The 144,179-nt window shown below is 38.5% G+C and overlaps 3 protein-coding genes and 1 pseudogene across 3 annotated transcripts; 2 read left to right on the plus strand and 2 right to left on the minus strand.

Annotated features, from left to right (window-relative positions):
- The first annotated feature begins 15,326 nt into the window (after positions 1–15,326).
- LOC104117391 (uncharacterized) lies at positions 15,327–15,926 on the plus strand. The gene has a single exon (XM_009628445.2). The coding sequence runs from the start codon at positions 15,327–15,329 to the stop codon at positions 15,924–15,926; it is 600 nt and encodes a 199-aa protein (XP_009626740.2).
- Positions 15,927–24,841: 8,915 nt separating this feature from the next.
- On the minus strand, positions 24,842–94,112 carry LOC104086535 (ABC transporter G family member 42-like; annotated as a pseudogene).
- A 26,018-nt stretch (positions 94,113–120,130) lies between these two features.
- Positions 120,131–122,268, minus strand: LOC138903287 (uncharacterized). The gene is made up of 5 exons (XM_070191229.1): positions 122,066–122,268; positions 121,812–121,957; positions 121,610–121,706; positions 121,303–121,483; positions 120,131–120,598 (listed from the first exon to the last, which is right to left on the minus strand). The coding sequence occupies exons 1-5, from the start codon at positions 122,266–122,268 to the stop codon at positions 120,131–120,133; spliced, it is 1,095 nt and encodes a 364-aa protein (XP_070047330.1).
- A 19,501-nt stretch (positions 122,269–141,769) lies between these two features.
- LOC138903288 (uncharacterized) lies at positions 141,770–142,884 on the plus strand. The gene is made up of 2 exons (XM_070191230.1): positions 141,770–142,565; positions 142,781–142,884. The coding sequence occupies exons 1-2, from the start codon at positions 141,770–141,772 to the stop codon at positions 142,882–142,884; spliced, it is 900 nt and encodes a 299-aa protein (XP_070047331.1).
- Positions 142,885–144,179: the final 1,295 nt, after the last annotated feature.

Consider the following 144,179-nt stretch of genomic DNA (forward strand, 5'->3'; position numbering starts at 1 on the left):
TCTGATCAAAATATACAACTTATATATAACTTGCATACATTTTTTTTATGCGTAGAATCCGTCAAAACATATCACTGACATACAACTTGCATATAATTATCTTAGTTGTGTGTCGTTTATACTCCCGACATACAAATACGTACAATTTATTATGTCTTTCTCTTCGGGTTCAATCTGAAATTTCAATCAAAATCAATTGGAACAAACTTTCTCAAAATTGAGAAATAAACTCCAAAGCATATTTCCAATAAAGAATAATTTCACAAAATTCCATTTCCGAATTCAAAATTTTAAAACTTATTAATGTTGTCAATGAAGTTTAATTAAGCTCTTGTCTTCACGTTTGATTAATGTGCAGGGCGTCAATTGATGTAAGAAACACGTAAACACAGCAGTGTTCTTCATACATCATAGACTAATACAAATCTACTTCATTCTGCATCTCATTTAATTGAATTAACAATTATTATTATTAATATTATTATTATTATTATTTTGGTCGAATCAGGAATGAGTCATGATCAAGTTCTAATTAATTCAAGATTTGCTTTAGAAAATGTTCCAGCTCAGTCGTCAATCTTCAATCTTCATTTCAATGGAGGTAGAAAATTTGTTCGTCGGGAAAAAGTAGAAAACTGCTAATCGAAATCCACCATAAGTTGGCGGAAAGGGGGAGAAAGAAGAGGAATAGAAAATGGAAAGATTGCCATTACTTTGGATACAATTAATAAATATGTCTATGTTGGGTAATTAAATGAGAACAGTTTATTATTTGGCATAACAACAACAACAACAATCAAATATCAAATGTAATTCTACAAGTGGATTCTTGGGAGGATAATGTGTACGCAAATCTTACCTTTACCAAGGCAGAGAGATTATTTCTGATAGACCTTCGGCTCAAGAAACAGTGAAAAGAAAGCAACAATGCAATAGCAACAACAAGATAACATGATAACGGATGTGAATGAAACACCGAATAATAACAAAGATCTAAGAATAAGAAAATACAAGGACAATACTAACACTACTGGTAAGATTATGAGAAGCTCTTGACTACCTGTCAACTTTTAACCCGAATTCTCGACCTCCACACCTTCCTATCGAAGGTCATGTCCTCGGTAAGCTGAAGCAATGCCATCACCTATCCTCAATACTTCTTTGGCCTACCTCTATCCTTTTTCAAACCCGTCATAGTCAATCTCGCTCACCTCCTAACCGGGACATCTATGTATATCCTCTTCACATGCTCGGACGTTCTCAGTCTTGATTCCCGCAACTTGTCCTCCATAGGGACCACTCTCACATTGTCCCTAATAACTTCATTCTTAATCTTATCTTTCCTGGTTTGCTCACACATTAATCTCAACATCCTCATTTCTGCTACTTTTATCTTCTAGACACGAGATTTATTGACTGGCCATATTCAGCTCCATATATACAACATAGTCGGCCTAACCACCACTCTGTAGAACTTGCCCTTAAGTCTTGGTGGCACATTCTTATCAAACAAAAATACCAAATGCGAGCCTCCATTTTCTCCACCCCACTCTAATACGATGTGTAACATCCTCGTCAATCTCCTTGTTGCCTTGGATTACAGACATAAGATATTTGAAACTATCTCTCTTGGGAATACTTGTGTATCAAGTCTCACGTTTACTTATGCTTCATGCGTCCCATCATTGAACTTGCACTCCAAGTATTCTATTTTCGTCCTACTCAACTTGAAACCTTTAGACTCTAGGGTCTGTCTTCAAAACTCTAGCCTAACATTAATCCTGCAACGCGTCTCGTCAGTCAGTACTATGTTATTTGCAAATAACATATATCATGACACCTTCCCTTGAATGTGTCACGTCAGCACATCTATTGCTAGGCAAAAATAATGGGTTAAGAGCCGATCTCTGATACAACCCCATCACCATCAGGATATATTATGATTCAAATAATTTATCATATGTTCAAATTTGTATAAATAATCGTGTCTGTCTCGCTATTCTAAGTTAGGAGAACTAAAAAATAACTCATTCGTTGACTTTGCATTTGCCTCACTAAACCAACTTGAATATAAATTACCATTCAAATTATGTCTAACCTGTTTGACTAAAAAATATAACTCTTGGTTCAATTAATTAAATTTATGTGATAATGGGTTAAACCTAGTTAATAATAATATTTTTAGATGTGAAGTCCGAAAATGTGACTAGAGTCAAATAGATCTGGTGGAAGAATGACAGCAGCGTGCAATAACTATTCTAAAAAGTATGAGCAATAATGTAGCATTTAATTCCAATGAATAACAATAAATGACATTTAAGTAAATAAGAGGAGTGATTCACCCAATAAAGAATGAACTAGATGGTTGTTCCTCTTGACAATGATAAGTGACAGACAAATCCTAGAATGTTCGAACTATTCTCAGATCTGATGAAAAATTATGGAATAATGTGATTGAGAATCTTGATGAAAATGTAGTATTTGTATCTTAGTAAGAGAGAGAGAATCTTTTGTCAAAAGTCTGTTCTTACAAAATGAATGTTACATGTCCCATATTATTGTCTCTTTTTCTATTTATATGAGATATTTTCTTAGTAAACCCTAATAGTACAAGTGTAAAGAATATCCACTAGAATATTCTCTTTAATATCCTATTTCGAAAACTAGTCGTTACAGCTTCATCAACGGTGCTCGACCTCGACCATTATTGATATCTCAACCATGAGTCTCGTTGCTTCCTGGTCGACCTCGATTGACGACGGCTCGAGGACTCTTTCTTTAATGTTATCTTATCTTAATATTCTTAGGGCAGATTTTGACCCATACAGTTAGTCCCTCCTCTTATTGAGGCTGGCGGGCTTGATGAGCGGATTCCGTTTATTACGGTCGAAACGATTGGACGAGCTGACCGGGTTGTGATAATTGGGGCGAGCTGGCAACATGGCCCTTTGTGAGCCGCAAACTCTGAGGTTGTGCTGTTCATGCATCAAGGTGACGTCTTGACATCATGCGTCATTATGATGTATTTTCCTGATGTGTTTCTTCATTTTGCGTGTGTCTTTTGATTGACTCTGCCGCTTCGGTTACAGTGCCAGGTAATGATGAATCAATTTCTTGGTAACGATGCTTGAATTCCTATAAATAGGGGTGTGGGGGTATAATTTCAACCTCTGCGAAACCCTTGCACCAAAACTCTGTATCTTCTTCTTCCTTTTCCATTGTTATGCACCTTTTCCTTCTGTTCCAATGATCCTTATCGTTTTTAATTCTCCGTTGTTTGATACCTTCATCTCTTTTATTGAAAATATGTCTAATATACCTCATGGTCCCAGCGAGGGAAGTGACCCGATCACTCTGGCGATTCTTCTTCCTCCTCATGCGGAGAATGTTCCCACTGTCGTAGAAGACGAAAGCTTCCCGACCGTGGAAGAGATAGTTCCTCGTAATCCCAATGTCAGGTTTGATTTCTTGAAACTACTTGAAGGCGAACCCGGAATGTTTAAGTCGGAGATAAAGGAGTCTGATTTGTTAGAGCTCAAGGCGAAGTACGACCTTCCTGATCACGTCGAATTGATCCCTGCCGGGTGGACGCGGTGCAGCACCACCATCCTAGGTATTGCGCATTCTACACCTACCCCTTCATGTCGACTACACTCTTCCTCTCCTCCCGCTGGCAGAGGACTTATATCGCTTTTATGATATTTGCCCGGCTCAACTCGCGCAGTATGGTTACAAGCTCATAAGTATGCTCACCAAGTTCATGGAGTTGGCCGGGGTCGATATCACACCTCGACACCTGATGCATATTTTCGCCCCCAGCTTTTATAAGGGGGAGATGTTGAATCTCCGCCATCGAGGAGGAAAATGCCTGGTGGTAAAGATGGATGACAAGGCTAACCGCTAGTTCTGGCTCAACTTTTTCTTCGTTTGAATTGAGGACGTGGTATCCAACGTCGACGACTTCCTTAAAGCTTGGAATTGCACTCGTAAGCGCCTCATTCCCTTGCATATAGGTACTTGGTTTGTTTTGCCTAGTTATGGATTCTGACCTCTCGTCCTTTTCTTATGCAGCCAAGACCTCGCCTCCTCCTTTGGTCGAGGACATTTCTGATTTGGTCGGTTACCTCCTCCCTCATATCACGGGGATTCGTGAGTGGCTGTGTATCTTCAAAAGGTTTGGGCCGGCTCCCCCCTCGATTGGTAAGTTACTCTTGTCTTTGTCCTCTTAGTTATTTCTCTTTTGTGGTTTGTTCTGGCTAACTTTCTTATCCTCTTGTACTTCCCTTAATTTCAGTTAGGGGGTCTTGGAGGAGGCCGAGAGCTCCCGCACCTGCGTTCCGTAAGAGGAAAGCTGCTGCCTCTTTGGCTTCTGCCCCTTCTACTACCGCAACTAATTCTGCTCACTCCTCGGTCCCGCCCGCTGCTGCTTCCGCATCAATTCCTTCTTTATCTGTGGAGACTTCGACATCGAGAGCTTCAGCTTCTCCCTTGTATCTTCTTATAGATGAGGAAGAGGAGTCGTTGCTAGGTGATGGGGACCTGATGCCCTGTAAGAGGAGATCGGTGGACGTTGGCGATGGGGTTTCCCGAGCCATTGACTCGGTGATGGGTGACTTTACCTTCCTGAGATGGCTACCATTGTCATTGAAGACGATATCGGGTTGGCGTATGAGATTCTGAAGTTGGCGGAGGCTGACAAGGGCATGTCTCTCCCTTCTGCGATGACGGAAGCCGAAGGGCCGGTCACTAAGACTTCTAACACTTCGCGGCAAAAGGGGCCATCAACTTCGCAACCAGCTGATAATGTTCTTCGTCGGCTGATGGGAGAGGCAAAGGCGTTGCCGAAAACGGCTACGATACGGGTTCAGACATTGATGATGCTGACCTGAGAATGATGTAGAAAGGGTTTACCCACCTCGAGGTGGGGCTGGAGGGATCTACGAGGACCATTACGATCCCTATGAGTCGTGATCTGTTGAAAAATACGGAGAACGTAGTCCCTTCCCTTGGCACTCTTTGCTCTGACATGGAGGGCGAAACCCTCAAAGAGCTGGACAATGTTACCTTGTCGAGGAGCATAGCCGACCTTGTTCTCGGGGTGAGTATTTTAGGGCTTCGTTTTTCTGTTTGTTGTGTTTTTTTTGTTTAGTGCTCTGCCTTTGTTAACGGGGGCGTTCTCATTTTTGCTTTCATTTTTTTTTCTTTTTAATGACTCCAGACCATAATTTTGGAGATTGAAAGCGCCCGAAGGGAGGAGAAGCGTAAGGCAACATTTGAGAGGTTGTAACGTAAATATTTTGAGTACCGCGGCAAGTACCGGGAGTTTCATAGGCGGTTTGGTGAGGGCAGAAATTTGCAGGCCCTTCGTGATGAATTGAAGGATAAGGAAGACGAGCTGGTGAGAGTCATCGAGAAGTGTAGTGTCCTTGTGGGAACATTGAGAAGTAAGGAGGAAGAGCTCGAAGTCAGCAGAGCCGTAGAGGCCCAATGTGGCGACCTTCAGACGCAAGTGATCGAGATGCGCATGCAATTGGAAGAGTGCCGGCTATAGATGGAGGTCCTTCATGGTGAAGTCGCCGAGAAGCAGAGCGAGCTTGAGAAGGCAGAGTCTTCCCGTTTGGAGGCTCGGAGAAAATTGGATATGTTAGAGTTGGTGAATAGGACTCTCCAGGCCGAGCGGGAGATTGACCAATCTACGGCGAAGGCAAAAGAAGATAGATTGGGGGAGAGGATCGGAGAGCTGGAAAAAGAAAACTCCCTCCTCCAGGACTGGGTGGCCGCCTTAGAGGCTGAAAAGGCTCAACTTCTTGCGCAACCGTCTTCCTCTCGCACTTCAAATTTCCCAAATGTTCCTCGAGACCTGTACGAGGAATGGATTCATGCTGAAGCTCAGTTGGACATGTTTCGAGATTTGTATAAGGCGGGGTATGTTTCTGCGGCCGCCCTTGATGATGTTCGTGTTAAGGCCCGCGAGGCTCGGTTCGCTTGTGGATATGATCCCGCCACGCCCGAGGCTGGTGATGATGAGGGGGATGGGGATGTGGACCAGCTTGAAGAAAACGCCTAGTATGATGCTGCATACTCTGCGGGCGATGATGATGATGAAAAGGAGGATTGAGAGGACCCAGGTATCGGCGGACAGAGCGATAGTGCGGAAGATCCCGATGGTGGAGACCAGTACTCTTTCTCATTTTTTTTTTATTTTGTTGTAAACTTGTGTATTTTTGCCGGCGTCTTCACGAGCCTTTGTAAAAAATGTTTAAGCATGAAATGGAATGCCCATATTATTTTCTGCATCTGTTTCCTTTTCTGTGGTTATTTTTTCTATACTTGAGTGCTTTTTTCTTATGTTTCTTGTTCGAGCGAGGTCGAACATATTTGAACTTAGTCGTGGCTGAGGGCCGGTAGATGCTAGTTCGAGCGAGGTCAAATGCATCCTGAGTTTAGTTATGGCCGAGGGCCGGTAGGTGTTAGTTCGAGCGAAGTCGAACATAACCTAAATTTAATTATGGCCGAGGGCCGGTAGGTGTTAGTTCGAGCGAGTTCGAACATAACCTGAATTTAATTATGGTCGAGGGTCGGTAGGTGTTAGTTCGAGCGAGGTCGAACATAACCTGAATTTAATTATGGCCTAGGGTTGGTTGGTTTTAGTTCGAGCGAGGTTGAACATAACCTAACTTTAGTTATGGCCGAGGGACGATAGGTGTTAGTTCGAGCGAGGTCGAACATAACCTAAATTAATTATGGCCGACAGCCGGTAAGAGTTAGTTTGAGCGAGGTCGAACATAACCTATCTTTGTGAGAAATGCGATGGTAAGTGTGAAGTTCTTTGCCTTGGCATTGTTGCATTTGTTACATACTTGGAGAAATTTATAGATTTTGGGTGTTCGCTGGCTTCCCAGTCCCGGTCTATATAGTCCCTTCATTGGTCTATCTGGAAAGTAGTAAGAGGTCAAGCAATGAAATAGTAATTAGGGCTTAGCCTTCGTGTACTTCGACTTGGAGTGTTCCCTTCGTTGCCTCGTTAAAAACCTCATTGAGAAAACTCAATCGGGACAAAACTCAAGTAAGGGAAAAAAAGAGTATGACTTGGGGGATACTCTTTCCTTTAGAAGTTGAAGTACTTGAGGTGGATGATATTCCAGTTGTTTGGTAGTAGCTTTCCTTCTATTATTTCTAGCTGAAATGATCCTTTATTCGCTTTTACTGTGATTTTGTACGGACTGTCCCAATTTGTTCTTAGCTTATATTCCCTGGGATCTTTGCTCACTTGGGTTTTAGCTTTTAGTACGTAGTCTCTGATTTTGAGCGGCATGACCTTTGCTTTCTTGTTATAATAATGTTCTATTTGATGTTTTTTGGCGATCATTCTTATATAAGCCATATCTCTTCGTTCGTCGACTTCGTCGAGTTCCTGTCTTCAGCTTTCGTCATTTCTTGTGCCGCTCTCGTGGGAGTACCTTAGACTGGGCTCTCCGACATCAAATGGTATTACTACCTTGGTCCCGTAGACCAAAGAGTAGGGCGTCTCTCATGTGCTTATTTTCGAAGTTGTTCGGTATGCCCACAATACTTCTAGTAGGACTTCTGACCATAGTCCCTTAGCGTCCTCAAGCTTCTTTTCCATGATGTTTAATATTGATTTGTTGGAGGAATCTGCTTGCCCGTGACCTGCGGGGTGGTACGGGGTTGAGAGTATTCTTTTGATATGCCATTTCTCAAAAAATTCGGCGGTTTCTTATCCCGTGAATTGGGGTCCGTTGTCGCAGCTGATTTCTTTGGGAAGGCCGAACCGGCATATGATATTTCTCCATATAAAAGTGATTACTTCATGTTCCCATATTTGGGCGAATGCTCGTGCTTCCACCCACTTTGAAAAATAGTTAGTTAAAACTAAAAGGAATCATACGTTACCTTGTCCTGCCGGGAGGGGGACTTCGATGTCTATTCCCCATTTGATGAATGGCCAAGGTAAGGTAACCGAGTGAAGGTGTTCACCCGCTTGGTGAATCACCGGGGCGTACTTCTGGCATTGCTAGCATCTTTTGACGAAGTCTGTGGCCTCCTTTTTCATGGTGGGCCAATAATATCCTGCCCGTATGAGGTATTTGACCAACGCTCAATTGTCGGAATGAGCCCCATAATGGTTTTCGTGGATATCCTGCCTGTAGGTTCTCTTGTATAGGTCATTGTGGAGGATATTATATCTGGCCGCTTGCATTCTCAGTATCCTTGCCTTTTTTATCGTCTGGTAGTGTACCGTCCTGCAAGTATGCGATAACACGATTGCGCCAGTCCCAAGTTAAGTTAATGGATCTTACCTCGACTTGCTCTAGCGAGGAGTTGAAGAGATGTACCACGTGTTTGTCTCCTATTGTGATGTTCTTGGTAGTTGAGGCTAGTTTGACGAGGTCATCTGCCTCAATGTTCTGTGCTCGTGGAATTTGGTCGAGCTGACATTCGTCGAACTCGGTCACCAGCTTGTAGATTTTGGTCTGGTATTTTTTCTATCTTTGTTCCTTCATTTGGAAAGTCTCTGTGACTTGGTTGACTACGAGTTGGAATCACATCGTAGTTTTAACCGTTTTGCCCCATACTTGAGCGCTAGTCTCAAACCTGCAATGACGGCCTCATACTCGGCCTCATTGTTAGTCATGTCCAGGCACCTTATGGAATGGCAAATTATTTCGCATGTTGGGACTTCGAGTACGAGTCCCAGTCCGGACCTCGATACGTTGGACGCGCCGTTGATGTATAGGACCAATAGGTCTTGTGTTTGGGGGGAAGTTTTGAGGGCTTCCCTTTCGACTTTTTTGCGCTGAAGTTAGCGATGAAGTCAGCGAGCACTTGTGACTTTATCGCTGTTCACGACTGGTATGTGATATCGTGCTCACTGAGCTCAATGGCCCATTTGGCCAGTCTCCCCGATAGCTCGGGTTTATGCAAAATGCTTATTAGGGGGAAAGTTGTAATGACTAAGATGGGGTGACACTGGAAATACGGGCTAAGTTTTTGTGAAGCTACGACTAAGGCCAGAGCCAGTTTCCCAAGGTGCAGATACCTCGTCTCAGCATCGACTAATATTTTGCTAATATAATAGAAGGGAGATTGTGTACCTTTGTTTACTCGAATTAGGACAACGCTCACAGCTACCTCAAATACAACTAGATAAACGAGGAGACGTTCCCCCTGCTCGGGTTTTGAAAGCAAGGGAGGCGACGACAAGTATGCCTTTAGTTCCCTCAGAGCCTGGATGCACTCCAAAGTCCATTGGAGGTTGTTATCTTTCTTGAGTATGCCAAAGAATTAATGGCATCTATCCGACGACCACGAGATGAACCTTGATAGGGCGGCTATGCGGCCAGTCAATCTTTGGACCTGTTTTTTGGTGGTCAAGAGTTCGGGTATCACTGCAATGACTTTAATTTGGTCGGGGTTGAGCTCGATCCCTTGTTGTGATATGAGGAACCCTAGAAATTTTCCTGAGGCTACGCCGAACGCACACTTCTCCGAGTTCAGTTTCATTTCTTACTGTTTGAATATGTCGAAAGTCTCTTTCAAATGATTGATACGATCTTCTCCTCTTTTCGATTTGTCCAGCATGTCATCTATATATACTTCCATTGTCTTGTCGAGCTGATCCTTGAACATTCTCGTCACCAACCTTTGATAGGTCGCCCCCGCATTCTTTAGCCCAAAGGGCATGACCTTGTAATAGTACGTTCATTGGTGGGTAATGAATGTGGTTTTTTCCCGATCCTCCTCTTCCATGAGGATCTGATTATAGCCTGAGTAAGCGTCCAAGAAACTTAGTAGCTCGGGTACGACCGTGGCATCAATGAGTTGGTCGATGTGAGGCAGCGAGAATGAATCCTTTGGGCATGCTTTGCTCAAGTCTGTGAAGTCTACACACATTCGCCATTTCCCATTCTTCTTTTTAACCATTACCATGTTGGTGACCCATTTGGAGTACTTTGATTCCCTTATGGAACCATTTTTTACTAGTTTATCCACTTCTTAGTGCACTGCATCATTGATTGCGGAGTTGAATTTATGCCTGACCTACCTCATCGGGGGGTGGTAGGGGTCGACGTTTAATTTGTGCGTGGCGATATCCTTTGGGATGACCGACATATATACATGGTTAAAAGCAAACAAATCCGCGTTAGTTTTTAAGAAATGACTGAATTTACTTGGGTCCTGGAACATGCAACCGATATAGGCCTTTTTGCTATGGTCGTCGGAGTCTAATTAAATGTGGTCGAGGTCTTCTATGGTCGACCCTGCGGCTTCAACTATGTCGGTATCTTTGATGCCGCCCACAACCTCGTTATGCCCCGACCACGACCCTACTGATTGGTATGCCCTTTTTTTCTTTGTCCTTCCTTTGCTGGGAGGCCGTACTATCTAAAGTAATGCGGTAGTATTCACGGGATGTACGCTGCTCTCCTAGTATGCTGAATACCCTCTATGGAGTTGGAAATTTGATGACTTGGTATAAGCTGGAGGGGACGACATTTAAGGGGTGTATCCACGGTCGTCCTACTATGGCATTGTACACAGTGGCTTGGTTCATGATGTGGAATGTTGTTTCGAGAGTAACTGCATTATGAAAACCATTTAGTATGATGCAGCACGACGCTATCTTATCCCCGAGTCTCATTTGGGTATGTACCCGGGGATGGATAATGCATGTGCCACTCCCTTCATCAATCATAATACATTTAACATCAATATCCAAAATTCGCAGAGTAATAACGAGAGCGTCATGATCAGGAAAGACCAAACCGTCGGTATCCGACTTGTCGAAGATGATACTTTCTTCGAGTTCGTCGTACTGTTCGTGAGTGATGGATCGCTTGAGTTTTGTGTGTAGTGGTGAACTTCACGTTGTTGATAGAGGCATCGTCTCCGATGATCATGTTTATGGTACGGGCTGGTGACGGTGGATTAGTGACCCTTGATGTTCGTGCCCTCTGGCAAAATTAGTTCTTCCCTTATCGCTTAGCAGCTCTTTAAGATGTCCTTGACGTATCATATTCACGACCTCCTGCCTTAGTGCGATACAATCTTCCATTTTGTGCCCTCTTTCCTGGTGGAACTCATAAAGGGCATCAAACTTTCTGGTGTTGGGGTCTGATCTCATCTTTGGCGGCCACTTCACTTTTGGTCCGAGTTTCTCCAGGGTGTAGACTATCGCTGTAGGTAACACACAAAAATTATGAGCAGACAGTAGGGGAGCATACCTCTATCGTTCTGATGAGTTGTCGTCCTTGATTTGGGCGAGCCTTCTTCGTAGCAAGGGGTGGGGGCAGTGGCCATCCTGATGTATGGTTGGTGTCGTTCCCTGTTAGGTCGTGGGATCTCTTATGGCATTGTCTCTTCAATCCTTTCTTGACTCCGCTTGTACTGAGGTTAGCCGATGGGTGGGCCCGTTGAGGTCATCCTCGTTTGCACGGACTTCGGTGCAATAAGCATTGTGGATTTTATCCTAAGTGGTTGGGGGTACTTCATCAACCGGCTTAATAGTTTCCTCGTTGCTCTTGAACCATCCCTGCTCAACCCGTTCTGAAAGGTTGCGACCACCATCCCTTCGAACACATTTGGTAAAGTCATCCTTACTTGGATGAACCGGGCGAGAAAGTCCCTAAATCCCTCTCCCAAAGAATGTTTGCCGGCAAATATGTCGTTCACTCTTGCCTCAGCCTTTTTGGCTCCGGCGTGGATCGTTATGAACTTGTCAGCAATTTCTTTACAGGTTTCAATGGAGCGTGCTGGTAGCTGTGAATACCATGTTAATGCTCCTCCAGTGAGGGTTACGCCGAACCTTTTCAGCAAAATGGAAGACATATGTTCCTTGGCGAGGTCGTTGTCTTTTATGGCGGTGACATAATGAGTCACATGATCTTAGGGGTCGGTTGTGCCGTCATATATCCTAAGGTAGGGCGGCATTTTAAAGGATTTTGGTATAACATGTGGGGTTGGATCATTATTGTACGGTTGTTCGATGAACCGGCCGGCATCCCTCTTTGGCAATACTTGGGCGCCCGATATTTTCTTGACCCTTTCCTGGTGTTCTTTCATTTAATCTCTGAGTGCTTTGTTCTCATTCTATATTTTCTTCATCCTTTTCAAAATGGCTGTGAGGGCATTGTCACCTGCACTATTAATGACATTGTGAGTAATACCTGTCGTTGGAGAAACATGGAGTGGGTTGCACTACTCGTCTGCTGGTTGTATAGTGCAAATCCTTGCATTTCTGTAGCCGTGTCTCGGGTGGGCTTGTTGAGGACGCTGATTAGCGTGTTAGTTAGCCATGCTTCGAGGAGCGTTTTTATAGTTCGGGGTGTCTCCTCCCCCACAGATGTGGAGGATCCCTTACCAAGAGATTTTGTGATGCTGCAGTGAGGAGGCGTCGACCCATCTCGCCTAGGGGAGGCACTAGGCGTTGCGTCTTCGTCTGCTATTTCACAGCTTTTGTTGATGACGTTCATGAGGTTGATTGGGAGGTCACTTATTATCCTCGTCCTTTCTTCTCGGTTACCTGTCATATTGGGATTTGTGCACACAAAGAAAGAAGATCTTGTTTTTGCTCTTTTTTTTAGTGACCTGTGTTAGTTGTAGATCTAGAAGAAACTAAAAGCTTAACTAAGTAATCCTCACAGACGATGCTAAATTGTTTGACCAAAAAATATAGCTCTTGGTTCAAATAATTAAATTTATATGATATTAAACGTAGTTAACAATAATATTTATAGATGTGAAGTCCGAAAACGTGCCTAACGTTAAATAGATCTGGTGGAAGAATGACAACATCGTGCAATAACTATTTCAAAAAGAATGAGCAATAATGTAGCATTTAATAGTAATGAATAACAATAAATGACATTTAAGTAAATAAGAGGAGTGATTTACCCAATAAAGGATGAACTAGATGGTTGTTCCTCCTCACAATGATGAGTGACAGACAAATCCTAGAATGTTCGAATTATTCTCGGATTTGATGAAAAAGCATGGAATAATATGAATGAGAATCTTGATGAAAAGGTAGTGTTAGTATCTTAGTAAGAGAGAGAGAGAATCTTTTGTCAAAAGTCTGTTCTTACAAAATGAATGTCACATGCCCCATATCATTGTCTCTTTTTCTATTTATACGAGACATTTCCTAGCAAACTCTAATATTACAAGTGCAGAGAATATCCAATAGAATATTTTCTTTAATATCCTATTTCGAAAACTAGTTGTTACAGCTTCATCAACGGTGCTCGACCTCGACCATTGTTGACATCTCGACCACGAGTCTCGCTGCTTCCTGGTCGACCTCGACTGACGACGGCTCGAGAACTCTCTCTTTAGAGTTATTTTATCTTAAATATTATTAGAGCATATTTTGACCCATACATAACCGAAATTAGATTTTATTTTCGTGTCATGTTTATAATATTATCATCTTTATTTGATACGAACGTCTCAAAACAAAACAAAGAATTATCCTAAAATAGTGCACATCAGGACTTCGTTGGATTGTCACGCCCACTTGAGCTCTTAAATAAGTGGGCCTCCAAAGTGGACAAGGCTTTTCCACTTTTTTTGGATATTGACTTTGTGGCAACTTCCTTGGTGGAAGAGAAACCGCGTCGACTCGCTCACTCCTGTAATTCGTTAAAAGGAAAAAATTACTGTACGTAGTGCGCCCACTCCAAATATGTGCCAGCCACACGCAATGGTAGTGCTATCTTTGTAAATTTATTACACTGCATAATACTATGTTAAATTTATTTAGCATCTTTGTATATGTACTTTTTTATATTTTGCACCCTCCAATTAAACTTTTTTAATATATATATATATACACTCCTACTTTATGATCTTAAAGTAAGAAGTTCCTCAAGCCTTTAAGAAAGTTTACATAAAGAAATTAACGTATATACATATGGAATTTTTATACTATAGTATGTGCTAACTAGTTATGACAATCAGAGTTAAATTTAGAATTTTTAATTTATGAGTTCCTACGACGAATTCAAATTAATATGCAATAATAACTGGGTTTATAGTCAAATATTTATGAATATTTAATAAATTTATTAATACAAATACAGTATCTAACTAAAAGCTACAGAGTTTCCGCGAAGCATGAACCTACATATTATTTTGTGAATCCGCCCTGATGATAACCTAATTACATTATTGATTAGTTGTTTGATTAAATTTACTTACGTAGTATTAGAATTTTCTTTACATAGTATTGCAGGTCGTCAAGAAGAAGACTTGGGATGTGTATTCTGTCCCCTAGGGGGACCAACCCCAAAAAGTGATATTTATTTTATGAGAAAACTAAAGCAAGAGAATTGAAGTGAAACCTCCACTGTTCGTTCTTCTCCATAGCCACAATATATGCTTATATACACGTTACAATTGTTGGGCTGAATAATTCTTTCATTACAAGGCCCATTAGTGAGATTAATAAGTAACTTTGATTCTTTATTATGTAGGCCCATTTTTGTATAGGACCCGGCCCAGTCCAATTTGTAACTAAGTCATTTTTGACTATATACTTTCGGACGCTTCTAGAATAGGACACAGAACAATAATAAGAAAAGATCTCTTTTCTCTCTTCTCTCATTTCTCTTCAGATTTAGGGTTTTCCTTCATTTTAATTGCTTCGATTAACTCCGATAATGGAGTCTAACATGGTATCAGAGCGCTACAATCGATCCGCCTCACTCAGAACTTTCCTCTGATGGTAACCACCAAGTTTGATTTGCTAATTTCGTTCAGATCGAAAAGTCTTCACTCAGAATATTCTGGAAATTTTTTGAAGCTTTGTCTGTTCCTAATATTAGAAGATCTTAGCTTCTTCAGGTATGCGAAGAAGGAGGGTAAAACTCTATTCTCTCACTTGTATGTGAAAACCTAGGTAAAATTAGGGTTTTGTTCTAGTTGTGAAATTTTGGCTTCTACTGTAATTTTCCTACAACTTGTTAGTCTAGAAGTTTGTCATTGTGTATGAATATGGGGAGTCCTTCATCTACTGCTGATGGTTTTGTCGAGTTCACTTTGGACTCGTCTCACCCGTTCTATGTTCATCCCTCCGATAGTCCTAGAAGTCAATTAGTTACTATACCGTTCAATGGAACTGGTTTTGTTCAATGGCGTAGTAGTATGCTTACTTCCTTGTCTGCCAAGAGCAAATTAGGAATAGTGACTGGTAAAGTAGCTCAACCTCCACCTAATTCTCCCTATTATCCCTTTTGGGAACGATGTAATGATATGGTGAACGCTTGGATCACCAATTCATTGGCTAGGAGATTGCAGTGAGTGTCATGTGTCTCAACACTGCTAGAGAAGTGTGGAGTGACATAAATGAGAGGTTTGGACAATCCAATGGATCCAAATACATTCAAATCCAGAGGGAAATCAGTTCTGCCTCTCAAGGGTCTTTTGATATTGCTACTTATTTTACCAGAATGAGGGCTTTATGGGATGAATTGAACTCTGCTTATGTTGGTCCTACATGCTCTTATGGAATATTACCCAAATTCATTGAAGACCAATACCTTTTTCAATTCCTAAGTGGACTGAATGAGTCCTATTCCACAGCTAAGAGTAGCATCATGCTTATGTGTCCACTTCCTTCAATTAGCAAAGCATATTCTTTGCTTCAACATGATGAAAGCCAAAAAGAAAATAAGCCTTCAAATTTGGGTTTCTCTGGTGATTCAGTTTCCTTTTCTGCTACTTCATCGAACTCCAATCTTCTTGGAAACCACCAACATAATGCAAAATCTTTCAATCAAAGAATCAATTTTGATCAAACAAGGAAATCTTCTTCTGTGTCTTGCAAATACTGCAAGAAACTTAGGCACACAATAGACAAATACTATAGGATTCATGATTTTCCCAATGACTTCAAGTTCACCTAGAACAAAAAGTCTGCTTCCTGCGCACAAGTAGAAGATAATACTACTCAAGTGGTTCCTCCAAATGAAACCACAGCTTATGGTTTCAAGAAAGAGTAGTATCAACACTCATGTCCCTGTTTCAGCAGGCTCAAATATCTACTGGCAATCATTCTTTCACTTCTGGTGACAACATTGCCTATGCCAACTTTGCAGGTGTGTGTCACCTACCTGTAGATCAGTTGCATGTAGTTAATTCTGATGTTCAATGTTTGTCTGCTTAGTTAGGAAAGATACCTTGGATATTGGATTCAAGTGCAACTAATCATATGACCTCTAATAAATAATTCCTACACAACTTATAACCTTTACCTAAACCTTACTTAATAACTCTATCAAATGATATAAAGTTAAAGTAATTTCTACCGGGTCATTACAACTTAGAACATACATTATCCTGCACAATGTACTGTTGGTTCCTTCTTTCCAATTCAAACTTATTTCTGTATATCAACTTCTTTCTCAATTACAATGCTTAGTATTATTCAGCAGTTATTCTTGTTTTCTATGGGGCCCTTCTCTGAAGAGGCCACTGGAAATTGGTAGAGCTTCTCATGGGTTGTACTTTCTGCTCCCTGACATACCTGAATGTTCATCTTATGTTTCTATTAATTCATATGGTAATGCATGTAATGTTTCCAATTCTGTTATCCCTTTCCTCAGCCCCTCTTGTACTTCTCCTACCAATGTCAATAAAATGGAATTGTTTTGGAATCAAATATTAGGTCACATGCCTTTTCATAAGATGAAATCAATTTTAGTTTTATCTGACATTATTCCCTCTAAACAGTCTTTCTCATGTTTTATTTGTTTTATGGCCAGACAACAAAGACTTCCTTTTCCTAAAAGTCATATCAAGTCTACTACTCCTTTCCAACTGGTTCACCTAGACCTCTGGGGTCCTTATCATACCAAAACATACAATGGTTTTAGATATTTTCTTACCATTGTTGATAATTTCTCCAGAATAACATAGACCCATTTATTATCATATAAAAGCAATGCCTTTACAATCATTAAATCCTTCATAAAAATGATTCAAGCTCATTTCCACTCATCTGTTCAAACATTCAGAGTAGATAACTTTTGAATTGGGTGGGAGTTCTGAAGCAAAATCCTTCTTCTCTGAAAACGGGATCCTTCACCAAACTACCATTCCTCACACCCCACAACAGAATGGAGTGGTTGAAAGAAAACATAAACATCTTTTGGAAACCTCTAGAACCCTGCTCTTTCAATCTCATCTTCCTGTTAAATACTGGGGTGAATGTGTGTTGACTGCAACTTATCTAATAAATAGGATGCCTTCCTCTATCATAGACAACATCTCTCCCTTCCAAAGACTTCATGGTATTCCTTCTTCTTATGATCACCTCAAATCATTTGGATGTTTATGTTTTGCCACTACCCCCAAGCCTGGCAGGGATAAATTTCTGTCTAGAGCTATCAAATATGTATTTTTAGTATATCCTTGTGGTAAAAAAGGATATAAACTACTTAATCTCACCAACCATTCCATCTTCTTTTCTAGATATGTTGTGTTTAATGAACACATCTTCCCTTATTCTTCTCTATCTCCTCTTGTCCAGCCCTTTCCTTCTGTTTCTTTTAGGGACATTATAACTTCTTCATCCTCACTTCCTTCTCCTCCTCTAATCTTTCCTTCAGCACCTTCTTCTCCTCCTTCCTCTGTGTCTAATTCTCTTCACTCCAATTCTTCTACACCACTTCCTTTTCCACCTTCTCCTCCTCTTAGAAAGTCCACTAGGGTATGTCACACTCCTCCTTACCTCAAGGATTATGTTTATTCTTCAGCTATTACCAAACCTGATTCTGACATCCCCAAGGTCTCTCCTACTGAGCTGCATATGTAAAACTTCTTTCTTACCAACAAGCTGTATCTCATCCTGCTTGGCAAGAGGTTATGCTACAGGAATTTAAGGCTCTAGATGCAAAGCATACCTGAGAAATTATTCCTCTTCCTCCTAACAAGAAGCCTATCCCATGTAAGTGGGTTTATAAAATCAAACAAAAGTCTGATGGTTCTATTGAAAGATATAAAGCCAGGTTGGTCATTAGAGGTGACACTCAAAAGGAGGGAATTGACTACAATGAGACCTTTTCTCCTGTTGTCAAATTCACCACCATCAAGTGCCTTCCTTCTCTTGCAGCTAAGAGGCACTAGACTGTGTACCAACTTGATGTGAATAATGCCTTTCTTCATGGTGATCTCCATGAAGAAGTTTACATGAAACCTCCACCTGGTCTTCAGATTTCTGCCCCAATGACTTCTGGTTCTTCTCCTTTGATTTGCAAGCTCCTCAAGTCTCTCTATGGCCTCAAACAGGCTTCAAGACAGTAGTTTTCTAAACTGTCTGAAGCCCTGTTCTCAAGGGGCTACATTTCTAGCAAGAATGATTACTCACTCTTCACCAAGTCCTCTTCTTCTTCTATTACTGTCATTGCTGTTTATGTTGATGATATATTACTTGCTGGGGATGATGTGACTGAGCTTGACAGTTTGAAATCTTTCCTGGACTTCCAGTTCAAGATTAAGGACCTAGGGTATGTCCATAATATTTTGGGTCTTGAAGTTCTCAAGACTCATCAAGGGCATTTGGTTAGTCAGCACAAGTTTGCCTCTGATCTATTGAATGAATTCAACTGTTATCACTTCACTCTAGTAGTCACACCTCTTGAGTCTTCTGTCAAGCTCACTCCTGATATGGGACAACCCCTTACTGATCCCATCCTCTATAGACGACTGGTGGGGAAATTAATTTTTTTGCAACACACTCGCCCTGATATTGCTTTTTCTGTCCAACATTTAAGCCAATTTCTTCAGGCTCCTCAGGTTCCCCATATGTTAGCTGCCCTCCATGTTCTTAGGTACTTGTTAAATAATCTCGGACAGGGTATTCTTCTATCCATCACTTCTGATACTTCTCTTGTGGCTTATGCTGACTCTGATTGGGCTGCTTATACCCAGTCTCGCAAGTATATCACTGGTGTTTTCATTAACTTTGGTGGATGCCCTATTTCTTGGAAATGCAAGAAACAGCCTACTATTTCTCTTTCCTCTATTGAAGCTGAGTACATAGCTTTGAGGAAAGTTGTAGCTGAGGTCTCTTGGTTGGTTCGTTTATATGGTGACCTGGGCTTGGTTTTCTCCTCCCCTATTCAGGTCTTTTGTGACAACCAGGCTGCTTTACATATCGCTAAGAACCCCGTTTTCCATGAAAGGACCAAACACATTGATATTGACTGCCACTTTGTTCGTGATTGTTTATAGTCTGGTTTGATCTCTCTCCATCATATTTCTACTGCTGATCAACCTGCTGACATTTTAACCAAGTCTATTGTAGGCCCTCTTCATTGTCATTTGCTTGGCAAGCTTGGAGTGGCTTCCCCCTCCAGCTTGAGAGGGAGTGTTGGGCTGAATAATTCTTCCACTACAAGGCCCATTAGTGAGATTAATCAGTAACTTTGATTCTTTATTATGTGGGCTCATTTTTGTATAGGACCCGATCCGGTCCAATTTGTAACTAAGTTATTTTTGACAATATATACTTTCGGACGCTTCTAGAATAGGACACAGAACAATAATAAGAAAAGATCTCTTTTCTCTCTTCTCTCGTTTTTCTTCATATTTAAGGTTTTCCTTTATTTTAATTGCTTCGATTAACTCTAATAATGGAGTCTTAACAACAATATAGATCTATGGTAAGCCAAGAAGAACTCTAAATGTACTAAAACTCCTACTGTACAACCTGGTTAGAATATATTACATAGGAAATAGAGTTACAATATAACTCTACTAATATTTTCAATGAAAAGGGAATTCGTTTTCTGAGCATTTGATGTCGGCATCACTTCATGTAATAATCGTAATTCTAAATGCGATTTTGGTATGGTAAAGTAGAGGCGGACAAAAATGTTCATCACCTTTTTATTCATTATATGATCAGATTCTATAAATTTACAATCCACAGATTTATCTTCAAGGAGGAGTTAATCTGAATCCATATATTCAGTAACAAGATCGAGGGTTGTCTTACATTAACTATGATTAAGCGAGAAAAGTCTATGTACAAATACATGCCATGCATTTATTAGTTTGACGTAAACACCCTATACCGTGGTGTTCAGGGGTGGAGTTAGCCCATTGAGTACGAATTCGGTCGAATCCAGTCGCTTTGGTGCAATCCATATATTTGTTTTAAAAATTTCATAGACTATGTACAAATTATTAATTTAGAATCGAGTAACTTAAAATGATTACAACCTTGAACCCATAAGCTTCAAATTCTGGCTTCGCCCCTGGTGGTGTTACATGTCTTAATGTAATTACATGATAAAAAATTATAATACATTCCAGGGGCGACTCAACGATATTGGTGGCCCGAACGTTAAGAAGAAGCTCAAAATTTATTTAATAAAATTGTATATATTTATGATTTTTTTTCTATTTTGTTAATAATAATAGTTTTATGGACTGTCTTGCATGTATTTTGGCCCTTCTCTCGGTTACCTGGTAGATTCCACCATCGAAGATATCTAGTAACTCTACTCACCAAGGTTTCGAATTTTTTTAATAAAAAATATCTGCAATTAAGAAAACGTTTTTATAAGTTCTCAACATCTAATGATTATAATTTTATACTACTAAAGTAAATTTTAAAATAATTTTATACATTTGTAAGAGTTCAAATTTGAATTAAAAAAATGATTTGATATACTCTTTATAAGAAATAATTTACTTAAAAATATATTGCAAGAGATTTTGTTTTATTTTTTTATTATCAATGTCAACATCAAACTGTTATTTTGCGATATTGTAGGTTTATTATGAAATTCAAATATTTATCTAAATAACCTCTATTTTTTCTAAATAACTTCTATATCCAAAAAAAAAAAAACCATAAATCTAGTATCTTTTTTATAATATTTTTTAATAATATAAAATTAACTAATAATGAAAATTGGGACATTTAGCTGCCTCCCCTTGGGCCGGCACTGCTACATTCTCATGAGTTATACACTTTAGCATTTTCTTTTCTTCGATAGGAACTTTGCGGTCTTGAGATCCCTTCACCGTGTAGTGTAGGAAAAAGAGATTTAGATCTCAATATTATGAGTATATCATTATCTATAAATGACAAGTTATATATCCATATTGCTTTAGTAAGGAAATTCCTACCTGCTAATCCACCACTAAGCCCCAAATAGTAGATACAACAATTCATTCCATGGTAGAAATCTAGTGGCGGATGTGACAATTCAGGATCCTTTATTTTCTTTCTATTTATGCTCTGTTGTCTTGTTTCTATCAATACATAATAGAGATACACTATCACGGGTCCAAATTCTTACATTGGGGAGCGGCATCTGCTCGCCCGTGCGGCGCCTGCAGTTCCCCTCGCTGCAGGCAAGCCTTCTTCCTGTCCCAGGATTTCCCAAGCACGATCCTGTACCTGTCGGTGGGACTCGCCCGTAGGCTCGCCCCAACTTGTGCCGCCCGTAAGATGCCTAGGCCCTTGGCCCTAGGCATGTCGTGGCGCTCCATCTTAGGATCACAATCCATACGCGCCCTGGGGGGTTGGCTTAGGACATGCCTTGTCCTTAGCCCAAGACTGAGCATCGCTCCTGCGTGCACAGCCCAATCCTCAAGCTTGACACTCACCTAGTGCATCCACGACTAGCTCGTGCCTCGCCCGAGTAAGGCAACCTTTAGCCCTTGGCCATTGTCATGCGCCTCTTTCGTGCCATGCCCATACATAGCCCTCTTGCAGCACGCTTCCCTTCCGAAGTAGTGCAGTGTCGCCCACACCTACACCTATAGTCCAACGGACCCTTGCTTGCATGGTTGAACCAAAGCCATGCTCACAAGTCGACACATGATGCCCCTATGACAGGTGCGTCAAGTATCCAATCGGCACAGAGGTCTCGTTCCAACATTCGACAGCCCGCAGGGCTGGCCGTTCCACACTTCGAGCCTCCAGCGCCACTTTGATGCCCAACGCAGGCCCGAAGGCGTTGCGCCGTCCACACGAGTTCCCAAACTCGTGTAGATGCCTTCGACACTCCTTTGAGACATCTAGGCAGGCCCTTGGGGTTCGCCCCCAAGGCAGCTCGTTCTATACGGCTCGGTGGCAGCACGTATGGGGGAGGCAGGTCGGAGCTTTCATCACCTATACCCCCCTTATATATGCTTAAAATTAAAAAGTCCAAGTTGCCCGAGTAGACTGCTCTACGTCAGACCATCAGAAGGCTCTTTTCTCACCAGTTCTTGGCCGAAATCACAACTCCAAAATGCGAGTTGTGACACACACCCATCATTGAGTTTTATTTTCTACACGAGAGTAACTTTAGTTCGAGTTAAGGGCGGATGCATGTTATGTGTCAGCTAAACGGCTAAACCCCCCTGTATTTATATTAAAAAAATTAAATAAGTTGGGCGAGAATCCGAAACTTGAACCATTATATTTTTAAAGAGAAATATATAAGTTTGGCCGCTCCCAAAAATAATAACCGACGAAATGTGATATATATATATATATATATATATATATATATATATGTATATATTATATTCTTTGGCTAGCGAATGCAATCAATTTCGTTATGACCAGCTAATTTTATATTTTATCCATATTTAAATCCTGAATCTAACTCCGGTTGGAGTGTTTTAGTCCAACAACCCTGCAACCTATTTTGATAGTGGAATAAGCTTAATAGCCCGAATTGGTGGTCCTCGTAGGCCATCTTCAATATAGCAAGTACAGTCAAACATGTCCATAACAATCTCGTTTGTTCTGGATATTTTTGGATGTTATAACGAATTGCTGTTATAGAAAACATATATTATAATAGAACATGAAGTTTGGTTCCAGAATAACTTGACTTTTATAGTGAAGTGCTGTTATATAAGGATGTTGTTATAGAGAGGTATGACTGTAGTTTGAAAGATGGAAATTGTGCGATTGCATAGGCGTTCCACGATTTTAAGTCGATCGGGTTAGGATAGGGAATCAGGGTAGTGTGTAATTTAGCCAAACAAGGTTATAATGACAATAACAAAGACAATGCAAGTTGATAATAACGACAATCAAAGCATATAAAAGAGGCATAAATTTAATGTGGTTCGGTCAAGGTGACCTACGTCTACAAGCGGAGAGAAGCAATTTTACTATAACAACCAACACACAAAAGAGAGAACAAAATTAGAGATGAAACTCTAATTATCCCAAAATATATCTCAAGAAAATAACCTCGCAACAATCACTCACAAAAGAAGAGGTTCACTCAAAGTGTTTCCCAACACTAACTCTATGGAATATAATAAAACTCTTTATTACAAGAATACTCAAAGTGAGTTTCTAATCAAAATATGGGATGATTCAAATGAAGTAAGATGATCTGTATTTATAGGGCAAAGTTTTTGGTCCCCAAGTAAAGAAAAAAGAATAAAAGTAAATACTTTTATTCTTTGACTCCAAGCTAGAATTCTTTGGCTTCAAGTTTGAATATTTTGGCTCCAAGTTTACTATGAACAAATTTAGGCCATATCTTACGGATCGATATATGAAGTACTGTCTCCGTGTCTACTTTTTCTTTGTGATTCGTACGAATTTAGTAGGTCATGGGTTCGAACTATGAAAACAGCCTCTTGCAAAAATGCAAACATATAATCCCACAGCACCAGTAGACACTATATCCAACACTTGAGTTGATAACAAGATGAAGACTGGAGGGTGCTAATAAAAGACATGCCAGACGAGACAACTCCTCAGTTACAACATGTAGCCACTTCTAATGATGCTATGACACCAGGTGGCAGTTTTCAATTGTTCTATTTAAAACATAACATCATTTTACAATATAATTAAAATTTAGCCACTTTGTTGTATACGTTGATAAAGCGGTGAGGTATGTAAAGTAAGTTACTCCTTCGTCTTCTGCTCGTCATTGGATTGAAACCTGCAGTATTCTTATTCTATCACAGAGTAGCGGGTATTATGGTACTCTGGGTTCACTGCTAATCCTAAATGAGTGAGGTTACTCTAATGTTGCATAATTTAATTTGTATTATAATTTGTACTCTGCGCTGAGGCGACATATCAGCGTTGAATGCAATTTGAAACCCTATTATACGATGTCCTTAATTGTTTTAATATTTGTTTAATCTAATTCGTTAATTAGGTGAATGGGAAGAAATGGTAGATTGGAAATTTACAGTTTATATCTGGTCCTCTAAAAGCACATTTATAAGTACTTTACGCCTCAATACAAAACTAGTTGGGTCGACTATATGAATCATCCGAATCCAATTTTCTAGAGCATTCATCATAATGTGACTATTTTTATGTTGACAGTCAAACTACCGCAACCAGGGGAAGTCCCAAAGCATTATGTAGGTGTTCACCTTTTGCTCATACCATGTACGTATATATATATTAAAAAAATTATTAAATATCAATAAATATTACTCTGAACTCGATTGTTATTGTATATTAACTAGAGATCATTGTAGGAACCTATACACTTTAAATCTTAGATCCGCCTTTGACCGCAACTCTCTTTATCCGGATTTGAGTTAAAGTGCGGAACTCACATAGGTGGAGCAGACTGAACTTACAATTTTTAGTACATGATGAAACAAGGCTTGAGATGAATACCGTTATATGCCACAGAAATAGCTATCTACAGAACTTCGAAATACAATACATACAAATAGAGGTGGACAACCTTATTGGTCACTTCCTTCATATTATGCTTTTTAGTTTTTAGTATAGTATGCGAACACTTACCATACTCTCCTTTTGAGAAAATAGTGACCTATGATAACAATTACAAGCCATTGAACTATAAAGATCTATCTATCTCCTCTGGAAGTTCAGTGTCTTAATGCAGTAGGAATATACTGTTGAAGTTACAAGTGGTCCAGCGGCCCAACACAAAACTGAAGGCCTAACTTGAAATACTTAGCTGTACATACAAGTTAACTTACAAGTGTAGCCTTTTCTTTTACGGGGATAGCCATTTTTATTAGTTGTATATAAAAATGTATAGTTCTAGAATATTCAGATTCTCTCCGTAAGAGACACATATGAAATAAGAGTCCGTATTTTCTCTCTCTTGGTAAGCATGGGGGTCACCCCTTCATTTCATCAAATTGCTTCGATCCTTGTGCGTAACATGGTATCAGAGCCTGGATTTGGATGAATCGGAGCATCGACCGTCGTCCGATGTTACCCTTGACGGACAATTTTGGAGTTATTTTTGGTTTTTCGGTGTAGAGTTTGGTGAAGTTTGTGGTTGTTTCCGATAAATTCTTACTTCTACGAAAATCCAAGGTTCTGTTTCTTCGATTTGCTGGAGAAAGCTATTGATTTGGTGGAGAAGATTGGTACCTTCTTTGATTTTATTACCATTTTTTGTTGTTGTTCAATTTGAATTTGAAACCCTAGTTTCTTAAATCTGCTATGGCTCCACTAGAAAATGCATCTGATACTTCTACTTCTACCGTATCTGCTAATTCGGTTACTGTTGAGCCCTCAAATCCACTGTACCTTTATCCTACTGACAACCTCGGTACTATTATCGTTGCTGATCGATTCGATGGTATGGGATATGGAAGTTGGAGAAAGGGAATGCTGATCGGTTTGTCGTGTAAGAATAAGCTAGGCATAATCAATGGGACTATTTCCAAACCTAATGTTACATCTCCATTGTATGAGCCTTGGTATCGATGTAATGACATGGTAATTGCTTGGATACTGAATAGCTTGGAAGATGAAATTAGGGAAAGTGTTATGTATATAGAGTTAACTGCAAAGTTATGGATGGACATTGAGAAACGATATAGACAACCCAATGGGAGCAAAGTGTATCAGATTCGTAAGGCTCTCTCATCTATTTCTCAAGGAGCTTCAAATATTGCTTCCTACTTTTCCAGAATTAAGAAGTTGTGGGATGAGCTAGCATATTCCATAACATATCCTGATTGTGTATGTGGATGTAAAGAGGCTTATCAAAAATTGGAAGAAGATCAGAAGCTTTATCAGTTTCTTATGGGTTTGAACGATAATTATTCTACCATCAGGAGGAATATTCTGGCTATGAAACCTCTTCCAGACATAGACACTGCGTATGCTATGCTGGTTAATAATGAAAGTCAATGTGAGGCACAAGCTTTAGTTCCATCTTTCTCTTCTGAGTCTGCTTCTTTCTCCACTAGTGTTCAGAAGCCATATACTGGTTCTTCCCCTGCTGGCATCCAAAAATCTTATTCACAAAAGGTTAATTTCAATCCTAAAAGGGCAAATGTCATAGGCAAGTACTGCAAAAAGCCTGGCCACACCATAAAAAAATATTACAAACTTCATGGGTACCCCAACATTTTTCAGAGCACTGTCCAATCTAACAGATTTAAGAAGCCCACTGGTTATGCTCATGTTTCAGAGACTCAGAGTTTGGGACCAACAGATGGGTGTGCTTCTGATAATAGGATTGAACAATTTGATTCTAAGAACTATGGTTTCACAAAGGAGCAGTATGAGCACTTGCTGAACATGTTTCAACAGTCTAAGATCTCTTATGATGCTACTACCTCTGGATCTGCCAACTTTGCAGGTTTGGTACATTGTGTTGATACTAGAAATTGTTGTGTGTTTGCTTGCAATCTTTCTCGCTTAGTTGGTAATCCTTGGATAATAGATTCAGGTGCTACAAATCATATGACTGATCAGAAATCTCTCTTAATAAATCTTAAACCACTAGCAATCCCTTACCTTGTCATACTTCCCAATGGTTATAGGGTGAAGGTCACTTGTTCTGGCACACTTCCTTTATCTAACGAGTTGATTTTGAAAAATATTTTACTTGTACCTTCTTTCCAGTACAATTTAGTTTCCCTACATCAGCTCTTATTGCAACTTCGTTGTAATGATTTATTTTCTGCCTATGATTGTGTCTTACAGGGCCTTTCTCTAAGGAGGCCACTGGTTCTTGGTAAAATCTCAAATGGACTTTATCTGCTACAATCCGCCCCTAACTCAATTTTCGCTACTTCAATTGGTGAAGCTGTCAATGCTACGACTGCTGATTATACTAATTCTGCATCTTGTTTTGCTCCTGTCAACAATGTAAATATCATTGATGCCAATAAAACTGTTTCTACTTCTATGCCTTCTACAAATGATTTTGTTCCTGACAACACTGTAAATACTATTGATGCTAATAAAATTGTTTCTACTTCTGTATCTTCTACAAATGATTCTGTTCCTGTTTTTAATTTTGATATGTTTTGGCATCTTCGACTTGGTCACATTCCTTTTCATAAAATGAAGTCTATTGCTCATATTAAAGATAAGCTATCTAAGAAACAGTCTTTTGTTTGTGAAGTTTGTCCAATTACTAGGCAGCAAAGACATCCTTTTCCTGATAGTTCCATTAAGACTACCAAGCCTTTTTAACTTGTCCATGTGGATTTATGGGGTCCTTACCACATACAAACATATAATGGTTTTAGGTATTTTTTGACCATTGTAGATAACTTTACTAGGGTTACTTGGACTCATATGTTGTCTACCAAGTCTAATGCTTTTACTTTGTTGAAATCCTTCATATTTCTTGTCCAAAATCAGTTTTATTCTTCTGTCAAGACACTCAGATCTGATAATACTTTTGAGTTAGGATCTAGTGCTGAAGCCACCTCTTTCTTCTCTTCTCAGGAAATCATTCACCAAACTTCCTGTCCACATACTCCTCAACAGAATGGAGTTGTGGAAAGAAAACACAAATATTTGTTAGAGACTGCTAGATCCTTACTTTTTCAGTCTAAACTTCTACTAAAATATTGGGGGGAATGTGTACTTACTGCCACTTATTTGATCAATAGGTTTCCCTCACCTCTTTTAAACCACAAAACACCATATGAGCTGCTTTTTGGTATTCCTCTTGTATACTCTCACCTTAGAGTTTTTGATTGTCTATGTTTTGTTGCTGTGCCTAAGCCTTATAGGGATAAATTTCATTCAAGGACTGTTTTCTGTATGTTTCTTGGATATAGCATGACTAAAAAGGCTTTTAAGTTGTTGAATCTGACCAAACACAATGTTTTCTTCTCTAGAGATGTCCTTTTTCATGAATCTGTTTTTCCCTATTCCTCTCTTTCTCCTACTTGCCTTTTCCCTTCTACTGCACGTATATATGTTGATTTCTCTGCTCCATCTCCTCCAGTTACATCTGCTCCACTTTCTGCTTCTACCCCTTCTCTATCTGTTCCTGTTGATTCTATACCTTTGAGGAGGTCCTCTAGACCTACCAATCCCCCATCTTTCCTCAAAGATTATGTTTGCACCAATGTTTCTGTTTCTAAGGATACTAACTTTGTTCCTGAAGGTTGCTTGCCTGAACCACAATTCTATCATCAGGCAGTTTCTAATCCTGCATGGCAGGATGCTATGTTGAAAGAGTTCCAAGCATTGGAGGCTAACAATACATGGACATTTATCCCTTTGCCTCTTGGTAAGAAAGCTATATCTTCTAAGTGGGTTTATAAGATCAAACAGAAAACCGATGGTAGTATAGAAAGATATAAAGCTAGGTTGGTGATAAGGGGGAACACCCAACAGGAAGGTATAGATTTCACTGAAACTTTTTTTCCAGTTGTGAAACTCACCAATATCAAGTGTTTGCTAAGTGTTGATGTTAAGCGACACTGGCCTATTTTCCAACTGGATGTTAATAATGCCTTTTTGCATAGTGATTTAGAGGAGGAGGTATATATGAAAGTTCCTCTTGGGTTGCACAAACTCCTCTTGGGTTCCACATACTCCTCAACAGAATGGAGTTGTGGAAAGAAAACACAAACATTTGTTAGAGACTGCTAGATCCTTACTTTTTTAGTCTAAACTTCCACTAAAATATTGGGGGAAATGTGTACTTACTGCCACTTATTTGATCAATAGGTTTCCCTCACCTCTTTTAAACCACAAAACACCCTATGAGCTGCTTTTTGGTATTCCTCCTGTATACTCTCACCTTAGAGTTTTTGATTGTCTATGTTTTGCTGCTGTGCCTAAGCCTTATAGGTATAAATTTCATTCAAGGACTGTTTCTTGTGTGTTTCTTGGATATAGCATGACTAAAAAGGCTTTTAAGTTGTTGAATCTGACCAAACACAATGTTTTCTTCTCTAGAGATGTCCTTTTTCATGAATTCGTTTTCCCTTATTCCTCCCCTTCTCCTACTTGCCTTTTCCCTTCTACTGCACATATATCTGTTGATTTCTCTGCTCCATCTCCTCCAGTTACATCTGCTCCAGTTTCTGCTTCTACCCCTTCTCTATCTGTTCCTGTTGATTCTATACATTTGAGGAGGTCCTCCAGACCTACCAATACCCCATCTTTCCTCAAAGATTATGTTTGCACCAATGTTTCTGTTTCTAAGGATACTAACTTTCTTCCTGAAGGTTGCTTGCCTGAACCATAATTCTATCATCAGGCAGTTTCTAATCCTGCATGGCAGGATGCTATGTTGAAAGAGTTCCAAGCATTGGAGGCTAACAATACATGGACAATTATCCCTTTGCCTCCTGGTAAGAAAGTTATATCTTCTAAGTGGGTTTATAAGATCAAACAGAAAGCCGATGGTAGTATAGAAAGATATAAAGCTAGGTTGGTGATAAGGGGGGACACCCAACAGGAAGTTATAGATTTCACTAAAACGTTTTCCCCAGTTGTGAAACTCACCACCATCAAGTGTTTGCTAAGTGTTGCTGTTAAGCGACACTAGCCTATTTTCCAACTGGATGTTAATAATGCCTTTTTGCATGGTGATTTAGAGGAGGAGGTGTATATGAAAGTTCCTCTTGGGTTGCAAGTTTCTGATTCTCCTTCCACTCTAGTTTGTAAGCTTAACAAGTCTCTTTATGGACTTAAACAAGCTTTCAGACAGTGGTATGCCAAGTTGTCCAATGCCTTACAATCTAGAGGTTATGTTTCTAGCAAAAATGATTATTCCTTGTTTGTTAAAGAGTATGGTTCTTCTCTCACGGTTGTAGCCGTATATGTGGATGACATTCTTTTAACTGGTGATGATTTGTGTGAAATACAAGCCTTAAAGCAGTTTTTGGATGAGCAATTCAAAATTAAAGACCTAGGGGAGGCTCATTACTTTCTGGGACTGCAGATCATCAAGCAACCTCAAGGTCTCCTTGGCACTCAACAAAAGTTTCTCTTGGATTTACTTGCTGAATTCAATTGTCTTCATGTTACTTCTGTGGTATCTCCTTTGGATGCTCATTTTAAACTCTCTGCTGATATTCTTCCTGACCCTTCTTTGTTCAGGAAATTAGTTGGGAAACTAAATTTCCTGCAACACACTCGCCCTGACATTTCTTATAGTGTGCAACACCTTAGTCAATTCATGGCACAACCGAGGGTCCCATATTTTGAGGCAGCTTTGCATGTGTTGCGGTACCTTGTTAGTACACCTGACTTGGGGCTGTTGTTTAATGATTCTCCTTCATTTGCCTTGACTGGTTATTGTGATTCTGATTGGGCAAGTTGCTCTATTTCAAGGAAGTCTGTCAGTGACTATGTTTTATTATTGGGTGGGTGTCCTGTATCCTGGAAGTCTAAGAAACAAGCCATTATTGCTCTATCTTCTGCTGAAGCAGAATATAGAGCTCTCCGATAATTGGTTGCTGAGATTGTTTGGATTGTTAGATTACTTAGAGAGTTTGGGGTCTCTTCTTTGTCTCCTATTCCTGTCTTTTGTGATAATTATTCTGCCATACATATTTTACGGAATCCTATATTTCATGAACGCACTAAGCATATCGAAATAGATTGTCACTTTGTGCGTGAGCAGCTTCAATCTGGTCTCATCAGTTTGCATGTTATTTCCACTACTTCTCAATTGGCTGATGTGTTTACTAAGTCTTTGCTAGGGGTTCAACACTGTACTTTCCTATCCAAGCTTGGTCTGGTTCCCCATTCCAGCTTCGAGGGATGGGGGAATGCAGTAGGAATATACTGTTGAAGTTACAAGTGGTCCAGCGGCCCAACACAAAACTGAAGGCCTAACTTGAAATACTTAGCTGTACATACAAGTTAACTTACAAGTGTAGCCTTTTCTTTTACAGGGATAGCCATTTTTATTAGTTGTATATAAAAATGTATAGTTCTAGAATATTCAGATTCTCTCCGTAAGAGACACATCTGAAATAAGAGACCATATTTTCTCTCTCTTGGTAAGCATGAGGTTCACCCCTTCATTTCATCAAATTGCTTTAATCCTTGTGCGTAACATATATAAATGCAAAAAAGACAGCAAAACTGACCAATGCAATGGCAACTGCTCCCATGAAGTCTGGATTATATCCAAAATGATCTTTGATGTAGTCCTTAATCTTAGGGTCAATAGGTATTCCTGGTGTGAGACAATGCACTCATAAACTGTCCATGCTACCGGGCAAATCCAGTTATACCAAATCCACCACTTTGGAATTCTCTGAGATGTTAACAAGAAGAATTAGTATTGTGGTTAGATTCAAGACTAACATGATTGTTGACCTGAGCGATTTTGGTTTTGATGATTGACATAGGAACACATGCATGAACCACGTCCATGGACAGTGTACAAAGGTGACAGGCAGAATCAAGCAAAAAGCATGCACGTGAAAGGGATAAGTATAAGTGGTTATTTCTGATAATCCATGAACGAAAAGGTTGCATATTTGATAAGGAGCATGACTCCTTACTTGAAAAGAACTCTATCCAAGATAAGGAAAGAGTTAGAAGTTGAAGATAACTAGAACTCTTCCACCAAGGAAGAGTAAATCATTAGACTTCTATTTAATCTTTATTTACTAACTCTATATATATCAGTTATGTTCTCTTTTATAAGCGATGTACACATACTGAATTTAAGCACGAATTAAGAGCAAAATAGCAAGGCATTTTGTGAGCAATTCATGTGAGATTTAAGAGTACGATCCTGAAGCTACACAAACCAGATTGAAGAACCAACTCCATAAAGAGTTTTATATGTCTTTCTTTATTTCTAGTTCAAAGTGTAGTAGGCATTTTGAGTTGTACCTTTCAGCTTTCTAAGAAACAAATTGTACTAGGTGTCATACCCCTTTTTTCACCTTACCACCTTTAAAAGATATAAAGTGATTTTAAAGCTCAAAAGGATTTCAATTTGAAAGTGACGAGATTGTGTTTTAAAAGATTTTTCAGAGTCGCCACTTGACATTTGGTTTCAGTGTGCCAAGTTACCGTTTTTAAAAAATATGATTTTTCCATTCAAAACACCTTTAGATTCCAAAACTAGTTTGCACTAAAGATTCTAAGTAAGGGGGTTCATTTGACTAGGGAAGAAGGTGTTAGGCATTCCCCGAGTCATGTAACTAGTACGGTTGCATACATGATCTAGTTGTCTTTAAAAGCTACTCTATTTGAGGTTAAATACACACAATAATAAAATAGACACAAAACGGTTCGAGGTTGTCCCAACCTAATAAAGGAAAATAAAATAAAAACGAAATAAAAATAAAAATAAAAATACTACAATCCTATATTACGCCTCCTCAATGTCGTCCTGTCTTTGGCCTCCAATTACATGATACTACGGGGTGTTCTCCGGATAAAATAATAAGTAAGGGACAACCTCTAACCTCGAAAAATAAAAAAACGATCTAACATTTACCTACCCAAGTGTTGACGGCCTAAACATATTTCTAAGAAAAAGGTAAAATAAAATAATAAACATGGTAGTCTTAAACTTCTATTCAATTTTGGTACAAAGCCACACTTGTTTTGCTTTTACCCCAACGTATTGCCATCTATTTTTTGTTAAATTTCTTGCGCTAGGCTATGCCAGTTACCAATTGTACATGGACATCTAAACTACTTACCAAAACAGAATGATTCTACTAATAATCAAATAATAGCAAATTGCTTTTTTAACTTTTAATCCAATCCCTCTGAAACCAACTCATAAACAGATCTTGTAGTCCACACAAATCTTCATTCAAGAATTTAGGATCTAATTCGATAAACTTTCAATATATGTGCTAGTTCTACTAATGAATCACAGTCAATAAATTAGCCACAAAGATCAATTAAAGCAAGATTTGAAATATAATTAGGACAAAAACTACTTAAATTAAAAGACTAGTTAAGAATGGACCTCAAAATAGTAGAATCAGATTTCCTTTGAAGCTTTAAAAAAAAACGTACATGGACTTCCAAGAAGAAACCAATCTATAAAAGACTCAATACTACTGGACAAGACTAGAACGTAAAAGACAACATAGAAACAAACTCAAAATATAAAAGTCTCCTTAAGCAGCTCCTGAATGCAACAGTCCTAGCTACGAAGGTCATGGCGTAAGTGGATCCATACCTGAATGAGAAGAATAGGAACAAATAGAGTTAGTGACTCAGGACACTATGTGAAACGATAACACTTCATATTGGACACATGCAAGACATTATTGAAGCTATTTTTGTAAAATGGCCTACGTGGCCAAAAAGGTGGCTAGAAGTGCAAACTCAACAAAGGTGACCCCTAAGTCACAGAGATACCTCACTAAGGCTTACATGGCCTCAAACTCCCAATAATCACAGTCCTCAAAATTACTTTGCAAAAATGATCCCTTTGCTGAAATGGCCTATGTGGCCGGAAATGAGTGAGCATGCAAATTCAACAAGAATGGACCTTAACCTAAGAGGACACTTTGTTGTGGACTTAGGACTCTAAGACATGAGTTAACAAGCAACTTTTGTAAAAATATCCCTATTTTGCAAAGACGACCGATGTGGCCAAATGTGGCTAAACATACAAGATTTGGTTACGACCCCCGAATCCAAGAACTTAAGTCTCACTAGGAAGACCAGACCCTATGTGGGTTGCCTACGTATCCCGCCCCGAAAGACGAGAATCAGGTATGCATAGTTCGGGAGGATTGGATATGGGAGAAAGCTTTGAAAAATGCAACTAATTTGGAGAAAACCATATTGTTTGTCTTTTTATTTTTTGAAAAATGATGGGAAAGTGCAAAATCTTTTTGGAGTTTTCATTTTTTTTGGTCTTTTTTTTTTTTTGAAAAAGCTGTGAAAGAAAAATATAATTGGGCCCTACTTGCTTCATTTTTATTCTTCACCCTCTTTTCTTTCTCATTCGCCCTCAACCATCACTGGTCTGCCAAATGACCCTTTTACCCTTAAAAATGCAGCATGTAGCACATAGGGATTATTAAATATCGTTTTGGGACACGGGTCCACTTTGACATAATTTGGATAAGCCTCCTACAAAGGGATACTGTGCTTGGGACCGAGACCTGCTAGGTCTAAATGTCATGATGAAAATAAGAATGACCTAAAGGTTGACCTAAGTTTAGGGTTCACTAGACAAGGCTATTCGGGGGAGCGTATGGTCGATGGGATTTGGCTTACCTCCTGTACAAAATCTCTCCATTTCCATCAATGCACATTTAATTTAATGACATTTGTCCTCTTTCGGATCTAAGGGCCAAGGTTTATTTAGAGTAAATCTTGGTTAAACTAACATTGTTTTGCTCGGTTAGAATGAATAATTTTCTTTTGCACATTTTTTTTCCGTTCTGATTGGGCAGACAAAATTAGTTAGTCAGAAAGGAAAAATATTTTCTTACCAAGATTAAAACTAAAAAATCCTATATTTTTCATTTGTCCTCTTTCAGATCTATGGGCCAAGGTTTATTTAGAGTAAACTATGGTTAGAAAGTATGGTTAAGCCTAATCTTTTGAAAATTCTTTTGCTGGGTTAGAAAATATTTTTCCAATCAGAATGAAATTCTCAGCAAAATGTTTGGATAACTAACTTCTTGTCACGACCCAAAAATCCCACTAGTCGTGATGGCACCTAACCCAACCTGTTAGGTAAGCCAATTTCCAACTATCCAATTCCAATGAAATTAATTAAAAGAAAATATTTAAAACCAATACATCTCCCCAATAACTGGTGGTACAAACCATGAGCTTCTAAGAATAGAGTATACAAAGCAGAAATGAAATAAATTCATAGTATGTTTGAATAATACATAAACAGAGCTTTTATAAATTAAATCTAAGACTACCCTGAACAAGAGGCAGCTACAACAGGAACGCAGGTACATCTTCAGATACCGCAACTATCGAGCACATCAACAATAGCAGCCAACATCTGCATGCAATGTTCAGAAGTGTAGTATCAGTACAACCGACTCCATGTACTGAGTAAGTAACAAACCTAGCCGTAGGTTGAAAATAGTGACGAGCTTCCACCAAGGTCGGGTCCAAAATCAATAGTCCACAACAATCCATAACAACATAAAGCAAATAATACCAGAAGTAACTCAGGGATAAACTACTCAGCCAAATAATAATTTCAAAAAAAAAAAATAGTAGTTCTTTCTTTCAAATACATCAGTGAAAACCCAAATCGTTTGCCGAAGTTGCCAATAATATAAATAGTTTGAAAATAATAAATTTCTCCAAAAATCTTCTCAATAATAAATAATATATTTTATTTTCCTTCCGGATAACCCGTATAAAACAAATACATCACTATGCTCATCTGTCAAAAATGTGTGAGAAATCATGAATGATGTGATGTTGTACAGCATGAGGAAAAATACATCTCTATTCCTGTATGCCATGTGTGCATGCCAATGCGATGCAATTCAGTGATAAAATCATAAACCCCTCGGGCAGAACATCACTCATATACAGCCCCTCGGGCAAATCCCACAGTCACTCGTGCCACTCTTGCATACCTCACAATCACTCATGCCTCCTAGTCACTCAGCACTCGCACTCAGTAGGTACTTGTGCTCACTGGGGGTGTGTACAGACTCCGGAGGGGTCCTTCAGCCCAAGCACTATAATCTGTACGGACAACTCACGTGCCATAATAATAAAGTATATTGCAGGCGGGCAGCCCCGATCCACACTCATCCTCACAAATCAGGCCCTCGTCCTCACTCAGTCATAAACCTCTCAAGCCACTTGAGCATTTCAGTAAAACAGGGCATTCAGCCCAAAACATTTATATGCATCAAAATAGAGTCATAAAACTGAGTTATGATATGCAATGAAATGGATATGACTGAGTATGAATTTTTAATTTAAAACAAATAATTCACAGCAATATGACCTCTAAGGGTCCCAATAATACTGGCACATAGTCTCAACATTAATTTTTTTAAATATGCTTTTCAGCTCAATTTCTTTAACACATAAAAATCGCATGGAAAATGCCAAGGTTATTTAACTATAAAATTCCACAGAAACAATTATGTCACAATTTCTATAGTGCACACCCACACGCCCGTTACCTAGCATGTGCGTCACCTCCCACAATTCACAAAATACATATATTCAGGGTTCATACCCTCAACTCCAAGATTAGAAGAGTTACCTCGAACAAGCCGAATCCAAAGTCGAGCAAGCTAAATAATGCTCCAGAAATCCCATTATGCGCGTATCAACTCCCAAACGGCTCGAATTTACCATAATTAATTTGATTCAGTCTATACAATTTATAGGAATTAATTTCATATCAAAATGCTAATATTTTTCATAAAATCCGAAATTACGCTCCAAAAATCATCTGTGGGGCCCACGTCTCGAAATCCGATAAAACTCACAAAATACGACAACCCATCCAATTATAAGTTCAACCATACTAATTTCACTCAAATCCGACTCCAAATCGGTATTCAAACTTGAAAAATTCGTTTTGTGACATTTTAGAAATTTCCTTCTATTTCTCTTGAAGATTCAATAATCTTACACCAAAAATGAAGATTAATCCATGTAATATAATCATAAGGGAGTTAAGAACACTTACCCCAAGTTTTGTGAAAAATTTACTCTCCAAAATCGCCCAAACCGAGCTCCAAAATGTCCAAAATGAGAAAAAATCTCGGAACCCTCGTGTTAAACACTGCCCAGGCATTTCCGCACCTGCGGTGCCTGGGCTCGCACCTGCACATCCGCATTTGCGGACAAAAATGCGTGCCTGCAGAAAATAGCTGGCCCTCTAAAATCTCGCATCTGTGTCGCTATTCTTGCATCTGCGGGCTTCGCAGATGCGCATTCCCCTTCGCACCTGCGGTCGCCTCACGCCAGCTCCAGTCCGCATCTGCGCCAACGCCTTTGCACATGCGGTCACGCACATGCGGCTTCACACCTACGATCAAAATCTTCGCAGGTGCGATCACACCAGTAGGCAGCAGTTCCATCATTTCCTTAAGTCCAAATTTGATCCGTTAACCGTCCGAAACTCACCCGAGGCCCCCGGGACCTCAACCATGTGTATTAACAAGTCCCATAACATAACACAAACCTACTCGAGGCCTCAAATCACACCTAACAACATCGAAACGATGAATTACTCCTCAATTCAAAATCAACCAACTTTGAACTTTTAAATTCTATATCTTGTGCCGAAACACATCAAATCGATCCGGAATGACTTCAAATTTTGCGCACAAGTCACATTTCACATTACAGACCTATTCCAATTTCCAGAATCGAATTTCGACCTTGATATCAAAAAGTCAACCCCCGGCCAATCTTCCCAAAAATTTATTTTTCGGCATTTCAAGTCTAATTTCACTACGGACCTCCAAATAATTTTTCGGACACGCTCCTAAGTCCAAAATCACCATATGGAGCTATTGGAATCATCAAAATTCGAATCCAAGGTCGTTTACGCATAAATCCGTATCCGGTCACTATTTTAACTTAAACTTTAAACCTTGAAACTAAGTGTTCCAATTCCTTCAAAAACCTCACTGGACCCGAACCAATTACCCCGATAATTCATACAACAACTGTAAAGTACAATTTGAGAAGTAAAGGGGAAAGCGGAGTTGTAATACTCAAAACGACCGGTCGGGTCGTTACACTTTTCTTTCCAATTAAAGCCTAATCCAACAAGAGAATGTTTAGTTTAACCATAGTTTACTCTAAATAAACCCTGGCCCATAGATCTCAAAGAGAACAAATAAAAAAATATAGGATTTTATAGTTTTAATCTTGGTAAGAAAATATTTTTCCTCTCCGACTAACTAATTTCGTCTGCCCAATCAAAACTAAAAAAATAATGTGCAAAAGAAAATTATTTTCATTCTAACCCAGCAAAAGAATGTTTAGTTTAACCAAGATTTACTCTAAATAAACATTGGCTCTTAGATCCGAAAGAGGACAAATGTCATTAAATTAAATGTGCATTGATAGAAATGGAGAGATTCTGTACAAGAGGTGAGCCAAATCCTGGTCGACCAAATCCTGCCTATTGAGCCAAATCAACGTGAACTAAAACTAAAACAAATTAGAAGAAAACTCCAATGGGGAGAAGAATTTTCATTCCAAAACTCTCCCTCTTTCTTTCTTCAAATTTCTCCTCTGTTTCCGCCCCCCCCCCCTTTTATGCAAAAAATAAAGTTTCCTTTTTTTTATTTTTTATATTATCCCCACTCCCTCTCTTTCTTCCCAAAAATCTCGCCCTACCCTCAAAGTGTTGTCCTCATTCCCTCTTTCTCTTTTATTTTTATGTAAAAAATTCCCTCCTATTTCGTGTGTGTGTGTGTGTGAAGAATAGTATGGAAGGGTAAGATGACAATATTTTATTGGTAAAAATAAAGAAAAGAAAATATATGGGAAAAATCAAATTGAAGGAGGGATACGTGGGAAGATAGGATAGAAATAAAAAAAAATGAGTGGGACCACTTTGAATTTTCTCTTCTTGCCTCTGCTTTTGCTTCTTCCGTTCTTCTTTCTGCCTCGTTACTTTATTTTCATTTTTTTCATTGTTTTTTTTAAAGATAAACCAAAATAATAATTATTTAAAATGATAGGAAACAACTACAAAAATGAAAATAAAATAGCCAAATTAAAGAAATCTTAATGCTACTCAACACTTATTGAAGACCTACAACTTTAAAACTAAACTAAGTAAATATTATTTATTTTTTTGAAATTTTCTTCTTATATTTTTGCAAAATAAAATGTCAAGACTATTTTTGTATTTTTGTTAAAGGTAAAACTAATTAAACAAAATATCAACTAGCTAAAATAAAGAAAAATATTTTTGTAATTTTTATTTTAAAGATAAAATAAAGCAAAAGAGTCAAAACTAGTAAAAATAGCAAATTAAAATTAAAAGAATTATCTAAGCACTAAAAGGTATAAAATTTTGGAGAGAGTCAAAAATTACATGTCTACAACTGCCCCTCTTTGATTGAAAATACAAAGAGTTTTCAGACAAAAAATGACAAGACAAGTTTTTTTTTACCCGACCCTTATTTAAAGAGAATAGAACTAAAAGAAAGGAGAATGTGACCGAGTCCTGGTTTTGGAGAGCCTACATATCCCGGGTTATAAGAGAATCAGGTCACGTATAGTTCAAAAGTAGGAAGTGTGTTGAAGGATACCGAGGTGGAGAGTCGAGTGAAGTGCCGTCGAGGTTCCGGTCCACGGTTCCTGTCATTACATCAAAATAAAACCAAATTAGATAAAAATTACAAGAAAAACTACAAATTTCTATCTACTCTTCAGTCTTGAATCTTCTACGGTATTGTTGTGCATCTCGAACTATTGACTCACATTCTTGAGGCGAGTTTCTGCTACTTTTAACTTGAATTGACCCTATTCTTCAGGCGGGCTCCTGCTGTTGATTTGAATTTAACTCTGAAATTAATTCCCTTATTCTCCAAGTGGGCGCCTGCTACTGACTTGAAACTTGAAATGAATTCCCTCATTCCCCAGGTGGGCGCCTGCTACTGACTTGAAATTTGAAATAACTCTGAAATGAATTCCCTCGTTCTCTAGGTGGGTGCCTGCTACTGATGCCGAAACTTGAAATAAACTTTGAAATGAATTCCTTCGTTCTCCAGGTGGGCGCCTGCTACTGACTTGAAACTTGAAATAACTCTGAAATGAATACCCTCGTTATCCAGTTGGGCGCCTGCTATTGACTTGAACTTGAAATGAATTCCCCCATTCTCTAGGTGAGCGCCTGCTACTGACTTGAAACTTGAAATAAATTCCCTTATTTTCCAGGTAGGTGCCTGCAATCACAACAAAACAGACAAAAAAAGAAAATTTTCTGCCCCAGTTTGTACCAGAAATATTTGTGAGTGTAAGTTAAATCCCATTATCCAGGAGGGTCCTGAAAATTTAAAATTAAGTTCCATTATCCAAGAGGGTCCTGAAAATTTAAAATTAAGTCCCATTATCCAAGAGGGTCATAAAAACTTAAAAACTAAATTTCATTATCCACGAGGGTGCTCAAAACTTAAAACTAAATCTCATTATCTAGGAGGGTCTTGAAATCCTAAAACTAAATTCCATTATCCAGGAGAGTCCTAAAAGCTTAAAACTAAATCCCATTATCCAAGAGGGTCCTGAAAACTTAAAACTAAATCCCATTATCCATGAGGGTCCTGAAAACTTAAAACTAAATCCCATTAAACAAAATCCCATTATCCAGGAGGGTCCTGAAAAATATAAAACTAAATCCCATTATCTAGAAGGGTCCTGAAAACATAAAATTAAATCCGAATATGCAGGAGGGTTCTGAAAACATAATTAAATCCCATTATCCAGGAGGGCCCTGAAACCTTAAAACTAAATTCCATTATCCAGGAGGGCCCTGAAAACTTAAAACTAAATTCCATTATCCAAGAGGGCCCTGAAAACTTAAAACTAAATCCCATTATCCAGGAGGGTCCTGAAAACATAAAACTAATCCCATTATCCAGTAGGGTCCTGAAAACATAAAACTAAATCCCATTATCCAGGAGGGTCCTGTAAACATAAAACTAAATCCCATTATCTAGGAGGGTCCTGAAAACATAAAACTAAATCTCATTATCTAGAAGGGTCCTGAAAACATAAAACTAAATCCCATTATCTAGGAGGGTCCTGAAAACATAAAACTAAATCTCATTATCTAGAAGGGTCCTGTAAATTTAAAACTAAATCCCATTAAACAGGAGGCCCCTAAAAACATAAAACTAAATTCCATTATCCAGTAGGGTCCTGAAAACATAAAACTAAATCCCATTATCCAGGAGGGTCCTGTAAACATAAAACTAAATCCCATTATCTAGGAGGGTCCTGAAAACATAAAACTAAATCTCATTATCTAGAAGGGTCCTGAAAACATAAAACTAAATCCCATTATCTAGGAGGGTCCTGAAAACATAAAATTAAATCCCATTATCCAGGAGGGTTCTAAAAATTTAAAACTAAATCCCATTAAACAGGAGGCCCCTAAAAACTTAAAACTAAATTCCATTATCCAAGAGGGTCCTGAAAACTTAAAACTAAATCTCATTATCTACGAGGGTCCTGAAAACTTAAAACTAAATCCCATTATCCATTAGGATCCTGAAAACGTAAAATTAAATCCCATTATATAAAAGGGTCCTGAAAACTTAAAACTAAATCCCATTATCTAGGAGGGTTCTGAAAACTTAAAACTATATCCCATTATCTAGGAGGGTCCTGAAAACTTAAAACTAAATCCGATTATCTAGGAGGGTCCTGAAAATCTAATACAAAATCCCATTATCCAGGAGGGCCCTGAAAACATAAAACTACATTCCATTATCCAGAAGGGTCGTGAAAGCAAAAAACTAAATCCCATTATTTAGGAGGGTTCTGAAAACTTAAAACTAAATTTCATTATCCAGGAGGGTCCTAAAAGCTTACAACTAAATCCCATTATCAAGGAGGGTCATGAAAACTTAAAACTAAATCACATTATCCAGGAGGGTCCTGAAAGCTTAAAATAAAATCTCATTATCTAGGAAGGTCATGAAAACTTAAAACTAAATCTCATTATCCATAAGGGTCCTCAAAGCTTAAAACTAGATCCCATTATCTAGGAGGGTCCTGAAAACTTAAAACTAAATCCTATTATCCAGGAGGGGTCCTGAAAGCTTAAAACTAAATCACATTATCCCGGAGGGTCCTGAAAACTTAAAACTAAATCCCATTATCCAGGAGGGTCCTGAAAGCTTAAAATAAAATCCCATTATCTAGGAGGGTCCTGAAAGCTTAAAACTAGATCCCATTATTCAGGAGGATCCTAAAAACATAAAACTAAATCCCATTATCCAGGAGGGTCTTGAAAACTTAAAACTATATCCCATTATCCAGGAGGGTCCTGAAAACTTAAAACTAAATCCCATTATCTAGGAGGGTCCTGAAAATCTAAAACTAAATCCTATTATCCCGGAGGACCCTGAAAACTTAAAACAACATTCCATTAACCATAAGGGTCGTGAAAACAAAAAACTAAATCCCATTATCCAGGAGGTTTCTGAAAACTTAAAACTAAATTCCATTATCCAGGAGGGTCCTGAAATCTTACAACTAAATTTCCATTATCCAGGAGGGTAGTAAAAAAAAAAACTAAATCCCATTATCCAGGAGGGTCCTGAAAGCTTAAAATAAAATCTCATTATCCAGGAGGGTCATGAAAGCTTAAAACTAAATCCCATTATCCAAGAGGGTCCTGAAAGCTTAAAACTAGATTCCATTATCCAGGAGGGTCGTGATAACTTAAAACTAAATCTCATTATCCAGGAGGGTCATGAAAATCAAAAACTAAATCTCATTATCCAGGAGGGTCCTGAAGACTTAAAACTAAATCCCATTATCGAGGAGGGTCCTGAAAACTTAAAACTAAATCCCATTATCCAGGAGGGTCCTGAAAAATAAAAACTAAATCCCATTATCTAGGAGAGTCCTGAAAATCTAAAACTAAATCCCATTATCCAGAAGGGTCCTAAAAACTTAAAACTAATTCCCATTATCTAGAAAGTTCGTGAAAACTTAAAACTAAATCCCATTATTAGGAGGGTCCTGAAAACTTAAAACTAAATCTCATTATCCAGGAGGATCCTCACAACTTAAAATTAAATCCCACCTCATTTCTTTTATTGAGCATAATGATGCGAATCTAGGTGGGTTCTAAAAACTTAAAACTAAATTCCATTATCCAGAAGGGTCCTGAAAACTTAAAAATAAATCCCATTATCCAGGAGGGTCCTGAAAACATAAAACTAAATCCCATTATCCTGTAGGGTCCTGAAAATTTAAAACTAAATTCCATTATCCAGGAGAGTTGTGAAAACCTAAAACTAAATCTGATTATCCAGGAGGGTCTTGAAGACTTAAAACTAAATCCCATTATCCAGGAGGGTCCTAACAACTTAAAACTAAATCTCATTATCGAGGAGGGTCCTGAAAATTTAAAACTAAATCCTATTATCCAGGAAGATCTTGAATATCTAAAACTAAATCCCATTATCTAGAAGGGCCAAGAAAACGTAATACTAAATTCCATTATCCAGAAGGGTCGTGAAAACATAAAGCTAAATCCCATTATCCAGGAGAGTCCTGCAAACTTAAAACTAATTTCTATTATCCAGTAGGATCTTGAAAACTTAAAATTAAATCCCATTATGTGGGAGGGTCCTGAAAACTTAAAACTAAATCCCATTATACAGGAGGGTCCTGAAGACTTAAAACTAAATCCCATTATCCAGGAGGGAACTGAAAACCTAAAACTAAATCCCATTATCCAGGAGGGTCCTGAAAATTAAAAACTAAATCCCATTATCTAGGAGGGTCCTGAAAATCTAAAACTAAATCCCATTATCCAAGAGGGTCCTGAATACTTAAAACTAAATCCTATTATCCAGTAGGGTACTGAAAACTTAAAACTAAATCCCATTATCTAGGAGGGTCCTGAAAAACTAAAATTAAATCCCATTATGCAGTAGGGTCCTGAAAGCTTAAAACTAAATCCCATTATCCATGAGGATCCTGAAAGCTTAAAACTAGATCCCATTATCTAGGAGGGTCCTCAAAACTTAAAACTAAATCCCATTATCCTGGAGAGTTCTGAAATCCTAAAACTAAATCCCATTATCCAGGAGAGTCTTGAAAGCTTAAAACTAAATCCTATTATCCAAGAGGGTCCTGAAAACTTAAAACTAAATCCCATTATCCAGGAGGGTCTTGAAAGCTTAAAACTAAATCTCATTATCCATAAGGGTCCTGAAAGCTTAAAACTAGATCCCATTATCAGGAGGGTCCTCAAAACTTAAAACTAAATCCCATTATCCAGGAGAGTTCTGAAATCCTAAAACTAAATCCCATTATCTAGGAGAGTCCTGAAAGCTTAAAACTAAATCCCATTATCCAGGAGAGTTCTGAAATCCTAAAACTAAATCCCATTATCTAGGAGAGTCCTGAAAGCTTAAAACTAAATCCTATTATCCAAGAGGGTCCTGAAAACTTAAAACTAAATCCCATTATCTAGGAGGGTCTTGAAAAACTAAAATTAAATCCCATTATCTAGTAGGGTTCTGAAAGCTTAAAACTAAATCACATTATCCAGGAGGGTCCTGAAAACTTAAAACTAAATCCCATTATCCAGGAGGGTTTTGAAAGCTTAAAATAAAATCCCATTATCTAGGAATGTCATGAAAGCTTAAAACTAAATCTCAACATCCATCAGGGTGCTCAAAGTTTAAAACTAGATCCCATTATCCAAGAGGGTTCTTAAAACTTAGAACTAAATCACATTATCTAGGAGGGTTCCTGAAAGCTTAAACCTAAATCACATTATCCATGAGGGTCCTGAAAGCTTAAAACTAAATCCCATTATCCATGAGAGTCCTGAAAAACTAAAATGAAATCTCATTATATAGGAGGGTCCTGAAAACATAAAACTAAATCCCATTATCCAGGAGGGTCATGAAAGTTTAAAACTAGATCCCATTATACATGAGGATCCTGAAAACCTAAAACAAAATCCCATTATCCAGAAGGGTCCTGAAAGCATAATACTAAATCCCATTATCCAGGTGGGTCCTGAAAACTTAAAACTAAATCCAATTACCCAGGATAGTCCTGAAAGTTTAAAACAAAATCCCATTATCTGGGAAGGTCATGAAAGCTTAAAACTAAATCTCATTATCCATTAGGGTCCTCAAAGCTTAAAACTAGATCCCATTATATAGGAGGTTCCTGAAAACTTAAAATTAAATCCCATTATCCAGGAGGGTTCATAAAAGCCTAAAACTAAATCCCATTATCCAGGAGGGTCCTAAAAGCTTAAAACTAAATCCCATTATCCATGAGTATCCTGAAAAACTGCAATTAAAACTCATTATCCAGGAGGGTCCTGAAAACCTAAAATTAAATCCCATTATCCAGGAGGGTTCTGAAAGCTTAAAACTAGATCCCATTAAACAGGAGGGTCCTGAAAACCTAAAACTAAATCCCATTATCCAGAAGGGTCCTCAAAGCTTAATACTAAATCCCATTATCCAGGAGGGTCCTGAAAAAACTTAAAACTAAATCCCATTATCCAAGAGGGTCCTGAAAACTTAAAACTAAATCTCATTAACCTAAATGCCATTATCCAGGAGGGTCCTGAAAATATAAAACTAAATCCCATTATCTAGGAGGGTCTTGAAAACATAAAACTAAATCACATTATCCAGGAGGGTCCTGAAAATTAAAAACTAAATCCCATTATCTAGGAGGGTCCTGAAAATCTAAAACTAAATCCCATTATCCAAGAGGGTCCTGAATACTTAAAACTAAATCCTATTATCCAGTAGGGTACTGAAAACTTAAAACTAAATTCCATTATCTAGGAGGGTCCTGAAAAACTAAAATTAAATCCCATTATGCAGTAGGGTCCTGAAAGCTTAAAACTAAATCCCATTATCCATGAGGATCCTGAAAGCTTAAAACTAGATCCCATTATCTAGGAGGGTCCTCAAAACTTAAAACTAAATCCCATTATCCTGGAGAGTTCTGAAATCCTAAAACTAAATCCCATTATCCAGGAGAGTCTTGAAAGCTTAAAACTAAATCCTATTATCCAAGAGGGTCCCGAAAACTTAAAACTAAATCCCATTTTCTAGGAGGGTCATGAAAGCTTAAAACTAAATCTCATTATCCATAAGGGTCCTGAAAGCTTAAAACTAGATCCCATTATCAGGAGGGTCCTCAAAACTTAAAACTAAATCCCATTATCCAGGAGAGTTCTGAAATCCTAAAACTAAATCCCATTATCTAGGAGAGTCCTGAAAGCTTAAAACTAAATCCTATTATCCAAGAGGGTCCTGAAAACTTAAAACTAAATCCCATTATCTAGGAGGGTCTTGAAAAACTAAAATTAAATCCCATTATCTAGTAGGGTTCTGAAAGCTTAAAACTAAATCACATTATCTAGGAGGGTCCTGAAAACTTAAAACTAAATCCCATTATCCAGGAGGGTCCTGAAAGCTTAAAATAAAATCCCATTATCTAGGAATGTCATGAAAGCTTAAAACTAAATCTCAACATCCATCAGGGTGCTCAAAGTTTAAAACTAGATCCCATTATCCAAGAGGGTTCTTAAAACTTAGAACTAAATCACATTATCTAGGAGGGTTCCTGAAAGCTTAAACCTAAATCACATTATCCATGAGGGTCCTGAAAGCTTAAAACTAAATCCCATTATCCATGAGAGTCCTGAAAAACTAAAATGAAATCTCATTATATAGGAGGGTCCTGAAAACATAAAACTAAATCCCATTATCCAGGAGGGTCATGAAAGTTTAAAACTAGATCCCATTATACATGAGGATCCTGAAAACCTAAAACAAAATCCCATTATCCAGAAGGGTCCTGAAAGCATAATACTAAATCCCATTATCCAGGTGGGTCCTGAAAACTTAAAACTAAATCCAATTACCCAGGATAGTCCTGAAAGTTTAAAACAAAATCCCATTATCTGGGAAGGTCATGAAAGCTTAAAACTAAATCTCATTATCCATTAGGGTCCTCAAAGCTTAAAACTAGATCCCATTATATAGGAGGTTCCTGAAAACTTAAAATTAAATCCCATTATCCAGGAGGGTTCATAAAAGCCTAAAACTAAATCCCATTATCCAGGAGGGTCCTAAAAGCTTAAAACTAAATCCCATTATCCATGAGTATCCTGAAAAACTGCAATTAAATCTCATTATCCAGGAGGGTCCTGAAAACCTAAAATTAAATCCCATTATCCAGGAGGGTTCTGAAATCTTAAAACTAGATCCCATTAAACAGGAGGGTCCTGAAAACCTAAAACTAAATCCCATTATCCAGAAGGGTCCTCAAAGCTTAATACTAAATCCCATTATCCAGGAGGGTCCTGAAAAAACTTAAAACTAAATCCCATTATCCAAGAGGGTCCTGAAAACTTAAAACTAAATCTCATTAACCTAAATGCCATTATCCAGGAGGGTCCTGAAAATATAAAACTAAATCCCATTATCTAGGAGGGTCTTGAAAACATAAAACTAAATCACATTATCTAGGAGGGTCCTGAAAACATAATTAAATCCCATTATCCAGGAGGGTCCTGAAAATTAAAAACTAAATCCCATTATCTAGGAGGGTCCTGAAAACTTAAAACTAAATTCCTTTAACCAAGAGAGTCGTGAAAATTTAAAACTAAATCCCATTATCCAAGAGGGTCTTGAAACCTTAAAATTAGATACCATTATCCAGGAGGGTCCTTAAAACCTAAAACTAAATCCCATTATCTAGTATGGTCCTGAAAACTTAAAACTAAATCCCATAATCTAGGAGGGTCCTGAAAACTTAAAACTAAATCCCATTATCCAGGAGGGTCCTAAGACTTAAAACTAAACTAGGAGGGTCTTGAAAACCAAAAACTAAATCTCATTATCCAGGAGGGTCCTGAAAGCTTACAACTTAATCCCACTATTTAGGAGGGTCCTGAAAGCTTACAACTAAATCTCATTAACCAAGAGGGTCCTGAAAACTTAAAACTGAATCCCATTATCTAGGAGGGTACTGAAAGCCTAAAACTAGATCCCATTATCCAGGAGGGTCATGAAAGCTTAAAACTAAATCCCATTATCCAGGAGGGTTCTGAAAATTTAATACTAAATCCCATAATCCAGGAGGGTCCTGAAAGCTTAAAATAAAATCCCATTATGCAGGAGGGTAATGAAAGCTTAAAAGTAAATCCCATTATCCAGGAGGGTCCGTAAAGCTTAAAACTAGATCCCATTATCCAGGAGGGTCCTAAAAACATAAAACTAAATCTCACTATCCAAGAGGGTCCTAAAAACCTAAAACTAAATTCCATTATCCAGGAGGATCGAAAGCTTACAACTAAATCCCATTATCCAGGAGGGTCCTGAAAAATTAAAACTAAATCCCATTATCTAGGAGGGTCCTAAAAGCTTAAAAAAATCCCATTATCCAAGAGAGTCCTGAAAGCTTAAAACTAAATCCCATTATCTAGGAGGGTCCTGAAAACTTAAAACTAAATTCCATTATCCAGAAGGGTCCTGAAAAACTAAAATTAAATCCCATTATCCAGGAGGGTCGTAAAAGCTTAAAACTAAATCCCATTATCAAGAAAGGTCCTGAAAACTTAAAACTAAATCACATTATCCAGGAGGGTCCTGAAAGCTTAAAATAAAATCTCATTATCTAGGAAGGTCATGAAAGCTTAAAACTAAATCTCATTATCCATAAGGGTCCTCAAAGCTTAAAACTAGATCCCATTATCCAGGAGGGTCCTGGAAACATAAAATTAAATCCCATTATTCAGGAGGGGTCCTGAAATCTTAAAACTAAATCACATTATCCGGGAGGGTCCTGAAAACTTAAAACTAAATCCCATTATCCAGGAGGGTCCTGAAAGCTTAAAATAAAATTCCATTATCCAGGAGGGTCCTGAAAGCTTAAAACTAGATCTCATTATCCAGGAGGATCCAAAAACTTAAAACTAAATCCCATTATACAAGAGGGTCCTGAAAACTTAAAACTAAATCCCATTATCTAGGAGGGTCCTGAAATCCTATAACTAAATACCATTATCCAGGAGGGTCATGAAAGATTAAAACTAGATCTCATTATCGAGGAGAGTCCTAAAAACCAAAAACTAAATTCCATTATCTAGGAGGGTCCTGAAAGCTTACAACTAAATCCCATTATCTAGGAGGGTCTTGAAAACCTAAAACTAAATCCCATTATCTAGGATGGTACTGAAAACCTAAAACTAAATCCCATTATCCAGGAGGGTCCTGAAAGCTTAAAAGTAGATCCCATTATCCAGGAGGGACCTGAAAACTTAAAACTAAGTCCCATTATCCAGGAGGGTCCTTAAAGCTTAAAATAAAATTCCATTATCCAGGAGAGTCCTGAAAGCTTAAAACTAGATCCCATTATCCAGGAGGATCCTGAAAACTTAAAAACTAAATCCCATTATCGAGGAGGGTCCTTAAAACCTAAAACTAAATCCCAATATCCAGGAGAGCCCTGAAAGCTTAAAACTAAATTCTATTATCCAAGAGCGTCCTGAAAACTTAAAACTAAATCCCATTATCGAGGAGGGTCCTGAAAGCTTAAAATAAAATCCCATTAACCAGGAAGGTCATGAAAGCTTAAAACTAAATCCCATTATCCAGGAGGGTCTGAAAGCTTAAAACTAGATCTCAATTTCCAGGAGGGTCCTGAAAACTTAAAACTAAATCCCATTATCCAGGATGGTCATGAAACCTTAAAATAAAATCCCATTATCTAGGAAGGGCATGAAAGCTTAAAACTAAATCTCATTATCCATACGGGTCCTCAAAGCTTAAAACTAGATCCCATTATCTAGGAGAGACCTGAAAATTTAAAACTAAATCCCATTATCCAGGAGGGGTCCTGAAAGATTAAAACTAAATCCCATCATCCAGGGGGGTCATGAAAGCTTAAAACTAAATCCCATTATCCATGAGAAACCTGAAAAACTAAAATTAAATCTCATTATCCAGGAGGGTCCTGAAAACATAAAATTAAATCCCATTATCCAAGAGGGTCCTGATAACATAAAACGAAATCCCATTATCCAGGAGGGTCCTGAAAACATAAAATTAAATTTCATTATCCAGAAGAGTCCTGAAAACATAATTAAATCCCATTATCTAGGAGGGTCCTGAAAATTAAAAACTAAATCTTATTATCTAGAAGGGTCCTGAAAATCTACAAATAAATTCCATTATCCAGGAGGGCTCTGAAAACTTAAAACTAAATTCCATTATCCAAGAGGGTCCTGAAAACTTAAAATTAAATCCCTTTATCTAAGAGGGTCCTGAAAACTTAAAACTAAATCCCATTATCCAGGATGGTCATGAAGACTTAAAATTAAATCCCATTATCCAGGACGGTACTGAAAACTTAAAACTAAATCTCATTATCCAGGAGTGTTCTGAAAACTTAAAACTAAATCCCATTATCTAGGAGGGTCTTGATAACTTAAAACTAAATCCCATTATCTAGGAGGGTCCTGAAAACCTAAAACTAAATACCATTATCCAGGAGGGTCATGAAAGATTAAAACTAGATTCCATTATTGAGGAGGGTCCTAAAAACCAAAAACTAAATCCCATTATCCAGGAGTGTCCTGAAAGCTTAAACCTAAATTCCATTATCCAGGAGGGTTTTGAAAACTTAAAACTAGATCTCATTATCTAGGAGGGTACTGAAAACCTAAAACTAAATCCCATTATCCAGGAGGGTCCTGAAAGCTTAAAAGTAGATCCCACTATCCAGAAGGGTTCTGAAAACCTAAAACTAAATCCCATTACCCAGGAGGGTCCTTAAAGCTTAAAATAAAATCCCATTGTCTAGGAGGGTCATGAAAGCTTAATAAATCCCATTATCCAGGAGGGTTTGTAAAGCTTAAAACTAGATCCCAATTTCTAGGAGGGTCCTGAAAACTTAAAACTAAATCCCATTATCCAGGATGGTCCTAAAAGCTTAAAATAAAATCCCATTATCTAGGAAGGGCATGAAAGCTTTAAACTAAATTTCTTTATCCATAAATTTCCTCAAAGCTTAAAACTAGATCCCATTATCCAGGAGATTCCTGAAAACTTAAAACTAAATCCCATTATCTAGGAGGGGTCCTGAAAGAGTAAAACTAAATCCTATTATCCAGGAGGGTCCTGAAAGCTTAAAACAAAATCCCATTATCCATGAGGGTCCTGAAAAACTAAAATTAAATCTCATTATGCAGGAGAGTCCTGAAAATCTAAAACTAAATCCCATTATCCAGGAGGGTTCTAAAAGTTTAAAACTAGATCCCATTATCCAGGAGGGTCCTGAAAATCTATAACTAAATCCCATTATCCAGGAGGGTCTTGAAAAACTAAAATTAAATCTCATTATTCAGGAGGGTCCTGAAAGCTTAAAACTAAATCCCATTATCCTAGAGGGTCCTCAAAACATAAAACTAAATCCCATTATCCAGGAGGATCCTGAAAGTTTAAAATTAAATTGCATTATCAAAGAAGGTCCTGGAAGCTTAAAACTAAATCCCATTATCAATGAGGGTCCTGAAAAACTAAAATTAAATCTCATTATCCATGAGGGTCCAGAAAGCTTAAAACTAAATCCCATTATCTAGAAGGCTCCTGAGAACTTAAAACTAAATCCCATTATCAAGGAGGGTCCTGAAAGCTTAAAATTAAATCCCATTATCTATAAGGGTCCTGAAAGATTAAAACTAGATCCCATTATCGAGGAGGGTCTTGAAAACCTAAAACTAAATCCCATTATCGAGGAGGGTCCTGAAAGCTTCAACTAAATCCCATTATCCAGGAGGGTCCTGAAAACTTAAAACTAAATCCCATTATCCAGGAGGGTACTGAAAACCTAAAACTAAATCCCATTATCCAGGAGGGTCCTGAAAGCTTAAAACTAGATCCCATTATCCAGGAGGGTCCTGTAAACCTAAAACTAAATCCCATTATCCAGGAGCGTCCTGAAAGCTTACAACTAAATCCCATTATCCAGGAGGGTCCTGAAAACATAAACTAAATCCCATTATCCAGGAGGGTCATGAAAGCTTAAACCTATATCCCATTATCGAGGAGGGTCCTGAAAACTTAAAACTAGATCCCATTATCTAGCAGGGTCCTGTAAACTTAAAATTAAATTCCATTATCCTGGAGGGTCCTGATGGCTTAAAACTAAATCCCATTATCTAAGAGTGTCTTGAAAGCTTAAAACTAAATCCCATTATCCACGAGGGTCCTTAAAAACAAAAATTAACCCAATTATCCAGGAGGGTCCTGAAAGCTTAAAACTAAATCCCATTATCTAGGAGGGTCATAAAAACTTAAAACTAAATCCCATTATCCAGGAGGATCGTGAAAGCTTAAAACTAAATTGCAATATCCAAGAGAGTCCTGAAAGCTTAAAACTAAATCCCATTATCGAGGAGGGTCCTGAAAAACTAAAATTAAATCCACTTATCTATGAGGGTTCTGAAAGCTTAAAACTAAATCCCATTATTTAAGAGGGTCCTGAGAACTTAAAACTAAATCCCATTATCCAGGAGGGTCCTGAAATCTTAAAATAAAATCTCATTATCTAGGAGGGTCATGAAAGCTTAAAACTAAATCCCATTATCCAGGAGGGTCCTGAAAACTTAAAACTAAATTGCATTATCCAAGAGGGTCTTGAAAGCTTAAAACTAAATCCCATTATCCAGGAGGGTCCTGAAAACTTAAAACTAAATCCCATTATCTAGGAGGGTCCTGAAAACTTAAAATTAAATCTCATTATCCAGGAGGGTCCTGAAGGCTTAAAATTAAATCCCATTATCTAGGAGGGTCCTGAAAGCTTAAAACTAAATTCCATTATCCAGGAGGGTCCTGAAAAACTAAAATTAAATCTCATTATCCAGGAGGGTCCTGAAAGCTTAAAACTAAATCCCCTTATCCAAGAGGGTCCTGAAAACTTAAAACTAAATCCCATTATCCAGGAGGATCCTTAAAGCTTAAAACTAAATTGCATTATCCAAGAAGGCCCTGGAAGCTTAAAACTAAATTTCATTATATAGGAGGGTCCTGAAAAACTAAAATTAAATCCTATTATTCATGAGGGTCCTGGAAGCTTAAAACTAAATCTCATTATCAAGGAGGGTCTTGAAAACTTAAAAACTAAATCCCATTATCGAGGAGGGTTCTGAAAGCTTAAAACTAAATCCCATTATCCTGGAGGGTCTTAAAAGCTTAAAACTAGATCCCATTATCTAGGAGGGTGCTGAAAACCTAAAACTGAACTTACCTGAAATATGCTTTCCTCATGGAGGATCCCTGCAAAGCAAACAAATTTTCTTGCCCCTGTTTCAAACAAAGAAAATCTTGTTATTTTGAAAAGATGGTTGTTAGTTTGTGGCATCGTTGCTGAAGTTGTCTACTTCTGGCACTGTCATGCTTTATTTGATTGGCTGCTTCGAGCTGACAAGGACTTGTTTGACTTTTGACCATACCTTAACTGTAGAAGCCTTCGAGTGATTTGATCTCTTACCACTCATTTGTTGCATTGCACTTTTAACTTGACAACTCTCAAACTTTATGTTTTCTCAAAATTCAAGAATCACTTAATCATCTGAACTCAAATTATTGTCACATTGCACCTTTTGAATGATGTCACTTGTGATGCGCTTGGCCAAACTTTGCCTTGTGCAATCAATAAGCTGGTAGTAGACTTTGAAGTCCTTTCTTTCTTGTTTTAACAAAAACTAACTTGAAAGAGACTCAAAGAAATAGACTCAAAAGAACAAAGTGAAGTGATTTTTGGCAAAAGGAACAAAAGGAAAGGTTTGAATAAATATGACTATTTGGAGAAGTGGAAAAAAAAGACTTATCTGAGTGAAGCTGCTGGCTCCAATGATCACGACATGCATTTCAGATTGATTAGCCCAAACCAATCACACTTCAATTTGCATCATTCTTTCATACTTCAAAGCCGGGCTTTCAATGATCAAATTTTTCTGTAAAGTCATAAACCTCATTCGACTTGTAGTGCCCCGAAGGCTTTTTACCAACAAGACTCTCATTTATTCATCTCACAACTCACTGTCGCCTTATGGTGCCCGCGAGGGTTTTCACCAATAAGACTCTCTCATTTTATTTATTTTTATTCCCATGAACAAAGAGCCACCCATGATGTAAGAAAATCATAGCTCTATCTCATGCTTGACTTGGCATCCTCAAAGATTGATCGGAAGGTCTTTCTTTGGACCGTAATGTGGGATTTTGATCAAGGTTAGGAAGAAAGGATGGCATGCAGGCTCAAAATAATTTAAGATGAAAGGGTTTAGAATTACAGCTTTTTGAATAAGTTCTTTTACCCCAGTTTCTTTGAGTCTGGGGAATTTTTGATTTATATTTTGATAGGACCGAACCTTGGAGTAAGGCTGTCTATGTATCCTTAAAAAGGAATTAGGTAAAACGTAGTTCCAACCACGATTCATTTTGTTTTGTTCTTTTCTTTTTTATTTTTTTTCTTTTTTTTCTTTTTCTTTTCTTTTATTTTATTTTCTAACTCTACTTCTGATTCCAAAAGAGGGGTATGAAAGGAAATGCATCAAAGGCTAAAAAGGGGGTAGAAAAGGATAAAAGTGTTTGGATAGGAGAATAAAATGTATTCATCATACCAAACTTTAGAAATGCCAAGTGCAAGACATGTAATTAAAGATGAGTGAAGAAATCATACATAGTATCTTTTGACTGCTTCAAAATTGCTAGCCATATTCATAACTTTTCCTTCTATGTCTGTTAAATACAAAGCGCCATTGGGTAACACTCTTGTCATAATGAATAGCCCATGCCAGTTTGGGGTGAACTTTCCTTTAGCTTCAACCTGATGTGGAAGGATGCGTTTCAATACTAGCTGGCCCACCTCAAATCTTTGGGACATACCTTCTTGTTGTATGCTCTTGCCATCCTCTTATGACACAATTGACCATGATATATTGCTGCCAATCTTTTTCCATCTATCAAGATCAACTGCTCCAACCAGGCTTTGACCCCCTCATCATCATCAATTTCAGCTTCAACGACAATTCAAGGGATGGGGTATCAACCTTTATTTCCTTAAATGCTGCTTTTTCATCATATTCAGCTTCTTGGTTCATTATTTCAAAACTAGACTGGCTTTTAAGATCTGGCTGAAAATTCCTCATGCATGTCATGTCATTAGAACCAACATAAAAAGAACTGTACAAAAGAGGGAAAAAAATGAAAATAAAACACACATTATGAATAACGGAAAATGGGACACTGCATTTCCTTGAAAATGAAAGGATGGAAGGGGTTGAACATCAAAACAAGCAAAAAATAAAATCTGGGTTACAACTCTGGCATAACCCAAGCAACAGAAAAGGAAAATAAAGCAAACTACCAAAACTCCTTTCGGGTGGGGAGAGGAGTAGCTTCCCAATTTCTTAGCTTCGCATTTGGTCCAATAGGCTGCACATCTGTGTTGCTAGAACCTTTCCCAATTTCAACCATATCAACCTCAGCAAATAGACATTACGAGCTCTTGAACAACTCTTCACCACCTTCAATTACTGATTTCGGGACTGATGATATTGAAAGTTTTGAAACCCTCGACTTGATAACAGACTTAGAGATGTGCGGGACAGGCTTGGTAGAATTCCCAGACTCCCCATCCTTACGAACCATTTCAATCATGTGTGTCTCTACATGGGCTGGCAAAGGATTCTGGTTGATGTTTGGCGCATCTAGGCTCTGTACTATAATTTGATTTGTATCAATGAGCTTTTGGATTGCTCTTTTCAAATTCCAACACTTCTCTATGTTGTGCCCTGGGGCATCAGAACAATATGCGCACCTTAGAGAATAATCAAGGTTCTTTAGGGGTGGATTTGGTATCTTTGCCTCAATCGGCCTCAACACGTCCAATTGCCTCAACCTTTGAAACAAACTGGCATAGGACTCACCCAGAGGGGTGAAGGTTTCTTTCTGCTGCCGCCTTTCTCTCTTATACTCCAGCCTTGGTCGAATGTTCAGACCAATAGTGTTTCGGTAGGGTTGTGGGGGTAGATAAGGGTTTTGTGGAGCTGGCGCACACCACTGCGGGTAAGGATGAGGTTAAGCATATGATTGTGCGAGATAAGCATGATATGGGGGAGGTCGAATTGATTATTGAGGATATGGTGGTGGGAAATAATGTTGAAGTGGATTATATGGGGCTTGGGTATAGGTTTGGGGTTGGGGTCAAGGCTGAGTGTATTGGTGAGGTGGACCCTATGGACCATGTCGTGCTCCCGAAACAACCATAGCAACATCATTCATTCTCTTCTTACCCAACAAGCTTCATGTGCCATTCTGAATTGCTTGTGTGGTTAATTTCAAGGAGGAATAGCTCATGATGTTTCTTGACTTGAGTCCATCTTTCACCATTTCTCCCATTTTTACCACATCGTTAAAAGGCTTACCCATGGCTGAGATCAAGTGGCCAAAGTAAGTAGGCTCTTGGGATTGAAGAATATACTTGACCATCTCGTCTTCTTCCATCGGAGGATTGACCCGGGCATCTTGTTCTCTCCATCTGAGCCCGTATTACCTAAAGACTTCTTTAGGCTTCTTTTCTATCTTAGTCAAGGACAGGCGATCCGAAACAATATCTATATTATACTGAAAGTGCCGGGCAAAGACCTGAGCCATATCGTCCCATGTATACCACCTGCTAGCATCTTGACGGGTGTACTATTCCAAGGCTACCCCACTCAAACTCTGAGTGAAATAGGCTATCAAAAGCTCGTCCTTCCCACCAGCGCCTCTCATCTTACTGCAATAACCTCACAAATGGTCCACGGAATCTCCATGTCCGTCATACAGATCAAACTTTGGCATTTTGAACCCGACGGGTAATTGGACATCAGGGAACAAGCACAAGTCCTTGTAAGATACACTTACTTGGTTTTCTATCCCTTGCATGTTCTTTAAAGATTGCTCTAAACTCTTTACCTTCCTGAATATCTCATCTTGCTCCACATTCTTAGCGGGCTTCTCGTTTTCAACTGGAGGCTCAAAGTGAGGGGTATAACAATAGGGATCCAGGACCTTGAAAGTTAGTTCTGGAGCAGAGTATTGGACATCAGGAACTTTGAATGCGATTTCACTAGAAGATCGATGGATGGTAGCTTGTGGAGGGGATACACGAGTAGGAGTGGATGTTAGAGCGGGATATGAGGTTGTTTTGGCTGGTGTAGTACGGAAAGCATGGGAAGAGGTGCCAAGGTAGTTATGATAAGGGGTAAAGCCTGGAGCATATTGTGGGGAAAAATCAATAGTGGTGGAAATATGGCCTTGTAATAATGGTGGGATGGTGGCAGGGTTTTCAGTGTAGTTAGTGGGAAATGAGGGTGGAGGATGCCCACTAATCCAAGCTTGATACATACCTGACATCTGCTGTTTCAACTTTGAACCTCTTCATTCAACTTAGATTCTGACTCCACAATCTCTTTTGATGGATCAACAACACCTGTGTCCAATTCTTTGTTAGTCATAACTGCCTTGCTCTTTGACCTAGTGTTGTATGTATGACTCGCCAGAGTGCCACAAACTAAACACCTTCCTAATTTATAATAATAAAGATAACGAAGAGGAGCAAAACAAAGCCAACATGTTAGCGATAGGGCATTTATCATATCACATTATGTGCAGTGCACCTAGCAACAATTAACGGTTGTAGAATGACTTTGACGGTCGCAAGGTCATATCGCATCATCCCGATTTGCTCGTTCCAACCTTCCTCTTTTATTTTCTCTTTAACTCTCCTTGGTTTACATCTTTTTCTGCCCACTCTCTCTTTCTACTTATCACTCTTTTCTTTTCTCTCATCTCCCACATCCCACAACGTCATCCTTTTTTTTTTTTTTAATTTTAAAAATAATTCGATCGAACCCGATGTAGGTTGCCTACGTATCATGTTCCACATGAATCAGACCAAGCGTAGTTCTTTGAAAAGCGATGGATAGAATAAATTAAAACAAAATCTTTTTCGATTTTCATTTATAAATTTTTTGGTTTTTAAATACAAAATGGGAAGTACAATGACAAAAGACTAGATAGACTCATCTAGATTATGACAGACTCTGACATCACCTTAAAGACTTACTACTGGACAAGACTAGAACGTAAAAGACAACATAGAAACGGACTCAAAATGTAAAAGTCTCCTTAAGCAGCTCCTGAATGCAATAGTCCTAGCTACGAAGGTCATGGGGTAAGTGGATCCATACCTGAATGAGAAGAATAGAAACAAATAGAGTTAGTGACTCAGGACACTATGTGAAACGATAACACTTCATATTGGACACATGCAAGACATTATTAAAGTTATTATTGCAAAATGGCCTACATGGCCAAAAAGGTGACTAGAAGTGAAAACTTAACAAAGGTGACCCCTAAGTCACAAAGATACCTCACTAAGGCTTACATGGCCTCAAACTCCCAATAATCATAGTCCTCAAAATTACTTTGCAAAAATGACCTCTTTGCTGAAATGGCCTATGTGGCCAGAAATGGCTGAGCATGCAAATTCAACAAGAATGGACCTTAACCTAAGAGGACACTTTGTTGTGGACTTAGGACTCTAAGACATGAGTTAACAAGCAACTTTTGCAAAAATACCCCTATTTTGCAAAGACGACCGATGTGGCCAAATATGGCTAAACATGCAAGATTTGACTACGACCCCCGAAGTCAAGAACTTAAGACTCACTAGAAAGACTGGACCCTATGTGGGTTGCCTACGTATCCCGCCCCGAAAGACGAGAATCAGGTATGCATAGTTCGGGAGGATTGGATATGGGAGAAAGCTTTGAAAAATGCAACTAATTTGGAGAAAACCATATTGTTGTCTTTTTATTGTTTGAAAAATGATGGGAAAGTGCAAAATCTTTTTGGAGTTTTCATTTTTTTTTGTATTTTGTTTTTTGAAAAAGTTGTGAAAGAAAAATGTAACTGGGCCCTACTTACTTTGTTTTTATTCTTCACCGTCTTTTCTTTCTCATTCGCCCTCAACCATCACTGGTCTGCCAAATGACCCTTTTTGTAATGATCCGGTCGGCCGTTTCGAGAGTTATAGCCCCATTTTTGCCATTTCTAACTTCTTTTTATGTTATTCAGCTATATTATGTTATATCGGATTAGTTGGCTCGGGACCGGAATGGTTTCAGAGTGAATTGAGACACTTAGTCTCTTAAGTGGAAACTTAAGTTGGAAAAGTCAACCGGATGTTGACCTATGTGTAAACGATCTCGGATTTGAATTCTGATGGTTTCGTTAGCTCAGTTAGGTGATTATGGACTTAGGAGTGCGTCCGGAATAAAATTTGGAGGTTCGTGGTAGAATTAGACTTGAATTGGCGAAGTTGAAAATTTAGCGATTTTGGTCGGCAGTGAAAAATTTGATATCGGGGTCGGAATGAAATTTTGGAAGTTGAAATAGGTTTGTAGTGTCATTTGTGATGTGTGTGCAATATTTGAGGTCATTCGGACGTGGTTTGGTTGGTTTCGGCATCGGTTGTCGAATTTAAAAATTTAGAAGTTCTTAGGCTTGAATCCGAAGGTAATTTGGTGTTTGGATGTTGTTTTGAGTGATTCGAAGATTCAACTTAGTTTATATGTTGATATATGACTTGTTGGTATTTTTTTGGTTGAGGTCCCGAGGGTCTCGGGGTGATTCCGGGTGGTTAACGAATTTGTCGAAGTTGGAATTTGCAACTGGAGCTGTTGCTTCTGCTATTTCCGCACCTGTGGAAGGAGGAGTCAGAGGTGCGAGGTCGCTGGTGCACAAAGGGGGTTCACAGGTGCAGGAAATGCTGGGCTAGTCAGGATGCGTAGGTGCGAGAAGGCTATCGCATCTGCGAGCCCGTAGGTGCGAGACCTTGGGCGCAGATGCGGAAGGAAGGAAGAAAGCTGGCTTTGCAGATGCGGCGTGCCACGTGCAGGTTCGCAAACGCAGGTGCGGCGGGTTTGCCGCAGATGCGGAGTCTGGGCGGATAAGTGAGTTGCGCAGCTGCGGCTCCTTGGACCGCAGGTGCGGTCGCGCGAGTGCGAGTAAATGGCCGCAGGTGCGAGAAGCCTGGGCAGAAGGTACATATTGCACACTTCGCGAATTTTGGTGCATTCTTCACCATTTCTATTCGGTTTTGGAGCTTTTGGGAGAGATTTGAAGAGGGAATCAAGGGGGTTTTCATTGAGGTAAGTTGCTTGAGCCCTAATACTCGTATATATGGTGATTTCCCGTTGTTTAATCATGTAATTAGTGAAAATGAGGGGTTAGGGCTTGGAATATTTTGAGAGTAATTTAAGAATTTGAAGGACCAAACGATGTCGGATTTTTATGAATTTGTTATGGTTAGATTCGTGAGTGAATGAGCTTTCTAGTTTTGTGAATCTTGTCAGATTTCGAGACATGGGCCAGGGGGCCGGGTTTGAGCCAATTTCGGGTTTTGGTCTAATTTTGCAGCTTTTCTTGTAGAATTCATTCCATTAGCGCGTATTGATGGTATTGTACTGATTGTGACTAGATTCAGAGCATTTGGAGACCGAGTCTATAGGAAAGAGCATTGCGGGGTAGAGATTTGACCGGTTCGAGGTAAGTAACGATTGTATATCTAGTCCTGAGGGTACGAAACCCCGGATTTTGTATCATTCTACTATTTTTAGTGACGCACATGCTAGGTGAAGGGCGTGTGGGCGTGCGCTGTTGGGTATTGTAACTTGGTCCGTCCCATAGCAACTATAAAGTTGTATAATTTGTTAAAACTATATGGTACTTATATGTTTTAGAAAGAGTTTCTATAAATTAGGCTGAATGCCATATTTGGGCCTTGTGCCAGTGTTGTTTGGACCCTTAAAGGCCTTTTCTTACTATCATCTCATTGTGTTCGATTGAAAATCTATACTCCATCATGGTTATACATGTTTACTGCATAACTCAGTTTTATGACTCTATTTTGATGCATATAAATGTTATTTTGGGTCGAATGCCCTATTTTTACTGAAATGCCCGAGTGGCTTGAGAGGTTTATGACTGAGTGAGGCCAAGGGCCTGATTTGTAAGGATATTTATGGGATCGGGCTGCATGCCGCATCATGTTTGATATCGGCCGAGGGCCTGAGTGATTTATACCATGATTTGGCTTGATATAGCGCTTGGGCTGAAGGAGCCCCTCCGGAGTCTATACACACCCCCAGTGAGCGCAGGTACCTACTGAGTGCGAGTGCTGAGTGACTGGGAGGCATGATTGATTGTGAGGTATGCCTGAGTGGCAAAGAGTGATTGTGAGGTATGCCCGAGTGGCATGAGTGACTGTGCGGTTTGCCCGACGGGCTGTATATGAGTGATGTTTTTCCCGAGAGGCTGTTTATGATTTCATCATTTTTGCTCACCTTTGCATTTTTTCCTCTATTTGAAAACTGTTGAAAAATATCTTTAAATGATTTTTTACTGGAACTGGGTTTAAACGAGATATTTTGATTCAAATCCTGATTTTAAAAGTATGTGGTATTTTTACTGAGATTTCCTAATATGAGCGTTATATGCTTTATTGCTCGTCACTACTGCTCAGCCTTTATTTATTGTTGTTACTTATTGAGTTGGTGTACTCACGTTACTCCCTGCATCTTGTGTGCAGATCCAGGTGTAGCTGGACACGGTAGCGGTTGTTGATTGTTCTAATTGCAGATTTTCCCGGGGATAGCAAGGTAGCTGCCTGGCGATCGCAACCCTGCTCTTCTCCCTCTTATCTTCCTCTAGTTGTATTTAGCTATTTTCCAGGATGAGTTAGCCTTGATATTGTTAGACAGATTGTAGTAGATTCTCATAACTAGTGACATCCCGATGTCGGGCTTATCCTTCCGCACTTTTATTTTGATTAGACCTCCTTTACGAAGGTTTTTGTGTTAAATAATATTGAAATTATCTTTGAAATGAAAATATCGGTTTGTTTTGGAAATGAGTTGGCTTGCCTAGTTTCATGATAGGCGCCATCACGACAGGGGTTAGTTTGGGTCGTGACAGATTGGTATCAGAGCCTAGGTTACATAGGTCTCACGAGTCATGAGCGGGTTTAGTAGAGTCTTGTGAATCGGTACGGAGATGTCTGTACTTATCTTCAAGAGGCTGCAGAACCTTTAGGAAACTCCACATTCTTGAATACTTGTCGTGCGAATCTCTTGATTCTAGTAACTAAACATCTATTATTTCATTCTCTCACAGATGGTGAGGACTAGTGCTATCGGTCAGGAGGGCCAGCCACCAGTACCACCAGCTAGGGCTGCAAGAGGCCGAGGCCGCGGTAGAGGCCGTGGTAGGGGCAGAGGTACAACTCGTACAACAGTTGGGGCAGTACCTGCAGATCCAACCTGTTGATGCACCAACTCAGGCACCACCTATGCCTATTGTGATTTCAGGCCTTCAGGAGGCCCTAGCTCAGCTTCTGACAGCGTGTACCGGCCTTGCTCAAGCGGTCTTTATCTCGACGGCCGCAACCACTTCCCAAGCCAGGGGAGGCACTCAGACTCCCGTCGCTCGCCCACCCGAGCAGGTTATTTAGGGACTTCAGACACCGGAGGCACCACCAGCCCAGCCGGTTGCAGTTACTTAGGATTATGTGGTTCTTGCTATGCCTGAGGATGATCAGCATAGGTTGGAGAGGTTTGGGAGACTCTAGCCACCACCTTTCAGTGGCATAGAGAGAGAGGATACTCATGACTTCTTGGACAGATGACAGAGGATACTCCGTACTGCTGGTATTTTGGAGACTTGTGGGGTCTCATTCACTACCTTTCAGTTTTCTGGGGCTGCACTCAGATGGTGGGAGACTTACGAGAGGCGTAAGCCTGTTGGCGCAACACCCCTTACTTGGCAGCAGTTCTCCGTGGTCTTTTTGGACAAGTTCGTGCCTCGATCTCGTAAAGAGGAGCTGCGCAGACAGTTTGAGTGACTTTGCCAGGGTGATATGTTTGTGACACAGTATGAGATGCGGTTCTCTGAGTTGGCCCGTCATGCTATCTGGTTGGTTCCCACAAACAAGGAGAGGATTATGAGGTTTATTGATGGTCTCACTTATCAGCTACAGTTGCTCATGACCAGAGAGAGGGTTTCGGGTGCTACTTTTGATGATGTTGTCGACATTGCTCGGAATATTGAGATGGTTCACGGTCAAGAGAGGGTTGAGAGGGAGGCCAAGAGGCCTTGTGGTTAGGGTGGATTCAGCGGTGCTCCTTTTGAGGATCAGTTCTATCACGGTAGAGGTCGTCATTTCAGACAGGCTCAGTCAGCTCGGCCATTTCATCGGGGTGCATCATCTGGCCATGGTTCTCACAGTTCTCATCAGGGCCACTCATCACTTAGTGCCCTTCCAGCTCAGAGTTCGTCCCGTGCTCCACCTGTTCAGGGCTCTTCCATGCCAGGTTTTTCTACCAGTCATCCCGGTGCTAGGGGTTCCCTTCGGTTTCCGCCACCAGCACTACGGATATTTTTGAGTGTGGGGAGCTTGGGCATATGTAGAGGCATTGTCCTCGTCGTCATGGAGTTCTATCTCAGCAGAGGAGTCAGCCTCCGACTTCAGCACCAGTTACCTCACCACCCACCCAGTCAGCTCGGGGTAGAGGTCAATCAGCTAGGGGTCGCCCTAGAGGGGGAGGCAGATCAGGGGGTGGCCGAGCCCATTTCTATGCCCTCCCTGCCAGACCAGTCGCTATTGCTTCAGATGCTGTGATTACAGGTATTGTCTCAGTTTGTCACCGAGATGCCTCAGTATTATTTGTCCCTGGTTCCACGTATTCATATGTTTCCTCATATTTTGCCCATTTTCTGGATATGCCCCATGAGTCTATAGTTTTTTCTGTTCATGTATCTACTCATGTGGGCGATACTATTATTGTGGACCACGTATATCGATCATGTGTGGTGACTATTGGGGGTCTGGAGACCTAAGTGGACCTTTTGCTGCTTAGTATGGTCGACTTTGATATGATATTGGGTATGGATTGGTTATCTCCATGTCATGTTGTTCTAGATTGTCAAGCTAAGACGGTGATGTTGGCTATGCCAAGAATTCCAAGGGTTGAGTGGAGCGGTTCTATAGATTATGTACCAAGTAGGGTGATTTCATATTTGAAGGCTCAACGCATGGTTGAGAAGGGTTGCCTATCTTATTTGGCTTTTGTGAGGGATGTTAATCCAGAGACTCCTACCATTGATTCTATTCCGGTGGTACGTGATTTTTTGGATGTGTTTCCTGTAGACCTATCAGGCATGCCGCATGACAGGGATATTGACTTTGGTATTGATTTGGTGCCGGGCACTCAGCCCATTTCTATTCCACCGTATTGTATGGCACCAGCGGAGTTGAAGGAATTGAAAGAACATCTTCAGGAACTCCTTGATAAGGGGTTTATTCAGCCTAGTGTGTCACCTTGGGGTAAACCAGTTCTATTTATGAAGAAGAAGGATGGTTCCATGAGAATGTGTATTGATTACATGCAGTTGAACAAGGTCACAGTCAAGAACAAGTATCCTTTGCCTCGTATTGATGATTTATTCGACCAGCTTCAGGGAGCGAGGGTGTTCTCCAAGATTGATTTGAGGTTCGGTTATCACCAGCTTAAGATTCGGGATTCAGATATTCTTAAGATAGCTTTTAGGACCCGTTATGGCCATTATGAGTTCTTGATGATGTCTTTTGGGCTGACCAATGCCCAACAGCGTTCATGCATTTGATGAACAGTGTATTCCAGTCCTATTTGGACTCATTCGTCGTTGTATTCATTGATGACATCCTGGTGTACTCTCGTAGCTAGGAGGAGCACGCTCAACATTTGAGGATTGTATTACAGAGATTGAGGAGGAGAAGCTTTATGCAAAGTTTTCCAAGTGTGAGTTTTGGCTCAGTTCAGTAGCATTCTTGGGACACGTGGTGTCCAGTGAGGGTATTCAGGTGGATCCAAAGAAGATAGAGGCGGTACAGAGTTGGCCTAGACTGTCCTCAGCCACAGAGATTAGGAGCTTCCTTGGTTTGGCGAGGTATTACCGTCGCTTTGTGGAGGAATTTTCATCTATTGCATCGCCCTTGACCAAATTTACCCAAAAAGGGTGCTCCATTCAGGTGGTCGGATGAATGTGAGGAGAGCTTTCAGAAGCTCAAGACTTCTTTGACCACAGCTCCAGCGTTAGTTTTGCCATCAGCTTCAGGTTCTTACACCGTGTATTGTAATGCCTCGAGGATAGGCATTAGTTGTGTTTTGATGCAGGAGGGTAGGGTGATTGCCTATTCCTCGCGCTAGTTGAATACCCATGAGAAGAACTATCCTGTCCATGATCTTGAGTTAGCAGCCATTGTTCATGCCTTGAAGATTTGGCGTCATTATTTGTCTGAGGTTCATTGTGAGATCTATATTGATCACCGGAGTCTGCAGCATCTGTTCAAGCAGAAGGATCTTAATTTGCATCAGCAGACATGGTTGGAGCTTCTTAAGAACTATGATATCACTATCCTGTACCATCCGGGGATGGCCAATGTGGTGGTCGACGCTTTGAGTCACCGGGCAGAGAGTTTGGGGAGTTTAGCATATCTTCCAGCAACAGAGAGACCTTTGGCATTGGATGTTCAGGCCTTAGCGGGCCAGCTTGTCAGATTGGATATTTCAGAGCCTAGTCGGGTATTGGCTTGTGTGGTCTCCAGGTCTTCTCTTTATGACCGTATCAGGGAGCGTCGGTATGTTGACCCCCACTTGCTCGTTCTTCAGGACAGGGTTCAGAGAGGTGATGTTAGGGATGTGAGTATTGGTGATGACGGCGTGCTGAGAATGCAGGGCCGGATATGTGTGCCTAATGTAGATGGGCTTCGAGAGTTAATTCTTGAGGAGGCCCACAGCTCGCGGTATTCCATCCATCCGGGTGCCGCGAAGATGTACCAGGATTTGAGGCAACACTATTAGTGGAGGCGGATAAAGAAGGATATAGTTGGGTTTGTGGCTCGGTGTCTCAACTGTTAGCAGGTTAAGTATGAGCATCAGAGACCGGGTGTCTTGCTTAAGAGATTAGAGATCCCAGAGTGGAAGTGGGAGCGGATCACCATGGACTTTGTAGTTGGGCTCCCACGGTCTTCGAGAAAGTTCAATGATATTTGGGTTATTGTGGATCGACTGACTAAGTCCGCGCACTTTATTCCAGTTGGTACTACTTACTCTTCAGAGCAGTTGGCTGAGATTTACATTCGATAGATCGTTCGCCTGTATGGTGTCCTAGTTTCCATCATTACAGATAGGGGTACTCAGTTCACATCGCAGTTTTGGAGGGCCGTGCAACGAGAGTTGGGTACTCAGGTTGAGTTGAGCACAACTTTTCACCCTCAGACGGACGGGCAGTCCGAGCACACTATTCAGATATTGGAGGACATGTTGCATGCTTGTGTCATTGACTTTGGGGGTTTATGGGACCAGTTTTTGCCACTAGCAGAGTTTGCATATAACAACAGTTATTAGTCGAGTATTCAAATGGCTCCGTACGAGGCTTTATATGGGAGGAGGTGTAGATCTCCGGTTGGATGGTTTGAGACGGGTGAGGCTAGGCTCTTAGGTACAGACTTGGTCCAGGACGCATTAGATAAGGTGAAATTCATTCAGGAGCGACTTTGCACGGCGCAGTCTAGGCAGAAGAGCTATACAGATAGGAAGGACCGTGATGTGTCTTTTATGGTTGTAGAGAAGGTTTTGCTGAAGGTATCACTCATGAAGGGTGTTATGAGGTTTGGGAAGAGGGGCAAGTTGAGCCCCCGGTTCATTGGGCCTTTTGAGGTGCTTCAAAGGATAGAGGAGGTGGCTTATAAGCTTGCCTTGCCACCCAGCTTGTCGAGTGTGCATCCAGTATTTCATGTTTCCATGCTCCGTAAGTATATTGGAGATCCATCCTATGTTTTGGATTTCAGTATGGTTCAGTTGGAGGGTGATATGACTTATGCTGTGGAGCCGGTGGCTATTTTGGATCGGCAGGTTCGAAGGTTGAGGTCAAAGGTTATAACTTTAGTGAAGGTGCAATGGAGAGGTCAGCCTGTGGAGGAGGCCACCTGGGAGACTGAGCAAAAGATGTGGAGTAGATATCCACGCCTATTCGAGACTCCAGGTATATTTTTAGACCCGTTCGAGGACCAATGTTTAAGAGGGGGAGTATGTAACGATCCAATAGGCCGTTTAGAGAGTTATAGCCCCATTTTCTCCATTTCTACTTCTTTTTGTGTTATTCAGTTATATTATATTATACCGGGTTAGTTGGTTCGGGACTGGAGTGGTTTCAGAGTGAATTGAGACACTTAGTCTCTTAAGTAGAAACTTAAGTTGGAAAAGTCAACCGGATGTTGACCTATGTGTAAACGATCTCGGATTTGAATTCTGATGGTTCCGTTAGCTCATTTAGGTGATTTTGGACTTAGGAGTGCATCCGAAATGAAATTTGGAGGTTCGTGGTAGAATTAGGCTTGAATTAGCGAAGTTGGAAATTTGGCAATTTTGGTCGGCAGTGGAAAATTTGATATCGGGGTCGGAATGGAATTTCGGAAGTTGGAATAGGTTCGTAATGTCATTTGTGATGTGTGTGCAATATTTGAGGTCATTCGGACGTGGTTTGGTTGGTTTCGGCATCGGTTGCCGAATTTGGAAATTTAGAAGTTCTTAGGCTTGAGTACGAGGGTAATTTGGCGTTTGGATGTTGTTTTGAGTGATTCGAAGGTTCGATTAAGTTTTATGTTGATATATGACTTGTTGGTATTTTTGGTTGAGTTCCCGAGGGCCTCGGGGTGATTCCGGGTGGTTAACGGATTTGTCGAAGTTGGAATTTGCAATTGGAGCTGCTGCTTCTGCTATTTTCGCGCCTGTGGAAGGAGGAGTCGCAGGTGCAAGGTCGCTGGTGCGCAAAGGGGGTTCGCAGGTGAGGGAAATGCTGGGCTAGGCAGGATGCGCAGGTGCGAGAAGGCTATCGCATCTGCGAGCCCGCAGGTGCAAGACCTTGGGCGCAGATGTGGAAGGAAGGAAGAAGGCTGGCTTCGCAGATGCGGCGTGCGACACGCAGGTTCGCAAGCGCAAGTGCGACGGGTTTGCCGCAGATGCGGAGTCTGGCCCGATAAGTGAGTTGCACAGGTGCGGCTCCTTGGACCACAGGTGCGGTCGTGCGGGTGCGAGTAGATGGCCACAAGTGCGAGAAGCCTGGGCAGAGGGTACATATTGCTCACTTCGCGAATTTTGGTGCATTCTTCGCCATTTCTATTCGGTTTTGGAGCTTTTGGGAGAGATTTGAAGAGGGAATCAAGGGGGTTTTCATTGAGGTAAGTTTCTTGAGCCCTAATACTCGTATATATGGTGATTTCCCGTTGTTTAATCATGTAATTAGTGAAAATGAGGGGTTAGGTCTTGGAAGTTTTGGAGAGTAATTTAAGGATTTGAAGGACCAAACGATGTCGGATTTTGATGAATTTGGTGTGGTTAGATTCGTGAGTGAATGAGCTTTCTAGTTTTGTGAATCTTGTCGGATTTCGAGACATGAGCCCGGGGGCCGGGTTTGAGCCAATTTCGGGTTTTAGTCTAATTTTGTAGCTTCTCTTCTGGAATTCATTCTATTAGCGCGAATTGATGGTATTGTACTGATTGTGAATAGATTCGGAGCATTTGGAGGCCGAGTCCAGAGCCAAGAGCATTGCGGGGTAGAGATTTGACCGGTTCGAGGTAAGTAACAATTGTAAATCTAGTCATGAGGGTACGAAACCCCGGATTTTGTATTATTCTACTATTTTTAGTGACGCACATGCTAGGTGACGGGCGTGTGGGCGTACACTGTTGAGGATTGTGACTTGGTCCATCCCATAGCAACTGTAAAGTTGCATACTTTGTTGAAACTATATGATACTTATATGTTTTAGAAAGAGTTTTTCTAAATTGGGCTGAATGCCATGTTTGGGCCTTGTGCCAGTGTTGTTTGGACCCTTAGGGGCCTTTTCTTACTATCATCTCATTGTGTTCGATTGAAAATCTATACTCCGTCATGGTTATACTTGTTTACTGCATAACTCAGTTTTATGACTCTATTTTGATGCATATAAATGTTGTTTTGGGCTGAATGTCCTGTTTTTACTGAAATGCCCGAGTGGCTTGAGAGGTTTATGACTGAGTGAGCCCGAGAGCCTAATTTATGAGTATATTTATGGGATCGGGTTGCACGCCGCAGCATGTTGCATATTTATGGGATCGGGATGCACACCGCAGTATGTTTGATATCGGCCGAGGGCTTGAGTGATTTATGCCATGATTTGGCTTGATATAGCGCTTGGGCTTAAGGAGCCCCTTCGGAGTCTCTACACACCCCTAGTGAGCGCAGGTACCTACTGAGTGCGAGTGACGAGTGCTGAGTGATTGTGAGGTATGCCCGAGTGGCAAAGAGTGATTGTGAAGTATGTCCGAGTGGTAAAGAGTGATTGTGAGCTATGCCCGGGTGGCACGAGTGACTTTGAAGTTTGCCCGAGGGGCTGTATATGAGTGATGTTTTGCCCGAGGGGCTGTTTATGATTTCATTATTTTTTCTCACCTTTGCATTTTTTCCTCTCTTTGAAAACTGTTGAAAAATATCTTTAAATGATTTTTACTGGAACTGGGTTTAAACAAGATGTTTTGATTCAAATCCTGATTTTAAAAGCAAGTGGTATTTTTACTGAGATTTCCTGATATGAACGTTATATGCTTTATTGCTCGTCACTACTGCTCATTCTTTATTTATTGTTATTACTTATTGAGTTGGCGTACTCATGTTACTCCCTTCACCTTGTGTGCAGATCCAGGTGTAGCTGGACACGATAGCTGTTGTTGATTGTTCTGATTGCAGATTTTTCCGGGGATAGCAAGGTAGCTGCCTGGCGATCGCAACCCTGCTCTTCTCCCTCTTATCTTCCTCTAGTTGTATTTAGCTATTTTCCAGGCTGAGTTAGCCTTGATATTGTTAGACAGATTGTAGTATATGCCCATGACTAGTGACACCTCGATATCGGGCTTTTCCTTCTGTACTTTTATTTTGATTGGACTTCCTTTACGAAGGTTTTTGTGTTAAATAACATTGAAATTATCTTTGAAATGAAAATATCGGTTTATTTTGTAAATGAGTCGGCTTGCCAAGTTCCACGATAGGTGCCATCACGACAGGGGTTAGTTTGGGTCGTGACACTTTTACCCTTAAAAATGCAGCATGTAGCACATAGGGATGATTAAATGTCTTTTTGGGACACGGGCCCACTTTGACATAATTTGGATAGGCCTCCTACAAAGGACACAGTGCCTGGGACCGAACCCTGCTAGGTCTAAATTTAATGATGCAAATAAGAATGACCTAAAGGATGACCTAAGCTTAGGGTTCACTAGACAAGGCTATTCGGGGGAGCGTATGGCCGATGGTGGTTGCTCAAGTTTCCACACACTCCATACGTCCGACGGCCCCCCTCTTAAAATAAGGATGACTCAACAAAGAGTTCGCATACGCAACGCGTACTACGAGACTTGTTGCAAAATGAATTGACTCAGGGTTATGCAAGTGATGACAATTATAAAGTAGTAACACATAAAAGGAAAAACTATAAACACATAAACAACTAGCAAATAATAAAATAAAATAAACAAAATACAAAACAAACAAAGAACATGAAAACCTCAACCGAATATTCTAAAAAGCCAACAAGATAAAGTATCAGCTCGAACCTGTAAGACCCCATCAGAGTCGCCAAAGCTGTCACACCCCTTTTTTCACCTTACCACCTTTAAAAGATATAAAGTGATTTTAAAGCTCAAAAGGATTTCAATTTGAAAGTATTAAGATTGTGTTTTAAAAGATTTTTCAGAGTCGCCACTTGATATTTGATTTCAGCCAAATGTGTTTTAAAAGATTTTTTAGAGTCACCTTACCCTCTTTCTCTTTTTTTTTTATGTAGAAAATTCCCTCCTATTTCGTGACCCATCCTTGCTGTGTACGTGAGTGTGTGCGAAGAATAGTGTAGAAGGGTAAGATGACAAGATTTTATTGGTAAAAATAAAGAAAAGGGAATATATGGGAAGAATCAAATGGAAGGAGGGATACATGGGAAGATAGGATAGAAATAAAACAAAAATGAGTGGGACCACTTTGAGTTTTCTCTTCTTGCCTCTGCTTTTGCTTCTGCCGTTCTTCTTTCTGCTTCGTTACCTTTTTTTTATTTTTTTCATTGTTTTTTGAAAAGATAAACCAAAATACTAATTATTAAAAATAATAGGAAACAACTACAAAAATGAAAATAAAATAGCCAAATTAAAGAAATCTTAATGCTACTCAACACTTATTGAAGACCTACAACTTTAAAACTAAACTAAGTAAATATTATTTATTTTTTTGAAATTTGCTTCTTATCTTTTTGCAAAATAAAATGTCAACACTACTTTTGATTTTTTTTAAAGGTAAAACTAATTAAACAAAATATCAACTAGCTAAAATAAAGGAAAATAAAGGAAAATATTTTTGTAAATTTTATTTTAAAGATAAAATAAAGTAAAAGAGTCAAAACTAGTAAAAATTTCAAATTAAACCTAAAAGAAATATCTAAGCACTAAAAGGTATAAAATTTTGGGGAGGGTAAAAAAATACATGTCTACACTAGGTACCTGAGTTGTATCTTTCAAGTTAGAGGTAACTTGAAATAGTTGTAACAGCCTATGGCGTGTTGCTATAAGGGTTAGAGTTAATCCTTAGGTTTGCAAGAGGTTGTAAACTCTAGTTGTATTGTTCAAGTTAGAGTTAACTTGAAGCAGTCGCAATAGCCTATGGCTGGTTGCTACAAGGGTTAGAGGTAATCCTTAGGTTTGCAAAAGTTTGTAAACTTTGTTGTTGGCTCAGAGTTGTAGTGAAGTGTTTGGAGAAAATTCTACTGGGTAGTAGGTTGTGATTTTTTCACCTTTTGAGCCGGGTATTTTTCACGTAAAAATTCTTGTGTTCTTTACTTTCTGCATTATTTATTCCGCAACTGTAGTGTAGGGAACACATAGAATAACCAGGTCTTTCGATAATTCAGTGCACGTGAAAATCAAACACCACACAAATCACACCCCTCTTGTGTGGTATTGAATTATAAAATATCAATTGGTATCAGAGCCAGTTATCCTTGAAGAGGCTAATACCTTAGGAAAAGATCAAGATGAGTGCACTACCTGAAAACTGTAAAGAGCAACCCACCACTAGGCCACCACTATTCAATGATCACTGCTATTCTTTGTGGAAGGAGAGAAGAATAGATCACTTGCAGATGACTGATGGGTGCTTCAAATGTGGTAAAAAGAACCACATGATCAAGAACTGTCCTATGTGGGAAGTCGAGTGGAAAAATGAGAAATATGAAAGAACGAATAGAAAGAAGGAACAATTTCATGACAAGAAGAACTACAACAAAAGGTCATCCAAAGCAATGGTTGCTACTTGGAAAGATATTTCAGATGAGGACACTGATGATAATGCTGAACGAACTCTCGTAGCAATTCGAGAATCTGAAGATGAACCTGATGAAGAATCTAAGATAAGTTTTCTGGACCTTAAGGATAAAATTAAACTCCTTTCTAAAGATAGACTATCAGAATGAGGGGCGGCATGACCCTAGCACTTGCTTTAGGCCCCAAAGTTTTAAGGGCCCCAAAATTATTAGATTTCTCTCTATTTAGTAGTATATTATTTATATAATTATCTCTTATTATTGATAAATTTATTTATTTATTGTCATATTAATTTTTAATAACTCGATTTCTTCCTCTAATTAATATAACTAAAATAGTTTTCTGTCAATTCTATTTTACTTTTTTACTTAATTATATTTCTCTATTCATTAATTGGTCACGTAACTATATCTAATAATATAACTTATTATTTATTTTCCTTACATAAATTATACTCTCTCCGTTCCAATTTATATGAAAGTGTTTGACTGGACATGGAGTTTATGAAATAAATAAAGGCTTTTGAAACTTGTAATCTTAAATAAATCGTAGAAATTTGTGGGCTAGAAATTATTTCATTAATGGTAAAAAGAAAAATTTAAAGTTGAATTGTTACCAAATATAGAAATGGACTTACTAAAAAAAAGGAGTCACTTAAATTGGGATGGAGGAAGTATGTTTTCTGGGTTCTCCCATTTCAGTTGTGATCCAATCAACGTTAAATATATTTAATTTTCTGTACTTTATAAAACTAAGTTCTTATTTTTTTTAATTCCACATCCTCACTTGTCTTTAGGCCTCTGATGATGTTGGGCCGCCCCAAATCAAAATTGTTGCTAACTTTAATTGATGAATCTAAGAATATAAGTGTTACACTCCATATTTTCGTACGTAAAAGTACGCCATAAGTAAATTGATAAAAGCTCGGAAATGAGATATTACATCCCGCATTTTCGTACGTTAAAATTTTGTCATAAGTTAATCGACGTAAGTTCGGGAATGAGATTATTTTGAGATTATATGCATTTTTATATTTCAAACAAGTGATGAGTAAATTCGTGAAAGAGAGAGGGTAAGCAAATCGAAGAAATTGAATTTCTTCAAAGTTTGACATTTTGGGATAAAATATGGCGCGAGCTAAAATACTCGGTATTTATGGACTAATACCATACAAGGTACCACATGGCCATGATAGTGAGGTATATAAAGTGTGTTAAAAGTGAGTAGTATTTTAAGTAAATTAAGATAATTTTTAATTATGTGGGTAATTGATTAATTATTGGATAATGGGACATTACCTAGTTAATTAAGAAGTTGTGGGTGATTAATTAAAGAATGTGGTTACGATAAAACATCCCCCACGTGGCAGCAAAGCAATCCATGAATTGTGACACTTAATTCACTATACTATGTGGCAAGTCTTAAGAATGTGAGACATTTTCTTTTAATAAAGGAAAGACACATATAACGTGAGTCACACCCATTTAATAAAAGAGAGATATAATATTCATTCTTAAGAATCATAAGTAAAAAAACCCATTCTTATATGCATTCAAACGTAATTATTTTTGTGTTACAAACGTAAGTCACAAACATCACATAAGCAAGATACGATCTTCAACAATTCAAAGCAATGTGAGATTTTGCAATTATAAGGGAGTACGGTGCAATCTTCTCAAGAATATCATACGGATATTTTTTTCTACTCCGGCCTTGCCGTCACGTGTTTTGTCGCGATTGTCGTGTGTTAGAGGGATTGTCCAGAGAACCGGTTCAGGTATGTTAAGGCTATCCCTTCTTTCCTTTTGGCATGATCCAAATGATACAAACGAAACGAGCAAAATACACAACTTCCATAAATGTCTCTATTCATAGAAATGCTAGAGATGCTTATGTTCTTGATTCCTCATGTGTCCTATTATTCTATCATCTGTTCATGGGCCTCAGAAAATACGTAAGTTGATAAAGTTTATTTCATGATATTAATTAAAGGCATAATGGTCTTATGATATTCCGAAGAAATTTATTGATGTACTTCTCATACATTGCATTCATTTACATTGACCCATGACCAGATGGCGTTATATACGCGTATATATGTATATTATATGTATACGGAAAATGAAAAAAGGTTACGGCATTATATATGCACCACCGCCTGATCAACTGGTATACATTGATGATTTTGCCTACAGTGGCCGAGATGATATGATGAAATGCCCTCAGAGGCTTGATGATGTTATGAACACATGTACCTATGCACGATATGACATTCATATGCATATGCATTACACTATGAGTATTTCCTGATGTACAGAGTTATTCAGACTTACATGTCGAGTCTTTTACTCCATGTTTCTCTCATGTATATTATTTACTGATTTTCATTCCTTACATACTCGGTACATTATTTATACTGACGTCCCTTTGCCTGGGGACGCTGCGTTTCATGGCCGCAGGTCCTGATAGACAGGTTGGGAGTCCTTTAAGTAGGCTATCAGCTCAGCGGAAGATGTTGGTGCGTTCCATTTGCTCCGGAGTTGCTTATGTGGTCAGTATGATTAGGACATGTATTGATTAGTATGGCTAGGCCCTGTCCTGGCCTTTATGATATTTATGTACTCTTAGAGGCTTGTAGACATATGTCGTGTACGTGAAAGATTGTACAACTTTGTCGGCCTATGTTCAGTGTAATTTTGGTCTTATAGGCAAGTATATCATATGTGTAAGTTTGCATTCCCTCATGCTTTACTCCGATTCATTTACCTATGATAGAATGATATGAAAGATACGTTACGTTGGTACTCGGTTGAGTAAGGTACCGGGTGCCCGTCGCGACCCATCGGTTTGGGTCATGATAATAAGTTATGAAAAGGAACAACCGTCTAAGGAATGTGTGATTTTGAAAGCAAAGTGTAAGAACCTGGAACTTAGGGTTAGTGAGACTATAAGTGAAAATACTGCATTAAAGAACCAGGTTCATGCATTTGAATCAAATGTCTTAGAACTTATATATGAAAATATAAAGTTAAAGTTAGGGACAGGAAAAGAGATAGCAAGTGATATACAACTTAACCTAGTGGATGACTTAAGGAAGGTTAAAGATGAGCTATACAAAAAGGAAGAAAATGTAAGAGTTATACTAAGTGTCACCCTCGCGAGTGAGGAATTTCGTTATCCTTATTACAAAAGGATTACCGTGAGGCGAGTAAGGATCATCGATGATGTGAAAAGATGCCAAAGATGGAAAGGTAAAATATCTTCACGTAGATCATCATAGCACTAAATATTAGTACTTCCATAAAGGGGGGAATATGGAGTGATGTAGTATTAAATCAGAATTAAGTGATTCTAGTAACTATGGAACGGTAAAGGAAAAATGCGATAAAAATGAGAAAGGGATGAGATTGCATTTACTCAAATCCTATGATTCCAGAACATTATGCAAACACGACGTCAAGAAAAGAAAGTAAGGGTTCCTACCCGGGATTTTATTAATGGATGAGGAGCCAGTGCGAGACGTAAGTTAAGACAAAGGAAATAACCCAAGAAAGATTACGCAGAATATTGATATGAGAATGGGCCAACGTATAGTTAGTAATTAATTCAGGAAGAGCCTAGTTATGTCTAAATAAGAGGTTACAAATGAGTCAGCAGATCGTGCAAGATAAACATAGTAAAACCCAATATAGTAAATTCAGCTTCGCAGTAATGTCGTACTTGAGAAATATTTAGATAGGAATTGGGGTAGTTAAAAGTACTGTATGAGTATTATGGGAATAAAAGAGAGTGCCACGGGGAAGACCGTCAAAAGATAAGTTCAGAAGCAACCCTACAAGCACAAGGGTGTGGAAGTAAGTAACTACGGATAATTATATGTGATTACAAACATCAAAAATCCCATCGAGTATACAATGTAATAAGCTTGTAGCCTTGCAAGAATCAGAGGGTCCTCCCTAAGTACTACAATGAAAGACTAGCTGAGGAAGTAAGGAAGGAGGCTTCAACCTAAGCTCAACAAACTAAAGAGAAAGTGATCTTATAATAACAGTTTCACGACAATGTTGTATGCACTCCATAAGAAAGTGGCACCTACCGTGGCTAGTGGACGGGAAGTAAAAATCAGAAGCGATATTCAAGATCATATGAGTGGTATGGAATTCCAATATGCATGGGAACTAAGATAAGCTAAGTATGCACGTAACAAAGGGTAGAAAAACCAGGAAAAATAATTGCTTACGTTTAAAGAAAGGTGAGATGGAACGAAAGGAATTATTCGATTAGTGATCTAGAGTTAGTTACGTCATGAACGCACTTACGATTTCGGAATATTATCCATGCAGCATATATACTGACATTCATACAGCCGTAGAAAACTCCCGTATAAGTTAAAAGAAATAATTGAGCCCAGGGTATAAACAAAGGATTGAATTGTTAGAAGATTGTATCATGGATATTCTATAGCACCCATGGAAGGCTAAAGTAATAACTAATACCAGGAGCCGCAGATCGGAAGATAGTTCAAGCCTACATAAAGGATGATCAGAAGAAAGAGGAAACTAAAGAGTTACATTAACTGAGTAAATCAGGAGTCTGATTATTGGACCCAGAAAATTATAGACATTATGATTGAGAACATTGCAGAATCACTCTTAATATCAGAGGTACAAGAGAGATAATGTAATAACCATATTCTATAATGTCTCTACGATAAAGCCGGTTAGAAGAGTATTATCCTGAAGCTCCCACCGGATTGTGTATGCACTACAGGTGCAAGTATTATAATAGAGCTTCAAGTTATGGATGTGAATTATACATGTGTTAAAGCGAGGCCATGAAAGAGATAGAAGACGTGATGCGAGATTTTAAGGTAAGTAAGGTAAAGCGGCAAGGTTTTAGGAAGACAGGAGTAAGGATAAGAAAGGGCGAGTGAGAAGGTGACGAGAATGGATAAGTCCTCAGGATTAAGCCCATGAAAACAAGAAGAGATGATGGTTTCTCTAAGTTAAACAAAGCTCAGTATAACCTGAATAAACTCAAAGGAGTTTAAGACTAATGACATTTAGAAGAGATAGAATGCTTCCCTAATAGTACAATGAGGGTGTAATTGTGATAGATAAAGGATAACGATTGGGCCTTCTTGAGTAATGATTTGAAGAGGATTTCAAGAATTGTACGGGATTAAAATACTCACGTAAGTGAATCACATTGGGATGCTATAAAATACGGTTATTGAAGTACAGTATCACCGCTAAGTGGGTCAGGAAAATCACTTCAAATATTCCTCGATACAACGTAAGCCCTAGTGACAAGGTATTAGGTAAGAAGTTTCAAGTTATCAGTGGTATATTGTAGATCAATATTGAGGTGAATCAACAATGGATGGACAAAAGTAACAAAGTATGAGATGAGCTTAGGCCGTCATTCTTAAGATGAACAGTAATGAAGAAGCATTAAAGGACTTAGATTTATACTTATGGGATAAGCAACGAAAGTAACCTGAAGTTTGGTAGCAGACCTCAGTAACGATGAATCGAAGTAAGAGTTATGGTATAGTATGACTTACCTAGATGCAATAAAGTCATACGAATGGATAACCGGGTCTATGAAATAAGATATAGCAATATTCGTAAGTTCCACAAAGTACCGAGAAAAGAACTTCAAGTATACCTATAGATGCCTAGAGGGACATATTGTCAAGCTCTGTATATGTTTACAAACTGAGGCCTAGATATTGGCTAAAAGCTGGAGGGAAAAAGGAGAGAAGAGTCGTATAGGCGCACTTATAAGGTCAAAGTCATAGAGACTGCAGAGCAGAAGGTAGAAAGAGTTACGAGATTGGAAGAATTTCGACCATAGACCATGGTGTGAGAAAGAGGCCTAAAGGGAGGAATGCCCTGACCTTTGGATTTATTCAAAGAACAGTTTTCTAAATGGCAAGAAGAGTATTAAAGTATTCACAAGAGCTATGGGTTATGAGAATGATAAGTACATTAGTCAATATTCGAGGACGAATGTTCCAAATGGGGAAATGATGTTACAGCCCATGTTTTCGTACGTAAAGGTACGCCATAAGTAAATTGATGAAAGCTCGAAAATAAGATATTACATCCCACATTTTCGTACGTTAAAGTTTCGTCGTAAGTTAATCGACGTAAGTTTGGGAATGAGATTATTTTGAGATTATAAGTATTTTGCTATTTGAAAGGCTTATATATGCACCACCACCTGATTAGCTGGTATACTTTGATAATTTTGCCTACAGTGGCCGAGATGATATGATGGGATGCCCTTAGAGGCTTGATGATGTTATGTACATATGTACCTATGCACGACATGACATTCATACGCATATGCATGACACTATGAGTATTTCCTGATGTACAGAGTTATTCAGACTTATATGTCAAATCTTTTACTCCATGTTTCTCTCATGTCTATTATTTACTGATTTTCATTCCTTACGTACTCGGTACATTATTTGTAATAATATCCCTTTGCCTGGGGACGCTGCGTTTCATGCCCGTAGGTCCCGATAGATAGGTTCAGAGTCCTACAAGTAGGCTATCAGCTCAGCAGAAGATGTTGGTGCGCTCCATTTGCTTCGGAGTTCCTTATGTGGTCAGTATGATTAGGACATGTATTGATTAGTATGGCAAGGCCCTATCCTGACCTTTATGACATTTATGTACTATTAGAGGCTTGTAGACATATGTCGTGTACGTGAAAGATTGTACGGCCTTGTCGGCCTATGTTCAGTGTAATTTTGGTCTTATAGGCCAGTATATCATATGTGTAAGTTTGCATTCCCTCATGCTTTACTCCGGTTCATTTACCTATGATAGAATGATATGAAAGATACGTTACGTTGGTACTCGGTTGAGTAAGGTACCGGGTGCCCGTCGCGACCCATCAGTTTGGGACGTGACAATAAGTTATGAAAAGGAAAAGCTGTCTAAGGAATGTGTGATTTTAAAAGCAAAGTGTAAGAACCTGGAACTTTAGGTTAGTGAGACTATAAGTGAAAATACTGCATTAAAGAACCAGGTTCATGCATTTGAATCAAATGTCTTAGAACTTAGATATGAAAATATAAAGTTAAAGTTAGGGATAGGAAAAGAGATAGCAAGTGATATACAACTCAACCTAGTGGATGACTTAAGGAAGGTTAAAGATGAGCTATACAAAAAGGAAGAAAATGTAAGAGTTTTGAAAGAGGGCTTAACAAAGGTTAAACATGAGTTTGATAGAACATGTAAATGGAACATGTCCTCCAATGTACTTTCATGGCTACAAGAACACTATAGTAGCAACAGAAAAGGTCTTAGCTTTGGGAACTCTGCACCTAAATGGGATCCCAAAAATAAGTACCTAACACTCCCTGAGAATAAGATTTGCACACACTGTGGAAACACTGGTCACTACAAGAGTGAATGCACAGCAAAAGAAAAGGCAAGTCAAAAGAACAAAGAATTTGTTCAAGGAAAAAATAGGCTACCAAGTTGGGCTAAAAAGAATTTGATTCATCCTTTTGCCTATAGAAATGGACCCAAACTAGTTTGGGTTCCTAAGACTAACCCTTAATTTCCTTTTGCAGGTCCAAGTGAAGGGGAGCAGCCAAATATGGTACATGGATAGTGGCTGCTCAAAGCATATGACGGGAAGCAAGAACGAGTTCCTTTCACTTGAGGACCTCAAAGGAGGTAATGTCTAATTTGGAAATGGGAAGAAATGTGAGATCATATGGGTTGGACAGGTAGGTAAGACTGATTCTCAATCTATTGAGAATGTCTACCTGATAGATGGACTAAATTACAGTCTAATAAGTGTATCACAATCGTGTGATAGAGGTAACATGGTAGCATTCACCTCTACCAAATGCTTTGTGATTAATCTAACCACTGCCAAGATTGTTCTGCAAGAAAAAAGAGTGAATAATATATATGTTGTAGATCTGTCCACACTTTCAGAAAATAAACTCACTTGCTTAAGTGTGTTGGATAATGATCCCCTCCTTTGGCATAAGAGACTTGGACATGCTAGTCTAAGTCAACTCAACAAACTATTCTCCAAGGACTTGGTGATAGGACTGCCTAACATTAAGTCCAAGGAAGATATAGTTTGTGAGGCTTGTGGAAGAGGGAAGCATGTAAGATCTTCTTTCAAAAGTAAGAAAATGGTGAATACTACCAGGTTGATGGAACTGGTCCATATGGATATGTATGGACCAATGAGGACAATGAGCAGAGATGGCAAGAGATACGTTATGGTACTTATTGATGATTACTCTAGGTTTACTTGGATACTATTTTTAACATCTAAAGATGAAGAATTTAACATGTTCACTTCATTTGTTAGAAAAACTCAAAAATAACTAGGTAATCAACTTGCATCAATAGGGTCTGATCATGGTACTGAATTTGAGAATGCTAATTTTGCTGAATTTTGTGATGACAATGGCATAGATCATAATTTCTCTGATCCTAGGACTCCACAACAAAATGGAGTAGTTGAAAGAAAGAATAGTACACTTGAAGATATGGCTAGGACTATGCGTCTTTCTAGTAAACTGCCCCATAGCTTCCAGGCAGAAGCTGTAAACATTGCATGTTATATCATAAATGGGTGCATGACTAGACCTCTTGTAGAGAAGACTCCCTATGAGTTACTTAAAGGGAGAAAACCAAACATATCCCATCTTAGGGCATTTGGATGCAAGTGCTTTGTGCAAAATAATGGTAAAGACTCACTAGGTAAGTTTGATCCCAGAAGTGATGAGGGAGTATTCTTGGGATATTATTCACATAGTAAAGCTTATAAGATTTATAACAAAAGAATTATGTGTGTAGAAGAAAGTGTTCATGTGGTTTTTGATGAAACTAACATTCTTTCTGAGAGACAGGAGCATGATAATGAAGCAATTAGGCTGGTAAGAAACTCAAATAAAACCATAGCCTAGACGAAAGCTGCACCAAAGGAAGGAGCATGTAATGGAACAAGTCCTTCTACCCGGGGCAACCTGACAGGGGGAACTGAACAAAGAAGAACTGATCCTCAAACCCTGAGGGAACCTGTCCATGAACCTGCTCCTCAACAACAAAACACTGAAGGAACATCTAAGGGAAACCAGCTGGCTGTGAAACCTTATAAATACCAAGTTCTCATCCCATTGAGAACATAATTACTGATCCAGCCTCTAGAATCAAAACCAGATCTTCTTTGAAGAATCTTTGTGCTTTTGATGCTTTTCTATCTCTTATTGAACCTAAAAATGTTGCTGAGGCTTTGCAGGATGCAGACTGGGTGAATGAAATGCAGGATGAACTCAACCAATTTGAGAGAAGTCAAGTTTGGCATCTGGTACCAAGACCCAAGGACAAATCAGTAATTGGCACAAAATGGGTCTTCAGAAATAAACTTGATGAAGATGGAACAGTTACAAGGAACAAGGCAAGATTGGTGGTTTAAGGATATAGTCAAGAGGAGGGTATAGACTATGATGAGACTTTTTCTCCAGTTGCAAGATTGAAAGCAATTAGACTCTTCACAGACTTTGTTGCTTACATGGAATTCACTCTCCATCAGATGGATGTCAAGAGTGCCTTCCTCAATGGCTATTTAAAGGAAAAAGTGTTTGTCAAGCAACCTCTGGGCTTTGAAAGTAAGGAGTGTCCTGATCATGTGTACACACTTGACAAGGAACTTTATGGGCTCAAGCAGGCTCCAAGAGCATGGTATGAAAGATTATCAAAATATTTGCTTGAGCATGGCTACAAGAGAGGTAAAATTGACAATACTTTATTCTTGAAAGAAAAAGGTAAAGATCTCTTGGTAGTTCAGATATATGTTGATGATATAATCTTTGGAGAAATCACTGATAAGTTAAGTAAATAATTTGCTAAACTAATGGGGAGTGAATTTGAAATGAGCATGATGGGTGAGTTTAATTTCTTTTTAAGCTTACAAATTAAACAAAATTCAAATGGAACTATGTTCCATCAGCAAAAGTATGTGAAAGAGTTGCTTAAAAGGTTTAAAATGGAAGATTCCAAAGAAATTGACACTCCTATTGCAACAACTACAAAATTGGATGTGGATGAACCTAGTTCATCTGTTGGTTAGAAGTTGTATAGGGGCATGATTGGCTCCTTGTTATATCTTACTGCTAGCAGACTTGACATTGTTTTCAATGTAGGACTTTGTGCTAGATTTTAGGCAAATCCAAAGGAGTCGCACTTGACTGCCGTTAAGAGGATCTTGAGATACCTAAAAGGCACCACTAACCCCTGTCTATGGTATTCAAAGGTTGTATCCCCATCTTTTGTGATAACACCAGTGCACTTAGTATGACCAGAACCTAGTCCATCGCAAAAGAACTAAGCACATAGATGTTGGGGATCGTTTTCAAAAGGATAATTTTGAGAGGTGTTGATCACTGTGGAATTTTGTGCTACTGCTAAGGAAATTGTTGACATCTTCACAAAAGCTTTGAGTAGGGATCACTTTGAAAGGAACATGTTAGAATTAGGGATGATTAAGATCACTTAAAAGAAACCGATTCTAACTCAATGATTGGTTAGATAATTTTTAAATTTTGTGAATAATTAGATTAGATATTGCTCAGTCTCATGCTTTTATTAATATACTCTTGTGCCATTTGTTAAAATGTCTCACTGATATCTAATGATATTATCCTTATTTTCTTGAAAAAATCAGTCTTACACAAGAGAACTTTTAGTGAAGAACCTGGTTCATCGAGCTTATAAGGTATGTATTCTACACTCCGCATAATTTGAAATAACTGCATATGGATCATGAATTGAAAAGAGTCCCACTTTATCCCAAACTACTTTTGAACCAATCAGTTACAAACGAACCAGTTTCACCAAGAGCCTTACATGCCATAATTGCCGAGATTTTTGGGGAAGAGTCTGACGCCTCTTCAAACCGAAACTCCCAAGATGAAAAGACTTCTAACCTCCAAAAAGTTGTTGTTACACACTCAACCTTTTCATCTTTAAATTGATCTGACCTTACCCTCCTATCTCAAATATTTTTGAAAGATCAAAATCTCCAAAACCTCAAAACTCTCTCTATTTCTCTCATGTTTCTGAACTGATCAAATGACAAACACCCATGAGAATCCCAAAAACTCTGAACCCTTCCTCATCACTCAAAGAAACTTCACCCATACTTTTAACCACCCAACCCCCCCTCCCCCCCAAAAAAATATATCAAAATAATTGCATGTAACACAGTGGCCAGTAGAGAACAAGCTAAGAAATTGAGTGAGATGTTACAAGCCAGCCAAGCAGAAGAACCCTAAAAATTCTGATGATCTCGTCTGCGACTGAGGGGGAAAAACCAATTTTATCTGAGACTGAACAGGTAACTTCTGGGTTAGAAATTTCTAATGTTGCTTCTGAAATTGTTGAGAGTGTCAAAAATAGGTTTGTGTTGGTTGGTTCGATTGTTGGTGTAGAAACTAGTAGGTCTATAAAAATTGGTGGTAAAAATGAAAAAGAGAAAAAGAGTGAGCGTGTTGAAGTAGATGTGAGAGGAAAGGGAGAAGAAAGAGTGGCTGGATGTCCTTCACCCACTCTTGTTAGTTTGACTGAAGAAACTGGAGCAATGATTGTATTAAGTGATGAGATTAGTATAATGAGGAGACTATGAATGAAAGTATGGGGATAGAATCACCAGAGGTAGGTGATGGTTATGGTGATAGAAGTGCAGCAGATGAGCTGGTTAGGTTAAGAAAACGGTTTTATGAACCAGTTCCTTCTCTTTCTTAAATAGACAAGAGTCCTGATATGTTGCAAAAAGGTGTTAGAAAGTTGCAAGCAAAAGAAGAAGAACAAAGTTAGAAAGTCTGCAGGAAAGGGCATGGGTGGCACTAAGAAAAAGAGTGCTCCTTCTATCCCTGTAGCAACTCCTCCCACAAGAGGAAGAACTACAAGGAGCCAGAAGAAGTAGAGTGAGGTCAATGTAAAAAGGCCTTAGTTGAGAATACCGAGAAAGTCGCTTGAAAAAATAAGAAGGCTGGTAAGCCAAGTGGAGTAGTCTAGATTGAGGAGATGAACCTGGTTCTTGAAGATGAATATGAGGATGTGGAAGTACTCACACCTAGTTCCAAAAGGAGAAAGACTTCTAAAGAGAATTCTCGAGAAAAATAGGCTGAGGCTGAGGGCTCAATGATTTCTAAAAGAACAAGGTCTGCTAAAAGGAGCAAAGAGGCTCAAATAGTGGAAGAAAATGGCTAAGGATTCTGAGATTGAAAGGCTGAAGAAAGGATTGGCTGAAGTAGAGGATGAGAGAGACTCTCTCATGTGTGAGCTTTCAAAGTAAAAGGAGAATAATGATAGTATTCTTCAAGATATGTTGAAACTGCTGCAAGCCAAGAACCAATAACCTAATCATTCCCAGTTTTTAACCCTTCCTAAGCCTAGTTGTAACTAGTGATCCAAGTGAGATTTCTCGGTCTTTTGTTCATGATTCTATGTTTTTATTTCTTCTTATGCTTTGTGGTAGGATCTTATCAATCAATGAAATTCACTGCTTTTGCTCTAATTGTTTGTTGATATTTCTTAGATGGCTAATATTCTTAGACTGATAAAGAGAAAATCGAATCCATGATTGCATTTGAAGTAGCCTCAGTGACCATGAGTAATATCTGCTAAAATCTGGTTACTTAACTTAATTATGCAACTTTTCGATGATGCCAAAATGGGAAGATAAGGTGTGCTTTTGCTTTGGACTGTGATGTTTATAACCTAATGAACCTGGTCCTTGATGATTTGTGACTTTAAATGAAAGTATTCTAACATTGTGTTGATGCTGAACTGAGTTGAAACAGGTTCCATGCTTATGAAAAATATTGAGTTTGTCATCATCAAAAAGGGGGAATTTGTTGATCTGAGCGGCTTTGGTTTTGATGATTGATAAAGGAACACATGCATGAACCAGGTCCATGGACAATGTATAGAGGTGACAGGCAGAATCAAACAAAAGGCATGCACGTGAAAGGGATAAGTACAAGTGGTTATTTCTGATAATCCCTGAACGAAAAGGTTGCATATTTGATAAGGAGCAGGACTCCTTACTTGAAAAGAACTCTATCCAAGATAAGGAGAAGATAACTAGAACTCTTCCACCAAGGAAGATTAAAGCATTAGACTTCTAGTTAATCTTTATTTACTAACTTTATATGTATCAGTTCTGTTCTCTTTTACAGGTGATGCACACATACTGAAGTTAAGCACGAATTGAGAGCAAAATAGCAAGGTATTTTGTGAGCAATTCCTGTGAAATTTAAGAGTGCGATTCTGAAGCTACACGAACCAGATTGAAGAACCAACTTCAAAAAGAGTTTTATGTGTCTTTCTTTATTTCTAGTTCAAAGTGTAGTAGGTGTTTTGAGTTGTACCTTTCAGCTTTTTAAGAAGCAAATTGTACTAGGTACCTGAGTTGTATCTTTCAAGTTAGAGGTAACTTGAAGTAGTTGCAACAGCCTGTGGCGTGTTGCTATAAGGGTTAGAGTTAATCCTTAGGTTTGCAAGAGGTTGTAAACTCTAGTTGTATTGTTCACGTTAGAGTTAACTTGAAGCAGTCACAACAGCTTGTGACTGGTTGCTACAAGGGTTAGAGGTAATCTTTAGGTTTGCAAGAGTTTTTAAACTTTGTTGTTGGCTCAGAGTTGTAGTGAAGTGTTTGGAGAAAATCCTACTGGGTAGTAGATCGTGGTTTTTTCACCTTTTGAGCTGGATATTTTTCACGTAAAAATCATTGTGTTCTTTACTTTCTGCATTATTTATTCCGCAACTGTAGTGTAAGAAATGCATAGAAAAACCAGGTCCTTCGATATTGATGTTTGAACTTGTGAGAAAGATTAAACTTACTGGTCTGGGGATGAAGAAACGTGAGAAGAGATTAAAAAGAGAGAAGAAAGCTGCAGCAAAGATTGATGCTACATGGTGGTTTGGTGTGATGGCAACAGTCATCATTCCGTAGTATGTAAAATATAGGAAGGAGAAGGTCACAAAATAGAACCAGAAGAATTTAGCTGCTGTCAACTCAAAGTCCACCATTGGGTATACTATAAGGGGTCGTTTGGTAGGGTGTACAAGAATAGTGCAGAATAAGGTGTATTAGTAATGCATGAATTAGTAATGCATGGGTTAGTAATGCAAGCATTAGTTATGCAGATATTATTTCTTATCTACTGTTTAGTGTGGAGTATTAAAATTATAATGCATTGCATAATTTTAAAGAAAAATAGTTGTTTACAAAAATGTCCTCCATATTCTCAAGTTTTAAGGGACTTTAAGGATAATTTTGTCTTTAACCAACCTAATGCATGCATTAGTAGCCTTGGTATTACTAATGCCATGGTTTTCTATGCATTACTTATACATAGGATAATACCAAGTATGATGTATAACTAATACAAGTATAACTAATACAAGTATTAGTTATACACAAGTTGAAAAAATGTACCTAACAAGATATTAATAATACATAGAGTTAATGTTTGCATTATTTTTTCTAATACCTCCTACCAAACCACCCCTAAGAGTATAGTATGTAGTTTGGACAATAATATATGGTATTTCGGAAATGACCCGCAATCCAAATAAATGAAATTGATTCGTGAAATTGAATAAGGTAATATGCCCCAATTATTTCACATACACGTTCAGGATGTGCTTGTGACACTAACTCTGCTTGTTATTTTTGGTATGAGAAGATAGCTATTTATACATAATTTACAATTTAGTGTAGTAACGGTTACCTGTGCCATAGCATATGGTAATGCTGAGTACATCCCAGCAGCTCTTTCTCGGTAAAAGACAGTTCTTCCTACGGCTACAATTGCCTGTACACTCGAACAATTGTTGATTCCAACAAACAGAACAGCTGTGTACATTGCCCCAATGATTGTCATTAAATCACTGCTAGTTTCTCTGTACCACAGAAACAATACAACATGTGATTTGTCACCTTTTAGCCCTTTCAGTTTACTCAACCCTCTGAAATAGTCTATCAGTTAGCCATAAATTAGAAATAGACCTTTTACTGCCAACTTTCAAGAAAATTGTTCCAACCATGAGTGCTGCAGCCAAACTAAAGAAGAATCTAACAAGATTATAGTTTGGACTTCTCCAGTGAGTCCACCATTCCTTCCATAAGCAGGATTTGAACTGTCCTCATGCTGAGTGAGAGTGCTTTGTAGGAAAATAGAGGTCTTTGGCTCCAGGAGGAGGTGTGCACAGCTCTTTGACAAGAGCTTTAGTTCGTCTGGGTACACCACATTTATCCAGAAGATGAAGGTAGCAGAGATGAGATGAGGATGTTGAGATGGATGTGCGGGCACACCAGATTAGATAGGATCAGAAATGAGGTTATTCGAGATAAGGTCGGTGTGACCCCTGTTAAAGACAAGATGCGGGAAGCGCGACTTAGGTGGATTGGTCATGTGAGGAGGAGGAGCACAGATACCCGGTGAGTAGATATGAAAGGTTGACATTGGAGGGCCTACGGAGAGGTAGAAGTAGGCTAAAGAAGAGGTGGGGAGAGGTGATTAGGCAAGACATGGCGCAATTTCAGCTGACCGAGGACATGACCCTTGATAGGAAGGTATGGAGTTAGGGTAGTAGAGTAGGTAGTCTAGAGTGTTCATAACAGTAGTATTGACACGCAGTCTCGCTTTCTGTTGGTAGTAGGTTTTTACGACTAACCGTTGTTTTCTTTCATTGTTGATCACCTTACTATCTTTTATTTTTATTTTGCTTTTATATGGCTTTTTGGTAATGTCCCTTCTTGTCTATATTTTCATTAATGTGGTGCTCATACTTTTCTGAGCCGAGAGTCTATTGGAAACAGTCTCTCTATCCTCACAAGGTATGGGTAAGGCCCACGTACACACTATCCTCCTCAGACCCCATGGTGTGGGATAATACTGGGTATGTTGTTATTGTAATGTGGCAAATACATCCAGCATGTGCTGATTTTGGCTTACTCATATGAAGCTGATGAGTTGTAGTATTCAGTAAAATCAAATCCTAGTCGGATTTCTGAGTCAACTGAACTCACTTCTAGCATCCAGGTGGCTGGATTGTATTTCTCTTTAATTTTTGGAACTCCTGGAATTGCCTGCTATTAGATGGTTGAATTAGTATATTGTCTTTCACACATTACAACGACAAAATCAGGTGGTTTTTTAGTGATTTGATATAGAACACATTATACTAGTACCTCAAAATATTCGATAATTTTCTGAGAATGCAGACCTAATGGCCCAGCGTATAGATCAGTTGCCCTCCTTTTTCATAAGAAGTAACTGATCCACGACATAAAAGAACATATTAGAGACGGGGGGTTACAATTCTAAGAGGCTTTTTCTTCCACAGGGTGGGTTTTATGGGTTTCACATGTTCTTTTGTTTACCTCATCAAATTCTTCAAAAATATCAATTCTTGGTTAATGAATTGTGCACACAACAGTTCTCCCAGTATCCACTGTGTTTCTAACAGTTCTCACAACAATAGCTGCTGCTCAAAATCCATTACTTCATCCACATATATCTGGAAAAGTTTTTAGAAGAACAATGTTTTATTACTTAAATTATAAAGTTATTGTAATTTAAGGAGATATTAGTCTCTTAACATCTTATCCTCATTGCTGACTTCTTTAGGAAGCCGGAGGAAAGCCGAAAATATCAACGATTCACGGGCAGTTACTTGAGGTGAGTGTATATCAGTTTGTTCACAATATCCTGAAACTCTAGCAAAGGTTTCTTGCTTCTTTGGAAACCCGGATATTTTTATGTCACCTTCAATATAACCACCTGTTTTTCGTCCAGCTAGCACGTCCATGAGTGTAGTCTTCCCTGCTCCACTGACTCCCATTAAAGCAGTCAAGACTCCTGGCCTAAACGCTCCAGACACTACTTGGTCCTTCATTTCCTGAAAATATTGACAACCAAAATTTAGTTCAGCTGTATAAGCAATGTCTTTAGGCTGATTAAAATGCTACACAGCTCGAGCTGCGTATTTTAGATATAATTTATTGCAGAATTTAAGAACAATATGAGAGAATAATGTGCCTCTTATAGGTGGCATGTTTACAAAATAATTCACATTGTCGAAGGACATTGCCAGAGGGGTAAATGGCAGAATCATTCCTTTCTTTGCAGCATCACCATTTGCAGCCTTGAGCCATGCATTTTCATTTATGCTAACGCCATTGGAGTCAGAACGATTACTGATACACCAGATTTTCATTTCTCCTGCCAAGAATAATATAACTATAACTAATATTTATGTCGCAAAAGAGGTATTGTTCATCATTGAACGCATCATCTTACCCGAGTTATTTGCATTTGTTATAAGTCTCATGGATTCCTTGCCTTCTACTTGATCAGCATCCATATCCCTTGCTTGCTTTTTGGATATAATAGCTTGTGGCTTCCCTGCAGCTGTTATAATGAACATAACATTTAATAGGCTTAGATTGTGCATTGAATGGAAAAACTATAATTCATTTTAAAGGAGTAAGAACTCACGGTTGAGGTACATTAGGGAAAAAGTGAAAAGAATGTTAAAATGAATTGTGAACCCCAGTAGTGCAGCAGTGCCTATCCAAAACCATCTTTTTTCAGGGAAGACGTCAAAGTTTTTCATCACTTGCACGCCCAACCTTGTTGTGTTGTCTGAGGCCTGTTAATTTTGTTCATATGGTTAATGAAGCTCACTTTCTGTATATTGACTATCTTGTGAATTATGTATGGTTTTGCTTGATGATATGGAAAAAATCAGGTGAACAGGCAAGGATATTTAGAACATACCAATTTGCTCATCCACCTTGGAGCAAACATCTCGTTTAGAGTGAGGGTGTTGAACCCATAGGAAAAAGGTGAAATCCAAGAGCCCCATCTCCACCAGTCCGGAATGGATCCTGTCATAAGCAACCAGTTTTTTTATCAGTGATTCAATTATGTGAAGCAGCCTGAGAAAAAAGTCATACAGTTAATGAAGTTTGACGTTCCTGATTAATATTTCCAAGACTATTGGTGTTGAGATGCCTAATTTACAATTCCTCTTGTCTCCTCTTTCATTTTGTCTTTCATCTTACCTATTTAACAATTGATCTACCTATTTAAATGTGCAAAATGATTGTTGAATTACCTGCTAGCTTCAGGGGCAAAGCCTATGGCATAATATGTGGTGACCGTCCATACAATAGACTCAAACACAGTTATTGGTACTTTCAGAACATTTGGTAGAGTAAAAGCCCAAGGTGGATAGAAGAGATGGTCCCTATGCTTGTAGAACACAGGAAGCTTCTGTATGGTAAGTGAGAGTTCAGAATAACCATTGAACATATTAACAATCATTCCAAATAATAGTGCACCAACATAGATACAACCATCATCTTCATTCCTAATGTGTATTTTACTCCTCAAGAACACAGTTGATGCAATGATAGCAACAATAATTATTTGGACAGTCTTGAAAATATAGACAAAAGAGTTTCTCTTGATCAAAAGCCATTCCTTGTCGAAGTTGGCCTTTAGTAGCTCTAGTCTTGGGACTGTGTACTTTTTGAACACTAGAGCTGCTTTGTGACTTAGTGACGATCTTCCATAAGGAATTGAGAGTTCATTTTCTAGCCATAAGCTCACGTGGAAGCACTTGAATCTTTTTCCAAATTCAGTTACTGAAATGTACTTGTATGGCTTGCTTCTATCCTCCCAGTATTGCTCTTGGTCCTTTCTTGATGTGACCTATTTGCAGGTTTAAAAGTTATATTCTTTTTTGCCATGAAAGTTAAAAGAAAGAAGAAAAATATTGGCGCTTCAAGGTCCAAAATCATCAGTCTACTGAACTCATGGGGCGGATGCACGGTGCAGATGCACCCACTGCTCTCTACTGGTACTATATATATAGCTAAGCTTACTTGTTTCTACTAGATTCACATTTCATATGTATTGACACTTAGGCTTTCATTGAAATGTATATTGATATTCCTATTTGACGATTACCTCTTGCAAGAAGTCAGCAACACCTTTTCTCTCTGGACATTTAAAACCACAGCTTTCAAAGAACTCAAGGACATGTTCACGAGGGCCCTGATAAACAATCTCACCTTCTGATAAGAGAATGATATCGTCAGAGATCAAATGTCTCAGGAGCAGGCTGAAGGAGGGACATCAAGATGGTGGCATCTCTGAGATGAGGGGCGAAGCTATGTTGGCCCAAGGGTGGTCAACTGACCACCCTTCGCCGAAAAATTATACTACGTATAAGGTAAAATATTACTTGTTATTGATTAAAAATAGACTTTGAACACCCTTGCATAGCCCACTGGCAAAGGGTGTTCAAAATTTGAACACCTTTATTAAATTTTCTGGCTTCGCCACTGGTGAGATGTACTCTGTTGTAAACATTTCACTATCTGAAATGTCGTTGAGCTGTCTAGTCCAGTAGATATCTCGTCCATGAATTGTGTTTTTGTTGGCCCAACAATCATCTCGCCTGCAGCAAACTTGAATTAAACTATTAACCCAGTGATTATATTTTTTTGTCAAGAATTATATTTCCGGATTGAATCTACTTTTGTGCAATCTCCCTAAGCATTTTGCTTATATTGTATGATCTGATGATCACTCTTTTTGCATAGTTGAAAAATGGTTATGCTAATTCAATATATACCTTCCGTTTTGGTTAATCAAATTAGGATGAGAAATTACTATTGTCTTAATATTTACAGTGTCCAATTACTAATATCAACAGCTCACTAATTCATCACCTGTAAAATTTAGTGTGCTTATTTATCACCTCTGAGTTTAAGTTTATCAATTGCAATCTACTTACGTTTTTACTGCATTAGACACTCCACACAACTGGTTCCATGTAAACTCTTCTAGCTTGATGAGAGGTCTTCTCTAGTCTTGATAACATGTATACGGTATGAAGAAATGAATTCATTCGCTAGTCTCTCTATATAAAACATGCATTTATTTCACATACCATTCACGGTTGATTTAATGTAGACTATGAGTTTTATTTTGTTATTACTTTACTCCAAGGCTAGCAAATACATACGGTAGAAGTAGTTGGTTGCTTAAGCTTTTGAAGTGAATTGTTGCAGTAAGAACTTAACACTAGTAGTTTGACAATGCAGACAACTCTGATTAGGAAAGAGAAGCATATTATGGTGGTCATCCAACAAGAAAGTGCTGCAGTTCTCATCACTAGCCAAATATGAGGTACTGTTTGGTAGTTTAACACTTCAACTTTTTGGGATCAAGTCAATAGAAGCATTGCTTTTGTTTTTTGTCTTCGGATTTGAACTCGAGTATTTTAATTTGTTCTCTGAAAAAGTTGTATAGTATAATATGGAGTGTTAGCAAAATATTTCAAGAAACATCTCTATAAATTGTTTGGAGATGGAAATAACCTGTGGTGAGACGCTTCTTCTGGCCGCCTGAAATGCATCGTATCATTTCATGGCCAACTGTTTAGTTGATTGTTGTTTTTAAGGAGTTGGCACTTTCCTTTTGATTTTTTCTTACAACAATAAACTCAGTATTATATCATACCGTGAGGTCTGAGAAGGGTAGTTTTGAACGACCCGGACCTTACTCCTACCACCTTGTGAGGATAGGAAGGTTGTTTTCAATTTGCTAAAAAATAAATGCCAACAAGTACCTGAATTTTTTTTTTTTTTTTTGTAGGAAACTTGTCAAACTTCCCTATCAATGACTTTTGACCCGAGAAAAATCAGAAAATGGTGGCAAGAGGAAAGATGGAAGTCTGGTTGGTGGTAATCTTCAACACCTGAATTAATCTTCAAGATTCTATGCAAGTCTACAAGTAAAGTTTTACTCATGTCGGTAATGGTTAGGGCTAGATACAGTCTCCCTTACTTTATTCTACTCATGTACGTTTTATTCAGATCATAATTTGTTTTCATGTTTGAAGTAAATTAGGTTCTCTAAGATTAGAGAGATTTACTTCTCCTTGAACTAATTAACATAAATCACTGACTAGAATAAATTAAAGAAGCCCTCAACAAACAATGAACTTAATGTAAGTCTACCAACAACTAAACGTTAGTCTCCACTAGCTAGCTAGTATTGCCTACATAGATCGTTGCTTTCATAATCTATTATTAGTGAAGTTGTATACGGTAAAAACCGGTTAGTACTTCGTACGAACTGGTTTAAATGGTAATACATCGGATCGGAGAAGCGACTTCGTAATATCAGGTCGAAGTCTGAAGTCAGGTCATCAAGCTTCGAGTTCTAGGACCGATCAATGATAAGCTCGGTACTATTATCGAGCTCGAATCCAAGTCGAACTATGATGCAAAGTAAAATTATCGAGCTTATGATTTAGAGACCGACCAACACTGACCCCGAATCAATACAGGGATCCGAGTCAGAATCGAGCTCGGATCAGGATCGAGAACTCGAGTCAAGACCGAAAACTCGAGTCGATATCGAGCTCATAGACAAGAGCCGTTACAATCCCAATAGAGGAGAGAATCTTGGCAGGAATTATGGACAAACTGATTTAGCATGGGTCTCCCACTATGTATTTTTTTATATCTAAAAGTAGGATCCTCCGCTATAAAGAGGTTGGCTACATTTCAGTAAAGGAGGGTCTTTTGCTTACATTGTAATCCAAGCACCATATTCTCCTATATTCAAAACTTATTCTTTTAAGCTTCATAAATTGATTCATCTTGCTTAGTCCTAAAAATCATCTTCTTTCCAACCTTGTTTATTTTGCATTCTTTGCAATCCATATTTGATATTTCTATCTTTTCTTACGATTTGTATTAAGCTATATCACATATCCTTAGAAATACGTACAAATTCAACTATATTCGTTTTTCGGGTAAACAGTTTGGCGCCCACCGTGGGGCTAAGGATAACAGTGGTTATTTGATACGAATCTGCAAACACACACCGTTTTGCACTTAGTATCTTGGATTTCGGATTAGCAACGACCAATTATCAATCAAATGGCCTTACCTATCGACAATGAAGCTGGTCTTCAAGATGAGAACAACAACTTGACACTCAGTACCGAAAGACTACTTGTCAACGCCGTTGGAGCTCGAATCTAAGTGCCGATAGACATCAATTCGCATGTAGCCATTGAAGCAAACCTACATTTTGGTCATGAAAATAGCATTCATGGTGGCACTCGATTTGCAGCTCGAGTTACCCATAACGTCGAGGAAAACAACGTCAGCTTGCGTATGATTTTCGAAATGTTGCAAGCTCAATATGCAACAATAGCTCAGTTGCAGAGTCAAACCCAGATACTGAGTAGACCGGAGCCCAGTCAACCCCGAGAAATCGCCCATACAATGGAACCAGCTATAGTGAAATCAAATAAGCAGGAGTCGGGGAATAATCCCGAAATTGCTAAGATGTTCGAAGAACTAACCAAACGAATAGAATCGGGAGAAAGAAGGATCGAAGCAAACGACAAAAAGGTGAAAACATACAACTCCAGGGTTGATCAGATCCCGGGGGCACCACCAATATTGAAGGGCTTAGATTCCAAAAAATTCATACAAAAGCCTTTCCCCCCAAGCGCGGCTCCTAAACCGATCCCAAAGAAGTTCCGTATGCCCGAGATTCCTAAATATAACGGAACTACCGACCCCAACAGACATATCACCTCATACACATGTGCCATCAAAGGGAACAATCTAGAGGATGATGAGATCAAATCCGTATTATTGAAGAAATTCAGAGAAACTCTGTCAAAGGGAGCAATGATATGGTATCATAATTTGCCATTTATTCCATCGATTCTTTTGTTATACTTGCGGATTCCTTCGTAAAAGCACATGACGGGGCCGTAAAAGTCGCGACCAGGAAGTCGGACCTGTTTAAGGTAAGACAAAAGGATAACGAAATGCTAAGGGGGTTCGTGTCTCGTTTTCAAATGGAACAAATGGATCTACCCCTAGTGACAGACGATTGGGCTGTTCAGGCTTTCAATCAAGGTTTGAACGAACGAAGTTCGATGACTTCACGGCGGTTGAAGCATAACCTGGTCGAGTACCCAGTTATCACTTGGGTCGACATGCACAATCGGTACCAATCAAAAATTAGAGTCGAAGATGATCAGTTGGGGTCTGAACCCGCTGCTTGAAGGGATATCAATCGAGAACAAGGTCTGATCAGGGATCGATACCGACCGTATAACGGAAACCATAACATCAATGAATGAGACGTAACCCCGGACAAAGCAACAAAAGAAGTGATCGAGGTCAAGGGTCTCGGGGGCTGATGAACAGAAGTGGGTTCGACAGGCCTACCGGAACTAAGGAAGTGCCTCGGCTATCGGAGTATAACTTCAGCATTGATGCATCCGCCATCGTGTCGGCTATCGGACGCATCAAAGACACTAAATGGCCTCGACCCATGCAGACCGATCCTGCCCAGAGGAATCCCAATCAAATGTGCGAATATCATAACACCCATGGCCAGAGAACGGAAGATTGCAGGCAACTAAGAGAGGATGTAGCCCGGTTATTCAATAAAGGACACCTTCGAGAATTTTTAAGCGACATGGCAAAGAACCATTTCAAAAACAGGGATTTCGGAAAGCAAAACGAACAAGAAGAACCACAGCACGTTATCCACATGATCATCAGCGGCGTCGATACCCCTAAAGGGCCAGTGCTAAAACGCACTAAGACCTAGATTATGAGAGAAAAGTGATCTCGAACTCAGGATTACGCACCCATAGGAACTTTGTCCTTCAATGATGATGATGCAGAAGGAGTCATACAACCTCATAACGATGCACTGGTAATATCCGTACTTATGAATAAAACTAAAGTTAAGCGTGTGTTAATTAATTCAGATAGCTCGGCCAACATTAGTAGATCGAAGGTTGTAGAACAACTCGGTCTACAAGACCAGGTCGTACCTGCAACCATGGTTTTAAACGGATTCAATATGGCATGTGAAACCACCAAAGGCGAGATAATTCTGCTGATAAACGTGGTTGGTACCATCCAGGAAACGAAATTCCACGTAATCAAATGCGACATGAGGTACAACGCCCTTTTTGGAAGGCCATGGATCCACAACATAAGAGCTGTACCTTCGACCTTACACCAAGTTCTTAAATTCCCAACATCGGGGGGAGGGGGGGTCAAAACATTCTGCGGAGAACAGCCGGCCGCGAGAGAAATGTTTGCCGTCGAAGAAGCAATTCTGATATCCTTACCCTCGTCAACAAAAGGATCAGACTCAAAAGGGAAACAAGATGCCAAATAGCAATCACAGACATCGGCTTTAACCCAACCAGAGAATCAGAAGATTGAGGTAAATGATGATCGAAGGATCCCTCGATCCTTCGTGGCTCCCGATGATTCCAATGCTACCCAATCAACGATTGAAGAATTGGAGCAAGTCGTACTAATCGAGCATTTGCCCGAACGAAAGGTATACCTGAGAACGGGATTAACCCCCGAACTCAGGAAAAGGCTTATTCGATTTCTTATCGATAACATAGACTGCTTTGCTTGGTTCCATTTAGATATAACAGGGATCCCACCGGATATAACGACGCATCGGCTAAGCCTGGACCCTAAGTTCAAACCGATGAAGCAAAAGAGAAGACCTTAGTCCGAGGTAAAACACGCATTCATAAAGGACGAGGTAACTAAACTTCTCAAAATAGGGTCCATTCGGGAGGTAAAATATCTCGAATGGCTAGCCAATGTAGTTGTAGTCCCTAAAAAGGGAACAAACTTAGAATGTGTGTAGATTATAAGGATTTAAACAAGGCATGCCCCAAAAATTCTTTTCCACTGCCTAACATCGATCGCATGATCGATGCCACGGCCGGCCACGAGGTCCTTACTTTTCTCTATGCCTATTCCGTGTATAATCAAATCCAAATGAACCCGGAAGTCCAGGAAAAGACTTCATTTGTCACAAAGTATGGAACATATTGTTATAATGTGATGCCCTTCGGGCTAAAAAATGCAGGAGCCACTTACCAACGCCTAGTAAATAAAATGTTCGAGGAACAAATAGGTAAATCAATGAAAGTTTATATTGATGACATGCTAGTTAAGTCCCTGCGCGCAGAGGACCATTTGACTCATTTGCAGGAAACATTCGAGATTTTAAAAAAATACAACATGAAGCTCAACCCCGAGAAATATGCTTTTGGGGTCGGTTCGGGCAAGTTCCTCGGCTTCATGGTATCAAATCGGGGGATCTAGATTAACCCCGATAAAATCAAGGCCATCGAAGACATCGCCATCGTGGACAGTGTAAAAACCGTGCAAAGGCTAATGGGACGGGTTGCTACCTTAGGCCGATTTATTTCAAGGTCGTCAGATCGGAGTCACAAATTTTTCTCTTTACTCAGAAAGGAAGAACGGTTTCGCTTGGACCCCGGAATGCCAACAGGAGTTAGAGGAGTTAAAGCAATATCTATCGATCCCACCACTGCTTCATACTCCAAAAATAGATGAAAAACTTTGCTTGTACTTGGCAGTATCGGAGATCGCGGTAAGTGGTGTCCTGGTTCGAGAAGAGCAAGGTATGTAATTTTTCGTTTATTATGTAAGTCGAACCTTAGAAGATGCAGAGACTAGATATCCACACTTAAAAAAATTAGCACTTGCACTGATAAGTGCCTCTAGAAAGTTAAGACCGTACTTTCAATGTCACCCCATATGCATACTGACCACTTACCCAGTTCGTAATGTTTTGCACAAGCATGAGCTATTAGGCCGATTGGCCAAATGGGCCATCGAACTCAGTGGGTACGATATCGAATATCAACCCCGTACGGCCATCAAGTCTCAAATTTTAGCGGACTTAGTGGCCGATTTCACGCTAACCCTCGTACCCGAAGTTGAAAGAGAACTCTTATTGAAATCGGGTACATTATCGGGGGTATGGACCCTTTTTATGGACGGGGCTTCGAACGTAAAAGGGTCCGGGCTAGGCATCGTTTTAAAGCCACCCACGGGTAACACCATTAGGCAATCTATCAAAACTACTAGGTTGACTAACAACGAGGCCGAGTATGAGGCCATGATTGCAGGTCTTGAGCTAGCTAAAAGCTTGGGAGCGGAAGTCATGGAAGCCAAATGTGACTCTTTACTGGTGGTAAATCAAGTAAACAAAACCTTCGAAGTTCGAGAGGATAGAATGCAAAGGTATTGGGACAAACTACAGGTCACTTTGCACCATTTCAGAGAATGGACTTTACAGCATGTTCCACGAGAACAAAACAGTGAGGCCGATGCACTTGCAAATTTGGGATCATCGGTCGAGGAAGGCGAAATAAGCTCGGGGACTGTTGTTTAACTCTCGAGATCCGTGATCGAAGAAGGTCATGCCGAAATAAATTCTACAAGCTTAACCTGGGATTGGAGGAATAAGTATATTGAATACTTAAAGAATGGAAAGCTCCCATCGAACCCTAAAATTTCGAGGGCCCTACTAACCAAAGCTGCTCGATTCACATTAAATGCAGATGGAGCGTTATACCGAAGGACATTCGATGGACCATTGGCAGTATGCTTAGGTCCAGGAGACACCGACTACGTCCTACGTGAGGTGCACGAGGGCACTTGTGGAAATCACTCCGATGCCGATTCATTAGTCCGAAAAATAATCAGGGCAAGATATTATTGGATCGATATGGACAAAGATGCAAAGGCGTTTGTCGAAAATGTGACAAATGTCAAAGGTTTGCACCAATGATCCATCAGCCCGGAGAGTAACTTCACCCAGTCCTATCCCCATAGTCATTCATGAAATAGGGAATGGATATCGTCGGCCCTCTTCCATTGGCCCCAGGTAAAGCTAAGTTCATTTTATTTATGACTGACTATTTCTCTAAATGGGTTGAAGCACAGGCGTTCGTGAAGATAAGAGAGAAAAAGGTTATAGACTTTATCTGGGATCATATCGTATGTCGATTCGGGATAACCGTCGAAATAGTGTGTGACAATGGGAGACAGTTTTTCGGCAGCAAAGTGACGAAATTCCTCGAAGATCACAAAACAAAAAGGATATTATCAACACCGTATCACCCCAGTAAGAAGGAAAAGGCCGAATCAACGAACAAAACTATTATTCAAAACCTAAAAAAGAGGCTGAACGACGCTAAGGGAAAATGGAGAGAAATCCTACCCGATGTTCTTTGGGCATATCGAACAACATCAAAATCTAGTTCGGGGGCAACCCCGTTCTCCTTAGTATATGGCTCCGAAGCCTTGATTCCGGTTGAAGTCAGGGAACCCAGTGCCAGGTTTCGATATACGATAGAAGAGTCGAATAACGAGGCTATGAACACTAGCCTCGAATTATCGGATGGAAAATGGGAAGCTGCTCTCGTCCAATTGGCCGCCCAAAAGCAGCGAATCGGAAGATACTATAATCGAAGAACCAAGCTTCACCATTTTAAACTTGGGGACTTAGTGCTAAGGAAAGTCACCCTCAGTACCCAAAATCCAAACGAATGAAAACTAGGACCGAACTGGGAAGGACCGTATCAGGTTCTCAAAAACGTCAGAAAAGGATCATACAAGCTCGGTATTATAAACGGCAAACAACTATCGAGCAATTGGAATGTGTCGCACCTAAAACGATACTACTGCTAAGGTACGACCCTCCCATATTCGTTTATATTTCGAAACTAACCCCTGCATGAGTTCGATTAGGAGCTAGGGTGGATCCTTCAATATGAAGCCCCAGGTCTGAAAGCGCACGTTGCACTCTTTTCCCCTTTGACCGGTTTTATCCCAAATGGGTTTTTCGGCAAGGTTTTTAATGAGACAACTATTGATCGTGCTAACTTAAAAATAATTCGACAGTATCCGACGCCTCTTTACAATCGGCCTCGAATACTGGGGGGACATTAGTCCCTCAAATATATCAAGTTCAATGCAAGAAAGTTACTTCATAATAGCAGGATCCCGATAGCAAAAATTATAAGAGCCAAATGGTCAAAACGAACCATGCTCATGTAGTTGGCCCGAGCCCTGACACAAAATATGGACACATGTATAATGACTTGCAAAGAAATATTTCTTCTTTACCGATATCTTATATCCAAGAAAGATTCCCCTATTTTGAGATTTATTATGCAAACGGGCTTAAGGTAAATCAACGAGTTCAAGAAACGCTAACTCAACTATTAAGCCTGCGGGCTACGTTACTTCGGGTTCGAGCGAGGCACTCACTCGAATACTAAGCCTACGGGCTACTCTTATCTTGAGTTCGAGAAATCACTCACTCAATCATTAAGCCTACGGGCTACGTTACTCGAGTTCGAGCGAGGCACTCACTCGAATACTAAGCCTATGGGCTACTCTTATCTTGAGTTCGAGAAATCACTCACCCAATCATTTAAGCCTATGGGCTACATTACTTTGAGTTCGAAATTACTCACTCGACTATTGAGCCTACGGGCTACGTTACATCGAGTTTGAGTGAAGCACTCGCTCGAATACTAAGCCTACGTGCTACTCTTATCTTGAGTTCGAGAAATCACTCACTCAATCATTAAGCCCACGGGCTACATTACTTCGACTTTGAAATCACTTACTCGACTATTGAGCCTACGGGCTACGAGCGAAGCACTCACTCGAATACTAAGCCTACTGGAGAAATCACTCACTCAATCATTAAGCCTACGGGCTACGTTATTTCGAGTTCGAGCAAGGAACTCACTCGAATACTAAGCCTACGGGCTACTCTTATCTTGAGTTCGAGAAATCACTCACTCAATCATTAAGCCTACGGGCTACGTTATTTCGAGTTCGAGCAAGGCACTCACTCGAATACTAAGCCTACGGGCTACTCTTATCTTGAGTTCGAGAAATCACTCACTCAATCATTAAGCCTGCGAGCTACGTTACTTCGAGTTCGAGCGAGGCACTCACTCGAATACTGAGCCTATAGGCTACTCTTATCTTGAGTTCGAGAAATCACTCACTCAATCATTTATGCCTACGGGTTACATTACTTCGAGTTCGAAATCACTCACTCGACTATTAAGCCTACGGGCTACATTACTTCAAGTTCGAAATCACTCACTCAACTATTAAGCCTACGGGCTACATTACTTCAAGTTCGAAATCACTCACTCGACTATTAAGCCTACGAAGTCCAAATTCGATCAAATTACCTAAAGCCTTATGAAAACATTCATAAGGCATGAATAAAATGAAACCTTCACAAGACAGAAAATAAAATAGAGGCAAGACGGGAGAAAAAAAGATATTTTTATATATTTATGGGATTGTTTACGTGATTGTTTGCAACATCCAAAATAGAAACTAAGGGACTAAGTTTCTTGGTTATCCCCGGGGGCGGTCTTTTCTCCATCGGGCTCCTCCCCACTCTTGGACCTGCTCTTGCTCCCATCATCGTCATCATCATCATCGTCATCATCGAAAACCAAGGCTTCGACATCGGCTTCAATCTCCTTAGCCCTTTTTATCTCTTCAGTGAGGTCGAAACCTCGAGCGTGGATCTCCTCGAGGGTCTCCCTCCGAGATCGGCACTTAGCAAACGCAAAAACCCAATGTGCTCGAGTATTGGCGGTCTCGGCTGCCTCTCTTGCGTGTACCTGAGCAGCTTCAGCATCGGCCCGATAAACGAGCACGAATGTATCCGCATCGGCTTTTGCCTTTTCGGCGTCAGATTCAGCCTTAGCAAGTTCAGAGGCCAATCGAGCTTCGAGCTCTTCTATTCTTCTTACTTGAATCGAGCTTTTCTCATTTATACTTTGAAGCTGGTTTTCGGCCGATGAGATTTGGGCTCGAGCGGCCTCCTTCTCTGCAGCAAAGTGGTCCATACCTTCTTTCCACTTCAAAAACTCCGCTTTTATTACATCAACCTCCTCACGGAATTTCCCAATCATCTCAATTTTCTACAGCAGCTGTAAGATCGAATAATTAACCATCGTTCTGGTATCGAGCCCATAGGCTTTTAAAAGTATCATTACCTACTCATACAGATCGGTCTGATCTTGATGAGCCTTGGCCAACTCAGCTCGGAGGTCTTTGATTTCCTCCCTCCTTTGCCCTAAGAAGAGTTTAAGAGAGTTCCTCTCCTCCGTGACCCGTTGAAGATCGGTCTCGAACCGATGCATCTCATCTCGAGACCGAGAACATGCTTCTCGATGAACCGCCACGGCCTACGAAGAAGGAAGAAAAAAAGTTAGGAAAGAATTGCAAAACATGAAAAATAATATCAACAAAGGGAGTTAGGAGCTTACCCTATTCAGAACTAGCTGCACTTCGCAGAGAAGGCCCGACACATCACTAGGGCCAGCAGCATCCTCGACCCTGGTAAACAGATCACGGAAAGGGTCCTCCCCTTCATGAAACCGACTAATCTCGAGGCCCCCCAAAGCTTGGGCTTCCCGAATAGCCCCTTCGGAAAAAGCAGGAAGAGTGGGTGAACCTCTGATTACTATTGCCCCAGGCGACTTGCTTGGGACATTCTCCTCAGTTCGGAGAGCTTCAGAACTGGCCCCATCTGATATACCCACAATTTGTTGACTTCGGTAGGAAGCATACTCGATCTCTAATGACTCGGGGACTTTCCCTGAACCTTCCTCCGATATCTCCTCGGTTCGGGGCAGAGCCTTATGAATCACCGTTGATTCAGTCGCCTTTGGGGAATCAGTGCTTTTCTTCATTCGGGCTGCCAGCGCGGACCCATCATTTTCTTCTTCTTCATCTTCATCCCTTAGACGCAGAACTGATTCTACGGTCAAGGGAATGGTATTCTTCTTCGGCTTACGAGCCGTCCTCTTCTTTGGTTTTGGATCTTCGGGAACAGAGGCCCTTTTCCTCTTATTATCCTTTACCGGCTTTGGTACGGACGTCGAAGCACTCTTCTTCGACGGACGAGGGCCTCAAAATCGCATCTTTGCCCATACCTACATACGGGAAATTTATTGAAGTATATGGAAAACATCTTGTTCGAACTACCAAAAAATACAAGAAAGGGGCATACCATGATTTTTGGCCTCCCATAGGCCCTTTGACAAATCACGCCATGAGCGCTCGGTGTATGTGGAGGTCGAACCCAGAGCTCGTACCTAGTTCTTGAGATCGGGAACTGCACCGGACATCCAGGGAACCGCTGCATCATAAAAAGAGGGATATCGGAGAAAAAGGAAATGAAAGGGCGAATTAGAAGGAAATTACAGCAGAATTACACTTACGCTTCATGTTCCACTCCTCGAAAAAAGTCATCTTTTCAGTCGGAATCAGATCCGAAGTCCTTATTCGAATGAACCTACCCATCCAGCCTCGATCCCTGTCCTGTCTATTCTCGAAAATAGAGCCTTGGTAGCCCGACGCTGAAGTTTTATTAACCCTCATCGAAAAAGGCGAGGATGGTACAATCGTACGAGATGGTCGAGGGTGAACGACATCCCCTCGATTTTGTTCACAAAATATCGGATCAAAATAACGATCCGCCAAAAAGAAGGATGGACCTGGCCTAGGGTTATTTGGTATTGACGACAGAAGTCAATAATAACTGAGTCGAGGGGGCCTAACATGAAAGGGTAAGTATACACACTTAAAAACTCTTTCACGTAAGTGGTGATATCTTCGTCAGAAGAAGGGATTATTAATTCTTTGTTCTCCCAATTACATTCTTTCTTTAGCTGTTTGAGGTTCTTCTTAGTTATCAAACACATGCACCTTAATACTGGTTCACATCGGTCGGGAACCGACGAGCCTTTATCGACCTTAAAATCAGAGGTAAGAACACACACCCCAGGAATGCACTCCTCAGGCCGTGGCTCTACCGGTGTTTCGTCGGCGGCGGACTATGAAGATGAAGCTTTCTCTTTCTGAAGAATGGTTTGTGATGTTTTCCCCATTTTCGAATTTAAGGGTCACAATAGAAGAAAGAGATAAAGATTTGGTAGTTTTGAAGAAAGAGTTTTGCAGAAAGGAATCACAGATTTGCGAATAAACTTAGAAGGTATGAAAAATAACTTGAAAAATTTGGAGGACTAAAGATGTAAAAGTGGTAAATGGTAAAAGGAAGGGCTATTTATAGATTAAAGCAATGGCAGTTCAATATCAGCGGTGGCCGACCACCGTCTGACATATATTAAATGCCTTGAAAAACTAAACCAACGGGACAGCTATCACGTGCGTCATGATCGAGCCCGATGTAAACGTCAGCTTAAATCTGATCGAGCCGTTGTGAAATCATGTCGTCTCTCGCTACATCCTTCTCGAGAAACGAGGGGACTATCTGTATACGGTAAAAATCGGTTAGTCCTTCATACGAACTGGTTTAAATGGTAATACATTGGATCGGAGAAGCGACTTCGTAATACCAGGTCGAAGTCCGAAGTCAGGTCATCAAGCTTCGAGTTTTAGAACCGATCAATGATAAGCTCGGTACCATTATCGAGCTCGAATCCAAGTCGAACTATGATGCAAAGTAAAATTATCGAGCTAATGATTCAAAGACCGACCAACACTGACCCCAAATTAATACATGGATCCGAGTTAGAATCGAGCTCGGATCAGGATCGAGAGCTCGAGTCAAGACTGAAAACTCGAGTCGATATCGAGCTTATAAACAAGAGCTGTTACAATTCCTCTAGAGGAGAGAATCTTGGCAGGAATTATGGAAAAATTAATTTATCATGGGTCTCCCATTATGTATTTTTTTTATATCTAAAAGTAGGATCCTCCGCTATAAAAAGATTGACTACATTCTTGTAAAGGAGGGACTTTTGCTTACATTGTAATCCAAGCACCATATTCTCCTATATTCAAGAGTTATTCTTTTAAGCTTCATAAATTGATTCATCTTGCTTAGTCCTAAAAATCTTCTTTCCAACCTTGTTTATTTTGCATTCTTCGCAATCCATATTTGATATTTCTATCTATCCTTACGATTTGTATTAAGCTATATCACATATCCTTATAACTACGTATAAATTTATCTCTATCCGTTTTTCGGGTAAACAGAAGTCCTCATTGATTCATGAAAGGTAGAACGTAACTTCCTTTTATGTTCTGTTATGTTAGGTTTACAACGTTTACTTTTAACGCCTTCAATCAACATAAAATTTCACCAAAAGAAACATTCACTTAGCCTGAGCATGCATGTAATCGGTGATGAGAGCTTCTTCATTTTCCTCAGCGCTAATGTTCATCCGCATGCTTCCAAGTGGAGTCTTAAACACTTCTTCCATACTCCCAACTCATCCTTCTGCTCAAACTCCTACGTCCTTTCCTTATTTTTCTTTCATTCTCTTTTTCTGCCTCCATCTTTTTTCGTGTAACTATATGTCTTTAGTAATATTTTTTCTCCGCTCTTGAATCTGAAGTCCAAGAGAAACAAAGAAAATCTGTTACAGAAAGAAAACACAAATAGCCGATTAAGGCGTGTTAGTGATCAGTTGATAACAGACCAGTACTCCACTGAATGGATATATTATCATGTGCTCCTTGGCTTGCACCGTATTAAAGTCTCAAGTTCTGACTTTAAGTTGCAAAATCTCGCTGGTGTAAGGATATATTAATAATGGCGCCTTCAGAAAAGCTTGAAAGCTTTGTCTTTATAACGATATCTTAAACTCTCAAGACCTGCTCTATCTTATACCTTTTCTAATAAAGTTTTCGTGTTGTTGATTCCTAGGTATATATAGTGTTTCTTTCTCAATGCTACCTATGTTGTTATTAAGACACAAATACAGAGAAAAGAATACCTCTAATATATATAAAGAATTGAAATGCAAGAATTACAACAATGAATGAGGAGGAAGGAATAGCAAGTAGGAAATGTATAGTGAAAATAGACTAGTAGTACTCATGTTAATGGAGATATGTTTCTTTTGTGGATGACTTGCTCCAAGTATTTTGATTGTATTTGATTATTTCCTACCAGTTTTAGAAAGTGTCTTACTCTCCTTGTCAAAAAGGGAATTTGGGAATCGCCCGTCCAGCTGAATTAACAAGGAGGGTTGTGTCCATTTCACCATTCATACTAAAGGGATAGAAGAAGTGAATCGTTGAGTGACAGATATATTCTCTACCAAAGTTAGTTTACTTCGATATTTATGAATATCTTCTTCTTTTTTTTCTGTTCTCAGATTTCTATTAGTATTAATCTTGAAACTGAAGAATATATAGTATTTCATGACAAGACACTAAAGAAAAGACGACATGCTATTCGACTATTCCCATGTTTGGTTACTAATTGAGAATTTTTTTGGTTATGATCGCTCCTATAGATTATGTCAAGAAAGTATAATTCTGCCGATACTTTACAGTTTGGTTACTAATTATGCATATATAAAGATTCCTTTTTATTTTTCTTTTCTATAAAATGACATACTAAACCCTCCAATTTTAAAAGTGTTTTAGCATGATGTGATATTTTCTTGTTTGAGTCAGTTTCTATAAAGCTCTTATATAAATGCCTAGAGTCTTTTGTTTTTCACTTCTAGCTATTCTTTTGCACGCGGTTTTCGTTTGTATCCCATATCAATGAATATATCATTTTTTAAAAGGGGTTATATGGGAATATCCCTAATGGCTAGATTCTCCGCCCGTTTCGGTGCACTATTGGAGAACTCACTGGGCCCGCTGCTTTCTCAATCGAAAATGGAAACTAACCTACTCAACGATTCCATTTATCACTTATGCCATTTCTCAAGGTCAGAAATCTCAAATTTAGAATGTAAGCATGAAGTAGTTTAATTAAGTTCAAATTAGTTAAACTAAAAGACCCCATTTGATTCAATTCATGAATTAGCCCCACTCCTCTTTAATACATTAAGAAAAGATGTTCACAGGGGCCAGAAAGACTCGGTCATAGGAATTTAGAACACCTACTTGCTGGTAAACGAAAATCACTCGTCGTTACTACAGGAATCGCTTTTGCTTTCTTTTTCTCTGGCTACTAAGATGTTTCAGTTCGCCAGGTTGTTTCTTGCCTGCCCATGGATTCAGCAGCAGTTCGAAAGGTTGCCCTATTCAGGAATCTCTGGATCTATGCTTATTTTCAAATCCTCGAAGTATTTCGTCGATTACTATGCCCTTCCTCGTCTCTGGGTACCTAGATATCCACTGTAAGCCTTTCCTCGTTTGAACCTCGCCCTTCACTTTTAAGGCTATGCCAACGAACATTTGAAATAATTCCTTGCATCACCCTGAGATGAGAGGGAAAGTCGATTTGACTTGAATTCTGGACCTGATCTTGAATCCTACACTGGTTAATGATGCGATGGAGGAAGTTTTTCTTTTTTCATTAACATGATATAATTTCTTTGTATGCTTAGTCACCAGTGGCACAACCTACGGGCTAAGTAGCGCCTTAATGGGAGTATTTGTTTCCTCCGTGATAGTGTAATACCAAGACCAGTAAGAGAGAATAGACTTCATCCATTCGGACAAAACCCTCCCCCCCCCCCCGGATTGGGCCGCCGAGCCCAACAAAAGAGGCTCTTGAAAGAGAGCTTTCGACCTTTCTTTCTTCCTTTATGGAAATAGGGAAGTTAGAAGGGATGTCTTGGAACCCTTCAACTTCGAAGCAGCTTCTGTTGTACTTCCCTTCGTAGAGGAGGTAGAAAAAAAAAAGATTAGATAATTATAGAGCAGATTCAGATCCAACCAGGAAGGCATACGGTCTTGGACACTTAACCAAGCTCTTGATGAGCTTCCTGCCCATCGAGTACTTTTAATAATGTATTGGCATAGGCGGTCCCCGTCTCACTGTAGGAAGCATACCCACTACTCTCCATGAAAAGTAAGAAAGTCCGCATATTTTGACCAATTCAAGGTAAAAAATAGGGTTGCTCCCTCGGTAAAAATGGGATAAAGTTGAGCAAGAATGATTGGAGGCTTCAGCAAATGATTCAGGTTCATGAGAAGATTGAACTTAGATAAGGTAAGCTTGATATTTTTTTAAATCCCACTATAGTAATGCCAATAAAAATAGAAAAATGAGAGATCCAAAGTAATGAGAAAATGACTTGTAACTGTGAAGCTATAAAGTATCATACCATGGGGATTACAAAATAACGGCAAAGTAAAAGTAACCGCCAAGTGATGTTTCTCTTTTATTGTAATCTTTTAGCAGGGAGCTTGGGATAAGCCCAAGTAAAGGCCAGTTAGTGTCCTATAACGCGCTCCCTTTTTTTGGTATCTTTCGCTTGGAACCTAATCCGCGAAATCGATACAAAAAAGGTGGCAAGTTTTTTCTCATAGGCAGTTTCCTATGAGGGCTGGACCCCAAGTATCTGTAAAAGAAAGAGGAAACTCAATCATGAAACTGAATTTCCAAGCGGAAGGATGAGAAAAATAAATCCACTATTGCAAAAAATCTTTCCTTCTTTTTTAGTAAGGGTGTCAGCCGCAAGTATGAGGGAACATTCCCCGTCAGTAAGACTTGATCTGAATCGTAGTTCAGATTCAAGTTGGTTTAGTGAGGGCGACCGCGAAAGTCACCAAATGGGTCAGTCTTTTAGTTCTCCCAGATTTGAATATCAAAGGAGGACGCTTTTTGCCAATGGATCACTTAGTCGGAATAAGTGGGCTTAGGTTGATGCGGAATAAGCCATTTTTCCTATGTTTCTATGGAAATGTGTCGAAGGAATATGCACGTTTAGAGATGTGGGATTTGAAGGAATAGAATGCCACCATATTCTGAAACACGGAAAAAAATTATTGGCTTATCAAATTATCTATCGAGCTGTGAAAAAGATTCAACAAAAGACAGAAATAAATTCACTATCCGTTTTACGTCAAGCAATACGTGGAGTAACTCCCGATATAACATTTAGCCCGAAATATTTGTTTTGTATATTTTTTGTATAGTGACAGTCTATATATTTTGTATAGTGACAGTCTATTTAGTATATTTTTTGTATAGTGACAGTCTATTTTGTACATTTTTTGTATAGTAATAGTCTATTGTATATAAATTGTATAGTGACAGTCTATTTAGTATATTTTTTGTATAGTGACAGTTTATTTTGTATATATTTTGTATAGTGACAATCTATTTAGTATATTTTTTGTATAATGACAGTCTATTTTGTATAGTGACAGTCTATTGTATAGTGACAGTATATTGTATATAAATGGTACAGTGACAGTCTATTTTGTATATTTTTTGTATAGTGACAGTCTATTTTGTATATATTTTGTATAGTAATAGTCTATTTTGTATATATTTTGTCTCCCGAAAATATTTATCTATCTAACGTGTATAGACTGTTGTATGATGTATAAAAGTGTATATATTATTCTTTTACTTTAACCTTATCTATCCGGCGTATATAGACTATTTTGTATAGAAATTTATAATTAAGAAGTTGCTGACATTTCTATTAAAACAAAAATCAAAGAACGGTAATGAACAAAAATAATAGGTCCACCTCACAATAATAAGGCCAAGGATATTTAACAAGTTCAGGTCACATTCGACCGGCTACTCGTTAGTGGTACCGGGGGAGAATCTGGACCGGTACACTCTCAGATTACCGGAGAATGTTAGAAAAGAGGTAATGAACCGGGCACTACTGAACTGGACAAAGAGTTGTGCAGTCACTATACCAAGATATGGTAGCACTAGAACAGGGTACAGAACTGGAACCGGAACCGGAGAGGGAATCAATATTCCTCTATCTCTCAGAATATCCATTTCTGCAACATAAACAAGAATCCTATCACAAGCCATTTCTTCAAGCTTTGGTGCTTCATCAACAAAAAGATTGATCAAAGGGTAGTTATTCCCTTTATTTGATGGACAAATAAATTCCCACCATTTATCCACCATTGCTTTTCTTGGATCTTGAACCTCTATACCAAAAGGTTTTTCTCCCCGTAAATATGGATTAATCATGAGCATCCCAGAAAACTTCATTCCTAGAGCTTCGTCTGATTTTTCAGCTCTGATTTTCAGTAATGTGCGGTGAGGGACCGAGGAGTAGAAAGACAAATAACCCTTATTATTATTTTTAGGTTATGACTTGTATGGGGTCATTTTGTGGCTACCCGGTGATATAAATTTGACCCGAGTGACTATAAATGAATTTTACTCTTTTTTATTTTTATTGTTTTGGTAATCAAAGTAACTTGCTGCTTAGTCAAAACTCCCTACTCTTTTCAAATTTTATCTAACATGAATATGACTAATTAAACAATTTAATAGAGTTATATAGACACAAACACGTACGTACAAAGAAACGAAAAAAACTGATGAACAACTGCTCATTAAATCTGGTCGAAATGACACTAGGTAATCACTCTAAAAGGTCGTTATTTAGGAATTAGCCAGTGCATCCTGAATTTTGATTTTCTAATTTAATTTTTTAGGACAAAAATATCCTAAATTGTTATGAAGTTAAGATTTTTAATGCAAAATTTAGGAATTTGCCAGTGCGTCGTGAATTTTAATTTTTAATTTAATTTTTCAGGATAAAAATATCTTAAATTGTTCTAAATTTAAGATTTTTAATTCAAAATTTTAGAACAAAATAAGTACGGGCTAATCGCTAAATAGCATCCCTAAGAATATATAGGGTAAAATTCAAAAATAGCCAGATTTACAAGTGGTAATTGAAAAATAGTCACAGTTTCAAAAGTAATAGAAATTTAGCCACTTTTCATGTAAAGATAAATCTGAACGAAAATTATATTCAAAATCCAGAAAATATTCCAGCATAATATACTTGAGTTCGAATTTTTTACATGTGAACTTAGAGCATAATATACTGGAGTTCTAGCATAATATACTGGTCTAACATAATATGTTAGAATTTCATACACAGGTGCTCCAATCTCCAGTATATTATGCTGGAACTTTCCGTGTGCTGGGGTTCCAACATAATATGCTGGAAGTGCATGTACAAGTGCACCAATCTCCAGTATATTTGCAGCCAAATAGTGGCTATTTCTCAATGACTTTGCAAATGCTGACTATTTTTCAATTACCAGTCCGAAAACTGGCTAGCCCGTACTATTTTTACGAATATATGTTTGTGCACCTACCCCTTAAATTTGAGGCTCGAGGGTTTCGTTTTACGTTTCCGTATATCGTTCAAATGAGTCAAATGAAATGTTGGGAGATTAGCGAGGCATTTGCAGCCGTACCCTATATTTGTGCCACCTTTTAACTTGTGCCCTATTTTTAAAAATTATTGATTTGGTAGCCAACTGACAAAAAATCCATAATAATATGATAATTACACCCCTGACAAAAGATATAAAACCTGCATCACGCATTAATCGCGTGAGATCTCCTCCTCTCCTCTCACCTTGAGGCTAAAACTTCATGCTAATGTAGCATGAAGTTGTTTCATGTTGAAGCTAAAACTTCATGCTAATATAGCATGAAGTTGTTTCACATTGAAGCTAAAACTTTATGCTAATGCATGCTGAAGTTATTTATCCTGCAGTCTACAGTTTTGTCATGAGTTTTATCCGAAACTTCAGTCTAAACCTGCTGAAGTTATTTAGTTCATTTGCTAAAATTTCAGACCAAACATGCTTAAGTTTTTTAGTTCATTTTCTAAAACTTCAAACTAAACATGCTTAAGTTATTTAGTTCATTTGCTAAAACTTCAGACTAAACATGCTTAAGATTGCAGTATGTAATTTTCTAATGAGTTTTTGCTAATGCATGCTGAAGTTATTTAGTTCATTTGCTAAAATTTCAGAATAAATATTTTGAAGTTATTTAGTTCATTTGCTAAAACTTCAGACTAAACATGCTTAAGTTTTTAGTTCATTTGCTAAAACTTCAGACTAAAGATGCTTAAGTTTTTGTCTTGCAGTATGTAATTTTCTAATGAGTTTTTGCTAATGCATGCTGAAGTTATTTAGTTCATTTGCTAAAATTTCATACCAAAACATGCTGAAGCTTTGTCATGTAGTCTACAGTTTTGTCATGAGTTTTATCCGAAACTTCAGTCTAAACAAGTTGAAGTTTTTTAGTTCATTTACTAAAACTTCAGACTAAATATGCTTAAGTTTTTGTCTTGCAGTATGTAATTTTCTAATGCATGCTGAAGTTATTTAGTTCATTTGCTAAAATTTCATACCAAAACATGTTGAAGTTTTACCCTGCAGTCTACAGTTTTGTCAATAGTCTTTTATTAAAGAAGGGAAAAATCGCCTTTTAAAACGCTTTTAACAAAAAAAAAAAAAATAGGTATGAATGCAAACAGAAAAATAAAACGGATATAAATTAAAAAGGGATGACCAAATAGGACGCCCATGCAATTTTTACGAGATTAGCTCTAATCGCTCCTTGTCCAGTAAATTTTTGGCCCAAATACTAAATTAATGTCTGGCTGGCATTGGCGTAAATGAAAGACCAAGTTTTCTTGTGTCATTGGCCCAATCGTAGCAACGAAAATGTCTTGAATTTGGGCGAAACCCAGATGTTATTTTGAGAATAATACGGTATTTTACATAAATAGTCGCCCATATTCATTATTTATATTTTTTAGTCATATACATAGATTTTACATTAATTATACATAATTATACACATATAATACATAAATTATGTATATATTATACTTTCACCGGCTATTTTTAGTTTAAGCAATTGGGTGGACGGCTATTTGGATTCATTCTTCAAAAAGAAATTGACCTCGAAATTCTTTTAAATTGATGAAGGCATGAAGCATTTTCTTACAATGGAAAGCATCTACTAGCCAAAAGACGCATGTATCATTAAGTTTATAATTGGGCAACTTCTTCAAAGGAAATATTATTATACATTTTTGTACTGTGCTCATTTTCCCCTGAATTTCTTTGGATACCTTTTGAAACAAAGAAATATTACTAACAATTAGACTTAAAAGTTAAAACCAAGGTGACAGGTAGGGTGTACATGGGTCGGGTTGGTTCGGATTTTCTAATTACCAAATCAAACCAATTGTATCTGGTTATTAAATCTAAATACCAAACCAAACCAATAAAAGTCGGGTTTTTAAATCTCGATTTTTCTCGGATTTTTCGGGTTTTCAGTTTTTTTTCCATAAATTCTTCATAGCACAAAACGTAAAATTTGTGCTCCAAATATTTCTTTAATCCTAGTAAGACAGAACTATATAAGGTGTTTTTCAATAAAATAACATAAATATGAGATGAGTCATGGCATTGTACTAAAATATTCAACAATAAAGATAATAAAATCGCATAAAATAAATATTATTAATAAACCATAATGAAAACAAACATAATTTAAAATTATGACTAATAAGTACTATTATTTACATGACAAACCACAAAAAGAAAAATAAGTTATACATTTTATCTAAACCATGGAAAAACTAAAAAAATAGATATCCAACACTATTTTCATCCATAATACAATTGAATTGAATGTCTTTTATTAGCATTAGTATTGATTTGATTTTGGTTTAGGATTTATTTGAGTTACTAATATTTATGAACTATAAAACTTATTGGAGCATCCAAAAATTATAAGCCCAAGCTTGAAATAATACGTTAAAAGATAAAACTATGAAAAAGCTTAAGAAATATTTATAAACTACATTACCATAAATATTTTTATGTATTAAATATATTTAAAACTTCTATACATATAATGTCGGGTTGGTTTGGTTTCGGTTTGACTTTTTTTAGATAAAACCAAACCAAACCAAAAATGGTCGTTTTTTTTTCCAACACCAAACCAAATCAAACCAAACCATGCATAGTCGGGTTAAAACGAATATCATAACAACGTAAATACTAGACTTGTTGGTTCCCCAAGTACACGCAAGTATACGTGACCGTCAAGTAATAAAGTGACTCGAAAGTCGAATGTCGAACCTACAGAGACTTAGGGTAATTGTTAACTAAGCAAACTAAAATTAATTTACTATCCAAGATAATCAAGAGAGATGTTTTTCTACTAATGTATTATTGCAAAAATTAAATAAATAACGACTAATTTATCAAGAGCGAAAATGTGTATAATGAGATTTTAATCAGAGGAGATGAAGATTCCAGGGTTGTGGTTGGTTTATCAATCAATCCTATTAAGTTCAATAATCACACTCGTTAATCTAGATTATCTATGGTTGCTAATTGAAAGGATCGTTTATATGAATAGCATGTTCCCATAATACTACCCGCCTATCCACAATATATCAATCCTATATTCCTATGGTATTGAGTCTATCAAGAACGGATATAATACGGTATTCAACTAAGCAAGACTGTTAGGTATATTCCTATCCTAACTGCGAAATCGTTCCCCGAGCCACAAGTTCAGAAACAAGCTCTCTTTAATTCTACTCTAATCTAAACATGGCTTTCTGTCACGCCCCAATCTCGGGAAGCGCGACCGGCGCTCAACCGAGTGAACCCGGTCAAGCAAGCCTGTCAGATACTTTCTACCCAAACTCACTTATGAATAAAGAGAATACATATTCTCGTTAGTTAGACAATAAGGAGATCATGTATACAATACCAATTCATTACCATTGGTTACTTCATTTTTAAAATCCTCAAAATATTACATTACACATCCATAGTTTAGAAGTGGAACATGTAATACGTTTACAACAACATTAGTTTGACCTTCTCAATACCAACGTACAACCCACACCATGTCTATGGAGCCTCTAAGGGATACAAAAGAGTACTAGGATAATGCCGGCAACAAGGCCCCGACTGTACCTCAAAACACAATACATGAGAAAACAAAAGGTACATGAGAGAAGGATGTACTGCTATCACTGATCGATGCCGCCTGCTATGGAACCACCTACATCCATTAAAAATGTAATGTCCCCGGCAAAAGGGACGTGAGTACATGTGAAATAGTACTCATATGAAAAGTAGACAGAACACCATATAAAAATACAGTAACTCAAATAAGAGACATTTAAGGTACATCAATAGACTTAGATTCAACTAAGCAAGACTATTAGGTATATTCAACTAAGCAATACTAACCGCGAAATCGTATTGAGTCTATCATGAACGAATATAATACGGTATTCAACTAAGCAAGACTATTAGGTATATTCCTATCCTAACCGCGAAATCGTTCCCCGAGCTACAGGTTCATAAATAAGATATCTTTAATTCTACTCTAATCTAAACATGGCTTTTTGTCACGCCCCAAACTCGGGAAGCATGACCGGCGTTCAACCGAGTGAACCCGGTCAAACAAGCCTGTTAGATACTTTCTACCCAAACTCATTTATGAATAAAGAGAATACATATTCTCGTTAATTAGACAATAAGGAGATCATATATACAATACCAATTCATTACCATTGGTTACTTCATTTTTAAAGTCCTCAAAATATTATATTACACATCCATAGTTTAAAAGTGGAACATGTGATATGTTTACAACAATATTAGTTTGACCTTTCCAATACCAACGTACAACTCACACCATGTCTACAGAGCCTCTAACAGATACAAAAGAGTACTAGGATAATGCCGGCAACAAGGCCCCGACTGTACCTCAAAACACAATACATGAGAAAATAAAAGGTATATGTCCCCGATATGAAGTGGGGATCACAAAGTAGCTGAGAGGAGGATGTACTGCTATCACTGATCGATGCCGCCTGCTATGGAACCACTTACATCCATTAAAAAATGCAGTGCCCCTGGCAAAAGGGACGTGAATACATGTGGAATTGTACTCATATGAAAGGCAGACAGAACAACATATAAAAATACGGTAACTTAAATAAGAGACATTTAAGGTACATCAATAGACTACGAAACATCTCATAAAATCAAATATCAAGCCTCATCATACTTGCATCATTTTAAACTTCTTTTAACATCAACAATACATAATATAATGTAATTGAAACAATATGTACAAACAAGGCCAACGAAAGTGGAACCTATTGTCTTCATTAATAATGCGCCTCACTAGACCGTTCATATCCCTCTCTTATGTTACACCTATACATTTCATATACAATACACCTATGCGTTTCATAGACCGTCCATAGGATTCCACATACAATGCACCTATGCGTTTCATAGACCATCCACAGGATTTTATATCACAATATACCTATGCGTTTCATAGACCCTCCACAGGGTTTCATATCACAATATACCTATGCGTTTCATAGACCGTCCATAGGGTTCATAACACAATATACTTATGTATTTCATAGACCGTCCATAGGGTTCATAACACAATATACCTATGCATTTCATAGACCGTCTATAGAGTTCATAACACAATATACCTATGCGTTTCATAGACCGTCTATAGGGTTCATCACACAATATACCTATGTATTTTATAGACCGTCCATAGGTTTTCATAACACATCACTATGCACATAATCATACATAAACTCAAGCGACATGACTAACGTTACTTTTAAGGTCTTAAGTTCTAGGATCATTGGAACACTTCATGTTCATTCTCATCATGGAGAAACATAGCTCATTACATTAACACATGCATGACCAATCATTAAGTAGATTTCAATGGTACATAGACCTAATTTCTTTCCTTAAGGTTCATCACATTCTTTTATTCCATTGGCACTATTGGCCACAAATGAAATTCTCGTTCTTGGCACGATGGCCACAATTCTACATCTCATACTCGCTTAATTCACTTTCAAACATTATTACAAATCATCAACAGTAAAGCATTTCTATTCAAGACTTAAAGTCCACATGTGAGCTGGTACGAACGTTAAACACATTGAGATTTCTTACACGATTTGGCATAATAGATTTCATTTGGGCTACGACTTAATATTATAACAATTAGATATGCAACCCATGCTTCGAACACATCTTCACAAGTTAAACCTAGAATTAAAGAAATAACCACAAGATGATAATCTGAATTAACGAAGATGTAATTAATAAACGTTAATAATCATGTCAACCACAACCCTAGAAACTAGAGTGCTTAGCCACTCATGATCATAGTAACAATGTTCCAAGTATTTTGCATAAACAAATTACAAAAATAAAGATGAAGAAATGAAGAACTCAATGATTTTCTCCTCCAAAAGTTGTTCCACATGATGTTCTTGCTTCCAAATAATGTCTAACCCTTCAAAAATAGGTTTAGAACCCCTTTTATACATGTTGGAGATATTTAGGGTTGAAATTCCCAAGTCCCAGTCGAATTAGGACAAAATCCGCCCATTGGTGTCTCGCTTGGCGCCTGGCGCCAACCAGGACAGCAAACTTTTTGGTCTTCTCTCATTGGCGTTTTGGTTGGTGCCTAGCGCTAACCTGGACAACAAACGTTTTGGTCTTCTTTCACTGGCGTTTTGGTTGGTGCCTAGCGCCAACCTGGGCACCAAACTTATACTTCCTCCAAATTCTTCCCTTTTTGACGTCAATTTGCATGCAAACTCCCCAAATCACTTCCAATTGATTCCTACACATATAAATACCATTATTATACTTGAGTAACAAATATTCACACTAAAGTTAACGAGATCAAGGCATAATGCAAGGCAAATTACATGAAAAAATATAAAATTTTAGCCAAACATCACCATCCCATACTTAAGCTCTTGCTCGTCCTAGAGCAACCAACAATTCACTCTATCTTTGAGCACTTTTTATTTACCACATTTGAAGCACACGACACCAATGACCAAGGTTGATAGCAATAATTAAACTGTAGCATATGCATTAAGAACACACTTCCCTTTAACTTTTGCCATTCTTTGAAAATATTCACAACTAAGACAACATGTTCATAACAATCCTAGCCTCAATAACTGACTCAATGTCACCATTCACTCATGGATTGAACACCCAACATCCTTAGAGAAGTCTAATAATGTTCTTATCCCTCGTGAAACCATGTGCCCTCACAAAAAGAACAAGAGAGTAAGTTGAATCCATAAATTCAAATCAAATGCTCAAATATATTTTAAGGACTCATGTATATCAAAGAAAATCGCCCACTCACACAAAAGAAGTCACATGCATGCAATTGGTACCATAGGCTTTCCCTTAATATAAATCTCTACTAATGTAGGCTTGCTCGATCTAAAATCAATTAGGACTTTTTTATGGTTGTAATGTGGGCTAAGGGACATGTAGGATATATTTAGGAATAGTGGTTCACCCTCCTAAGAACTTTAACACATCACATAATTAACTTTAAGCGCATATTCTTCAATCTTAACTTCAATTTCACAACTAACATCACCCAAAAGACTATCTATTTTTCTTTAAGCACTACTTTAATTCATACCCCACTAGCAAGATCAAGATATTAATTTATTCATCTATATTTTCCTTCTCTCTTTTTTTCCAGATTCTTTTTTTCTTCTTTACAATTTTCGCTAATGGTGTATTCTTTTACAAATAAGTGCACATTTCTTTCTTTCATTGGTTCCATTCGAAAGCCATTCAAATTTCCTCCTTACTACTTTTAGCACTCATTTTATAATTAAAATGCTTTAAGAGGTAAAATGATTGAAACAATATCAATTAAGAACAAACAGAGATATAAACTTGTAATGTGGGTGCCAAATAAAGTCTATAGGCTCAGAATGATTAACTAGGGATATATTTTAGTTGTGATCATCATTAAGCTCAAAAAGAACAAAGACAGCCTAAAATCATTTTTCAAACTGAGGCACACCTAAAATTTCGCTTCTACTCACAAGTACAATGACATAGACTACACAAAAATCTCATTTCACGCATGGCACATGACTCACTAAAGACAGTCTCATTCTGACTCTTAAACTAATGCAAGTATTTGCGGAGCCACAAGATATTAAGCATTAAGCACAAAGTGAATATAAGTCAATAATACGAGACATAGGCATTATGAGACATGCAATCCATTTTATAAAGGCATCATGATCAATTTCAAAATATAGGGAAGATACTACAATGCCAAAACCTAAATATGCTCCTATAAAAAAAGTCAAAGGCACATAGGACTCTCATCTTTCTTCATCCATTTTTTCCTAAGTCCTACACTAAAACAAGAAAATAAAAGAAAAAACTACTACCTGATTCAAATTACATCCCATGAAAAAGAATCGAGACACAAAGAAAAATCACGGGGGATTATTACTACCTAAAGGAAACTAAAAGACCTATTTTTGAATTTTTGTTTAGACTTTAATCTCTCAAGAAAACTGTCTAGGAGATCCATCGTCGGGAAAAGTCCAATTTTTCTAATTTTTTTTAACGATTTTCTTATTTTCCACATTTAAAAAAAATATACAACTACGAAAACAAAAATAAGAAGCTAAAATCAAAATAAGAAGTTGACATTTTTATAACATACTTCTACTAATTATCTAGAGGAATTCTCCCACCCTACACTTAAAAGAGTGAAGTGTCTCCAATACACAAATAAAGCAAAACAATACCGAGGGTGGACAAGAAACTCCCTGAAAGGCCAAAGGCCGAAGCAATTGCGGCTCACGGGGTACTCAGACTTCCTCCATGCATCGTCCTTTGTGTGGGCACCCCACACTTAGTTTTTACCATCTAGCTCGCTTTTGCATTCTTCCAATGGCTTTGCTTCCTATGCTTATAATCCTACAAAATAAAAATAGACACTACATAAATAATATAATAAAAATAAAAGAAAGCAGTAAAGTTGGGTTGCCTCCCAACAAGCGCCTGATTTAACGTTGCGGCACGACGCAAAATCTCATCTAATCATTGGCAAGTAACACCTTCTACTTCTGACGATCAAAGTCACCTCCATAATAGAGCTTTATTCTCTGTCTGTTCACTAAGAACGTTCTCTCGCCACCTACGATGCGCAACCCATTTGCACCATGTAGAGTGACTCTCACTACCTCAAACGGGCCAGACCATCTCGATTTGAGCTTCCCCGAAAAGAGTCTCAACCTTGAATTGAACAAGAGAACCAGTTGGCCCGGTTCGAACTTGCGATTGTGGGTATTCTTATCATACCTGCGTTTGGTTTTTTCTTTATATAACTTGGCATTCTCATACGCATGCAAACGAAACTCATCAAGCTCGTTCAATTGCATCAGCCATTTTTCACCCGCTAATTCTGCATCAAAGTTCAGCTTCTTTATCGCCCAATAGGCCTTGTGCTCCAGTTCCACCGGTAAATGGCATGCCTTCCCATAAACCATCTTGTAAGGGGAGGCTCCGATTGGAGTTTTGTAGGTGGTCTGGTATGCCCATAGAGCATCATCAAGCTTTGCAGCCTAATCTTTCCTACTTGCACTAACTGCCTTCTCCAAAATCTGCTTTATTTCTCTATTTGACACTTCAATTTGTCCACTAGTCTAAGGATGGTAGGCAGTCGCAACCTTATGTTTGACCCCATATTTTGCTAAGTCATTGTCCAATAGCTTGTTAAAGAAATAGGTGCCCCCATCACTTATTATCACTCTCGGAGTGCCGAACCTTGTAAAGATATGCTTTTTCACAAAGTTAACCATAACCTTGGCATCATTGGTAGGAAGATCAATGGCCTCCAGCCACTTTGACACATAGTCAACGGCCACCAAAATGTACTTGCACCCATTGGACGAGGGAAACGGACCCATAAAATCAATTCCCCACACATCAAAAATTTCAACCTCCAAATACCATGCAATGGCATCTCATGCCTTTTCGTAATTATTCTTGTTCTATGGCACCTATCATACCTCCTCACGAACTCATGACCATCTTTAAATAACCTAGGCCAATAGAAACCCGATTGCAACACCTTGGCTGCCATTTTGTCACCCGCATGATGACCACCATAAGGCGATGTATGACAGTCATGTAAGATAGCATTTATTTCAGATTCTGGCACACATCTTCTCATTAACTGATCGGTACAAGATTTGAACAAAAACGGCTCATCCCACACATATGACCTTACATCTCGCAAGAACTTCTTTTTCGCATGAGGTTCAAGGTCAGGCGACATTTCTCCACTTGCCAGATAGTTTACAAAATCTGCATACCATGGCAACTCCCCAGCAGTAACGGCCAACAATTGCTCATCTAAGAAGGTTTCCTTGATGACATCTCCCTCAGCTACATGACTCCGAGTTTCTAACCTGGACAAGTGATCGGCCACTTGATTCTCTGTTCCTTTACGGTCTCAGATCTCCAAGTCAAATTCCTACAAGAGTAAAACCCAATGGATTAGCCTTGGTTTAGCATCTTTCTTTTCGAACAAATACCTGATGGCTGCATGGTATGTGTAGACGATGACTTTGGTACCAACCAAATAGGCCCGAAATTTATCGAACGCCCACACTATAACAAGCAACTCCTTTTCTGTCACAGTATAATTTATTTGAGTAGGAGTGAGAGTCTTGCTTGCATAGTAAATGGAGTGAAATATCTTGCTCCTCCTCTAGCCCAATACGGCCCCAATTGCACCATCACTAGCATCACACATCAGCTTGAATGGCTCATTCCAATCACGAGCCACTATGATTGGTGCACTCACTAACTTCTTTTTCAGCTCCTCGAATGCTTTCAGATAAGCATCGTCAAACTTGAACGGCATATCCTTCTCTAACAACCTGCACAAAGGAGAGGAAATATTTTAGAAATCCTTTATAAATCGGCGATAAAAACCTGCATGTCCCAGAAAACTCCGAACTCCTTTCACTGAAATTGGCGGTGGCAACTTTTCAATTGCTTCCACCTTAGCCTTGTCAACTTCCAGTCCATCTTTGGACACCTTGTGCCCCAGCACTATACCTTCACGTACCATAAAATGGTACTTTTCCCAATTCATTACCAGATTAGTTTCCTCGCACCTATCAAGCACTTTAGCAAGATTGGTCAAGCATTCATCAAAAGAGGGACCAAACATAGAAAAATCATCCATAAAGACCTCCACAAATCATTCCACCATATCGGTAAAACTAGCTATTATACACCTTTGAAAAGTTGCAGGTGTATTACATAACCTAAATGGCATTCTCTTAAATGCATAAGTGCCATAAGGGCATGTAAAAGTGGTCTTTTCTCAATCTTCCGAGGTAATAACAATCTGATTATACCCCGAATAGCCGTCAAGGAAACAATAATATTCCTGTTCGGCTAACCTGTCAAGCATTTAATCAATGAAGGGGAGAGGGAAGTGATCTTTTCGTGTAGCATTATTCAACTTCCTATAATCTATGCATATTCGCCAACCGATCACAGTCCTAGATGGGATTAATTCATTTTGTTCATTCACTACAATAGTCATACCCCCCTTTTTAGGTACACATTAGACAAGGCTTACCCACTTACTATCGGAGATAGGAAACACTTTACCTGCGTCGAGCCACTTAATCACTTTTTTTCTTACCACCTCTTTCATGATTGGATTTAGGCGGCGTTGATGTTCCACGCTAGGCTTGTGTCCCTCTTCCATGAGTATTTTTTGCATACAGAATGCCGAGCTAATACCCTTTATGTCAAACATTGTCCAACCAATGGCATGCTTGTGCTCCCTCACTACCCTTAATAGCTTTTCTTCCTGCTAGTTAGACAAATGAGAGGAAACAATCAAAGGTAAAGTGTTAGAACTTCCCAAATATGCATAATGAAGATGAGATGGTAAGGGCTTAAGTTCCAGTTTTGAGGCCTCTTCAACTAAGGGTTTAGGGGGCGAGCTGATTGGCCTATCCAGCGGCTCAAATTGGGATCTTTCTCTTATGTATTCGCAAGATGCATCCAAAATTTGCATCATCTCCTCAACCTCTTCTTCAAGTTCCAAGCGATTAAACAATATCAATGCCTTTTCTAGCGCATCTTCTTTAAACACACATGGCTCCACGACTGGTTCATTTATTTCCACTATATAAATCATGGCAAGGTCCTTGTAATGACGAGGCAACTGAATGGCTCGATATACATTGAAGACTGCTTCTTCATTGTCCACCCTCATGATCATCTTACCTTCTCGGACTTTGATAGTTGCATATCCAGTGGCCAAGAGAGGTCGTCCCAAGATGATAGGAACTAACTCATCAACCTCGTAGTCCAGGATGATAAAATCTGCAGGGGAAATAAACTTCCCAATCTACAGCAAAACGTCCTCAATTACCCCCTCAGGATAAACGTAAGATCTATCAGCTAATTGTAGCATCACCGTGATGGGTCTCGGAGCTCCTAGGCCCAATTGTTTGAACACTGACAATTGCATCAGATTGATACTTGCTCCCAAATCACACAAGGCTCTACCCACATCAATTTCACCAATCCTCACCGGAATGGTAAAACTACCTGGATCTTTAAGCTTTTGTGGAAGCTTATGTTGAATCTTGGAAGTGCACTCCTCAGTAAGTGCGACGGTCTCAAACTCAGTTAACCTCCTTTTATTTGCCACTATATCATTAATATATTTTGCATATTTTGGGACATCACAGAGCATGTCCACCAAAGGAATGTTCAAGTGTATCTGCTTCAGCATATCTAGAAATTTGTGAAACATGTGGTCATCATTCTTCTTTCTCATTCTTCGAGGAAAAGGGGGTGGCACCCTCTCTGATATATGCTCAGACCCTATTTTGTTTTTCTCATCTACCTCTATAGGTTTTGGTACTCTTTCTTCTTCGAGCCCAGACAACTCCTTTTTCTTCTTAGGCACTTCTACCAACTCTCTCCCATTTCTCAACGTCACTGCATTGACTTGGAGATTTTTCTCTGTATCATTTGGGAGAGCTCCAGCAGGTCTAGTATTCTAATTGTTAGCCATTTTTCCAAACTGCCTCTCTAGATTTCTGAACTCTATGAGCAACTGTTGATTATCTATCAAGAGCTTTTTCATCATGTCAGTCAAACTCTCCTCTGCTTGTTGTGGGGGTTTAGGTGGCTGATTGTAATTAGCTTGAGGCCTGTTATTCTAATTTCCACCCCAAGAGAAGTTAGGATGATTCCTCCAATTCGAGTTGTATGTGTTACCATATTGAGCATTTTGATCCATCGACCCTCTAGCTTGTTTCCCCACATAGTAGATAGATTCAGAATTCACGGGGTATATGTCACTTGTGTGACCTTCACTATATAACTCACAAGAAGTAGACATGTTGCATCTGTTGTGCTTGGTGCATTGTCATTTTATTCATATGATTTGCTAATCTCGCTATATTTGCCCTCATGGCTGAGAAATCATCAAGCTCAATTACACCTGCCGCCTTCTCTTTAAATGCTCTTCGTGGTTTAGCAGTGAAATTGTTTAACAGGAACTGAATTTTACTATACGGTCTTGCCATGCAACTACCCCCACATGCCGAGTCAAGATTAATCTTCGATGTCTCATCCAACCTATCAACGAAAGTGTGACCTAACACCTCATCAGTTTGACAATGATGTAGGCAGTCTCTGAGTAACTTTTTGTATCTTTCCCAAGCTTGACGAAGAGTCGCCATCTCGTTGTTGAAACCCAAGAATCTGGCTCTTCAGCGACTTTGTCTTTTTAGTGGGAAAAAACTTGATTAAGAATTTCCATGCTAGATCATCCCAAGTGTGGATCGAGTTTGCGGGCTCCTTCTGCAACCATTCTTTGGCTTCCCCCAGCAGTGAAAAGGGAAACAGTGTCAGTCTAACGTAGTCTTTGGAAACATTCGGATAATTGTAAGTATCCGTAATTTCCAAAAAATTCTAAATGTGCTGCTGCGGATCTTCATGAGATAAACCCACATACTGCCCCATGGACTGAATAAGTTGTACAATGTATTGTTTGAGCTCAAAGTGACCCGTGATATCAAGCTTCACTATAGCCTGAGTCATATTAGCAAGATTAGGCCTTGCGACCTCGATCACTAGTCGCTCTTCATGACCTGCCATCTCAAGTGGTTGAGATTAAACTATGATGTCCAACTCTCCTTCTGTTCTAGTCCTAGCTTCTACTTCCCTCCTTACCCTGTGAAGTGTTCGTTCTATTTCAGGATCAAGAGGAAGGAGGTTGTTCGTACTTCTACTCATCCACATTCAAGAGAAGAACCTGCGTTATCACAAATAAAGCAAACTAAAAATTAAAACTTGAACAAATAACGAATAAAAGCTTAACTTAAATAAATAATTAATAACTAAATCCCTGGCAACGGTGCCAAAAACTGGTTGGTTCCCCAAGTACACACAAGTATACGTGGCCGTCAAGTAATAAAGTGACTCGAAAGTCGGATGTCGAACCCACAGAGACTTAGAGTAATTGTTAACTAAGCAAACTAAAATTAATTTACTGTCCAAGATAATCAAGAGTGATATTTTTTTATTAATCTACTATCGCAGAAATTAAACAAGTAACGACTAATTTATCAAGAATGCAAATGTGTATAATGAGATTTTAATCAGAGGAGATGAAGTTTCAGGGTTGTGGTTGGTTTATCAATCCTATTAAGTTCAATAATCACACTCGTTAATTCAGATTATCTATGGTTGATAATTGACCGGATCGTTTATATGAATAGCATGTTCCCACAATACTACCGGCTTATCCACAATATATCAATCATATATTACTATGGTATTGAGTCTATCATGAACGAATATTATACGGTATTCAACTAAGCAAGACCGTTAGGCATATTCCTATCCTAACCGCGAAATTATTCCCCGAGCCACAGGTTCAGAAACAAGCTCTCTTTAATTCTACTCTAATCTAAACATGGCTTTCCCAAGCATAGCATAGATAGTAGGATGAAATGGTAGCTACAATAAGTCACAAGTTAAACCTAGAATTAAAGAAATAACCACAAGATGATAATCCGAATTAACGAAAATATAATTAATAAACGTTAATAATTGTGTCAACCATAACCCTAGAAACTAGAGTGCTTAGCCACTCATAATCATAGTAAAAAAATTTCAAGTATTTTGCATAAATAAATTACAAAGAAAAGATGAAGGAATGAAAAACTCGATGATTTTCTCCTCAAAATATTTTTTCACGTGATGTTCTTGCTTCCAAATAATGTCCAACCCCTCAAAAATAGGTTTAGAACCCCTTTTATATATGTGGGGGACGTTTAGGGTTGAAATCCTCAAGTCCCAGCCGAATTAGGACAAAATCCGCCCTTTGGCGTCTCGCGTGGCGCCTGGCGCCAACCAGGATAGCAAACTTTTTGGTCTTCTGTCATTGGCATTTTAGTTGGTGCCTAGCGCCAACCTGGACAACAAACTTTTTGGTTTTCTGTCATTGGCGTTTTGGTTGGTGCCTTGCGCCAACCTGGGCACCAAACTTATACTTCCTCCAAATGCTTCCCTTTTTGACGTCAATTTGCATGCAAACTCTCCAAATCACTTCCAATAGACTCCTACACATATAAATATCATTATTAGACTTGAGTAACAAATATGCACACTAAAGTTAACAAGATCAAGGCATAATGCAAGGCAAATTACATGCAAAAACATGGAATTTTAGCCAAACATCAGCATAGTCGGGTTTTTTTTCTCGGTTTGACTCGGATTATCGAGTTGGTGCGGTTTGTCAGTTTTATCTGTACACCCTAGTGACAGGGTAATAATAAATTGCTAAAATGAAAATACTAAACGATCTTAATATACCCTGTAGCAAAAAGAATTGAACTATTTTGCAGCTTAGCAGCAGTTTGAGAGATGCCATTTTGATATTTCTGTGCGTGGCCAGTTCAATGACTGAGAGGTCACAATTCAAATCGACACGTGCAACTAGCAAGAGGCCCTTAACATTTTTATCGTGGAACTAAATCAAATAGCAAATATGTGGTGACTGAATGCTAGAGGTCTATAATATTAGAAAGATCTTCGTCATCATCCTATTACAAAATGAGATTTCATAGATTTTGCAGATCATTCTTAATTTCTTATTATCTAAATCAGTTGAAATGGACGTTTCCTTTAATTTGTGCTAATAAGTATTGATTGAGACTGCACCTATGACCCAAGTGGCCTTACTCTTTATAAACCATTTGTTTTTTGAGATTGTCTATATCTTTCACTTGCCACCATATAAGAACGGCCATCTATTCAAGTTGCTTTGCTTATTGGAGGTTAACTTTTAGTATTGGTTCAGCTTTCTCAATTCTGTGGAAGTTATTATACTCTTATTATCTCATGAATAAAAGTCAATATAGTAAAAGAAAAAGGAGCGGAGGCATATAGTATAGGGGACAGCTTTTCCTAAGCATAGGCGGATCTAGAATTTTAAGAATATGAGTGTACTACTAAAAAATGAGGGAAAATAATTAAGTATTGAACCAAGTACATCATTCAACTTTTATGAAGCATGAGTGTCAATACATAATACTGGACAAATTTTAAAAAATACGTACATAATTTGACGAAGGGACAATGGGTTCACGTGCCCGTGCAGTAGGCTATAGATACGCCCCTCTTCCCAAGTACCACTAATCATGCAGATAAAAGAATGAACTTTGTGGGAGTTCACAATAATAAATTAAGCAAAACTAAGGTCTAAGAGAAGACCAAAAAGGCAAAAAAAAAAAAAAAACACTTACACAATTATTGTATTGTTGAAGAAATAGTAAAAACAAATAAATTATACACTTTCTAACATTTTAAACTTTTAGTATGATAAAAATCGGGATCTACACGTAGGCCTGGCAAGTGGTCCCGTCCAGGCCCGGGACCGGCCCAGGACCGCTGGCCAGACGGGCCAAACGGCTAAGCGGGCCAGGGCCGTTTGGTCCGGTTTTAGTGGGCCTGGTCCGGTCTCGTGGGCCGGTCCTATGATTTGGCCCGCAGGCCCGGGACCGTTTGGCCCGCCAGGGCCCGGGACCAGCCTGGTCCCCTTAGCGGGCCTAGCGGGCCCAACGGCTAATTTTTTTTTAATTTTTTTTTTTTTTTTTTAACGTTGGACTGTAAAACTCATTTATGAAATTTGTAAGAGATACCATGTAAATTAATATGTAACTTGTATTTTGGCACATCTTGATTAGTTTCTTTTTCTTCTCAATTGTGGTATTAGCACCTTGTTGCGCTCATTCCATAGGAGGGAGGAAGACTAAGAAAGATATTGCCATGATTTTTAATGCTATAATAAAAATATAACGCATTGATTTGAATATCTCTTTACAATATTTTTGTTCTTTTATATCTTAAGCTATACACACACACACACACATATATATATATATATATAAGCTTATATATATATACTATACTATAGTCTATACTATATATACATCTCATAAGATATATAAACTATATTCGATATACTATATATACATCTTAAGATATACTATACTATATATACATCTTAAGATATACTATATATACTATACTACATATACATCTTAATACTATACTATATATACATCTTAAGATATACTATATATACATAGTATACTAGATATACTAGATATATATAGTAGATATACTATACTATATATACATCTTAAGATATACTATATATACTATACTATATATACATCTTAAGATATAAACTATATTCGATATACTATATATACATCTTAAGATATACTATATATATTATACTATATATACTATATAAGATATACTATATATACTATACTACATATACATCTTAAGATATACTATATATACTATACTATATATACATCTTAAGATATACTATATATACATCTTAAGATATACTATATATACTATACTATATATACATCTTAAGATATACTATATATACATAGTATACTAGATATATATAGTAGATATACTATACTACATATACATCTTAAGATATACTATATATACTATACTATATATACATCTTAAGATATACTATATATACTATACTATATATACATCTTAAGATATACTATATATACTATACTATACATACATCTTAAGATATACAATATATACTATACTATATATACATCTTAAGATATACTATATATACGTAGTATACTAGATATACTAGATATATATAGTAGATATACTATACTACATATACATCTTAAGATATACTATATATACTATACTATATATACATCTTAAGATATACTATATATACTATACTACATATACATCTTAAGATATACTAAGTATACTAGATATACTAGATATATATAGTAGATATACATGTATATATAGTATATCTTAAGATGTATATATAGTATATAAATTGAATATAGCTTATATATAGTAAGATGTATATATATTATAGTATAGTATAGTATACATATAAGCTTATATTTATACTATACTATAGTCTATACTATATATACATCTTAAGATATACTATATATACTATACTATATATACATCTTAAGATATACTGTATATATTATACTATATATATATACATCTTAAGATATACTATATATACTATACTACATATACATCTTAAGATATACTAAGTATACTAGATATACTAGATATACTAGATATATATAGTAGATATACATGTATATATAGTATATCTTAAGATGTATATATAGTATATAAATCGAATATAGCTTATATATAGTATACATATATATATATATATATATATATATATATATATATATATATATATATATATATATATATACACACACACTATACTATAGTCTATATTAGATATACTAAGATATACTAAGTATACTAAGATATACTATATATACATCGTAAGATATACTATATATACTATACTATATATACATCTTAAGATATACTGTGTATACTATACTATATATATACATCTTAAGATATACTATATATACTATACTGCATATACATCTTAAGATATACTAAGTATACTAGATATACTAGATATATATAGTAAATATACATGTATATATAGTATATCTTAAGATGTATATATAGTATATAAATCGAATATAGCTTATATATAGTAAGATGTATATATATTATAGTATAGTATAGTATATATATATATATATATATATATATATATATATATATACTATACTATAGTCTATACTAGATATACTAAGATATACTAAGTATACTAAGATATACTATATATACATCGTAAGATATACTATATATACTATACTATATATACATCTTAAGATATACTGTATATACTATACTATATATATACATCTTAAGATATACTATATATACTATACTACATATACATCTTAAGATATACTAAGTGTATATATATATATATATATACACTATACTATAGTCTATACTAGATATACTAAGATATACTAAGTATACTAAGATATACTATATATACATCTTAAGATATACTGTATATACTATACTATATATATACATCTTAAGATATACTATATATACTATACTACATATACATCTTAAGATATACTAAGTATACTAGATATACTAGATATATATAGTAGATATACATGTATATATAATATATCTTAAGCTATACATATAGTATAATATAGTATATATATATATATATATATATATATATATATATATATATATATATATATATATATATATATATATATATATATACATCTTACTATATATATATTATATATCTTAAGATGTATATTATCGAATATGACTTATATCTATGTATATATAGTATAGTCTGTGTATATATAAGATGTATATATAGTATAGTGTTTTTATATATATATATATATATATATATATATCTTAAGATGTATACTATAGAATATGACTTATATACTATATATATATATAGTATATCTTAAGATGTATATATAGTATATTTTAAGATGTATACTATGTATATATAATATTGTATATATATTTTTTAAGATGTATATATAGTATATAAATCGAATATAGCTTATATATCTTTATTACTATTTTTTTCTCTAACTTCTATACAAAAAAAAAATTAAAAATAAAAAGTTTTGTTGGGCCCGTTTAGGCCCGTTTGGGCCCGGAACCGGGCCGGGACCGGCCCACTAAACCCGGGCCCGTTAGTTCGTGGTCCCGGTCCCGAGCCGGTTCCAGCAATAAGCCCGCGAGGCCCAGGACCGTTTAGGACCGGACCGTATAGGACCGACCCACTTAGGACCGGGCCCGCAAAGCCCACTTAGGACCGGGCCCGGCCCACTTGCCACCCCTATCTACACGTGAGAGATTGTGTTGAGAACATAATTAAGTAAATAAAAAAAATATCCTCTCTACATGCTTAAACTTTTATTAGAGTTAGACATACAATTCTATAATCTCTATTAAAAAATTAGTAATATCAAGTATCAACCAGGGGATATTATATGTTCCATTATCTACTTCGACCACGATAGTGTAAAAAGATTAGGAATAGAAGGCCATAAACTCCGATGAGTTCAGACAAAAGGGCCTAAGTGATGAGTGGCTATAAAGCATTGTTAATTTATGCAAACTCAGTGAAGTCCCTTTAACTAAAAGCCTGTACCAATTAATGATGTTTCTGCTTTATGATATTGGTATTTATTTTGTACTAGCAAACAAATGGCATAACTATGTGAAAATTGTTCAAAGTACAATTTCCTACACTATCCCCCTAGATAGTCATGTTTGAGATATTTAATCCTACAATTGCTTATGATCTCAAGGAGAGCTTTTCCCGACACTTATTTTTTGAAGCTTATATATATATTTATTTGAATTTTTACTCGGTGTCTGGTACTCGTTTTGGAGTCCGTCTAATTCGAATTCACATTGCGAAGTCCCAATTCAAGAGTAAAGTGTTCCCTAGAATGTGGCTTCATCTCCAAAACTCGAACACGAGACTTCTTACTTCAACCACAATTTTGGGTGGTTTTCTATATCTACTTATGCCTAAAAATATCCCTAGTAGTATTATGTTCTTCTTTCATCTCGAAGATTGATAGACCTATAGAGTGGTTATATATAATTGTTCTTGTTTTATAGGATACGAGTCAGAGAGCATTGTACAAGCAGAAAAGAAAATTTAAGATAGAAAAAAACCAAAAAAAGAAAAGATTAAAACATGAAATAGAAACAATTAATATATGTTGGCTTGATTTGATTTACGGATTTAATAAACTAATCAACAAAGTTTTGGTGGTTGTTCAGGAAAAATATTAGTCAAACCTGAATTAGCTGGTTTTTGCAACAGCTTGTCAATAGTGGAAGACGTGAAATTTACAAGAAGAAATGTCTAGCTTTCCTTTTCGATAGCCATTCCAAACCTGAGTACAAATGCAATGTACATTGAGTCGGTTAAACTTCATCAATCAAGCCAATGGCCAATACTGCAAATCCTTTTCTTTTTCAACCAATACGGCCTAAACAATGGCTACCCTATTTGGTTATTACCTTTTTTTTGGTTAATAATAACTTTTAAAAGCTTCAAAAAGCGTTTTCTGAGATTCAAAAAGTACAATGCAATAGCATGAGAAGGGAAACTCTTCAAGTTAAAATCAACAATTTTGAACTAACATGCCATAGAGCTCCTTTTTTCTATGTTATATAGGTACGTTTTTTTTTATCTAATGTAAGTTGTAAACAGCTGTGTTTGGAAGATAGGAGGAAAAATGGGGAGCTTGGGAAAAGTCATATTAATCTAAATAACTATGTTGCTCGGACTTTTCAAATATATCACCGCACAATGTCGGATCCTTAAAAAATAAAGTATTTATGAAGGATCCGACACAACACATAAGCATTTTTGTATATCTAAAGTAGGGGTGTTCATGGTTCGGTTTGAATCGTTTTTTTCCTAAAAAGAAATCAAACCAAGTAAGTCGGTTCTTTAAATATTGAAACCAAACCAAATCAATTAAGTCGGTTTTTTATCGATTCGTTTTTTGTTGGTTTTGGTCGGTTTTTTAGTTTCTAGTTATTTATCGATTTTTTTTCTTAAATATGAGACATACACTACCAAACACATATTCCGGAGACTATATTTTCAACGTAACACTATCAAACCAATTGCTCTTTGAGAAATCTATCATTTACCAAGATATATTGATGATAATTGAATCAACTAGTGCTGAATAATTTAAGTACTCAATTAAAAATCGATTATTTTTAATATGAAATGAATTTTTGTACTAAGCAAAAGAAAACTACTAATCAAACTAGAATGTAAAGGCAAAGAATTAGATTATTATAATAGCAAAAAACTAGACTAAAAATATAAACGACTAATATGTACCATAAAATTTTAGAAACTTTATATAAAAATATACATATATATATATAGGTGTGATGTTAGACCAAAATGCTATACTTTTAGTACATTATTCGCCATACATTTTATTGTTTTAGTGATTAATTGTGCGATATTTGAGCTAAATGGTGTTATTTATTGTGTAGGAATATCGGAAGAAATAGTCGAATGAAAGTTGCACAAAAAGAGGACAAAGAAATGCAAGAAAAGAGCGCAAAAGCATCAAGTAACCAAACCGTGCTACAGATCAGGCTTCGCGAAGTCTATAGCCAGCTTGACCGCGCTACAGACCAGGTTTCACGAGGTCTATAGCCAGCTTGACCACGCTATAGAACAGGCTTCGCGGGGTCTATAGCCAGGTTGACCGCGCTATAAGCCTGGTTTCACGAGGTCTATAGTCCGGTAATTAAAAGTCGTGGGTTAAAAGACTCCGACCCGGATTTGGACTCAAGGACTTAAACCTTAACCTATAAATACTCCCTAAACATGTCTGAATGGGGGAGGACGTTTTCTAGAACAGATTCGACCAAAAGGTGGACATTATTGGAGAGGCAAGAAAGCTACGAGAACACTTGGAAGCAACTAATCACATGAGTTTTATCTTCCGTTCTTCCTTCATTTATATTTTAATGCTTTCAATTATTATCATGATTGTTAGTATAGTTATGAGTAGCTAAACTTTCCTATCTATGGTTTGATGGAACCTTTTGAAGGAAGATTTTTCTGTTGCGTTTAATATAATTTTGTCACTGGATTTTCACTTCTTGTTCAACTACGTGATTATTTTAGTTGATTGAAGGGCGCTCAATTGACTATGCCTATTTAGTGTGTATTGCTTGAAAAAGGGTACATATTTAGGTAGTTGTTGAACAATATCACTCCTAACGTATGTGAGGAATCAATACGGAGGGTTTAAAGATGGGATTAGGAATAACGAAAGCTTGGCGATCTTAGTGAGCGGTGAATTAGTGCCAGCTAACGTAGTTCGGAAGAATATGTCTAGTAAGTTGTGATAGTTTCTCGGAAGAGAATTACGACACCCAAAGTATTCACGATCGGTAGAGAATACTTAGGCGAAATTATAGAAGACGTAGCGGGAAGGATTCCGACAATTGGGAAAATCATAACTCTAGACCTCCTTAATCTTGTCTCCAACCCTTAATATCCCTAGTTGTTAATCTACTAATTTAATTTATTAGTTAATTAGATACAAGAATCTTAATATTTATAACTTAGGAATTGTTCGAGTTTGTTTTCTTAGTGATAGTAAACAATTGTAGCTAAACCTTAGTTCTCTGTGGGATTTAACTCCGGACTTTTAGACCAGATTATATTTACAGCGACCGTTTATCCTTTTTAGGACTAGAGTTGGGAGTGATCAAATTTTGGCGTCGTTGCCGGGGGAACTAACGGTGTAGATGTAGGTGTACATATTGCTAGGTTTCAAGTTTGAAGTTTTTTTTTTTTAGTATTTGATTTTTTTAAATTTTTTTTTTTTGACTTGAGAGACATGACATCTTGGAATTATGAGAGTTTTGATGTTGGTAATTCTACTTTTGATCCTCCTTATACAAATAGTGGAGGAAACCACCAGTGACAAAATTATCAAAATATTTCCGAGAGCGAGTTATGTGCACCAACTCAATTTTATGTGTGGAATGTGTGTGATATGTGTGGTGGTCAAGATGGTCACTTTCATGGTTGTGCTTATATTTCTTATCTTTCTCCAACCCCTTACTTTGATGGTTCTTCTTTTTCTTGTGAAGTTAATAGGAACAAAGAACCCAAGGATGATGACCTGAAAGAGATCAAGGATATGCGAAGGTGCCTTGTGGAATAAAATAATGAGAAACAACCGCGCATACAAAGGCAAGATACTACTATTTTCACCTGGAGGCACAAGTGAGTCAACTAGTTGAAGCATTTAATGCTCAACAAGCCAATATTGTGGATAGTAGCCAAGAAAAATATGAATTAGATACCGAAATTGAGGTTCCAATGGAGGAGGTCAGAGTAGAAAACTAACAATCTAACCAACTAGAATTTGAGGATGCTGATAAGTGGGGATTTTGACTACTTATTAGCGCATTTTAGCTTTTATTTTAGTTCAAAAGCGTTTAAGTGTGTTCCCGAAAACTGATGACATATGCTTAATTGCAGGAATATTGGAAAATAAGCCTCTAAAATGAAATCCAACTCAAGAAGGAGTGATCTGAACTCAAGGACAAAAACAGGCACAGAAGCTTAAAGTGCGAACCGCAGAACATCATCTGCGGCCGCAGATTGTGCAGAAGAACTTATCAGAGCTCTGTGAGAAGTACGGCCGCATAAGCTAGGCAAGAGCAAAAGTTCAAAGAACTTACATATCAAGTTCAACGGAAGTGCGGACCGTACAATTATTGTGTGGCCGCAGAAGATCAATATGGGTTTAATTATCATTTCTTCTTCTATTTCTTCCATCTTAAGTATGAGTATCTAGGTTTTCACTAGGGTTGTGACCCAACCCTAGAGTGTAAACTTAATAGGTGTTTGATTTATTGCTTGTTTATGGTTGAGTGTTTATTATTTAGCCTTGTTAGTGATTTTAGTTATAGAATTAATGGTTGTAAATATTAGTTCATGCCTATTTGACTTGGTCTCTACTTGAGAAAGAGAGACTTAGTCTAGGAAATTTTGGCTAACAAGAAATTGGGGTGAATTAAGAGATTGATAGTGTAACGACCCGACCGGTCATTTTGAACTCTAGCATGTCATTCGGCGGTTTAAGGCCATGAGTAGCTTCACTTCGGGTATTATGACTTATACGTGTGATCGGAATTGAAATTCGGGAAATTCGGAGTTGATTTGGAGAGAAAATTCTAATTTTGGAAGCTTTAAGTTGGAAGAATTGACTAAGGTTTAACTATTGAGAAAATGAACTCGGAATCGGGATTTTAAAGTTCCAACAGGTTCGTATGATGATTTTGGACTTGGGCGTATATTCGGATCGGGTTTTGGATGAACCGAGAGCGCTTCGACACCTATTGTGGAAAGTTGGTATTTTAGAAGGATTTCATAAATTTGGGTTGAAGTATATTTTAATGTTATCGATGTCCGTTTGGGTTTTTGAGTTTGGGAATAGCTTTGCATGGTGATCCTGGTCTTAGGAGCGCGTCCAGATATGGATTCGAAGGTTCGTAGGTCATTTTGGGATCTTTTGGTGAAAGTTGAAATTTGTAGGTTTTGGGAAGTTTGATCGGGAGTGGACTTTTTAATATCGGGGTCGGATTTCAATTCTGAAAGTTGGAGTAGGTCTGTAATGTCGAATGTGACTTGTGTGCGAAATTCGAGGTCAATTGAACGTGATTTGATAGGTTTCAGCATCGATTATAGAAGTTTGAAGTTTCAAAGTTCATTAGGTTTGAATTGGAGGGTGATTCGTAGTTTCGATGTTGTTTGGCATGATTTGAGACCTCGACTAAGTTCGTAATATGTTTTGGGACGTGTTGGTATATTTGGTTGAGGTCCCGAGGGCCTCGGGTGGATTTCGGATGGTTAACGGATCGAGTTTGGACTTGGAAGGAAAGCTGAAGCATTTGTCTTCTGGTGTAACCGCACCTGCGAGGTTTTGGCCGCAGGTGCGGAGCCGCAGAAGCGGCCAAGAGGGTCGCAGAAGCGGTTCTGGATGGGGAAGGCTGGGACCACAGATGCGGTCGAGTTCCGCAGAAGCAGGACCGCACTTGCACACGTGGAGCCGTAGAAGCGATGGCGCAGAAGCGCGAATAGGGCCGCAGATGCGGAGTTGAGGGGCCTGAAGGAGGACCACAGAAGCAGTATTTTGGCCGCACCTGCGGGACCACATAAGTGGTCAAGTGACCGCAGGTACGAGAGGTCGCTGGGCAGTGTGCTCTTTTAAGAACGGGATTTAGCCTATTTTCTTTCATTCTCTCTTGGTTTGGGCAATTCTTGGAGAGGTTCAAGTGGAGGGTTTTATCATCAATGGCAATGTAAGTTATCCCCACCTATTTTGAGTTGAATACATGGTTTTTATATGGATTCAAGCATGGAAATTGGTAGAAATTGTGGGATTTTGATAGAAAACCTAGAATTTGCATTTTTGGATTTTAACCACAAATTTGGGCATGAAATTGGAAATAAATTATATATTTGAGTTCGTGAGGTTGTGGGTAATGGTTATCTTCGAATATTTTTGAAATCCAGACACGTGGGCCCGAGGGTAATTTTATCAACTTTTCGACTGGAGTTGGGAATTTGTCTAAATTGATTTGTTATGAGTATTAGAGTATATTCTTATTGGTTTGCACATTCTTTTACTAGTTTTGGAGCGACGGGCACCGGTTTGAGGTGTTAGAGCAGTGTTGGAGCCTGTTACGGAACTTTGGAGCGAGGTAAGTCTCCTGTCTAACTCTGTGAGGGGGAACCTACCCCTAGGTGGTATATTTAATATGTGTAACTTGTTACGGGGACTGCGTACATACGAGATGACGAGACTCCGTCCGTAGTTAGATTCATGTTATTGTCCGGGTAGACTTAGGTTTACATCATGATGTACTTGTACTATAGGGATTATCCTTGATCGTTTAATTTTTTTATTTCCCATTATGACTTGAGACTAGACATGCGTAGAGTGATGGACTTGCTATTGTAGAGTTTTCACGCGTTTTATGATTTACCACGGAATAATGGTGTTCCTCTTACGGATTTCTTGCGCGTTATGCGTTGTCGTCGAATAATTTTCCTTAAAAATTATAACTCACATGTTCATTTGTGAGTAGGAGTCAAGGACCCGTTTAAACTTCTTATTCTAATGGGATCAGGCTGTTCGCCTCGGCATGATTTATGTGCCACACTCTCATGGGAGCGGGCCGTTCACCTTGGCAGTTTAATAGATGCATCTATGGTTTATGTCGTTCGACCATCGGCAGTGCACAGTTTAATATTTATGTTGGATCGAGTCGTATGGCTCGACATTCCTATAAAAATATCCTCATGGAATTGTGCACAATATTTGGCAAGAAGCCAAAGTATCTGTGAGTTTTTCCCCGATTCGAATTATAATAACCTATTTGGTGAGGTCCATTATATATATATATATATATATATATATATATATATATGTGTGTGTGCGTGTGTGTGTGTGTGTGTGCGTGTGTGTGTGTGTGTGTGTGCGCGCGCGCTCCGGTTGAGGAGGAATTTGCTAATTAAGAGCTTGAGTTTATTGTAAGGAGGATAATTGTACCACATATTTATACTTGTTTATTTCATTTATTTAACCTACCTCATATTTGTTCACCTCCTTACTGTACCTGATATTATTGGACTACTAGTGAGTGTCGATGTCGATCCCTCGTAGTGCTCCTCCAAGGTTAGGCTAGATACTTACTGGGTACACGCGGATTTACGTACTCATACTACACTTGCTGCACATTATTATGCAGGTACTTTTATGTGTGGTGGTCCTTTGGGCACGGAGGCACGGATGATGTGGGGACTTGCCGCGAGCTGCATTTCAGGTTACGATCTGCAGCCAATAGAGTCTCCTCCAGAGTTATTTGTATTTTTTCTGTCTAATTTGTATTCTGGACAGATGCTGTATTTTAGTTACTTCCTAGTAGATGCTCATGCATTCGTGACACCGGGTTCTAGGAATGCTTTTGGGTTGTTCTGTATTAAAGTTGTAAAAATATTTCCATTTACTTTGTAAATTTTATCTCTTACTATTTAATTGAAGAAACTTTACGATTTCAAAAATACTAAAATGAGTAATTAAGTTAAACTTTTATTGTTGGCTTGCCTGATAGTGGTGTTAGGCGTCATTACGACCTTTAATGAATTTTGGGTCGTGACAGATAGTCTCAATTAAAGTGTTGAATCTAGAGATAGTAAAACCCGACTTGAGCTTTGTATCAACTGTTTTGTTCAACACCCATTTGGACTTGAGAAAGTCAAATTGGGCAAAGTCACTCTCTGACCGAGAGGTATTGAGTGGGTACTCAAGTGTTGATAGCTATAATACACCCCGACCAATAAAATAAGTTTTAAAGTTTACAACCCGTCAGGCAAACACCTAGATGAAGGTCATAGCCCTAGGCCTTTTACAGTATTTGAAAAACAACAACAAAAACAATTTCTTAGTTTCATTACTTAATCTGGCAATCTTAAATTGGAATAGACATAGAACAAACATCAATTTGTGGATGTGTAATTTGAGATAGTTCATACTCATACACTGCAATTTATACCCCTAAATCAGCTCCCTGTGGAATTCAACCTCGACTCCTTGTTGGGTATTACTATTGCAATCGACCATTTCATAACCTTGAATTGAGGTGTGAACTTGGACGAGATTAATTTTTAGCGTCATTGCCGGGGAGCATAAAATAGATTTAGCTATATATTTGGTTTTGTGTGTGAATTATCTTCTTTTCCTTCCTTGTTACTGGTTTGTGTGAATCAATTGTAGGTACCATAATGGAAAACAACAACGATCAAATCGGAAACATGCCTTTGGGGGATGTAGACGTTGAAAATGACCAAGTTGAAGAGGTTACTCTCGAACCTCAAGCAAATAGAAGAGGTCGGGCACCTCAAGACAACGCCATAGTTCCACCTCCACCTCTACCAAAAGCGGCTCCATACCGGGTGTTGTCGCAAGTGCCATTGTCCCGCCCCGCATTAGGGCGGGCAACTTTCAAATCATGAATGTAATGCTCACATTGTTAGAGCAACGAGGATTCTTCACCGGGGCTCCGAGTCAAAATGCATATAAATATTTGAAGAGGTTTGTGGACACTTGTTTGGGGAGTAAACAGACAAACGTCTCTGAGGATGCTTTAGGGTTGAGGCTATTTCCTTTCTCTCTATGGGGGAAAGACTTGGATTGGCTAGAAAGATTGTCAAATCACTCCATCCATACATAGGATGAATTGGTGGAGAAATTTATTTCCAAGTTCTTTTCTCCCGGGCATATGGCTACTCTTAGAGACAAGATTATAGCATTCAAACAAGAGCCCAATGAGCCGTTGCATGAAATATGGGAGAGGTACCAAACTATGGTCAAAGAGTGCCAAAATAGTGACATGACAGAGGCTATGATTCAACAAACTTTCTATCGGTGGATCAATACTACCAATCAGTGCGTGGTTAATCAACTTGCCGGTGGAAATTTCATGACAACGCAGTATGCGGAAGCTTGTGAGATTTTAGATGAAATGGTGAATACTTCTTCGGCATGGCAAAGAAGACGGTTCCTCAAGGTGATCCGAACGTGATTCACCTACATAAAGAATTGCATGACCATGGGCAAGCCATTACCGAGTTGACCACCACAATGAATCAATTAGCCAAAGCTCAACTTCAATAAGTACAAAATCCTAAGCAAGTCAATGCCATGGAGGGAGTTAGTATGATGGTGAACAAAAGAAGGCCCAAAGGTCCACAAGTGCAAAATCGAGTGGAGAATTATGTGCAAGAAGATAGTGGATTTGATCAAGATGAATCTCACAATGAACAAGAGGAGGAAGTACAATATGTGAACAACTTTCAACGGCAAAGAAACAACTCTCAAGGCTCGAATCAACAACAATGGCGACCTCAAGGTAATCAAGGGAATTGGAATTCTAACAACCAAGGTAATTGGAATGGTGCCAACACTCAATGGAATTGGAATAGTAACAATAATCAAGAAAATTGGAGTGGTGGTAATAACCAAGGAAATTGGAGTGGCAATAATCAAGGATATTGAGGAGGCAACAATCAAGAGGGATGGAACAATAATCAAGGCAATTGGGGGTCGGGTTTTCAAAGACCCCCGATGTATCAACAACCAAGCCACCCGCCTACTTATCATTCCCATGGTCCAAATTCTTCCAACAATGAGATGGGACGAATTGAAAACATGTTTAAGCAAATGATGGAGAAAAATGCCGACTCTAATGCCCAACTTGCCTCTCACAATACATCTATCTGAAACATGGAAGTCCAAATGGGGAAAATCTCTCAAGACCTAAACACTCATCCTAAGGGGGCACTACCAAGTGACACGGTGGTGAGTCCAAAGGGTGGAAATAACACGGGACATGCCATGGCCATTACTACAAGGAATGAAAAAGGTGGGGATGCACCCACCTCGAATCAACGGAAGCTTGTGGATGATGAGCAAGTGGTTCAAGAAGATGAGATCCCGGACAATTTGGTGAAAGCAAATGAGGAAGTGCGGTTTGATATTGATGGCAATGTGGAGGAAACTTAAGAGGAAGTGAACCGGTCAAGGGATCACATTGTTGACATACCGGAACCGGTAGTGCAAAAGGCTAAGGCATCAATGCCTAGGCCTACTCATCCATATCCTCAAAGTCTCGCCAAGAAAAATGGCGAGAATCAATTCAAAAGGTTTATCGACATGATGAAGAGCATATCTATCAATGTGCCATTGGTTGAAGCCTTGGAGCAAATGCCCGGTTATGCAAAGTTTATGAAGGATTTAGTGACAAAGAAGCGATCGATGAATTTTAAAACTATAAAAATGACTCATCAAGTGAGTGGAATTGTGCATTCAATGGCTCCCAAGTTGGAGGATCCCGGCGCTTTCACGATTCCCTGTACTATTGGGAGTGGCGAGTTTGAAAAAGCCCTTTGTGATCTTAGGGCAAGTATCAATTTGATTCCCTATTCGATTTTCAAGATTTTGGGAATTGGGAAACCAAGACCCGCATCTATGAGATTACAAATAGCCGACCATACCATGAAGAGATCATTGGATGTGATTGAAGATGTATTGGTTCATGTTGATAAATTCATTCTTCCGGCGGATTTTGTCATTCTTGATTGTGAGGTTGATTATGAGGTACCGATTATTCTTGGTAGACCTTTCCTTGCTACGGGGAAGGCTCTAGTTAATGTTGAATTCGGAGAACTTACCTTCCGGTTTGGTGATGAAAAAGTGGTTTTCTATGTGTGTAAGTCCATGATGCAACCCAATAGTAAAGAGGTGTGTTCTTTCGTAGACTTGGTGACTGATGTGATTGTAGATGAAATAAGTGATGTGATGAATGTTGATGATACATTGGAGGCCGTCTTGCTTAACTTTGATGATGACGAAATGGATGGCTTTATGGAATGTGTGAACTCGTTGCAAGGAATGGGGCCGTATATTTATGAGCCCCGCAAATTGTCCTTGGATCTTGAAAATATGACAACTCCTCCAACAAAGCCCTCGATCGAGGAGCCTCCCATCTTGGAGTTGAAGCCATTGCCTCCACATTTTTGGTATGAATTTCTTGGCCCTTCTTCTACTTTACCAGTTATTCTTTCTTCTTGTTTGACTAACATGCAGGTAGACTCTACATTGGCGGTGCTACAAAAGAGGAAGAAGGCTATTGGATGGACATTGGCGGATATTCAAGGGATATGCCCCACATTTTGCATGCACAAGATTAACTTGGAGGAAGGTGCCAAACCATCTATTGAGCATCAAAGGAGACTCAACGAAGCCATGCAAGAAGTTGTCAAAAAGGAGATCATCAAGTGGTTGGATGCCGGGGTTGTATATCCCATTTCCGATAGTTCGTGGACTTCTCCGGTTCAATGTGTACTAAAGAAGGGGGGCATGATGGTGGTCACCAATGGTAAGAATGAGTTGATTCCTACTAGAATGTTGACCGGGTGGAGAGTGTGTATGGACTATCATAAGCTCAACAAAGTCACCAAAAAGGACCATTTTTCACTTCCCTTCCTAGATCAAATGCTTGATAGATTGGCCGATCGTGCTTTCTATTATTTTCTTGATGGCTATTCCGGCTACAACCAAATTCTTATTGCTCTGGAGGATCAAGAGAAAACTACCTTTACATGTCCTTATAGTACTTTTGCCTTCAAGCGGATGCCATTTAGGTTGTGCAATACACCGGCAACTTTTCAAAGGTGTATGATGGCGATCTTCATGGACATGGTGGATGATTACCTTGAAGTCTTCATGGATGACTTCTCGGTGGTCGGGAATTCTTTTGATGATTGTCTCGTAAATTTGGATAAAGTGTTTGCAAGATGTGAAGAAACAAACGTGGTGCTCAATTGGGAGAAATGTCATTTCATGGTCGAGGAAGGCATTGTCCTTGGCCACAAGACCTCAAAGAATGGCATTGAAGTCGACAAGGCAAAGATTTAAATGATTTCTAAACTTCCACCTCCAACTTCAGTGAAAGGCGTGTAGAGTTTCTTAGGTCGCGCAGGATTTTACCGGCGTTTCATCAAGGAATTCTCTAGAGTGGTGAACCTGTTGTGCAAGCTTTTGGAGGAAGATGCTAAGTTCCAATTCAATGATGATTACATGAAAGCCTTCAAATTGCTAAAGTTCAAGTTGACTACTACTCTCATTATTACCGCTCCAAATTGGACTGTTCCTTTTGAGCTCATGTGCGATGCAAGAGATGTAGGTAGGGGCTGTTTTGGTGCAACACATCATCAAGATTTTTCATCCGGTCTACTATGCTAGTAAGACCATGAATAGTACCCAAGTCAACTACACTGTCACAGAGAAAGAGCTCTTTTCCATTGTCATTTCTATGGAGAAGTTCTGCCCGTACTTGATGGGTGCAAAAGTCATTGTCCACACGGATCATGCGGCACTTCGCTATCTTATGAGTAAGAAAGATTCCAAAGCTTGGTTGATGAGATGGGTGCTTTTATTGTAAGAGTTTGATATTAACATCCAAGATCACAAAGGAAGTGAAAGC

Source organism: Nicotiana tomentosiformis, chromosome 12, assembly GCF_000390325.3.
Source record: "Nicotiana tomentosiformis chromosome 12, ASM39032v3, whole genome shotgun sequence".
Classification (NCBI taxonomy): domain Eukaryota; kingdom Viridiplantae; phylum Streptophyta; class Magnoliopsida; order Solanales; family Solanaceae; genus Nicotiana; species Nicotiana tomentosiformis.

Coding starts and splice junctions, on each gene's coding strand:
- LOC138903287 (XM_070191229.1), bottom strand. CDS start 122,268: ATGGATGATTTTTCTATGTTTGGTCCCTCTTTTGATGAATGCTTGACC. Junction 121,958..122,065: donor AAGGTGGAAGCAATTGAAAA/GTTGCCACCGCC, acceptor TCCTTTGTGCAG/GTTGTTAGAGAAGGATATGC. Junction 121,707..121,811: donor GATGTGTGATGCTAGTGATG/GTGCAATTGGGG, acceptor ATACTGTGACAG/AAAAGGAGTTGCTTGTTATA.
- LOC138903288 (XM_070191230.1), top strand. CDS start 141,770: ATGCCTAGGCCTACTCATCCATATCCTCAAAGTCTCGCCAAGAAAAAT. Junction 142,566..142,780: donor AATGGATGGCTTTATGGAAT/GTGTGAACTCGT, acceptor ACTAACATGCAG/GTAGACTCTACATTGGCGGT.
- LOC104117391 (XM_009628445.2), top strand. CDS start 15,327: ATGTGTCTCAACACTGCTAGAGAAGTGTGGAGTGACATAAATGAGAGG.